General features: G+C 44.8%; 4 protein-coding genes and 3 long non-coding RNA genes across 29 annotated transcripts; 3 read left to right on the top strand and 4 right to left on the bottom strand.

Annotated features, from left to right (window-relative positions):
• Positions 1 to 14,735: 14,735 nt before the first annotated feature.
• ZNF329 (zinc finger protein 329) lies at positions 14,736 to 21,667 on the bottom strand. The gene is made up of 2 exons (XM_042918068.1): positions 21,643 to 21,667; positions 14,736 to 16,830 (listed from the first exon to the last, which is right to left on the bottom strand). The coding sequence occupies exons 1-2, from the start codon at positions 21,650 to 21,652 to the stop codon at positions 15,197 to 15,199; spliced, it is 1,644 nt and encodes a 547-aa protein (XP_042774002.1). The 5' UTR covers positions 21,653 to 21,667; the 3' UTR covers positions 14,736 to 15,196.
• A 38,578-nt stretch (positions 21,668 to 60,245) lies between these two features.
• Positions 60,246 to 90,141, top strand: ZNF274 (zinc finger protein 274). 9 transcript variants are annotated; one of them, XM_042918044.1, is made up of 8 exons: positions 60,246 to 60,423; positions 60,910 to 60,983; positions 61,738 to 61,864; positions 62,629 to 62,724; positions 77,534 to 78,016; positions 87,382 to 87,482; positions 88,639 to 88,765; positions 89,240 to 90,141. In XM_042918044.1, exons 1-8 carry the CDS (start codon positions 60,300 to 60,302, stop codon positions 90,139 to 90,141), a joined length of 2,034 nt encoding a protein of 677 aa, XP_042773978.1. In that variant the 5' UTR covers positions 60,246 to 60,299. The 9 variants fall into 9 exon arrangements, with proteins under 9 accessions (XP_042773978.1, XP_042773979.1, XP_042773980.1 ...); XM_042918045.1 differs by having other exon boundaries at positions 60,408 to 60,639; XM_042918046.1 differs by having other exon boundaries at positions 60,408 to 60,704.
• On the bottom strand, positions 63,748 to 92,350 carry LOC122207844. Of its 5 annotated transcripts, XR_006197039.1 has the most exons (13): positions 91,493 to 92,350; positions 90,135 to 90,293; positions 88,983 to 89,124; positions 81,666 to 85,123; positions 80,572 to 80,980; positions 74,657 to 75,475; positions 73,423 to 73,671; positions 72,669 to 72,722; positions 72,250 to 72,468; positions 71,688 to 71,812; positions 70,548 to 70,643; positions 68,937 to 69,175; positions 63,748 to 64,515 (listed from the first exon to the last, which is right to left on the bottom strand). It is a non-coding gene; the product is annotated as an uncharacterized LOC122207844 (long non-coding RNA). The 5 variants fall into 5 exon arrangements; XR_006197035.1 differs by lacking the exon at positions 68,937 to 69,175; XR_006197036.1 differs by lacking the exon at positions 68,937 to 69,175 and having other exon boundaries at positions 75,274 to 75,475.
• A 5,598-nt stretch (positions 92,351 to 97,948) lies between these two features.
• LOC122207845 lies at positions 97,949 to 101,754 on the bottom strand. The gene is made up of 3 exons (XR_006197040.1): positions 101,506 to 101,754; positions 100,700 to 100,928; positions 97,949 to 98,050 (listed from the first exon to the last, which is right to left on the bottom strand). It is a non-coding gene; the product is annotated as an uncharacterized LOC122207845 (long non-coding RNA).
• A 373-nt stretch (positions 101,755 to 102,127) lies between these two features.
• ZNF544 (zinc finger protein 544) lies at positions 102,128 to 116,693 on the top strand. 6 transcript variants are annotated; one of them, XM_042918037.1, is made up of 8 exons: positions 102,128 to 102,214; positions 102,624 to 102,764; positions 103,259 to 103,403; positions 107,161 to 107,572; positions 108,873 to 108,964; positions 110,531 to 110,657; positions 110,963 to 111,046; positions 114,485 to 116,693. In XM_042918037.1, exons 4-8 carry the CDS (start codon positions 107,530 to 107,532, stop codon positions 116,506 to 116,508), a joined length of 2,370 nt encoding a protein of 789 aa, XP_042773971.1. In that variant the 5' UTR covers positions 102,128 to 102,214; positions 102,624 to 102,764; positions 103,259 to 103,403; positions 107,161 to 107,529; the 3' UTR covers positions 116,509 to 116,693. The 6 variants fall into 6 exon arrangements, with proteins under 6 accessions (XP_042773971.1, XP_042773968.1, XP_042773969.1 ...); XM_042918034.1 differs by having other exon boundaries at positions 110,519 to 110,657; XM_042918035.1 differs by lacking the exon at positions 102,128 to 102,214 and adding an exon at positions 102,253 to 102,340 and having other exon boundaries at positions 110,519 to 110,657.
• LOC122207843 lies at positions 111,825 to 130,502 on the bottom strand. 5 transcript variants are annotated; one of them, XR_006197031.1, is made up of 10 exons: positions 130,326 to 130,502; positions 129,724 to 129,797; positions 125,863 to 126,084; positions 122,687 to 122,919; positions 121,200 to 122,034; positions 117,848 to 117,976; positions 115,816 to 115,924; positions 113,407 to 113,562; positions 112,841 to 113,003; positions 111,826 to 112,118 (listed from the first exon to the last, which is right to left on the bottom strand). It is a non-coding gene; the product is annotated as an uncharacterized LOC122207843 (long non-coding RNA). The 5 variants fall into 5 exon arrangements; XR_006197033.1 differs by lacking the exon at positions 115,816 to 115,924 and having other exon boundaries at positions 111,825 to 112,118; positions 121,952 to 122,034; XR_006197034.1 differs by lacking the exon at positions 115,816 to 115,924 and having other exon boundaries at positions 111,827 to 112,118; positions 129,732 to 129,797.
• Positions 130,503 to 130,697: 195 nt separating this feature from the next.
• Positions 130,698 to 141,607, top strand: ZNF8 (zinc finger protein 8). 2 transcript variants are annotated; one of them, XM_042918057.1, is made up of 4 exons: positions 130,698 to 130,856; positions 135,902 to 136,028; positions 136,327 to 136,422; positions 139,847 to 141,607. In XM_042918057.1, the coding sequence occupies exons 1-4, from the start codon at positions 130,791 to 130,793 to the stop codon at positions 141,283 to 141,285; spliced, it is 1,728 nt and encodes a 575-aa protein (XP_042773991.1). In that variant the 5' UTR covers positions 130,698 to 130,790; the 3' UTR covers positions 141,286 to 141,607. The 2 variants fall into 2 exon arrangements, with proteins under 2 accessions (XP_042773991.1, XP_042773992.1); XM_042918058.1 differs by lacking the exon at positions 130,698 to 130,856 and adding an exon at positions 132,146 to 132,845.
• Positions 141,608 to 142,159: the final 552 nt, after the last annotated feature.

Here is a 142,159-nt window from a genome sequence, read left to right as displayed (position 1 = left end):
GGTCATGATCTCATGGTTCTCTGGAATGAACCCCATGTTGGGTTCTGTGCTGATAGCACAGAGCCTGCTTGGGATTCTCTCTCTCTGCCCTTTCCCTGCTCATGCTTTCTTTCCCTGTCAAGATAAATAAACTTAAAAAAATAGACTGAGCAGACACCCATGCTTTCTCCATATTCACAACCACCACAGCCTCTCACCAAACCCACTGTGTTCTATTGGGTGGATGCTGTTTGCATCAAATGCTTCTCTGGGTTTTTGTGAAGCATTTCTACCTGTTCCTCACATTCCCATTTTTCTCCTAATGCATATAAACAGGAATAATCCTTCATGAATCTTTCCATCATCAGGAAATTAAGTGGTTCCACTCCAACAACATCCTGCCTTGATGCTTTCATTTTGACCTTTGTTTTCTTTTTTAACTTTTTTAAATGTTTATTTACTTCTGAGAGAGAGAGCAGGGGAGGGGCAGAGAGAGAGGGAGACAGAATCCCAAGCAGGCTCCGTGCCATCAGCACAGAGCCCGCTGTGGGGCTCGAACCCATGAACCATGAGATCATGACCCAAGCCAAAATGAAGAGTTGGATGCTTAACCAACTGAGCCACCCAGGCGCCCCTGACCTTTGTTTTCTAAGCTAGAAGAGAAAAGGGAGAAAATATTTGAATCCTTAAAAGGAAGGGAAAAAGGAAGTTAAAGTGTGGCATGTAAATATTAAAATTGGTCCAGTGCAAATCTACTAAAAGTGATCTTCCGTCCACCCTATGAGAGTAATTTCATTTGTAGGTGTATAACCAAGAGAAATATGTCTGTACAATCAGAGTAAAATGGTTCATAACAACCTAAGACTGGACACTACCCAAATGTCCAAAACTAGGGAGTAGATGAATCAACTGTGGTTTATTCACATGATGAAATACTACATGTCAACAAAAACAAATGAACTACAAGTACACAAAACAAAATGGGTAAATCCCTCAAGCATAATGTTAAATAAAAGACCCAAAGTATGTTTACTTCATGAAAATTTTAAGCTGTACACTTATATTTTTCAGCATGCATATTTCCACGGAAATTTTTCAAAAATCATACACACATCCCAAAATAAGCCAGGCACCCATAGGTTTTGTTCAGGTATAGACCTGTAGGGCAGGAAGAGCTCATGATGATGGTAAAAGAGGGAGCCATTTACATAGAATAAAAATAGCTTTAGAGATTTTTAATTTTAGTAGAGGACGAAGAATATCTCCCAAAGAAGACTGGCTTACCAGAGGAGGAGTCGGGAGGAGGGTGGATTTTTAAGGAAAACTCTCCCACTTCCCTCTCCCAAAGCATGAGTAAGCAGCATCCTAGCCCTCCCTACCAGGGAACTCTAAGGCTGGGGCACCTGGGTGGCCCAGGTGGCTTAGCATCTGACTCTGGATTTAGGTTCAGGTCATGATCCCATCAAGTCCACACTGAGCGTGGAGCCTGCTTAAGATCCTCTCTCCTCTCTGCTCCCTCACTCTCTCTCCAAATTAACAAATTAGGAATAGAAGGAACTATTTCAACATAATAAAGGTCATATATGAAAAATCCACAGCTAACATCCTCAACAGTGAAAGACTGGAAGCTTTTCCTCTAAAATGACAACACAGGACGGCCACTTTCACCACCTTCATGCAGCAGTTGGTACCATCTGCAGATGTGTATCTTGGTATAACAGTTCTACCCAGAGCTATTAGGCAAGAAACAGAAATAAAAGGCATCTAAATTGGAAAGGAAGAGGCAAAATTATCTCTATTTGCAAATGATATGATCTTATATATTAGAAAACACTAAAGATTACACATACACACACCATTACAATTAATAGACAAATTCGGCAAAGTTGCAAATATAAGATCGACATACAAAAATCAGTTGCATTTTTATACACTAACAATAAACAATCTTAAAAGGAAATTTTTTAAACTGTATTTACAATAGTACCAACATGACTGAAATATTTGTTAAATAATCACAGAGAAGGGGCACCTGGGTGGCTCAGTCAGTTAAGCATCCAACTCTGGTTTCGGTTCAGGTCATGATCTCACAGGTCATGGGTTTGAGCCCTGCATCAGGCTTTACACTGGTAGTGCAGAGCCTGCTTGGGATTCACTCTCTCTGCCCCTCCCCCACTCAAGTTCTTTCTCTCTAAATAAATAAATAAATAAATAAATAAATAAATAAATAAATAATAACCACAAAGAAGAACAGATTAGTGGTTGCCAGAAAGTAGGGAGAGAGGGTAGGGAGTAGGGTGGCTGAATAGGAGGAGCATGAGGGAGTTCTGCAGTGACGTCAAGTCAAGCATCTAGACTGTGGTTGTCATACCAAGATACACATCCTAAGATGGCATGGAGCTCCAACACACCCAAATGAGTACGAGTGAACTTCGAATGAGCTCTGCAGATGGTACCGATGCCAGGTTCTGGCTTTGACCCTGTCCTACAGTTGTGCGAGATGTTAACCATGGAAGAGGCTGGGTAAAAGATGCACAGGCCCTCTCTGTACATTTCTTTGTGCCTTCCCATGAATCTATAATTATTTCAAATAAAAAAGTTTAAAGGAAACAAAAACGGTACAAGACCCTCGATAGGACCTGGCCTGAAATAACAGGAATAAAGGCAATAGGGGTAACTAGGAAAGTTGGAATAGGGATGGGTTACCAGATGATAACAGGAAACTACTGTTAGCTTTCTTAGGTGTGACAACAGTATTATGGTTGTGTGGAAGAATGTCCTTATTCTTAGAATATACGTCCTAAAATTTTTAGGGGTACTTACTTTCAAATGCTTATATACATACACATAAAGAAATATCTATATGTGCACACACAAGTAAATACACACACACATAAACATACATATACACTCATATACATGTATACATATACAAAAATATACACATGCATACATAAACACATCTACATTTATATACATACAAAAATCCATACATACCCCCCTCTGCAACAACACATAAAACACATGCATATAAATATACACAAATACCCATATGCGCAAACATACATACATGTATAAAATACATTATAAACACATAATACATAACTTATATGTTGCATACATAAAAACTGAGGTGGTGGGTGATGGGTGCTCATTATACTCTTCTCTCAATTTTTCTCAATATTTCAGAAACTTGTCAAAAGAGAAACTAGGCAGGGGATATGTTAATGCTTCCAGAGAGAGGTACTACACCAAGGGATCAGCATTCATTATTACTTAGGTGAGAACGAATTTATAACCGTTTTCTCAAAAGGTATTCAAGAGATAGTTATAGGTATTCTAAGGAGTGGGGGGCGGGGGGTGGAATACGTTACTAGCTGGGAGCTATAAGAAAACCACAGAGTTACTACCCCGGGAAAATGCTGACTTGTAAAGCACTTCCTGCACAGTAAGTCTGATGCAGGAGAAAACAGGGAAGCCAGGAGTGTTCGCCTGGAATAACTGGGATCCAGACAGGGCAAGGCTGTCCACTCAGTTTCCTCCAACCAGCTCCAGAATCACCTGGCCCTATACAGCTGCTCCCCAAAGCTGGCAACTGATTCAAGTTGAAAACTATTTAATCTCTTTGCTCTATGACCTAAATAAGTTTCTGAAAACTCGCAAGTAAATAAAAGCAGGGCAAATAGAATTCTATTTTATTATTGTAGCTGACAATGTTACATTAGTTCCAGGTGTACAACATAGTGATTGGACAAATTTATCCAGTATGCTATGCTCACTACAAGTCTAGCAACCACCTGTCACCATACAATGCAATTACAGTATTATGGACTGTATTCCTTATGCTGTGCCTTTTATTCCCAAGACTTTACAATTGTATTTTAGATTCTACAGGGAAGCACCCTACTTATATAAAACTTGCATCCAATCCACTTAAATATTTTACTATTAAAAATATCACTACAAAATATAATACATGCTTATTACAGAAAACTTGGAAAACAAAGTACAAAGAAAATTAAGTCCTGGGTGCATTTATTTCCTGTTTTCTTCCTAGAGAATCATTTTGATATAGTTAGAGTCAAACTGTGTATATACAATTCAGGGTCTTTTTTTTTGTTTTTCCCAGTAAATATTATATTATGGGTAGTTTCCATATCATTAACATGTCTTCATAGGCAGAAAAAATGGTGCAGCTCCTTTGAAGAACAAATTTGGGTTGAAATAAAAAATGCAAAGCACTGTGGTAGATCAACATTAAAAATTCAAAACTGGAGTGCCTGGGTGGTTCAGTGTGTTGAGCGTCCGACTTCAGGTCATGATCTCGCAGTTCATGAGTTCAAGACCCACACGAGGCTCACTGCTGTCCGTGTGGAACTCACTTCAGATCCTCTGTCCCCCTCTCTGTCCCTCCCCGGCTTGTGCTCTCTCAAAAATAAACAAACACAGGGGTGCCTGGGTGGCTCAGCTGGTTGAGAGGTTGAGCGTCCGACTTCCACTGAGGTCATGATCTCACGGTTCGTGAGTTCGAGCCCCACATTGGGCTCTGTGCGGACAGCTCAGAGCCTGGAGCCTGCTTCGGACTCTGTGTCTCCCTCTCTCTCTGCTCCTCCCCCACTAATACTCTGTCTCTCAGAAATAAATAAATGTTAAAAAAAAAAAAAAAGTTAAAAAAATAAACTTTTTTTAAAATTAAAAAAAATTAAAAATACAAAACTTGATCTAAGAGGACCTCACAGGGGCGCCTGGGTGGCTCAGTCGGTTAAACGGCCGACTTCGGCTCAGGTCATGATCTCGCGGTCCGTGAGTTCAAGCCCCGCGTCGGGCTCTGTGCTGACCGCTCAGAGCCTGGAGCCTGTTTCATTCTGTGTCTCCCTCTCTCTCTGCCCCTCCCCTGTTCATACTCTGTCTCTCTCTGTCTCAAAAATAAATAAACGTTAAAGAAAAAGAATTTAAAAAAAAAAAAAAAAGAGGACCTCACAGTCAGTGTTGTTTCATCAAACTTTTGCTCCATTTACATATGCATGTGGGTCATGAATGTAAATGTGTTTCTTCTAATGCCTGGGTCAAACATAACTTGAAAATCCCCAGGCTGGAGAAATCCTTACCTGATTTACAAAGACACATGTTCAAGATGCCCGCTAAAGCACTGTAGGGACCGCTGAAAAACTGCAAACTTCCCAGCTGTGCATCAGAGGTGGGGCTTGGGTGGGGGGAATAAATGGTGGCATTTCACAAGGTAGAATACCGCACAAGAGCGAAAATGGTACATGAAGAAATGGAAGACTGGAGAGAGAGGCACACTACAGAAGTTCACACACCAAGCACATCAAACCCAAACACACACACACAAACCATACCCCATACAGCTCAAAGCTATAGATATTATAAAGGGCAAAGCTCAACAACATCCTGAAGACAACAGTTAAGTGCTAGGTGTGTCACAAACCCCTTCTGAGATCTCAACTCTCTGGAGAGGGCCAGCTTTTTCATTCACTAAGCAAATGTTTACTCAACACCTACTGTGTGCCAGGCCCTGTTCTTGGTAGGAATGAATCAGCGGTGGATGAGACAGATGAAGACCACTGCCGGGTGCAGCTGTGTCTAGTGGGGAAGACACAAAGAGCCAACTGCAAGATGTCTCCATCAAACGCTCTGCAAACTCAGGATGCACATAGACCTGGGTCAGTTTTCTGAGTTAGTACTGGCATCCCTGACTGCCCCCATCTCTACCCACTGTCCAAAACTGACAAACCAAGCAGATTCAAGGAGCACACTGCTCAAGGAAGGAGCCAGAACTCTGATTTTTCGATCTGATGCAAACTCCTAACCACCTGCAACGCCCCAGCAAACAGTTACTGGGCCAGCAGCCCCAGCACTAGGGCCCCTGAGGATTCTGGCTGCTACTGAGAGGGCCATGGGAGGCTCGGAGCACAGAAGTGGCAAGATCTGACAGGTGAGCTCCCAGTGGCTACCGAAGAGGAACAGATAGTGGGGAGAGCAGAAGGCAGGGGTGCCGGGAGGAGGTGCCTGTTAGAGAAGCTGGTGGCCCAACGGTTGAATTCTGGAAAGACCTTACAGGTAAAGACATGGGATTTGGGGGCAGAAATGATATGGGGGCAGGGGAAAGAAAACCATCAAGGAGGACGTTGAGGATTATAGGCAGAAGAAGGAGTCGCCGTTTACAGAGGCTGGAAGGATTGGGTTTGGGGGAGACCAGAGGCTCAGCTGAGGACCCCGAAGTCTGAGTTGTCCTTCGCGGGGTAGGGAACAGCTTCAGGGCATTAGGGGCCTGTGGGGAGGGGCAACCCAGTCCACGACAGGGGATTAGGGGTGGGGGTGAAGCCTGGGAGGGCGAATTCGGTGGGAAGGGGAGGAAGGAAACATTCACAGGCACCCCAAAGGCTCGATGAAGCGAATCGGTCTTTGGAAGGGGGTAGGCGAGGGCGCAGGACCAGGGCTGTGGGAGGAGGAACACGCAGGAAACACAGAAGGCTGTGGGAGCCAAAACCTTGTGGGAGGGAGAGGAGAGGGAGAGAAGGGGCGTCCACCCGTGCAGGATGGGAGCAGGAGGCGCGCACCTGAGTGGAGAGAAAAGGCACCCGGCGCCCCAGGATGGGGAGTCCGCGCCCAAGGGGAGAAGGAAAGTCCGCGTGGGAGAAGAGGAGAGAGGGGTCCGTGCCCACCGGCCGAGCGAAGACAACGAGGGTCTGCACCGCACGGGGCCAGCAAACGGCGGAGCGGGGGGGGGGGGGGGGGTCCCACTCCGGACCCCCCAGCCGCCCCCCCACTCGGAGCTGGGCCGCTGTGACCGGCCGCTCCTCTATCTGGCACTCACCGGAAGCCGGAGAAACCGCCAGAAGGGAACTCACCTCCGGCGGCGCGCGCCGCTCGTTTTGTGTGCGTGCGCGCGCGCCAGATTCCCGGATGAGGCTTCTCCAGCGAGGCCTCGGGGCGGATGGGCTCGGGCGTTCGTGAGGGGGACTGGTCAAGTAATTTGCCCATTTTCCCACTGCATTTGCTTTCTTATTGAGATGCCGAGTTCTTTATAACTTTTGGATATCAGTCCTTTGTTGCGTCTATGAGCGACAATTACCTTCTCCCACTCCGTCGCTTGCCTTTCCACTTGCATAATACACTTACATAATACTTTCTAATGAACACAGTTCTGAATTTTAATATAGCCAGCCTTATCAATTTTCCTTGGTTTAGTTAAGAAACGTTTGTCTATGCCAAGATCACAAAGATGCTTTGTATTTTCATCTGCACGATATCGTTTTGCCTTTCACATTTAGAGCTACAATCCTCATGAACTGATTTTTGTGGATAGTAGGGGGTCGTCAAACTACAGTAAATCCACCTGTTTTTGTATGGTCCAAGAGTTAAGGATGGCTTTTACATTTTTGGATGTTGTAAAAAAAAAAAAAAAAATCAAAAGAATGGTATTCGTGACACGTGAAAATTATATGAAATTCAAGTTTCAGAGTCCATAAATAAAAATGTATTGGAATGCGACCATGCCCATTTGCTTACAAATTGTGGCCGCTTTCACACTACAACAGTTGAGTCTAGTAGTTGTAGCAGAGACCATATAGTGTGCAAAGCCTAAAATACTATCTTTACAGAAAAGTTTGCTGACTCCTGATTGTATAGTGAGATATGATCACTGGATTTTAACTATTTAAAAATGTTTGCAAAACCAGGAGATATTACTTCTTACGCACTAGGATATCTGTAACCCAAAGACACAGTAACACGTGTCGATAAGGATGTGGAGAAATCAGAATGCTTATACACTGTTGGTGGGAATGTAAAATGGTACAATTGTGAACAAATTTGGCAATCCCTCAAAAGCTTGAACAGAGAGTTACCACCATGTAACCCAGCAGTTCCACTCGAAAGTATCTACTCAAGGGGTGCCTGGGTGGCTTGGGGTTGAGCTCCTACTCTTGATTTCGGCACAGGTCATGATCCCAGGGTTGTTGGATCAAGCCCCTCAATGGGCTCCACACCGAACGTGGAGCCTGCTTGAGATGCTCGCTCTCTCTCTCTCTCTCTCCCTCCCCCCGCCCCATTCCTCTCCCCAGCTCATGTGTGCTCTAAAAATAAATTAATTAAAAAAATAAATGCAAAGTATCTCAAGAGTGTTGAAAGCATATATCCACTAAAAACTTGTACGTGAAGGATCATAGCAGCATTATTCATAATAGCCAAAAAGTGGAAACAATCCAAATGTCCATTGACGAATGAATGGATAAAAAAAGTTGGCATATCCACACAATGGATTATTATTCAGTCATGTAAGGAGTGAAGTACTGACCCATGCTGCAACATTGATGAACATTGACAATATAATGCTAAATGAAATAAGCTAGTCAAAATGGACCACTATTGTATGATTCTATTTCTATGAAATGTCCAGAGCAGTTAAATCTGTGGCTAGATTAGTGGCTGCCAGGGACTGGGAGAAGGAAGAAATGAAAAGTGACTGCTAATTGGTATTTGCTTCCTTTAGGAGGCTAATGAAATGTACTGGAATTAAAGACTGGTGGGGGTGCCTGGGTGGCTCAGTCAGTTTAGTGTCTGACTTTGGCTCAGGTCATGATTTCACAGTTCATGACTTCAAACCCCGCATTGGGCTCTATGCTGACAGCTCAGAGCTTGGAGCGTGCCTTAGATTCTGTATCTCCCTCTCTCTCTGCCCCTTGCTTGCTCACACTCTTATCTCTCTCTCTCAAAAATAAATAAACATTAAAAAAAAAAAAAAAAAGAGGGGCGCCTGGGTGGCTCAGTCGGTTGGGTGTCCGACTTCGGCTCAGGTCATGATCTCGCAGTCCGTGAGTTCAAGCCCCGTGTCGGGCTCTGTGCTGACAGCTCAGAGCCTGGAGCCTGTTTCAGATTCTGTGTCTCCCTCTCTCTCTGACCTTCCCCCATTCATGCTCTGTCTCTCTCTGTCTCAAAGATGAATAAACGTTAAAAAAAAAAATGCTTTAAAAAAAAAAAAAAAGAATGGTTATGGGTGCACAACCTGGTGAAAATGTTAAAAACCACTGAAACACACACTTAATTGTTTAACTTAAAAATTGTTTAATCTAGGGGCCCCTGGGTGGTTCACTCCGTTAAGCATCCAACTCTTGGTTTTGGCTCAGGTCATGATCTCACAGTTCGTGGGATCAAGCCCCATGTTGGGCACTGCACTGGCAGTTTAGAGCCTGCTTGGAATTCTCTGTCTCCTTCTCCCTCTGCCCCTCCCCCACTCTGTCTCTCTAAAAATAAATAAATAAACTTTAAAAATTTTTTAAAAATTGTTTAATCTATTTTACCAGAAATGGCTACTGATTCAGCTGAATTCCTTTGGTCACACTAAGCCCAGACATCCGTACACTTTTGTATTTGCTATTTTTTCTCCAGGGACTTGCTTATGCATACTCTCAACCTCTTTATCTCTCAGGGTCTTAGTGTTGCTCTTGTAAATGTGGATTTTTTTATTTGGCAAAGGCAGCCTTGCACCCCATACCCACCTCTTCTCCAGTGAATCCATTTCTCTAACCATTGCCCATGAAGGGTTTCCACCTATGGCTTTATTGCCCCTCTCTGGTATTCGATGGGTGGAGTCTCTCCTCCCTAAATCTGTTCTCTCTTGGTCCGTAACATCACCCACCCTGGCTTCCCTCCTCCCTCCTAGGCCATTTCTTCATCTGGCTGCCTCCTTTGTTTTTCCCACAATCAATTGCTTCTTTGGCCACCATCCCTAGTGCTCACCTAACATAATGAGAAGTCTACAAGGCTCTGGCCTACCTCACCCTGCCCGCTCTCCTCATCTCTTTCTCTCTGATGCCCCACATCCCCTCCTGCATCATCACGTACCGTACCAGTCCCTGTGTGCAGCAGTCTTCCTTCCCTACCCCCAGGTTAGTCTCTCCTCCTCTTACAGCTTCCTGCTATTATTTTCGTTCTTTTCCCTATTACAGCTCACATTGATGTTTTCACGATTGTTTGATAAATAAACGGCCATCTTGCTTTCTAGCTGGACTGCTCCATGAGGCTGGACACACCGTTGTATTCCCAACTATACTCCGCAGGGGATCAACGTGCCAACATCTGAGATACTCATCAAATGTTTGCCGATTTAAATGAACTGGAAGACATATTCCAATGTATTAAAATGATTGCCAACGACATGAGAGATTCTGGACGCAATTTCTTAATCTCACATTTTTCTGTACATTCTGAGTAGAATTGTTAGAATCAGAAAACAACAAAGATATGCACTCAAGATATGGGTGCCCACTGTTCACTAGCACTGGTTCACCTCCATCTTAGTTCAACAAACATTTCTTGGGCACTTGCTGCACGATTCTAAGGGCCAGGATACAGCAGAAACAAGATGTGTACAGTCCAGTAGGGGAGATAAACACATACAATGCATCATGTATCAATAAAGCAAGGAAACAGGATGGGGAATGTGTGTTGGGCAGGGACCGTTGCAATTTTAAATAGAGAAATCAGGAAAGGGCTCACTGAAAAGGTGATGTATAATGAATTGCAAGTGAGGAAGTGAGCCCAAATGTATTGGGGGGAGAGGATTCCACAGCAGAAAGTGATTTCAGAGGTCCTGAGATAACATGACTGGCATTTGAGGAATCGCAGGGAGGCCTTGAGACTGGAACAGTGTGACCAAGGTGGGTATCAGAGAAGGGGCTAGGGAGGTGACAAAAGCTGTCAATTAAAACACTGCCAGGCCAAGGCACCTGGGTGGCTCAGTGGGTTAAACGTCTCACTCGATTTTGGCTCAGGTCATCTCATGGTTCGTGAGTTCGAGCCCCACAGACAGCGTGGAGCTTGTTTGGGATATTTTTTCTCCCTCTCTCTCTCTCTCTCTCTCTCTCCCCCTCTCTCAAAATGAACTTAAAAAACAAAAGCAAAAAAACCATTGCCAGACCAAAGAAATGATGGAAGACAAAGGAGATAACCTGATTATGGTTGAAGGTACTTGCTTCCTCTCCCCCAGTGAGGATTATCTATCCCTGTCCCAGTGATTTCAGGCTTGTTGTGGACTTGCTTTGACAAGAAAAGGTGAGTGGAAGTGCAGGTGCTATTTCTGAGCAGAAGCTTTCAGAGCCTCTGGATGGATCCACTGGTCCTCCCTTCCCTCTGCCAGGAGGCCAGCAATGCCCCAGAGAGGCTGCTCCCTGGCCAAGCGAAGACAAAATGAAGTAGAACACTGGCGTTAGGAGCCCCAAAAACTTTTGCTGTCGCTTGTTACTGTAGCATAACTTACCTTAAGCTGACTCATACAAGAAACCATTAGAAGTACTGCTTTAAGGTTGAAATTCAGAATGACAAAAAGAAAAAAAAAAAATGGACATTACAAGTGGTGGCAAGGATGTAGATCAACAGGAAATCTCCTTTGTTGCTGTTGGGAGAGCAAAATGGTACCACCACTTTGGAAAGAACTTTGCAGTTTCGTACAAAGTTCAACACAGACTTACCACATGACCCAGCAATTGCGCTCCTAGGTATTTATCCAAGAGAAATGAAAACCTACATGTTAGAGACTGAATGTGTCTTGCCCAAATCTATGCTGAACTCCTAAGCCCCAAATAATGGTACTTGGAGGTGGTGGCCTTTGGGGGTGATTAGATCTGAGGGTAGAGCCCACATGAAAAGGATTAATGCCTTTATAAAAGAGACCCCTGAGAGCTCCCTCACCCTTTCTACTACATAAGGACAGTGAGAAGACAACCAATCTGTGAACAAGGAGGCAGGTTCTCACTAGACACCAAACCTGCCGGTGCCTTGGCTGTGTGCTTCCCAGTATCCAGAACTGTGAGAAAGAAGTGTTTGTTATTTAAGCCATTCAGTCTATGGTAGTTTGTTATTGCAGCCTGAGGATTAAGAGAAGTTGAATTTTATTTGAGATCTGTTCTCCTGGAGAAATTCCCTCACCCCTCTGTTCCAAGAAATGGCTAACCACACAAAGGACCAACTTGCTCTCACATATTCCAAGATAAGACCCAGGAAGACAGGGGCTCCACTCTTCCTCAGTTACTCGATCCTTCCTCATGTCTCCCGTAAGACTCATGGATGACTCCGTTCTTTATCTGACTCTATAAAATTCCAGGCCCCCTTTCTTTTCTTTGAGATATTACACATTGATGAATACAAAGAGGGCTGCGGATTAATGAAACTAGAAATACGGTGGCAACCATCATGAACATCCTGTCTCATATGGGATTAGACAGCACATCTGGACCTTCCACACACATTCTTAGGTTATAGACTTCTTCCAGGATGCTGAAAGATGTGTTCCTCTCACCCAACCTAGGGTGTGGGAGGTGTTAAGTAGAGGTAAAGGGCATCTCTTCCTTAATTTTTCTGAAATTTCCTTTCACTAATGGCTGTTCATTAATAGGACTTAATTTACTAGACTAGCTCTGGCAATAAGGGCTGTGTGGATTCCCAAGCGGCACCTGGCTGAGTAGGCCGTGCCTACTCTCAAAGCAGACAGAGACCAGCAGAGGATTTTGTTTTTCAAGTTGTGTTTATTAACTTGCTGAGAAAGAAACACACATTGAATACCTCACCAAACAGGAGCTGGGAAGGTTAAAGGTCTGTAAGAACTAGAATGGGAGTGTGTTAATTTCCTATGGCTGCTGTAGCAAGTTAACACAAGCTTTGTGCCTTAAAAATACACACATATACTCTCTTACAGTTCTGGAAGCCTTAAGTCCAAAAATCACCTTCACTGGGTTCACAAGGTGTCAGCAGGGCTGGGGTCTTCTGGAGGCTGTGGAGGGAGAACCAGTTTCCCTGCCTCTGCCAGGTTCTAGGAGGGTCCCCATTCCTTGGCTCATGACATCTCTCCCATCTTCAAATGCATTGGTCTAACTTCTGGCTCCATCATCACCTCTCCTCTGACTTTGACCTATTGAGGACCCTGTGATGACACCGCCCCCACCAGATAACCCAGCATCATCTCCACATCTTAAGATCTTCATCACTCCCTCAAATTCCCTTTGCATCTACACTAACAATCAAAGGCCCCACGGATTAGGATGTAGACACATTTGGGAGGCCATAATTTAGCCTTCCAACAGGAGTTCCTGATTGTTTGTTAAGGAAGAATTGCAACCCAGCCTGTGGGAGGATGGGGGAGGTCTTGGGTCTGGACATATGGTTAAACCTAGTCATACTGTCCAGGAGTCAGGCAGGGCTTGTAAGGGGTGATGCACCAGGCTCCTCAGTCTCTGAGCCTCACGGTCTTGGCGCTTAGCCCTGCCACAGATGCAGCCCAGCACCCAGTTGTAATAGCTCTGAAGCAAGCGTTTTCCTCCCCCACTGCCCCAACGGGGCTCTTTTCCTAACTTGTAAGAAAGAGCAATGGCCCTGCTGGAGTATCAGAAAGGAGCGCAAGGAAGAGAGGGAAAGGGCAGGCAAGTATTTTCTATAATGCATGTTAGTTTTCTATTGTTTCCGTAACAGATTACCCCAAACTCAGCAGCTTAAAACAACATAAACTTATTATCTCACAGCCTTCACTCAGTGACTCTCAAGGGGAGCCACCCCCAGGGCTCTGCAGACCTGCCAACCAGCCTGGGCAGCTCTCCCCTGGCCAGCACTATATTTCCTCAGGAGGGATGTTCCCAGATCATCCTAGACCTCTCAACAGCCTCCCACTCCCTATTTTCTCAGCCCTGTTCTCTCCTCACCTCCAGGTCTCCAAAAAAGGAAATTATTCTTATGTCTTGGGTCATGGGATGCCCTGACTTGAGAGAAACTTCTTCCTGGATGCCTTTCATCCATACTTATAGCTGCCCTGTGACGCTGAACTAGCCCCTTTTCATTTAAAAAAAAAAAAAAAAAAAAAGTCCAAAGAAACCCAAAATTTGCCTTTTGGCTTTCTTTTTTTTTTTTTTTCTTTTTTTAATTTTTTTTTTCAACTTTTTATTTATTTTTGGGACAGAGAGAGACATAGCATGAACGGGGGAGGGGCAGAGAGAGAGGGAGACACAGAATCGGAAACAGGCTCCAGGCTCCGAGCCATCAGCCCAGAGCCTGACGCGGGGCTCGAACTCACGGACCGCGAGATCGTGACCTGGCTGAAGTCGGACGCTTAACCGACTGCGCCACCCAGGCGCCCCATTGGCTTTCTCTTTTTATTCCTTATCAAAATATTATAGCAACAATGTATATTTCACTATAGAAAAAAAAATCAGACATGAATGGAGGCCCCTAAGAAAGCCATGTTTATTTCTCTATGACAAATTTCCAATCTACATCCGTATGTGCACATATCTTTACATGGCTGTAGTAACAGCAAGCCTTCTATTTTATGCTTTTTTTATTGTTGTTGTTGCCTTCCATATTATAAGCATTTTCAACATGGTAACAAAACCTTTATAATCATGGTTCGGCATGACTGCATGGAACAAATTAGTAGTGTACTAGATGAACAATGGGGAGTGATAACAGAAATGTAAGAACTCGTTCTATTTTTATTTCCACAACTAGAGCAACGCATCACATTTCTCAGCAGCAACCCTTTCCATCTGAGTACAAGCCCGCTCCAGTATTAAAAGGGAGAATTTCATTGTTCATTCACAAGCAACGTCCTCACCTACTTGCCCCTTCTGAAATAAATCCTGCACATCTGACAAGGCTGTAACATAGAAATACGTACAAACAGCAAAATCTAACTGCGATTCTGTGGTTGCCGTGGGGTGGAGTGTTGTGGGGTCTACCACCAGGATGTCTTTGTTGATACAGAGTAGACGGTAAGAGCTCCTGCCACTACTTACGCTTGATCCTAATAAAAGTTTGCTTATGTACGGGGCAGATGTTCCTCATTAAAGTATTCCACAGACTGATTACACACTGAACACATCCATAGGTTCTTTCTTGTTTAAGCACTCTGACGCATCTTCAGAGTACCTTCTTGACATCCACAGATTTTATTCCAGTGTGTGTGCTACTATGTTTGGTACTAGCTGCATCATTTCTGAAGCCTCTTCTACATTTACTACTACCCTGTGTTTTCTCCAGGAGTTCCTCAATGTACAGATTTGATAGTATGGCTAAGGAATGCCTCACATTCATCAGTTCACTGAATAGCTTAAAACATTATTGTCTGACAGGGAAAAGTCACCTCTGAAGACATTCCTCCTTCACACAGCTTCTTGAGAGCCAGTCAGTAGATGAATGTGGCCCACAATCATTATGTTTCCATGGGCTGCTCTCCAGAGTGTTTTCTCTGATGTCGGATGAGGGACGAGCTCCTTCTGAACGTTTTCCCACACTGAGGACACTGGCTGGGACCCTCCCTGCTGTGGAGTCTCTGATGTACCGCCAAGTGAGAGTTCTGCTTGAAGGACTTTCCACATTCAGGACACTGGTATGGGGTCTCCTTTGTGTGAATTCTCTGGTGCTTGGTCAGACAGGAACTGTCCCTGAAAGCTTTACCACACTGATTACACTCGTAGGGCTTCTCACCAGTATGAGTCCTCTGGTGCCGGATGAGGCCAGCAATGTTCCTGAAAAGTTTCTGACACTGGTTACAGCCATAGGGCTTCTCACCAGTATGAATCCTCTGGTGCCTGATGAGGTAAGCACTCTCAATGAAAGTTTTCCCACACTCTTTACATTCATAGGGTTTCTCCCCAGAGTGAATTTTTTGATGCACAATGAGGTGAGAGTTTCGGTTGAAGGACTTCCCGCACTCCACACATTCAAAGGGCTTCTCTCCAGTGTGAGTCCTCTCATGCTGGGTAAGGTATGAGCCATCCCGGAAAGCCTTTCCGCATTTGCTACATTCATAGGGCTTCTCCCCAGTGTGGATTCTGAGATGCACGGTGAGGTGGGAGATGTCAGTGAAAGGTTTCCCACACTCATTACATCTATATGGTTTTTCCCCTGTATGAGTTCTTTGATGCAAAATCAGTGATGAATTTCGGTTGAAGGTTTTCCCACATTCTAGACACTCATAAGGTTTTTCCCCAGTGTGAATTCTCTGGTGTTGTGTGAGAGCTGACCCGTCACTGAAGGCTTTCCCACATTTATTGCATTTATAGGGCTTCTCTCCTGTATGGATTCTTTGATGCACAATCAGGTTGTAGTTTTTGGAGAATGATTTTCCACATTCAGTACAGGTATAAGGTTTCTCTCCAGTGTGAGTTCGGTGATGCAAAACAAGAGAAGAGTTCCGTTTGAAGCATTTGCCACATTCACTGCATTTATACAGTTTCTCTCCAAGGTGACTCCTCCTGTTTTCATTAAGAGATGAACTCAGGGTAAAGATGTCCCCCAAATCCTTACCTTCATACAGTTTCTTCCCCTTTTTCCGTACTTTTGGTTCACCAAGAGGAGTAAAATGATTGAAAGATTTAACACTTTCAGGGTATTTATAGGGTTTCTCTCTTGTTTGATCTCTTCCAAGTTGAAAAACCTCGCCAGAATGGTCGAAGGCTCTTCCACAAGCATCACTGTCACTAGTTCTCTTAGCTACATAATTTTTTGCACAACTGTGTAAAGCTGGGTCGCAATCCAAACTTTTAACATCTGAGTCACGTATATGAAAACCATTTGTAGGAACTCTCTTAGATGGCAGAAGGTCTGAACTTGCACTCAAACGCTCCCCAAGTCCAGAATATTCACAAATTATTTCCTGAGTCCCTGGTTTCTCCTGAGTTAAAGCTGACTGCCTCAAATGTCCCTCCCAGTTCTTACAGTCCCGATTATTACCTAGAATGGAAAGATGGGAACCCTCTCTTGCAAATCCTTCCATTTCCACGTCACAGGATAGTTCTTCCTCAGGAATATTCTGAGGTGTCATTTTCAATCTCATTTCCCAGGCTGAAAAGTAAAGAATGAAAAAGACTTAAGTACATAAAGTTATATCTGAAAGGGAATAAAAAATGATGACAGGCCAGGTATGTGAATCCATATTTTTATTTTGTTATTAATTTTGCCCGGCTTATTTTTTTATTGAAATAAAGATGACACACTATGTTACATTGGTTTCAGATGTACAACACAGTGACTTGACAAGTCTACAGGTTATGCTATGCTCAGTACAAGTGGCTACCATCTGTTACCATATAACACCATTCCAATACCATCGACTATATTCCCTGTACTGTACCTTTAATCCCATGACTTGTTCACTCCGTAACTAAAAGCCTATACCTCACACTCCCCTTCACCATTTTGCCCATCCCCACATCCCTCCCTTCTGGCAACCATCAGTCTGATCTCAGTTTGATTCGACTTTTTATATGTTTGTTCATTTGGGTTGTTTTGATTCCCCATATAAATGAAATCATATGGTATGTCTTTCTCTGCTTGACTTATTTCACTTAGCATAATAGCCTCTAGATCCATCCGTGTTGTTGCAAATGGCAAAATCTCACTTTTTTATGACTGAGTAATATTCCATCATATGTACATAGCACAATCTTTATCCATTCATCTATTGATAGACACTTGGGTTGCTTCCATATTTTGGCTATTGTAAATAATGCTGCAATAAACAGGGGGGCATATATCTTTTTGAATTAGTGTTTTATTTTCTTTTGGGGGGTAAATACCCAGGAGTGGAATTACTAGATAATATGGTATTTTATTTTTAATTTTTTCGAGGAAGCTCCCCCACTGTTTTCCACAGTGGTTGCACCAATTTACATTCTGCGCTGTGTATTTTACTTTTTCAAATTAATATCTGTATAAGGGGAAGGTAAAGTGAGACTTCAGGGATGGAGGCAAGAACAGGTTAAAAGAGCCATACGGCATTTCATCTTCCTAGAGAAGAAGCAGGAAGAAGGGTAATGGAGATAAATATTACCAAAAGAATGAAAGTGAGATGTGGGAGATGAGAGGCCAGGTGTCACTGCTCACTGGAACACCACCTTGGCTACTGTGTGCTTATTCTACCACCCACTACCCATATCAACAATCAGGACACATTTTCAAAGCCCCGACTTCACAATGTGCTTATGACAGTGCTGAATGAGCAGTTTTCATCCCGGCTTTGTGGTCGAGTTCTGCTTTCACTCCATGACCTGGAAGTTCTGAAAGTCCTGGAGCTGTGAATGACCACCCCTCACCGTTATTGTGAGAGCTAGGTCATGTCTGAGTCTAGCTCTGACATGGGAAATGGATGCCATTCTGTAAGTGGCTACCAGTGTCTCCACCATTACTGATTGTCCTCTAACCACCCTCCCAACCCTTTGCATGATATCAAGACAAATGACTCCTCATTTTTTGTAAGCAAAATGAAATAAGATCCTTACCTCAGAAAGAAATATTTTTTTAAATATTCTAAATGGAGAAAGATCCCAACGTAATATCAAAGTTTAAATCATGTAGGACACCTTCATGATCAACAAGCAAAAAACCGGGGCACCTGGGTGGCTCAGTCAGTGAAGCATCTAACTCGATTTCTGCTCAGGTCATGATTGTACAGTTCATGAGTCCAAACCCTGTGTTCGATTCTGTGCCCTGACAGCCTGCTTGGGCTTCTCTCTCTCCCTCTCTCTCTGCCCCTCCTCAGCTCATATTCGTTCTCCCTCCCTCTCTCTTTATGGCGCCCCCCCCCCATCATAAATAAACCTAAAAAAAAAAAAAGGAAAACCATACAGATAAAGATGAACAAATGTGGTATCAACGTTTGAAATTTCCACACCAACAAAAACACAGTAAGAGTCAAAACACAAGTGGCAAATGGAGAAACAATATTATAAAATACAAAAGAGGCAAAGGAATAATGCCCAAGATCTATAAAGAATTCTTACAGAACAGAACAAAAAAAGGGGGGAAGGAGATACAAAAAGGCACTTCATGGAGAGAAAATTCAAATATCCTGAACACAGGAGTATCTGCTCATTCTCACCATCACTGAGACAATTATAAATTGCAACTTTAAGAACACAAAATATGTAGGGGTGCCTGAGTGACTCAGTTACACATCTGACTCTTGATTTCGGCTCAGGTCATGATCTCAGGGTTGTGGGACTCAGCAAGGAGACTGTTTAAGAATGTCTCTCTCCTAAAAAAAAAAAAAAGTCTCTCTCCTTCTCTCTCTGCCCCGTCCTCATTCACATGTTCACTCTCTCTAAAAAAAATTTTTAAAAAACCCCCACAAAATATGCACTTTTCATATGAGTAAAAATAAAACAAGCTGTGAGAATAAAAACCATATGCAGCAACCATCCAAATATAAAATGGGCATATTCCACTACCCAGCAATTCCACTTGTAGGCATCTCAGACTCAAAAAACATAGAGTCTCAAGCATAAATAGAGAGCAATCTATACCTAAGAAGATAGTCTTAAAGACCAGCAGAAAGAAGAGAGAACACTGGTGAAGGAGTAAAAAGTATCGTGACAGACCACTTAAGAGAAAAATAGAAACCTGAAAGTAATGGAAGCCTACTTCAAAAGTGCTGAGGGAGAGGCAGCTCTTTCCACCCACGGACCCTGTCCCTGTGCTTTCATAAAACCATCTTTTTCTGCTCTGGAAAAAAAAAAGTGCTGAGGGGGAAAACCTCTCAGATACACTATTAATCAAGAGTGAGGGTGAGAAGGGGCATCTGGGTGGCTCAGTCAGTTAAGCGTATGACTTCGGCTCAGGTCGCAGTCCATGAGTTTGCACCCCATGTCAGGTTCTGGAGCCTGCTTCTCTCTCTCTGCTCCCCCCCAACTCATGCTCTTTCTCTTTCTCAAAAATAAACATTTAAAAAAAAAAAAAAAAAGTAAGGGTAAGACAAAGAGAGCTTCAGAAAAACAAAAAAAATTTATCTCCAAGGACATTAGCCAGAAGAATTAGAAAAAGTTGTTTTCTTCACCAAAAAAACTCACAAAAAAACAAAAACAAACAAACAAACAAAACCAAAACAAAACCCAGAAGGAAGAAATGCAAAGAAAAGGAAATGATGAACATGGATTTAAATCAAATCCAGGGGCTCCTGGGTGGCTCATTCAGTTAAGCATCCAACTCTTGATTTTGACTCAGGTCATGAACTCATGGTTCATGGGTTCAAGCCCCAGGTTAGGCTCCAGGCTGACAGCACAGAGCCTGTTTGGGATTCTCCCCCCATATCTCTCTCTCCCTCCCTCTCTCTCTCTCTCTCTCTCTCTCTGCCCCTTCCCCGCTCATACTTATGTGCTCTCAAAATAAATAAACTTCAAAAAATATATAAATCAAATCTAGCAATGACCATATTATATGCACCAGTATCATATAAAATGCAGCAATAACAACTGGATGAAGAGCCATGAGTCAATAATCAGAGCCTAACAAATGCTTTCCAGGTGCAGGTGGAACATTTGCTAACACTGACAATACCAGGCCAAAGAACAAGTTCAACCAAAGCCACACCACAGTATGACACGGACCATAGCCTCTTGACTACAAATGTGGTCATGTTAAAAACGAGTAGCAGAAAGAAAACCAAACATAAGAAAAACAGTAAGTGGAGTGGCTAAGTGGCTCAGTGGGTTAAGCATCCAACTCGTGATTTTGGCTCAGGTCATGATCTCACAGTTCATGAGTTCCAGCACAGCATCAGGCTCCGTGCTGACAGAGCAGAGCCTGCTTGGGATTCTCTGTCTCTCCCACTCTCTCTGCCCCTCCCCCACTCATGTTTTCTTTCTTTCTCTCTCTCTCTCTCAAAATAAGTAAGAAACTTAAAAAAAGAAAGAAAAACAGTAAGTAAAACAAACCTCTATTTTTTTTGGAAAAATGAAAACCTATTTCTCAGTAATTCACAGATTAAAGAGAAATCTCAACAAATTAGGAAACACCTAGCACCAAACTAAACAATGGAACTGGTGTATCTCAAAACATGTGGCAAATGAGGATGCAGCTAACAGTTCCTCAGAAAGTGTCGGCCTTGTGGGGTGCCTGCACAGCTCAGTTGGTTGAGCGTCCCACTCTTGGTTTTGGCTCAGGTCACGGTCTCACAGTTTGTGGGATCAAGCCCTGCATCAGGCTGACAGCACAGAGCCTGCTTGGGATTTTCTCTCTCTCCCTCTCTCAAAATAAACTTAAAAAAAAAAAAAAAAAAAAGTTGGTGGGGCACCTGGGTGGTTTAGTTGGTTAAGTGTCCAACTTTAGCTCAGGTCATGATCTCGCGGTTTGTGAGTTCGAGCCCTATGTTCTTACTTGAAATGCCGCCAGTCTGTTATTTGAAAAGCCTGACAAAACAGACACACTTTGGTGAGAGTGATCATAAAAAAAAAAGTCACACAAGGGGCGCCTGGGTTGCTCAGTCGGTTGAGCGTCCGACTTTGACTCAGGTCACGATCTCGTGGTTTGTGGGTTCGAGCTCCGTGTTGGGCTCTGTGCTAACAGCTCAGAGCCTGGAGCCTCCTTCAGATTTTATGTCTCCCTCTCTCTCTGCCCCTCTCCTCCTCGCGCTCTCTCTCTCAAAAATAAATATACATTAAAAAAAAAAAGCACATATAAGCATTATCAGTCATGAGAAGGGGATTTAACTAAGAAACGGTAGAAAGTTACCAAAACGGCAACTTGGATTTATCCTAGGAATGCAAGGACTGGGATACATTAGAATGTCAATTGATACAATTCCCCATATTTTCAGATAAAAGTAGAAGTCCTCTACACCCTATCTCAATAAATTAAGAAAGTAATTTGTGGAAATCTCACCCAGATTCATGATCAAAATGCTCTCAATTAAAGTGGTAGACCCCTTTGGTGTGCCTGAGTGGCTCAGCTGGTTAAGCGACTGACTCAATCTCAGCTCAGGTCTTGATCTTGGGGTCATGGGTTCAGTCCCTGCATTGGGCTCCACACTGGGCGTAAAACCTACTTTAAAAAAAAAAAAAAAAAAAAAAGTAGACCCCTTTAACCTATATTAATAAATTCTGAAAGTACTTTAAGGAAAACTCCAATTCCTGATGAAAATTCTTAACAATTAAGGATATAAGGAACCAAGGTAAATATCACACCTAATAATAAAACATCAGAATAGTTTACTTTAAAGCCAAGACCAAGACCCTAGAAACCTGCTACATCCACAGGATTCAATAGTGATGTGGAGGAGCTAGCTGCTCAAGAGGGCCATGTCCCAGATGTCACTCCTGGTCATTATGAGTTCTTCACCTACAGGAACAGGCCTTCTGAGGCTGCCTTGCCACCATACTGCATGTTTCCCATAGTAGACCCTCTGAGTACACTGGGGCCTGGGTGGCCTTGGATGTCCTGTGAAGACAAGATGGAAAGCACCTTCCTAGAGGTCTGTAGGGGAAGGATGAATGTGTGTATTTAAAAGAACTAAGTCAGACATATACACCATGATACCACTTGGGGAAATTTTTTAGACATACAAAAATTCTGGAAGTAAAAATATTAAAATGCCCTGGCAAGATACCTACCAAAGCTGTGATCATGACTGTTCTGGGAATATGGAAAATAGGCCTTAAGGAGTAAAGGGAACATCCATTTAATCTATAATAGATGCTTCCTTTATTGAAATAAGAGTTATTCACCCTTAAGAAAGTGAAATGACAACCCACCAAATGGGAAAGAATACTTACAAAGCATACATCTAATAAATGATTTGTATACAGAAGATATTAAAGTCTTACAACTCAAAAGCAAAACAATCCAAATTTTAAAAATAGGCAAAAGATAGGGGCACCTGGGTGGCTCAGCTGGTTAAGTGTCCAACTTCAATTCTGGTCATAATCTCATGGTTCGTGAGTTCAAACCCTGTGTCAGGCTTTGCGCTGACAGCTGAGAGCCTGCTTTGGAATCAATCTCTCTCTCTCTCTCTCTCTCTCTGCCCCTCACTCTCCCTCTCTTTCTCAAAAATAAATATTTAATTTTTAAAAACAGGCAAAGGATCTGAATAGACATTTCTCCAAAGAAGACACCCAGACGGCCAACAAGCACGTGAAAAGATGATCGACATCATTGTCATTAGGGAAATTCTAATCAAAACCACAGTGAGATGCCACTTCATACTCACAAGTGTTGCCAATATAAAAAACGGACAATAACATGTGTTGTGAGGATGTGGAGAAACTGGAACCCAGTTTCCAGTTGGTGGGAATTAAAATGGTGCAGCTGCTTAGGATAACAGTCTGACAGCTTCTCAAAAAGTTAAACAGAGAGTTATGTTACCCAGAAACCTACTCCTACCTATCTACTCAAGACAAATGCAAACATACATCCAAACATAACTTGTATGTGAATTGCAAGTTCACAGCAGCTCTATTCATAATAAACAAAAAGTTGAAACTCAAATAAAATGTCCATCAACTGAAGAATGGCTAAACAAAATATGGAAACTCACACAATGGAACATTCTTCAGCCATAAGAAGGAATGCGGTACTGATAAATGAATGCTTCAACAACATGGATAAACCTTAAAAACATTATCCTCAGTGAAAGAACTCAGACACAAAAGACTATACATCGTATGATCATATTTATATGAAATGTCCAGAACAAGTAATTCTATATAGACAGAAAGTCAATTAGTGGTTGCTAGGTGCTAGGAGAAAGAGCATGGGGTTTCTTGTTGGCCTGATGAAAACATTTGGAATTACATAGCAGTGATGGTTGCTCAGCTTTGTAAACATACTGAAAGCCACTGAATTGTGCACTTTGGACGAATTTATGTATGGGAATTATATCTCAATAAACCTGTAATAAGTCAATGTATGCTTAATAAATTTGATAATTATTAAGTTATTAATAAAGTGTCCAAATTTTGATCTTGGCACAGGTCGCGATCTCACAAGTCATGAGGTCAAGCCCTGCATCAGGCTCTGCACTGACAGTACGGAGCCTACTTGGGATTCTCTCTCTCTCCCTTTCTCTCTGCTCCTCCCTCCCTCTCTGTTTCTCTCCCAAAATAAATAAATAAACTTAAAAAAAAATAACACAGAATAGGTTAAGATATTTGCAAATCATATATATGATAGGGCACAGATATCTGGAATAAATAAATAACCCTTTCAACCCAATAATTAAAAGATGAATAACCCACTTAATAAATGGGCAAAGGATCTGAACTGATAGTTCTCCAAAGATATACAAATGGACAAATAAGCACAATGAAAAAGATGCTCAACATCATTAACTATCAGGGAAATGCGTATCAATACCACAGTGAGAATCCACTTCATGCCCAGTAGAATGGATATGATCAGTCCCACTCCTAATGCAGTTATCCAAGAAAATAAAAAAATACATCCACCCCCACAAAAGTATACATGAATGTTTACAGAAGTGTTATTCCTAATATCCAAAAAGTGGAAGCAACTCAAATGTTCATCTACTAATGAACGGAAACAAATGAGGTGTATCCATACAATGGGACATTACTTATACATAAAAATGAACTAGGTACTGATAGATGCTGCTACAAGGATGAACCTTGAAAACATTATGCGAAGTCAAAGAAGCCCCCCCAAAAAGGACTATATATTGTATGGCCATTTATGAACAGTTTAGAATAGGCAAATGCATAGAGACAAAAAGATTAATGATTGCCTAGGGCTCAAAGGGATAAAAGAGATGAGGAGTGGCTGCTAATTGGCACAGGTTTTCTTTTCCTTTTTCTTTGGGGGGAGGGGGCAGAGGTTTTCTATTGGGGGATAATAAAAATATTTTAACTTGATAGTGGTGATGGATGCACAATATAGTGAATATACTAAGAAACACTAAATCGTATACCTTAAAGGGTTAATTGTATATACCAATAAAGCTGTGATTTATATCTCAATTAAGCTGTCTTTAAAATTTTTAATTTCATATTTATTTTTGAGAGAGAGACAGAGCGTGAGCAGGGGATGGGTAGAGAAAGGGAGACACAGAATCTGAAGCAGGCTCCAGGCTCTGAGCTGTCAGGGCAGTCTGACCAGAGCTCTGGATCATGACCTGAGGCGAAATCGGAAGCTTAACTGACTGAGCCACCCAGGCGCTACTCAATAAAGCTGTCTTAAAAAAAAAAAAAAGGTGATGAGTCTGCTGGGGTCAGAACCACTTGTCTAGATCCCATTGGAATGCTTCTGATACCTTAAGATTTCACAAGAGAAGTAACAGTTTTATATGGATGTGCCAAGCTTGTATAGAAATCTATTCCAAGGCACTGACGTCTGAAGGGCTTTATCCCCAGTCTCTACAACCCTGCAAAGGGTTCCACCTAGGCTTGATGCCTGGATGTCTGACATCAAATTGTGGCAGACCTCAGCTGTCCAACCCCATCCACATGGTTCCCCCCAATCTCTTTGGACCACCCATGATAATGTTTACTTTACTTGTTTAAGTGATGTATTCTTTAACAAAAATAGTTTCCCACCAACTTCAACTCTATCCTAATGCCAACTGTGACAAAGTGTGACTCCATTTTGATGATGACTGCTAGCATTTTTCAAGCCTCCCCTGTCCCCCCCTACTGCCCCACATGTAGGTAAGCTAACTAGAAAGCCTGTGTACTTTCTCCTTGGTGTTAGCAGGGTGCTCACACCATGCAAGCCCCAACAAAATCTAGGCCACCCTCATCCCAATTCCACTCTCTAATCACAGTTAAAGCCCAGCCAGTCTCCTTTTCCTGCTCTCAAGCTATTTTTGGATTACCTGGGGAAATCTGCCCTACTCTCCCAAGAAAGTCTTATTATGTGAGTAATAAACCTTTTACTCTCTTGGGAGGGTGTGTGTGTGTGTGTGTGTGTGTGTGTGTGTGTGTTAAAATATAAAAACAGTGTGTGCACATGTTTGAGGCAGGGAGAAAAGAAAAGCTAATGTGACAAAGTATTAATAACTTGAGAATCTGGATAGTTTTACAAGTCTTAATTGAACTATTCCTGCCACTTCTCTGTGTGAAACTTTTAAAAATAAAAAAATTGGGTGTGAAGAGAGAAACAAGCAATAGAATGGAGGAAAGTTCTGCTGGGGGTGGCAGGGGGAGAAAGAAAGAAAACAAAGGCTTGGTATTCAACACATATTTTTACAAGCTCAAGTCCCTAACAACCAACTTTTTTTTTTTTTAATAAAGATTTTTTTTTTAATTTTTTTTTTAACGTTTATTTATTTTTGAGACAGAGAGAGACAGAGCATGAACAGGGGAGGGGCAGAGAGAGAGGGAGACACAGAATCTGAAACGGGCTCCGGGCTCTGAGCTGTCAGCATAGAGCCCGATGCGGGGCTCGAACTCACAGACGGTGAGATCATGACCTGAGCCGAAGTCAGCCGCTTAACCGACTGAGCCACCCAGGCGCCCCCCAACTTTTTTTTTTAATTGGCAAAGGATAACAGACCTTTCTGTGGTCATGGTAATTCTGGTAAAAGTTTGGGTATATTTGTCAAAACTATGCAGTGGTACAATGAAGATCTATGCATTTCACCATCTCACTGTAAGTCAATTTTGCCTCAAAAACTTAAAAAAGCAGTAATGTAGTGTTTGAGAGGAAAACATTGAGGGGGAAACACTGTACTATCTGCAACTTACTTTGAATGCGCCCCAAAAAGATTAATGAATGGCTGAAAGGATGGACAGAGGAAAATATACGGATACAGCAAATATACATCAGATGTTAACGGGTCGGTATGAGGTCGCAAAAGTATTTCAACTTCTCTGTATGTACAAAAACTTTTGGGGGGTTAGAGGGATTAAAAAAAAAAGGAACTACTGGGGGTCAGAGGAGTTAAAAAAAAATGAACCACGAAACCAAGGAAGAGGAAAGTGAAACGGCCCCTAAACAGGTGGAACAACGCGGCCCTGAGAGTGGCAAGATCTGACTTGCAGGTAGGAGGTAGGTGGAGGGGAAAAAAAAAAAAAACAGGTACGTGGTGACACCTGCGGGACTCCGTGAGAAATGGCACAGTCTACCGGCGCAAGGCGGCCACTTTGGCCTGAGACCCACCGACGCGGATCTACCTACTATCCGGCAGATGAGCGGTCGACTAGGGGTTCGCCCCAGCGGCCGGGCCAGGACACCCTGCAGGCCGGGGCAAACGTTCCCTGGGGAAGGACCAGCCGGATACGAGCGCAGATACCCTGAGCAACGCGAAGGAAAGAGTTGAGACGTCTTCACCCGCCGGGGGCGTCCACCCCCACCGGGGAACGTCCACACCAGCGGCGGATTTGCGTCTTTAGTCGCTAGGGCAGCCATGCCCCGGGCCGACCCGCGCCCCTACGAGCCGGACGCACCCGCTCCACCCGTGAAAACCTCCCGCGGACGCACCGGACACACCACACCGACATCCGGCTGACCCCTCCCCGCCTCCACATACCCCCCGCCCCCCACATCACTGTCCGGAGGGAAAGTGAGGAACCGAGAAGCCGAGGGGCGCGGCGGCACTCACCTCCCGCAGGCGGGCGGCCGGGCCCGAGGCGGCGGCCATGTTTGGGGCGGGTGCGCGTGCGCGCGCCAAGACCCGGATGTGTGCGCCCCAGGAGGCTCCGCGGCCCCGCCCCGCCCCGGGCAGTGGCGCGGCAGTTTCGGGACTTCCGCTGTTCTGGTGGCTGCGCAGAGCTGTAGACCCTCCGCGACGTCCGTGGGAGGGCTGGGGTCAGGACTCAGCCCGCGGGTCGTGCGCCTGTGCCTCACTCAGCCCTGACCCCCACCGGCGCGGGTCGTCGGAGAAAGTTGTCCGGAAGAGCTGTCCTGTCGTCTCCAATTATTTATTCACCTATTTATTGATATCAATATGGACTCGTGGGTAATTTTTTTCTCCTGTGGTTTTAATCTGACGCCATTATTATTGTATACAGCCTTATTTTTACTTACTGCGTATTTTATAATTTTGAGTAAAATAAGTCTCTTACTATATATATATATATATATATATATATATATATATATTTTTTTTTTTTTTTTTTTTTTTTTTTTTTTTCAGAAAAATCTGTTAAAATTCAGGAGCGCCTGAGTGGCTCAGTGGATTAAGTATTGGATTTCGCCTTGCATCATGATCTCATGGTTCCTGGGTTCCAGCCCTGCCGCTGGCAGCGAGGAGCCTGCTTGGGATTCTCTCTCTCTCTCCCTCTCTCCTCCTCCTTGACTCATGCTTTCTCTCTCTCTCTCTCAAAATAAATAAATAAACTTTAAATAAATAAAAATAAAATTCAGATTAAGTACACTTATTATTCATTGACAGTATTATTATTTACTTAATCAAAATAAGCTACACAATTTTTAATGTTTATTTGAAGAGAGAGAGTAAGTATGGGAATGGCAGAGAGAGGGAGTGAATCCCAAGCAGGCTCCATGCTGTCAGTGCAGAGCCCCATTCCGGGCTGTCTCTTGAACCATGAGATCATGACCTGAGGGTAAATCAAGACTCAGACACTTAACGGACTGAGCCATCCAGGTACCCGCACAATTTTGAATTAATAGGAAAGCTAAGTAAGGATTTTATATAGAATATGAATACTAAAAATCAGTGTATGCATTATAGAAAAAATATGTAAGTTATAATTAGTAATAGACAATATGCTTGAAAAAAGATACACATTCTCAGTCTTATGTATATATGTGTGTAAATTCCAATAACCATTCGGATATATGCAAAAAAATAAATATTCCTACTCCCACCATCTAGCATTAACATTGGGAGTGGATGGTAGGACCCCCAGAGTAGCCCATGTAGGGTTTGAGGCCCAAGGTACTAGGTTGGCATCTTCCAACACAGCCTGGGAAAGAATGAGATGATTCTCCTAGAATCTCCCACAATATGTTTATTTTTTTTAATTTTTAATTAACTAATTTTTTTTTGAGAGAGAGAGAGAGCACATCAGTAGGGGGTGGGGGGGGGCAGTGGGAGAGGAAATCGGAGAATCTCACGCAGGCTCTGTGCCCAGTGTGCAGACTAACCTGAGCTAAATAAAATCAAGAGTCCCACACTTAACAAATTGAACCACCCAGGCACCCCTGTTATTTAATTATGAAGGGAAAAAACAGTAACTTGACAGTGGAGAAACCTGGCAGGCATCACCTTAACCATGACCTTCGTGGAATTCTTGTCAAAGATGCACCATCTCAATCTAATCATGAGAACACCAGACAAACCCAAACTGAGAGACATTATAGAAAATGACCGAGCAGTATTCTGCAAAAGTATTGAGGTCATGAAAGACAAGGAAAGACTGAGGAATTGTCACAGACTGGAGAAGACTAAGGAGACACCACAAATAAATGCAATGTGGGATCCTGAAACAAAAATAGACATTAGGGGGGAAAAATTCAAATAAAGTCTGTACTTCAGTCAGTAGCATTGAACCAATGGTAATTTCCTAGGTTAAAAAAATTCTTTTTTAATTTCTAAGTAATCTCTACATCCAACGTAGGGCTCGAACCCCCAAGATCAAGAGTCGCATGCTTTTTCGATTAGCACCAGCCAGGCACACTGGTAATTTCCTAGCTTTGATAAATATATCATGGTTACCTACAATGTTAACATTAGGGAAAGCTAGTGAAAGGTCTACAGGAAGTCTACTATTTTTACAACTTTTCCGTGTTAAAAAGAAAACCATACAAGTGTCTGGCTGACTCAGTAGGTGGAGCATGAGACTCTTGATCTCAAGTTTGTGAGTTTGAGCCCCATATTATGTGTAGAGATTACTTAAAAATAAAATCTTAACACAGCAAAGGAAACAATCAGCAAAACTAAAAGGCAACCGACAGAATGGGAAAAGATATTTGCAAATGACATAGCAGATAAAAGGTTAGTATCCAAAATCTACAAAGAACTTGTCAAACTCAACACCCAAAAAAACAAATAATCCGGTGAAGAAATGGGCAAAAGACATGAATAGACACTTCTCCAAGGAAGACATCCAGATGGCCAACCGACACATGAAAAAATGCTCAACATCACTCATCATCAGGGAAATACAAATCAAAACCAAAATGAGACACCACCTTACACCTGTCAGAATGGCTAACATTAACAACTCAGGCAACACCAGATGTTGGCAAGGATGCGGAGAAAGAGGGTCTCTTTTGCATTGTTGGTGGCAATGCAAGCTGGTGCAGCCACTCCAGACAAACAGTATGGAGGTTCCTCAAAAAACTAAAAATAGAACTACCCTACGACCCAGCAATTGCACTTCTAGGCATTTATCCATGGGATACAGGTGTGCTGTTTCGAAGGGACACATGTACTCCCATGTTTATAGCAGCACTATCAACAATAGCCAAAGTATGGAAAGAGCCCAAATGTCCCTTGATGGATGAATGGATAAAGAAAATTTGGTATATATATGCAATGGAGTATTACTCGGGAAACAAAAAGAATGAAATCTTGCCATTTGCAACTACGTGGATGGAACTGGAGGGTATTATGCTAAGTGAAATTAGTCAAAGACAAAAATCATATGACTTCACTCATATGAGGACTTTAAGATACAAAATAGATGAACATAAGGGAAGGGAAACAAAAATAATATAAAAACAGGGAGGGGGACAAAACAGAAGAGACTCATAAATATGGAGAACAAACTGGAGTGTTGCTGGAGGGGTTGTGGGAGGGGGGATGGGCTAAATGGGTAAGGGGCATTAAGGAATCTACTCCTGAAATCATTGTTTCACTATATGCTAACCAATTTGGATGTAAATTTTAAAAAATAAAAAGTAAAAATTTTTTTAAAAAGCTGAGAATAAACTGAGGGTTGATGGGGAGTGGGAGGGAGAGGGGGGTGGGTGATGGGCATTGAGGAGAGCACCCCTTGGAAGGAGCACTGGGTGTTGTATGGAAACCAATTTGACAATAAATTTCATATGAAAAATAAAATAAAATCTTAAAAATATAAAACCACAGGCCCAAAATGGTGTTACTTAGGCCTAGCAATCAAATCCGGATTTAATACATTCTAAACTAACTGCACTCTCAATCTCCCTCAGAAGTATAGTCTTAACCTGTTGTCACAAATTTCCTAGTCTGTACCGAAAACGTAATCTGTTATATGGGCCATCTTCATCCCCCAGAGTTCAAATTTACTTGGTTGAATTTTGCTTTTTAACATTTGTAAGATTAAAATTATTTCTAAGATAAAAATTTAGGAAGGGGCACCTGGGCGGCTCAGTTGGTTAAGTGTCCAACTTCGGCTCAGGTGATGATCTCACAGTTCGTGAGTTGAGGCCCAAGTCTAGCTCTGTGCTGACAGCTCAGAGCCTGGAGCCTGCTTCGGATTCTGTGTCTCCCTCTCTCTCTCTGCCCCTCCCCTACTCATGCATTGTGTAAGTCTCTCTCTCTCTCTCTCTCTCTCTCTCTCTCTCTCTCTCTCTCTCTCTGTCTCTCAAAAATAAATAAACCTAGGGGTGCCTGGGTGGCTCAGTCGGTTAAGCGGCCGACTTCGGCTCAGGTCACGATCTCGCGGTCCGTGAGTTCGAGCCCCGCGTCGGGCTCTGTGCTGACCGCTCGGAGCCTGGGGCCTGTTTCGGATTCTGTGTCTCCCTCTCTCTGACCCTCCCCCGTTCATGCTCTGTCTCTCTCTGTCTCAAAAATAAATAAATGTTAAAAAAAATTTTTTTTAAATAAATAAACCTAAAATTAAAAAAAAAAAAAAAAGATAGGAAGAAAGCTCTAGTCCTGAAAAGGGATAGAAGCAGAAAAATGTTCACCTTTAGCCCAGAAGGCTGAACTATATAGCCTGCATAGTTCCAACAAAGGTCAAATAAGTACTGGTTGCTACATTCTTTTTTTTTTTTTTTAATAGTTTGATCATGCCATTTTTATTCAATCCAATTAATGTAATTTGAAGTGGGGTTCCAGGAGAAATGTTATACTGTGCCTGACTCAAGTATTTGTCAACGGGTTATAAGGAAATTTACTTTATCTACCATTTCCTTCCGCCTTTGTTCCCCACATCATGACCCCCTGAATAATCTTGACCCTTAAATCTTTAAGGTTGCTGAGGGTGCAAAGTTTTCTCTTCTTAAAGAGATTCACGACTGCCTGAACATCTCACTGATAGTTAATATCCAGCTGAATGATAAGTACCAGAGAAATCTTGCAAAAGTAGTTTTACAAGTGGAAATTCAAAGAAGACATTTATGACCTAATACTCCCTGCACATCCCCACACCTTCAGCACTAAAAGCATATAACACCAGTTTCATATAGCAAAAGTGCAGCTCTTTCTGCCCACAGGTCCTGTCCCTGTGTGACTTAAATAAACTTAAATAACTTGACCTGGAAAACGTCTTAAGAATTCTTTCTTGACCTTCATGCTCAAGGGTCCCACAACAATCCTATAATTATTCATATACAAATAAGTTCACCATATAGTGAGCAAAAGATTATATTAAGCAGTATTGTGATTCAGTTTTTGTAAAAAAAGAGTATAGGAAGGGGCGCATGGCTGGCTCAGTGGGTAGAGCATGCGACTCTTGATCTTGGGATCATGAATTCAAGCCCCACGTTAGGCGTAGAGCCCACTTAAAATAATTTTTTAAGTATGGGAAAATGGGTCAGAAATGTGGTTTATGATGGGGCAAATCACAAACTAGTGAAGTTTGTTCATAGTGTTGAGTCTTCTATATTTTCATAAATCTCCAACTACTTGTTCTCTTTTTTTTTAATGTTTATTTATTTATTTTGAGAGGCAGGGAGGGGCAAAGAGAGGGTGAGAGAGAATCCCAAGCAGGCTCCACACTGCCAGCACAGAGCCAGACAAGGGGCCTGATCCCATGAACCGTGAGATCATGACCTAAGCCGAAATTAAATGAGTCAGACGCTCAACTGACTGAGCTACCCAACTTGTTCTATTAATTACAGAGAGAGGAGTATTAAAGTCTCCCACTATAATTATGGATCTAGTTTTTCTTTAATTCTACCAGTTTTTGCCTCATTTATTTTGGAGTTCTATTGTCAGGCGCATGCACATTTAGATGAATTATGTCTTCTTCATAAATTTGAACTTTTATCTTTAATTTATGTCCTTTCTAATCTTTGGCTATTTTCTTTGCTCTGAAATCTACTTTGTCTGGGGCACTTGGGTGGCTTAGTTGCTTAAGTATCAGACTCTTGGTTTCGGCTCAGGTCATGATCTTTCACCTTCCTGGGTTGGAGCACCAAATCAGGCTCTGCGCTGGCATCACAGAGCCTGCTTAGGATTCTCTCTCCCTCTCTCTCTGCCCCTCCCCCACTCACGTTGTCTCTGTCTGTCAAAATAGGTAAATAAACTTAAAAAAAAAAGTCTACTTTGATAACAGCATAGTCACTCCAACTTTCTTTTGATTGGTGTTTGCCATATATTTTTTTCCCGTATTTTTACCTTTAACCTACCTATATCATTGTATTAAAATGGGAATCTTGAAGATACTATACAGTTGGGTCTTGTTTTTGTTTGTGTTTTATCCATTATCAAAATTACTTAAACGCATAAAGCTGAACAAAATTCAAAATGGCTGCACTCATGCTTCAGCAAAGCTCGATTTTATTTTATTTAAAAAATTTTTCTTTATGTTTATTTATTTTTGAGAGAGAGAGAGACAGAGCATGAGTGGCACAGGGTCAGAGAGAGACACAGAATCCAAAGCAGGCTCCATGGTCTGATCTGTTAGTGCAGAGCTCGATGCAGGGCTCGAACTCAGGAACTGAGAGATCATGACCTGGGCCAAAATTGGATGCTTAACTGACTGAGCCACTCAGGCGCCCACAAAGCTTGCTTTTAAAGTAACCTTTTTCTGGGCACCTGGGTGGCTCGGGTGGTTAACCGTTGGAGCCTACTTGGGATTCTCTCTCTCTCCTCTCTGCCCCTCCCCCTGCCTTCACTCTCTCATTCAAAAATAAATAAATAAACATTTAAAAATAAATAAATAAATAAATAAATAAATAAATAAATAAATAGGGGCACCTGGGTGTCTCAGTCGGACAAAGAAGGCTAGCAGCAAACACACAATTCTTGTCAAAAACATCTAGATCCTGTATTTCCCTATGAATCCCCCAACCCCTTCCTCCAGACAGGCTTGTAGCTTTTTGAAGGTCATTGCCTGCTGTAACCTTCTCTGCCTGGAAAAGCAATAAAGCTATTGTTTCTCTTTATCCCAAACTCTATCTTTGCATTATATTGTGGCTCCAAAGCATGGGGGTTGGTTTTCAACAATATGACACTGTTTTTTAATGTGTTTATGTCATTCACTTTTTTAAAAGTTTTTGTACATTTAGTTATTTTTGAGAGACAAAGTGTGAATGGGGGAGGGGCAGGGAGAGAAGAAGACACAGAATCCAAAGCTCTGTGAATCCAAGGCTCCAGGCTCTGAGCAAGCTGTCAGCACAGAACCCGACTTGGGGCTCGAACCCGCGAACTGTGAGATCATGACCTGAGCTGAAGTCGGATGCTCAACTGACTGAGCCACCCAGGAGCCCCTGTCATTCACTTTCTTTAAGACTAAACTCTACAGGGGCGCCTGGGTGGCTGGGTCGGTTAAGCGTCCGACTTCAGCTCAGCTCATGATCTCATGGTCCATGAGTTTGAGCCCTGCGTCGGGCTCTGTGCTGACTGCTCAGAGCCTGGAGCCCGCTTCAGATTCTGTGTCTCCCTCTCTCTCTGCCCCTCCCCTGTTCATGCTCTGTCTCTCTCTGTCTCAAAAATAAATAAACGTTAAAAAAAATAAAATAAAAAAAAAACAACAACTAAACTCTACACACAATGTAGTGCTCAAACTCCCAACCCTGATTATCAAGAGTCACATATTCTATAGATGGAGCCAGTCAGGCACTCATACATCATTTACTTTTAATGTACTTATTTCTAAGGTTGGGTTTAGGCCTAAAATATTGTTTGTCTTCAGTTTACCTCTTCCGTGATTTGTTCCTTTGTTTCCGTTTTCCTGACTTCTCTGGACTATTTGAACCCTTTGTAGCATTCCATCTTAGTTTATCTATAGACGTTTTAACTATATATCTTTGCATTTTTTAGTAGTTCCTCTAGGGATTATGGTATACATACCTAACTTTTATTTTAAAAAAATTTTTAATGCTTTTATTTATTTTTGAGACAGAGAGAGACAGAGCATGAGCAGGGGAGGAGAAGAGAGACAGGGAGACACAGAATCTGAAGTGGGCTCCAGGCTCTGAGCTGTCAGCACAGAGCCCGACGTAGGGCTCGAACTCACGAGTGTGAGATCATGACCTGAGCTGAAGTCGGACGCTCCGCTGACTGAGCCACCCAGGCGCCCCACATATCTAACTTGTAGTAGTCTATCTAGGGGTAATATTTTATACTTCAAGTAAACTATAGGTGCCTTACGGTCACATAGATCCCTTTACCCATGTGTATTATATCTACATACATTGAAAAGTTCTCAGGCAATATAATTTTTGCTGTCAATATTCACGCGGTGAAATTAATACAGGGAAAACTCACTACAAAGGAGTTGGGAGGCCAGCGGTGGAGCTGTCATGCTGTACCACTGCACGTCGAGAGTTGTCAGTAACAGAACCCATCAGAAGACTCCCAACAGAAAAGAATCATCTATTACAGGTCCCAACAGAAGATGGAAACTGCATTTCCCACAAGAAATCAACCGCCCCTACAACTGAGCCAATGAGAAACTGTCATCACCAGAACTCTTGCTTTTTTCTAATGGAATTTTGTTCAAAATTCTGTGCTGACAGCTCAGAGCCTGGAGCCTGCTTCAGATTCTGTGTCTCCTCCCTCTGCCCCTCCCCCTTTCATTCTCTCTTTTCTCTCTCTCTCAAAAATAAATAAAACATTTTTTTAAAAAGGAGAAAAAAGTTATTATGTTTACCCAAATAGTTATCATTTCAGCTGTTCTTCCTTCATTCTTGAAGTTCCAGTTATCCTTCTGGTGTTATTTCCTTTCAGCCTGAAGAACTTCCATTAGCATTTTAATAGAGCAGGTTTGCTGGTGATGAAGTCTCTTACTTTTTCTTCATCTAAGAATGCCTTTCCTTTGCTTCATTTCTGATGGATATTTTTGCTAGATATGGGTTTTCCATTTGACAGAGAGTTTTTTGTTTTTGTTTCTTTTTCCTTTCAGCACTTTAAAGATGTTTTCCCACTCTCTCGTCACTTCTATGATTTCTGATGTGATGTCCTCCATCACTGGAATCATTGCTCTTTTACATGAAATGTTTCCTTTTTAAAATTATTTTTAGCTTGTTGCTTTCAATATTCTCTTTTGTCCTTCCTTCCTTCCTTTGGTGGGGGGCAGTACTTAGCAGCTTATGATATATAGGCATAAGTTTTCTGTTGGGGATGGCTGAGACTCCTGAGTTTGTAAATGTATACCTTTTTCCAAATTTGGGGAGTTTGTAGCCATTATTTCTTCAAGTATTTTTTCCTTCGCTACTCTTTATCCTTTCGTGATGTTTTAATGACACAACTTGAGATCTTTTGATATTTTCCCATAGGTCACCGAGGTTCTGTTCATTATTTTTTTTATCATTTTGTTCTGCTTATTCTTCAGTTTGATCTATCTTCAAGTTCACTGATTCTTTCCTCTGCTATTTTATTCTGCTCCTGAGCACATCCATTTGGTGAACTCTCTATTTCAGTCCAAAATTTCTATGGTCTAATTTCAAGTTCCAGTTTTAACTTCCGTACTAAGGGAGAATTCCACCTTTCTATTTCATTTGTGTTTACCTTTACCTCAAGGAGCATGGTTATAATAGCTGCTTTAAAGTCTTTGATAATTGCTACATCTGGGTCATCTCAGGATTGGCATCTGAGTCTTTTTCTCTAAGTGTTGGTCATTGGTCATATTTCCCTGGTCATTTTTATATCAAATAATTTGGATTGTGCCCTGGATATTTTGAATGTTATGTTGTGAGACTCCGGGATTTGTTAAAATTAGCTGGAAATGTCGAATTGTCTGTTCTATCAGCAATCAACCCAGCTAGGTTTAGACTGTAAATTCTGCCTCATTTTCTGTGGATGGTATTCCAATGTCATTTCAGTTTCAAAGCGTCCTATGGTGTTGGGGTCTACCTGACATATGCATCGCTCAGGGGTATCCTGGAATGTTGGTTTTGTTTTATGTTTGTTTCAGTTCCCAAAGCCTTTCTTATGCCTCTTTGGCTCTGTTTCATGTTTGCTCACGAGGGTGAGCCCAGGACTTATGTCAGTTCATAAATGGAGTGTGAGAATCCTCTTCTTCAGCTCTCTCCTCACCAGGATTTCCCCTCCCAATTTTGGGCAACCAGCAGCTCTTTTCCCTAGTTTCTCTGGCCAGAAACTTGGGTTTCTTTCAGAGTTCAGTTCTGTGCCACTGGGCCATCTTTGGGATTTAGGAGTGAGAAGAAAGCAACAGAAAAAGTAATTGGGAAATTCCCCCACATTCTTCAGACAGAAGTGTCCTCTTTCTGCTTTCTCTGACCACAGAGGCAGGTTTCTCTAAGCTTTGGTTTTGTTCTATTGTGCAGTTCTGTGCAATGGGGTGTGCTTTCCAGGCAAAGTGGTGGGTGGAAAGAGCAGGAAAAGATTAGAATTCCCCTAAAACTCTTCAGTCAACTAAGGTTTCTTTTACTGGTCCTCTGGCTAGAAATGGGGGAGGGGGAGTTTCCTGGAGTCTTGCTGCCTGAGCCTATTTTACAGTTCCAGGATTTGGGCTGTCCATCTGTCAAAACTGGGAGAAAATATAAGGGGAGAAAACACAAACACACCTCTATAACATACATATCATTATTCAAGTTTTTAAATTCTGTACCAAATCACCCAATCTGCCTGATATTGTTTACTTTTCAGCATTCTTAGGTAGTTGGGGTTTTTTTTTTTTAATGTTTATTTTTGAGAAAGAGAGAGAGACAGAGTGTGGGCAGGGGAGGGGCATAAAGAGAGGGAGACACAGAATCCAAAGCAGGCTCCAGGCTCCTAGCTGTCAGCACAGAGTCTGATGCGGGGCTTGAACCCACGAACCGAATCATGAGATCATGACCTGAGCAGAAGTCTGACATTTAACTGACTGGGCCACCCAGGCACCCCCGGTAGTTGTCTTTGAATTCTATTCAGAGATTTCAGCTGTAGTCAGTTGGAGAGATAGGCTGTAATTGGCTTACACCAGCTTGAACACCAGAGATTATATCAGATGTTAGAAAGGACAAAACTGTAGAAACAGAAAGCGATCAGGGTTGCAAGAGTCTTGGGTGAGGAGAGAGAATCAACTAATAGGGGCACAGGACACTTTTGGAGTAATGGAAATGTTCCCTGCATTGGTTATGTGGGTGGTTCTAGGATTGCATACATTTGCCAAAACACACTGAACTATGCACTTAGAATGGGTGCATTTTGTTGCTCATAAATTATAGCTCAATCAGGGAAATTTTAAAAAATGGACATAGCACTTCACACCTACCAGAATGGCTAAAATTAAAAGGACTCATAATATCTTTGTGTTGGCAAGAATGTAGAGCAATTGAAACTTCTACATACTACTTTAGGAGTATAAAGTAATATAACCACTTTGGAAAACTGTTTGGCAGCATCTACTAAAGCTCAACAATAGGACAACCTGTCGCCCAGCAATTCCACTCCTGGGCCTATTTGCAATCAGAAAGGTATACCAAGATGCAACCAGTGTACATGCAAGAATGTCCATAACAATAGTGTTCATGAAAGTCCCAAAGCGTCATCCATCCAAATATCTACCAATAGTAGAATTAAGTGAATTTGGCGCTTTCATACAGTGGAGCACTGGACCAAACTGCTACAAAAACAACAACAAAAAGGATGAATCTCACAAACACAGCGTTGAGCAAAAGAAGAGAAACAAAAACGCATACTTCAAAACCTCATTTATGTAAAGTTCAAAAACCGACAAAAAGTCTCCATGGTAACAGAAATCGGGATAATGTTTGTGAACCTTTGGAGGGGAAATGATATTGACTGGAATGAAACAGAAGCGGGGGTATCTGGGGGTGATGTTAATATCTTATTTTTTGATTTGTGTGTTTGTGATGCCCCCTTCCAGAATGGAGAAAAGGCCTCCCAGAGGCCTGACCAGGGATCCCAGAGGACATAGAATAAGGGGTTTCTCTCAGAGGGAGGAATCAGGGTCTTAAAAAAAAAAAAAAAAAAAAAAAATCCTCCTCTGTAATCAGGGCAGGATTTCGTAAGTGCTGTACACTGGAAACTGCCTTTTCCTTTGAGAATCCAGTCCCTGCTCACCACCGTACACTGGGAGCGGGGATGGGGCTCAGAACTTGCCTCTTAGCTTCAAGGTCAGTGGGTCCGAGGACTCTTGAGACCTGAGCTGTCTCCTGTGACTGGACAGGACTTGAACTACTCCTTTGGGAGGGGGGAGGGGGCGTTGGACCCGGAGAAAGTGAGGCCCCCGCCGGGACAGCGGATCTGGGGGACGACCTCCAGTGATGGCCACCAGTAGGCACCTGCCCCCGCTGGAGCCGCCTGCGACCCCGCCCGGGTCCTCCCGGCTGCCTCGCCGCTTCCTCGTCCCTAGCGCTACCCGCGCAGCTTTACCACCGGCAGCAAGATAGACGCCAGGTTCTACACCGCCTGCCACTAGCGAAGCAGACGCCCACCCCTCCCTGCTCAAGTCACCCGCTTCTGAGATTCTCCACTACGCATGCGTGTTACCCGGCCCCCCGGTCGCCTACATCTCCCAGAAGGCCGCGGGACCGGGCGCGCCATCTCCTCGCGGAATCTAGTTAGCTGCAGCGGTGTCGCCCTCTACCAGCGACGGGGGGAGAGGGCAGCGGATCGTGGATGTCTAGGTCTTCAAGGTGTTCAGGGAGGATCCTGGCCGCTGGGCTCTAAGGTGACCTCCCAAGTGGAAGGAAAAATCGTCCGGGGAGTCTAGCTCAGGCGGTCCAGAGCCTGAAACCCACCGCAGTCCTCCCTGGATTCACCCTTGCGGGCTACACGCGTTGCTACACGGAGATGGCCTGTAGGGGGCGGTAGAGACCTAGGTATTCTTACCAGAATGTGGTGAGAGAGGTAGAGCAGGAGCAAGTGGGGGAGGGGCAGAGAGCGAGAGCGAGAGAATCCAAGCAGGTGCAGTGCTATCAGCGCAGAGATCAAAGTTGGGGTTGAACCTACAAACCATGAGATCATGACCTGAGCCGAAATCAAGAGTCCCAGGCTTAACAGACTGAGCCACCCAGGCGCCCCCAGGATTTTTTTTTTTAATACAAGGAAAATCAATGGCTTGGAGACAGTGTGTCTAGAAAGGAATGAGGGGTAACTCCCTCAGCCAAAGATACATGAACCTTAGAAAATGTTGCATTTATTGGATTTACTTTTCCTCAAAATTCTATTTAGAACATTTTCAAACAGTCAGAAAACTTAAGATTGTGTGAGCACCCATGTGCCCTGCCCCTAAATTGAACAATAAACATTTGGCAATATGTGATTTATCACTATCTACATATCCAACATTGGGCTTATTCTGATAATAATCAAATGAGATTAAGAATGGCTGTGGATTCAAACAGGCACAGCCTGTGCCTCAGATTAGCACAGATGCTTTCTAGCTTCATCGCTTAAGTAAAAAGACCTCAACTCTCTAAAACTCACCTTCGTCATCTGAAAATCGGAGTAGAGAGCTGTGTGAGGACTGTATTGCTAATACCTATGTGCTCTACACACACTAAACTCTCAATGCGAATTTACTATTGTTTAACTACTAAGGCCTTTTAAAGAACTCATAGAAGTGGAATTTGTAAATCCCAGAAAGAATAGTATGAACATTTTAAACAGTTTTATACAGGAGTACCTGGGTGGCTCAGTCAGTTAAGCATCTGACTCCTGGCTTTTGCTTAGGTCATGATTTCACGGCCCTGAGTTCAAGCCCTGTGTAGGGCTCTGTAGCGATAGTGTAGAGCCTGCTTGGAATTCTCTCTCTCCCTCTCAGAATAAATAAATAAACTTTGGGGTGCCTGGGTGGCTCAGTCAGTTAAGTGTCCGACTTCATCTCAGGTCATGATCTCACGGTTGGTGGGTTTGAGCCCCGTGTCAGGCTCTGTGCTGACAGCTCAGAGCCTGGAGCCTGTTTCAGATTCTGTGTCTCTCTCTCCCTGCCCCTCCCCTATTCATGCTCTGTTTCTATCTCAAAAATAAAGAAACATAAAAAATTATTTTAAAAAGAATAAATAAACTAAAAAAAAAGTTTTATGTATTAATGAAATCTCCCTTCATACATCTCTCACCTACACTCACCAGCAGGTGTCTCCAGAGTCAAGTTCTCGGGACCAGCAACTATACAAATAAAGTGGGAGGAGAAATCAAAGGCACAAGCAAGGCTTTATTGCAGTCACAGCTCAAGCTGAAAGGAGACAGCACTAACAGACAGCAGTGAAACTCACCTCTCATAGTAGGGGAAAGGCCCTGCTTACTTAGGAGTGTTCTCTCAAGTTCCCACTCTGGCCCAATACTCTAATGAGGGGTTGGGGGGGGATGCGTCATTCTGATTGGCCCTGATTGACCGATATTGGCAGGTTACTCAGCCAGCTGTTTTAATGCTTTTTGGAGCCAGGATCCTGTTTGAAGTCTAGCTTGTATATAAGTCGGGGCCCCAGCCTGGCTGCATCATGGTTCTACTCTGTAGGAGAAGCAGTGCAACAACAGAAAGCGCCCCAGGTACACAATGTTTTTTTCCCCCACCTGGGGCTTGTTCCCAGGTCCGTTTCATATCTCTATTGCTTTTCTTGCTGTGTAACAAGCTACCATAAATTTAGCAGCTGAAAACAACATGCATTTATCATCTCATAGTTACTGTGAGTCAGAAGTTTGGCATAGCTTAACTGGGTCTCTGTCTAAGGGTCTACAAAGGCTGCAGTCAGGGTGTCATGTATACACTTGACTGGGTAAGACTCTGCTTCAAGCTCATTCGGGTCGTGCCTGAGTACATCTCCTTGCACTTGTAGAGCTCACAACAGGTTGCTTCTTCCAAACCAGCAGGAGAGACTCTCTAAACACTCTTTTAAAGACTTCAGACTAAGGCCGACCCAGAATAATTTCCCTTTTGATTAGCCTATGTCAACTAATTTGGAACCTATCTTCAAAATCCCCTCGTCTTTGCCATACAACCCAAACTAATCATGGTATAACATTCTCACAATTCTGTCTACCACAATATCCAATCCAGAAATTGCAGTGTATCGTTGATTTAACTTGCATGTCCTTAATAATTAGCAAATTTGCATGTTTCCTGTATGTTGCTTCATTAATACCCAGTTTTTTTTTGGGGGGGGGACTAATCACTTAATATTGTTTATTCATTTCATGCTGGAATCTATTGATTTCACAAATGTGTATGAACTTTTACATGGAAGCTCCTTTTCCTCTGATTTTGTCTGGCTTCCCTAGGTGGTGCAGTTCAGGGTCAGCATACACTGAGATGGGAGTTAAAAGTGCAAAAGTGATACCAGAAACTAGGGGAGTTCTCCACACCTGAGACTGACCATTAGCCAGTGCCAGATTCTTGACTTCAGGGTAGAAAGATTTCAAGGATGAATCAGAGTAAAGCATAGCAGAATCAGCTTTATTGCAAAGCAAAAGAAGCCCACTTGAAGAGGGGGAGGACTGCAGGGGCATTTAGCTAGAGCATCTTAGTCGCAGGGTATGTGTACGGTTCTGATCTTTGTGAACAGTTATAATAAAGAGGTGAAATATTCATGTAGAATTCTGGGAATAGGAGGGGACTTCCAAGCCTTCTGTGTATCATTACACATGGGCAGTGCTGGACTACACGCAGGCGCAGTATGATTTTCCTCGTGGGGCTACTCTAGCCAAGATCTACCAGGAGTCCGCTAGCGCCCCCAGTGGATGCGGTCATTCTCACTCATTTGCAAGCTAAATGTGTCTTGGTGTGTACGCGTGCTTTGGGCTTGGGCAAAAACAAGATGCTTGTGGCAGTGAGAAACCACAGGGATATAAAGAGGTTGTTTAATCGCCAAAAAGTCTGTGAGGTGGCCGACTCTGTTTCCCCGTTTTTTGTCCCTCCAGCAATTTCTCAAGGTTTCCCTATTCTTACTCCCTCGGATGGTTTGTTGGGGAATAACACTGGTAAAAGAAAGAAAAAGAATAAAAGGAGGAGGAAGCCGGATTGCGCAGGAGGCACTGTCAGACCACAGTGCTACCCAGCAATGAGCTCCAGAACAGAGACGGCCAGTTAACGGAGTGTCATGTTAAGTGCAAACATTCAGGCCTTTGGACCACGGCCTTATTTGCTGAGTGGCCGGCTGCTGGGCAAGGAGCATTACCTTGGCTCCTGAAAGAGCTCACAGCTAACAGCAGGACCCCCGTGAAGGGGAATTTGGGCAGCAGCCAAACCAAGTGTCTATCCTTGGTGCCTTCTTCGTTCGTATACATATTCCTCTTAAAAATAAAATCCTTCACTCAGTTTACAAGGCCATGCCTGATCTGAGCCCTGAGCGCCCCCCGCCCCCCCCCCCCCCCCCCCCCAGCTTCATCAGGCTCTAGCCCCTCGGTGTGTGTGGCCTCTGATATTTCAATTCCCAGACTTCTCCATCAGATACAGAAAACACAGTATCCGGGGCCCAAGATACCTTTGAGGGTCCACAAAAATGGTATAATTTCTTTTCAAATTAGAAGTGAAAAATCCTGTCTGGACTACATTAATCTTTATACCAATGCAGTCATCAAATATAATTTTCTAAATTTTTTTTTATGAAAGAAGCAGCCCACGAACGCCAAAGTGCCTCAGGTTTGGGAAAGAAAGTCCCAATCTGCCCCTGCTGTGTTGCTTCTCACACTACGTTCTCTGCCATTTATCAGGCTCCTCTGCTAATTAGCACTCCCCCCTCTGCTCCTTCTTCTAGTCAGCCGTCTCATTTCTTTGGATCTTCTATTGCTTTCTATGACTCCAGGTGTATAACCTCAGCCCAGACTCTTCCCTGAACTCCAGACTAAAACAGTCACCTGCCTCCTTGACACTGCACTTGAAAGTCTAATGAACATCTTACATGCCCCAAACCAAATGCTGGTGCTTCCCCCATTCCCAGCCCCTCTCACAGCCTTGTCTGTATTGTCACCAGCATTTGTGTTCTTTCCCTGGTGCAGGCTGAAACCTCATTGGTGTCTGCACCCTCCTAATTCATATCCTGAGTGTGACTGGGCAGCAGGTCCTGACAGTATCATGCTCAAATCCACCCAGAATGCAGCCTGCTTTCACTTTCTGCCCAGCTGCCAGAATCTCTTAGAGTGATCATGTCACCAACCTTCCTGCTTCTATCCTTGTTCTCAAGTCTATTTCTCCACAGCAGCCAGAGTTCCTGTGGCATCTCCCTCCTTTGCTCAAAACTATTATGGGTTTCCACCTCCTTCAGGGTAAAAGCCCATGCCACAGCCTGAAAGGCCTGACCAGGTTAGTTCCTATTGCCTTTCTGAGCTCATTGTCCACTCCTTTTCCTCTGCCTCACTCAGGTCCAGCCACATGGGTCCTCTTCCTGGTGCTCTTACATGCACGATATGCTCGTACCTCAGGGCCTTTACACATGCTGTACCTCTTGACTAGAACACCCTTCCACCAGATACCTGCCCAGATTATTCCTTTACCTCTTTAGGTCATTACCCATACCTGGCACATACTAGATGCTTAATGATTTCAATGACTGAAAAACCATCAATTGAATTGTTGATCCCGATATTTTGCTGCCCTTCCCTAAAGGACACTTACATGTCCTCACATTTGCTAGTGACTTGCAAGACCTCCTTGTGGGATTAGGAAGGAGGCATATATATGGGTGATATACATGTATGTCTATGTTTCTGTGTGTGTGTGTGTGTGTGTGTGTGTGTGTGTGTGTGTGTATTCATACACTTTTAAAGAACAAAGGAAAAATAAACCAAAACTAATGAAAAAGGATTTATTTACAGGTGGTAGAAGAATCGAAGTTGAAAGGACAGGGATGGGGGCACCTGGCTGGCCCAGCTGGAGAAGCATGCAATTCTTGATCTAGGGGTCATGAGTTTGAGCCTCGTGTTGGGTGTAGAGATTACTTACATAGATTAAAAAGCTTTAAAAAAAGAAAAGAAAGGACAGTGATGGAAGGTAGACTTCTCTGAGTATACTTTGGCATCATATAAATGGATTACAGGATTTAAAAAATTTAAAGACCTTATCAGTTAGAAATAGTTTAATATTAAATTAACATTAAAAATAATGTTCAGGGGGTGCCTGGGTGGCTCAGTTGATTAAGTATCTGACTTCGGCTCAGATCATGATCTCGTGGTTCGTGGGTTTGAGCCCCTCATTGGGCTCTGTGCTGACAACTCAAAGCCTGGAACCTGCTTCAGATGATCTGTCTCCCCCTCTCTCTCTGCCCCTTTCCCACTTCCGCTGTCTCCCTCTCTCAAGAATAAATATTTAAAAACTTTTCAAAAATAATTTTCAAATGTTTAGTAAAAAGAGAAAAATAGGAAGGGAATTGCCCAAGGGACTCCCTGGGGAGGACTGTGGGGACTCTTATTGTCCTCACATCTACCTCTTCAGGCAATGCCTCCCACCTACAGCACATCACAGGCGGTTGCTGTCTGGCAGGTGGCTTATGCTCTGCCTCTGGTGTATTGGTGCGGATGTGGGTACCTGACCACGGTTAGGCCCTTTGCAGTCCTCCTCCAGGATGATGTGGTCAGGAACACGGAAGCCGGCAGATAGACAAGCTGGGACTCATGGATGGTGATGCTATCCTCACAAAGACTATAAGCTCTGGCAGAAGAAGGCAGGAGCTACGTTTTTTGTAGCAACGTTCTTCGATGCTTTCTTGGATTCCAGAACAAATTTTCTTGTTTTCCACAACTGCTTACAGTAAGTTATTACTAGCAACAATGGAACAAGTCTTGAAACATGATCTCTGTGAAGATTTTAGCATACTTACTTTCATTAGTTGTTTTCTTCTCCTTGTGCTTTCTTCTTTTGTCCTAGTTAAGATCATACCATATAGAATTTTTTTAACCTTATATCAAGATTAAAAACAATGACCATTTCTGTTTTGACCAAAAGCCACTGATAACTGAGAATATGTATCGGTCAGTTATTACCATAAGAAAACTGTGCAACAAGTCGCCCTTAAAATTCAGTGGCTTAAAACAACATTTCATTTCATTTTTGTTTTTAATGTTTACTTATTTATTTATTTTTTTTTTTTTGAGAGAGAGAGAGACAGCGTGCAAGCAGGGGAGGGGCAGAGAGAAAGGGAAACAGAATCCGAAGCAGGCTCCAGGCTCTGCGCTGTCAGCACAGAGCCCGACGCAGGGTTTCAACTCATAAGCCATGAGATCATGACCTGAGCTGAAGTTGGGTGCTGAACCGACTGAGCCACACAGGTACTCCAACAAAGTCATTTCTTCTGGCACAATATGCCCACAGGTTAACTGGGGGTTTGCTGAGCTAGGCTGGGTTTAGCTGGCCTTCAGAATGATCATCTTGTTCTTGTCATGACAATGGCAGAGGCACAAAAGGGTAAGTCCAGCCACATTAGCACATTCTATACCTCTACTCACATCATACCTGTTAATCTCCTATTTGCCAAAGCAAGTCTCGTGCCTTAGTCCAAAGTCAGGGGCAAGGAGATATAGTGTATATTAGTTATATATACTATATAACTAATATATAGTTATATATTATTTATATATTATATATATGTATATAATATATAAATTTTACACTTGGGGTAAAAATTACCCCAAAATATAATGGCTTAGAATAAGAGTAGCAAGCTTTTTCTATAAAGAGCCAGATAGTAAATATTTTAATTTTTTAATGTTTATTTGTGAGACAGAGAGAGACAGAGCATGAGTGGGGGAGGACCAGAGAGAAAGGGGGACACAGAATCCAAAGCAGGCTCCAGGCTCTGAGCTGTCAGCCCAGAGCCCGATGCGGGGCTCGAACCCAGGAACTGTGAGATCATGACATGAGCAGAAGTCAGACACTTAACCGACCAAGCCACCCAGGCACCCCGATAGTAAATATTTTAGATTTGGTGGGCCACATGGTCTCTGTTGCAGCTACTCAATGCTGCTTTTATTGTAGACAATAAGTAATGAATGGACATGACTGTGTTCCCATGAAGCTCTAGGGATAGTGATATTTGAATTTGACATTTTCACATGGCATACAATACAATTCTTTTGATTTTTTTAGCCATTTAAAAATGGAAAAACTGTTCTGTCTGTGAGCCATCCAAAACCAAACCAAAACAAAAAAGACAGCTAACTAGATTAGGCCTGGAGGCTGTAGTTTGCTGACTCCTTGCTTAAAACAACAAACATTTGATATGCTCACAGTCTCTGTAGGTCAAGAAATTAGGAGCAGCTTAACTGATTGTTCTTTCTCAGGGTCTCTCATGAGGCTGTAATCGAGATATTATTCGGGGCGATGGTCATTGGTCATATGAAGCCTAATAGCAATAGAGGGTACATTTACACGTTTTTCTATGTAGTTGTTGGCAAGAGGCCTCAGTTTCTCCTTGAGCCTCTCTCCACATGGTTACTTCACTGTCCTCCTAACATGACATCTGGCTTCCTCCAGAATGAGAAGAGATAAAGAAACAATAAAGACTAAAGCAGTGTCTTTTATAATCTGCTCTTAGAAGGGATGTACCATCACTTCTGCCACATTCTGTGAGTCACACATTCCAATCCCAACACAGTGTGGAAGGAGGGAACCAGAGGAAAGTGTGAATTCCAGGAGTGGGGAATCACCAGAGGCCATCTTGGAAGCTGCCTACCACACCAGCATCTATTTATTTTCCTTCTACTTGATCTGTTGTGAAACCTGGTCTGTGGGACTGTAAAGTTTTCCATGGTCTAGATTTTGTCGATCAGATCCTTATGGTGCAATTTAGGATGTTTTCCATCATCTATGTTCCCTGAAGTTTGCAGGCCAGGCTTCTTTCTTGCCTAGAGTCATTCCTGCCTTGGTATTTTTGGTTTACACTGCACTCATGACCTGGTGTCTCCATGTTTCTCCTCCTCCCAACAAGATTGCTTGTGGCCTGCAGTGTCCCTTGGATGAGTCTTCCCTAAGGACTGTAGGCTATAGGCAGCTCTTATGTCTCTCGGTTGAACACCCAAATAATTTAGTAAGGAGAAAAGTGGAAGCCCAAGGCTTCCCAGTGAGCCCAGGTCACCATGCTGGAGAGATTAGAGTTCAAGACCAGTGGAACCATAGAGTGTCAAAAATGATGTTCCTGGGGCATAGGAAGATTACTCTGTATCAGGGTGAGTCACAGAGCAAAGACTAAAGATAGAAGATTAAGATTGCTTCAGTAATCCAAGTATGAGGTACTAGGGTCCAGACTCTTCCTTCATAGTTCCTTTTAAGTCCATCACCTCTGTTTATTTATCAACTCTATTCAGTTCCTACTCCATACCAGGCAGCTGTTGGGCCAGGGGCTGAATATTCTCTGAAGAATCTACCTTGTATACAAGTCGTCATCATATATCATGATAAGCATGGCAAGTGAAAAGAGCAAGAAATTATGAGGGAACAAAGGAGAAGGTGCCTTAGATCATATGGACTATCTTAGTTTCCTGTTGCTGCTGTAACGAATTACCACAAACCTAGTGGTTTAAAATAATACAGATTTATTATCTTATAGTTCTGGAAGTCAGAAGTCTAAAATGGTATTCCTTCTGGAGACTCTAGGGGAGAATCCATTTCCTTGCCTTGTCCAGCTTCTAGAAGACACATTGTGTGCTTCATGACCTTAAATCACTCCAATCTCTGATTCTGTCATCAAAAATCTTCTGATTTTGACTCTCCTGCATTCCTCTTACAATTTTGAGGATCTTGTGATTACACTGGGCCCACCCACATGATCCAAGATAAACTATCCATCTCAAAATCCTTAACTTAATCACATCTGCAAAGTCCCTTAGGCTACATGAGGTAACATGTTCTCAGGTTCTGCAGATTAGTACATAGACGTCTTTGGGGGACTATTACTGAATTCACCACACAGCTCAAGAAAGCCTCTCTGATGAAGTCAACTTTAATCTGAACTCTCAGGTGTGAGAAGGAGCCAGTATATAATGACTTGGGGAAGAGCATTTTAGCAAAAGGAGAAGTGCTAGCAAAGGCTCTGAAGTGGGAGGAATCTGGTGCAATCAAGAAACTGATGGCAGGCAGTGAGGCCAGAATGGATGGGTGAGGGAAAAGAGCAGAAGGACAAGAGTCAGATGCAATGAGGCTCAGATGTTCCAGGTCTTGTGGACACTAATTAGGAGTTTGAGCTTCCTTCTAAATGCAATGGGAAGTCACCTGGGTTGAGGTTACCTGGAGAGATAAAATTAGATTTATATCATTAGAAATTCATACTATGCTGTGTAGGAAAGATCTTCAGACATTCTGTCACTAACTTTGGAAATTTAGAAGCTGGGGTTTAATGATCTTGACTTGGAAGTCATCCACATACTGGTCAAGAGTGAAGTGGTGAGGAGTCTGAATGACCTCAAACAACTGGCCAATAAATAGTCTTGGCTTTCCCGTGCAGATGCTGGGACTAAAAGAATAAACAAATAGATATGGTATTTGCCTGTATGTATCTGTCTTCATAGTGGAGGTGGATATTCTAGAAAAATATATAAATAGCTAAGAGCGCCATTAAGTTCAAGTAGAAAAATGACAAAATCCGATTTATATTTTTGAAAGATTTTGCCGGATGAGTGTTGGGACAGAAGTAAAAACAAGATGGGATGACAGAGCTCTACTGCAGTAGTTAAACTAACAAGTGCAGTGACTCGGAGTAGGAGGAGGCTATGGAAATGAAAAGGAGAGCAATTCAATGTATACTTAAGGTGGACTCAAAAGGTGGTGACTGATTCAAAATAGAGGGTGGAGGGGTCCATGGCTGCTCACACAAGCCACTGGAATGGTGATGTTGTCCATTAGTAGAGAAAGGCTAGGATAAGAGCAAGTGGTGGGTGTGGGATTAGTATTCAATTTTGACAGGCTATGGTTGTAGAATAGAGATGCCCAACAGGCCGTTGAATGTGTTCAATGCTCAGAAAAGAATCTGGGATGAACCTATAGAAGTATGATTTATCAACATTAAAAATAGTGTTTGAGGGGCGCCTGGGTGGCTCAGTCAGTTAAATGTCCAACTCTCTGATTTTGGCTCAGATCATGATATCACAGTTTGTGAGTGATACAGTACATCAGTACATCAGTACATCAGTACAGAGCCTACATCAGTACAGAGCCTGCTTGGGATTCTTTCTCTCCCTCTCTCTCAAAATAAATAAACATTTTTATAAAATGGTGTTCGAATACGGGAGAATGAAAGAGCTCACACTGGCAGGAGACAAAGAAAAGGGCTCAGGACAGGTCCTCAAAGAATTGGGGTCCAAAAGAGCTCTGGAAAAGGAGAGGGAGGAGTGATCAATAGCCAAGATTGACCTATCTTCCCATCAGCCACCTCAAGTAGTTGGGCTCATTCTCTCTCACAGGTCAGTCACTCTTTGAAAGGCAGATTTGAAAAAAAATCCACATGCTTCCAATGTGCTTCTTCACTTAATCTCACCATTTTGTCTCCAGAAGTTTTTCTCTAAGCACTTAAAACTATCTTTTTCAGATTGGGAAAGTAGACTCAAAAGTGAAGAGTGAACCAGAAAGCAGAATATTTCTCGTAGAAGCATATGCTGTCCTGAAAATAGAAAGATTCACAAGAGATAAACTGTATCCTTCCATATTTGTCAAAGACCAGGAATATAAGCCCACTTAACGAAGCAGCAGGAAAACCAAGGAAGATGGGTGGAACATATCAGGAAACAATGATTCAGGGCAGAGGCTGTAAGAATAGTGAATTTGGGGGAAAAGTTAATTAGAATGCAATCGTTCTTCCACTATGCAATGACATCAGAGAGGTCATACTTAAGAAAAATCATATAAATGTAATGAATGTAGAGAAGTTTGAACAGAGCTCAACCCTTTTAACTTTGAGAAAACCCACTCAGGGGACAAACTTTACAAATGTGTTGAGTGTGGGAGAGTCTTCACTGATAAGTATTGCCTTTCATTGGTTTCAGAACTCATAGAAGATAAAAACCATATAAATGTATAAAACACAAATTATTCCTTACTCAGTATGAAAGAATTTATACTTAAGAGAAACATTATATTTGCAGTGAATTCAGGAAATAATTTTTCTTTATTTTTTTTAATTTTTTAATGTTTATTTATTTTTGAGAGAGAGACAGAGTGTGAGTTGGGGAGGAGCAGAGAGAGAGGGAGACACAGAATCTGAAGCAGGCTCCAGGATCTGAGCTGTCAGCACAGAGCCCGATGCAGGACTCGAACCCACGAACCATGAGATCGTGACCTGAGCTGAAGTCGGATGCTTACCAACTGAGCCACCCAGGTGCCCCAGGAAATAATTTTTCAAAGAGGGACTGTTTCACACTACACCTAAGAATTTATAAAGAAGGGAAACACTACAATGAAATTATTCAAGGAAAGTTTCATGCTTTTCTCCTTCCTTACTTGACATCACAGAATGTACACTGAAGAGAAACCTATGGATGTACTCATTGTGCGGAAGGCTTTAAGCATAACTCAGCAATGGGGCACCTTGGTGACTCAGTCAGTTGAGCTTCTGACTTCGGCTCAGGTCATGATCTCATGGTTCATGGGTTCGAGCCCCGCATGGGGCTCTCTGGGGTCAGCATGGAGCCCATTTTAGATCTTCTGCCCCCTCTCTCTCTGCACCTCCCCTACTTGTTTGTGCTCTCTGTCTCTCAAAAATAAATAAATGTTTTTAAAAATTAAAAAATTAATTAATAAACATGGCTCAGTACTCATGTTGCTACATAAGAGAACTCATACTGGGAAAAACCCCTATATATGTAATCAGCATGCAAGAGCCTTCAGGAGGTGTTCCTACTATATTCAACGCAAGAGGACTCATACTACAGAACACTGTGAATGGAGTCAATGTTGGCAGGCTTTCAACTATGGTTATCATCTTATTACCTTATTTGACACTGGGAAATTCACATAGATTTGAGAAACTTATTGAATGTAATCAATATGGAAAAGCTATTAGTTGAAATTCCATTTTATTTGACATCAGAAATCACAAAGGAGGCAGAATACACAAGGTATATTTGACCCATAAACAGGTGACTGCATGTAATAAGACTTTGCACTTGTGGTTCACTACAATCATGGATAAGCAGTTATAAGCAGTTGTGTTCTACATATCTCCTTGATTTGCCATAGAAACACCATTTAATGGGACTCAGGGTCTAGGCATGATGGAAAACGTCTCATAGGGATGACTGCCACAAACAATAAAATGTAAAGGTTATAACAATACCATATCTATCTTCTTACATCCTATATGAATTAGAGAACCATCAAATTTGAGGTGTCATGCAAAGATCACTTTTAGTATCATGGGGATCAATATATGCATAATTTTATAGTATTCATGGGGAGAACTGAAGAATAGGTCATCAAATTTTTCCCCTGCATAATCCAAATGCCATCACTTCAAACAAATCAGAGAGCTTTATACTAACTCACCAATATTTCACAAACGGCATTCTACTATTAACTTTAAGAAAGGTATCATAAAGAGTAGTGTGCATCTTCACACTTCTAGGGGCATAGTCAGGATACAGGAAGGATTAAAAAAGACATACCCTAATCTGGTGGAATGTCCACACTCCATGGATCATCTACATCTCACAAACTTCAACTAAAATACCTTTAAAAGTTGGGATCGGGAGGAAACCTCACCCATAGCTGCCCAAAAGGGTATCTGGCGTGTTCTTGGGGAAAAGATGAAGAGGAAGGTCCCACACATTAATTCTGAAGACCTTCCCCTCCCTCCCCCTTTATAAGAATCTTTTGAAATGCTGGCTTCCCTCCTAGACCCAAGGAAGAGATCCTGCTCCTCTAATACTCCGTGGAATACCACCTTTCCTTTCCAGCACAACCATCAAATCCTCTTCCAGGATCCCCATCTCCTTGCTGTCCCCTGGATGTTGAAACTTCATTAAGTTCTAGATCTCTGCTTCTAGTAGCAAGCCCAGAAAATTCCAGTATAAACTGCTCTCAGATTTGGCATGTGGCCTTATAACTCAACTTGAGAGACCTATGTGGCAGAGGGGCCTCACCTAAGAAGACTTTTTTGACAACCTCTATTGCTGTGTCACCCTCCTCATTGTCGAGAGCCCATCTCCCTCTACAGATGCCAAAACGTCAGCCACTCTCTTTAACAGCTTTTCTCACAGACAGGATATAGACACAAGTGTCAATCCTGGCCAATGGGGTTTGAGGAAGTCTAGGAGAAAAAGGGTTTCTGGGGGAAAGATTTTATCCCTTCTCTGTGCTACAAAGAGTAATGGCTCCCCAAATGCGCATATCCTAATGCCTGGAAACTGTGAATGTGTTATTTTACAGGGCAAAAGGGACTTCACAAATGTAATTAAGTTAAGGATCTTGACATGGGGAGATCATCCTGGATTACATGTAGTGGGCCCAATGTCATCACAATCATCCTTGCTTAAGAGGAGGCAGGAGAAGCAGAGTCCAAGAAAGCAATGTGATTATTGAAGCAGAGGTCAGAGTCAGAGGGAGACTTGAAAATGGCATGCTGCTGACTTTAGTGTTGGAGGAAGAGACCATGGGCCAAGGAATGCAGGCAGTCTCTAGCAGCTGGAAAGGACAAGGAAATGGATTCTCCCCTAGAGAATCTCCTCTAGAAGGAATGCAGCTCTGCCAACATCTTGATTTTAGCCCATTAACCCATTTGACCTTCTGACCTCCAGAGCTGTGAGATGAGAAATTTGTGTTGTTTTAGGTCACAAAGCATGTGGTAATTTGTTACAGTGGTACAGGAAACAAATACACTCCCTGATGCCAATATCTTCAGCCGAATGTTGCATGGCTTCATGTAATGTGTGGAACTGTGACAACCACTTTAAGACCATGAGGACACAAGCTTTAGGAATAACCAAGGCAATACACTAAGGGAGGCAATACACTAAGAAAAGATGGACAGTACCTGGCTAAGGGTGAGAGTCGAGCCCAGGAACCATCCCTGGAAGCCCTCTGCCTCTGGATTTCATGCAATATCAGATAATGAATGGTGACATATTCTGTCACTTGGGGGAAACCAAACCAAACCAAACCAAACCAAACCAAACCAAACCAAACTTCTTACACTACAACCCTTTCTTGCTCCCAACTAGCTTCTGCTTTCAAGTCTCTTGCTTAGTCACGCTGAGCTACTATTTAGGGACTCCTAGAAGTAGCCATCACAGGTAACCAAATTCTGCAGGCTCAGGCTGACCCTTGCTCACCTGATTTAGAGCCAATCCTCTGGAGGTGGACAACCCACAAAGAACAGAGATCCACCGCAATCAGCAGGAAGGGCCAAGTTAACTCAGCAGCAATCTCCAAAGCACAGGCAAGGGGCTGCAGAGAAGGCAGCGAGACATTTCAGATATCCAAGGGTATGATGTAAAAATGCAGAGTGGGACCCAGGGGAGGTGGTAGCTTCATCAAATTACACATGCAGATATGGGTAGTCTTCCCCTCATGTCCCTGTTTATAGAAGGTGACATAAGTGTTTGAAATGAAGCACACACCTCTACCTAAAAAACTTGTGCCAACTTGCTGAACCATAAAATGAGTCTTCTACCACCACCATAAAAAAGTTCTGTGGCTATAACCGTATGCTATGGATGGCTTTGAAGTCTAAATTTTTTTTTTAATTTTAAAATATTTATTTATTTTTGAGAGACAGAGCGTGAGCAGGGGAGGGGAAGAGAGAGAGGGAGACACAGAATCTGAAGCAGCTCCAGGCTCTGAGCAGTCAGCGCAGAGCCCGAGGTGGGGCTCAAACCCACAAATGGTGAGATCATGCCCTGAGCTGAAGTTGGACGCTTAACTGACTGAGCCACCCAGGCACCCCTGAAGTCTAAATTTATTGACAAAAAAACAAAGAATGTTTTTGAAGTAATAGTTTCTGGGAATATTTCTCCTTGAGAGGAATTTGATTCCATATTGATTGTTCTTATGAAAAACTACAGTCAGTTCCTTCTCCTACATTTTGAGAAAGAAGGAAATACAGAGTAAAGTGTGAGGCCAGTATTCCAAAAGGCCCTGCTGTAATCCTGTTTACTATTGCATTGAGCCTAGTGATAATTTGGGATTTAACAATTGGCCTTCCCATCCTGCAACATGATAAGCATTTTTATTTATGCAAATTTAATTGTAACTCTTTCCAGAAACTTATCTTCATATAGGTGGCCTGCATTTCCCAACAAATTAATCCCAGACATTTCATGTTTTTATGATTCTACTGTGACAGAAACCTTTCAATATACTTGTTAGGGTTATAGAGATTTTGTGTGTATGTGTGTGTTGATTTATGTGTCTTTATTTATTACTCTGTCTGGTTTATTGCAATCTCATTGATTTTTTAAATTTTCCAGTTGAGTTTTTTTTAGGTGTGCTAACACTATCTGTTAATAAGTGCATCTATTTCCTTTTCCAATAGTTACAGCAGTTAGATCTGTTTCATATCTTATTTGTGGTAACATAAATATCCAGGGATTTTTAATAAGTTTTTAATGTTTATTTATTTTTGAGAGAGAGAGAGAGAGAGAGCGAGCAGAGGAGGCAGGGGCAGCGGATCCAAAGTGGGCTCGGTGCTGACAGGAGACAGCCTGATGTGGGGCTGAAACTCACGAACTGTGAGATGATGACCTGAGCCAAAGTCAGATGTTCAACTGATTGAGCCACTCAGGTGCCCCATTTTTAATTTAACCTTGTTAAGAGCTGATATCCTTCTTTCATCTTGGATATATATATCCGTTTATGGTTGTTGAACAGAGGAAGAATGGAGAAAGACTCAAAAAGAAAGATTGGAGTTTGTAATGGCCCCTCAGATCAGTTTGATGCTTCAAACATAATACTGGATGAAAACATTAACTAGAACTATACAATAAACAATATAGCTCTAAGAGAAACATCTAGTGAAATGTCTTTCTGGGGAGGCAGTTGATGTTGCTGAAGCCAAGCAGCTGGGAACGTTATCTTTGATGTTGGGGAGAACAGGCAAAGAATAAATGTTTAGCAGTAATAAATAGATCCAAAGGTGTATTTTCTGGGAAACAGTTATTAGTAATAATTTAATAAATTATTACTAATAATTTATAGGTAAAATGCTAATTTATTTCTGCTTCTCCAACTTGAAGTTCTCAAGGTCTGAGGAGTTCTGAGAAGAAGTCTCCTAGAGACCCATGGGTTTTTTGTTTTGGTTTGGGTGGGGTTTTTTTGTTTGGTTTTTTGTTTTTAAGTAGGTTCCATGGCCAACAAGGGGCTTGAACTCTCAACCCTGAGATCAAGAATCACATACTCTATCACTGAGCCAGCTGAACACACCTATCTGTTTTAAAGACAAAAAGGTTGACCTTTCTTTTCTTACTTTTTTTTAAATTTTTTTAAGGTTTATTTACTTATTTATTTATTTATTTTTAAGAGAGAAAGAGAGAGTGGGGGAGGGGAAGAGAGAGATTGACAATCTGAAGCAGGCTCTAGGCTCTGAGCTGTCAGCACAGAGCCCAACGCGGGCCCGAACTTGTGAACGGCTAGATCATGATTTGAGTCGAAGTCAGCTGCTTAACCAACGGAGCCACCCAGGTGCCCCACTTTTCTTCCTTTTTGAAATGACTTTTAAATGTGTGTTCCCCTCACATGAAACAATCTGAGATGCTCTGTACGGTGAAAGAAGAATAGACAATGGTGAGTGGAGATCAAATTAGGTCCATGATTCAGTCTTATGGCACGTTTAAGACTCCATTGAGTGCCACCAGCTGCCATAGTGATTTTGCCAATATACAGTTTTATATCTCTTATTTTTAGTCCTATGTTAAATCAGTAGTGGAATATTAAAGAAAGTATATGGAAGAATGTTAATATATTGCAACAATTTAGTATCTCAATAAACATGTCTTTGACTATATGGAGTATATTGAGAGGAAAAGTACAAATTAAGCTTTGCAATTGAATGGGGGCACCTGAGTGGCTCAGGTCATGATCTCGCAGTCCATGGGTTCGAGCCCCATGTTGGGCTTTGTGCTGACAGCTTGGAGCCTGGATCATTCTTCGGATTCTGTGTCTCCCTCTCTCTCTGTCCCTCCCCCACTCGTTCTCTCTCTCTCTCAAAAATAAACATTAAAAAAAATTTTAACTTTGCAATTGAATGAAACAAGTATTGCTAATCTAGCCATTTTTACATATGATCCACAATGCCTTTTCTGCAACTCTAAATTCCAAAAGCTTTTGTAATGAAGTTTCTTCCTCTATTATGTATCTGCCAAATTTACCAGAAATAACAAGGCTATTTACACATTTTCTCCAACCTAGTGTGACTTTTCATGTATTCTGCTCCTGCTCAAGATGTTACATAGTATGTGACATACGTACCTTACTATCCTGTTAAGATCCAAACACTTGTGAATTCCAAAACAGTTCTGGCCCTGAAGGTTTTGAATAAGGGATTGGGGCCCTGTATGAAAACAGGATACATGACATTTTTTATATTTTACTTGCATAATAGTTATTATTTGTTCAGAAATGCTTTAACATAATCAATCACAGTAAACTAAGTAGCATGCTTAATTTGCTAAGTGGGAAAAAGAGCAAAGAATTTATTGTTAAAAGTTATATTTATTTATTTTAAAAAAATTTTTTATTTATTTTTGAGATAGAGCATGAGCAGGGAAGGGGCAGAGAGAGAGGGAGACACAGAATCTGAAGCAGGCTCCAGGCTCTGAGCTGTCAGCACAGAGCCTGACGCGGGGATCGAACTCACACACTGAGAGATCATGACCTGAGCCAAAGTCGGACGCTCAACCGACTGAGCCACCCAGGCGCCCAAGTTATATTTATTTTTTTAATGTTTATTTATTGTTGAGAGAGACAGGACAAGCAGGGGAGGGGCCAAGAGAGGGGGACAGAGGATCTGAAGTGGGTTCTGCACTGAGGCCAGCGAGCCCCATGTGGGGCTTGATGTGGGGTTTACCACCTAAGCTGAAGTCAGATGCTCAACTGACTGAACCACCCAGGTGCCCCATTAAAAGCTGTATTTAAAGTGGCTTTCATGAATAAGTCTCCAATAATATATTTATTGAAAATCACCTTTTAACTGAAAATCATGTTTTTATCCCATACCATATAAACAGAAATTGACAGAACTTCCAAGGGGACTTGCTTCCTTAAGATGTTAACGTCCTTCATCAAACTGGATGATGAACCATGACAAGCATCCCCAGTCACATCCAACACAAAGCAAAAATAACATGACTAATTAATGTGGCTCTGTCACACTACCTAGGGCTATAACATAGATTTTTTTTTTTAAGTCAAAATATGGAAAAGGAAGAAGCCAAATTACTTACAGAATGGAGATTGTATTTTCTCTACAATAGCCACAAGAAAATCCAAGGAAATACTCTTAGTATAAAAGACTTCTTCTCAGTTTCTGAGTAAATACTAATCAAAATCAAGACTGTCTTATTGCAACAAATATGATGAATAATGTGCAGCTGGCAGGTAGATGCTCTCCACAGTAACAATAAAAATTAACAACTCCTGGGCGCACCTGAGTGGCTCAGTCCATTAAGCATCCAACTCTTGATTTCAGCTCAGGTCATGATCCCAGGATTGTGTAATCGAGCTCTGTGATGGGCTCTGCACACATTGTGGAGCCTGCTTAAGATATTTCTCTCTCTCTCTCAACAAATAAATAAATAACAACACCTGGAACAAGTTTGGCAGGCTGTGGACAGGATGACCCAAAGGGAGGCATAGGGTTGCTAAAACCTGCTGGGAAATTCCAAGAGGAGAATCCATGAAGTCTGGGGCCCAAGAAAATTAGGAGAGCCCCAAGAACATCAAAGCCTGGACCCTGAAGAAGTCAGACCACAGTAGGCCCTGGGACCTGACCAAGATGAGAAAACACCAGATACTGGACTCTGAGGAAGATAAGAGACTACTTAGTCCTTGGCCCCCAGGGAAGACGAGCACACACCAGATCATGGGCAGAAACAAGTCTTCTTTCATTTCCTAGACAGGGGCACCATGGCTCCCAGAAGAGGACACTGTGCAGAGGATCCTACCCATCCCACTCCTCCTCCCTGACAAAGATTCTTTGCTTACCCAAACTTTAGTCAGACTCCCCTGAACCCTCTCCCCAACAACCTTCCAAGTACTTCCTTGCAGAATCCAGTTTTAGCAAGAATCCTGTCAGTTTAATAAGAATTCTCTACCCTTGAAAACTGATCAAACTTCATCCCCACGACTGCCCCCAGGTGGTATCAGATCACCTAGGCCTGCCTTCAGCAATAATCTTATTAGGTTGGTACGGCCAAAAGCCGCCGGACTGTGTATTTATCAGCTAACACCCCCAACTCCAACTTGTTTAGTTATAAATCCCCACTTGATCTGCTGGTATTCAGAATTGAGCCCAAGTCTATACTGGAGTGTGTCTTCCCCTGTAGCTACATTATGGTGAATAAAATTTATTTCCACCGTTTTAGCTTACGTCTAGCTCTGGTTTTCTTTCACAACCTACCCCCACACCCGTTCCTAGGGTACAGTTAACCCTGCCTTTCTACACACAACTTGAGTGGACATTTAAGCCTGACCCTTCTCCCCTGCCTACAACTGGAGGACACAGAGCCGCACCACCTGCACCTTCGGGGCAGGCCCGCCCTCCTTTCCTCTCAGGACCCAGGCCGTCTCCAGCACATTTCCGGCCCTCCCTCCCCCTCCTACCTTCTTCCTCCCCCTCCTGCCCTTCTTCCTCCCCTTATACGAGGATCCGCATTTAGCACCGCCCCCACTCACTTCCGTCCTTCCTACCACAGCCTCCTCCCGGTATTTGGGTGGACTTTAGCTCCTCCCCCCTCCTACCCGCTCTCCGCCCGCTCCTCCTCCTCTCCGCGAGCTTGGCTGGACGTTAGCTCCGCCCTCTGTACGCTTCCCTCCCACGCTGTTCCTGCCCTTCCTTCCTTCACGTTGGGTAGAAATAGCAGCCCCAACCCTCTACGCTTCAGGCCCTGCCCGCTCTTCCTCCTCCGCCAAGGAATGTAGTAATCCTTCCCGCCATTCCTCCACCCAACTTTAATCTACTTCCGGCCCACCCTCTCTGCTCTCCGTCCCTTCCCCAACTTCCGGTCCTTCCCACGAGTGGTCGCCCTCGTGGCGGAGCACGACTCTGTTCTGGCCTGCGCCGCTGCTTGGGAACGTGTTGAGGCCCCGCGGCCTGGCGTACCCGACTCGAGCCCCCCCCCCCCCGACCCAGCTGGACCACCAAGGGTCGCTGGCGAGTGCCCTCTTCCGGCCCGCCCAGGCTTCCCTTGCCATCCGAGATGGCCGGCCAACATGGCCGCCGCCTGGGAGAGGTCGGGCGGGCACGCCGCAGGGGTGGCTGGGAGTTGTAGTCCGGCCCTGCGCGCTGACGCATTTCGCCGCGGGCCGACGGTCGCCATTGTGCGCCGCGCACTGGGTGAGTGTGGCGCGAAATCCGCTCCCGTCGGGCGCTGTGCGGAGACATCCCGGGGCCACTCTTCGGGGTGTGCGGCCTCAGTCCCTTCCCCACCAACCTCTGGAGTCCAAGGCCGGTCTTGCCTGCCGTCTTCCTGCTGCGGGGCCGGAAGGGGCGGTGTGGTCGGGAACCCGGGGCCCAAAGGGAAGACAACTCCCTCCAGGCGTGGGGCTTAAGGTGGGCCGACCCGTTCTGGGCGCGTGCGGACTAGGGAAGGGTGTAACTTCCTCTGGGTGAGAAAGGTATGAGGACGATCTCCTCTCGACCAGGGGGAAACCGGCCCTCCAGGCGTCGGGGAGAAGGTGGAGACGACCCCTTCAGCGCGTTTTTCTAGGTGGCGGGTGGACCTGTTATTTCACATTGATGATGCCGGTTCTGGGCTAAGTAGGGGGCTCCCTTCCGCATAGACCTAACACCCCTTCCACCTCCCAAATTCGACCTTCTCAGGACTGCCCACTCCCACGAGGTACGTCGAGGAGAAGGAAGGTATGGCCTCCGGGCTTCCGACGGCCTGGTTTCGTGTGAGTAGAGGCTTCTTTGAGTTTCTGAGTCTACCCGGGATCGGGGGGCGGGGGGGGGGCAGGGTGGTAGTGAGATGCCACCTTCCCTTGAGATGCCTTCAGGCTCCAGAGCATCTTCGGGAGGATTGAGAGATTAGCTGGGCATGAGAGACTGCTGAATGGAGGAACCGCTGGTTGCTTAGCTTTCCAAGGGAATGGTTAGAGTACAGGTCAGGTTCTGGGGGACTCTAGTTTATCCTCTGTATGGAGGATAGGTATTGACAGGTTTAAGTAGGGATTAGGTTCATATTTACATTTCAGTAGCCATTTTGGCATCAAAGCTGGAGGGGATGAGAGCTCTATCACTAGGAAAAAAACGATAGAGGAGGATGGATCCTTGACCATTGAAGGAAGTAGAAGCAGCCTAGGCGATGGACGGGAGCTGAAGGCTTGGGTGTGATGATTCAGCTCGCAGAATTCCCTAATAAGACGCATAGACGCTAATACTAGTACTGGAATGTCCAAGTTAATAAGAAATGGGAGATCTTCAGCGAATAAAGAACTCTCTCTGGCTTCACATGTCTTCCCTGCTGTGACCTGAATAGGGTCAAGCTTGGGTTTGCTCAATTTCAGACAAACGCAGAAACACACGAGACGTCGGGAATGCTTTCAGGTCATCTTGTAGACTGTGCCCTCATGTGCTGGGTCAGCCTTTCCCTTCCTGTCAGCGTGGGTGATGACAGACCCTGGCTGAACAGAAACCTGTGGGTTTTAGGAACCAGTGACCTTTGAAGATGTGACCTTGGGTTTTACTTCAGACGAATGGGGACTGCTGGACCTCGAAAAGAAGTCCCTGTACAGGGAGGTGATGTTGGAGAACTACAGGAACCTGGTCTCAGTGGGTAAGGATGGCCTCCATGTCAATAAAGATCTGCGCTTTGCAGCACGAATGTGGTGCCTCTGAAGTGTGTGTCTGCTTTGGCTCAGGCTGCAGGGATCAGAGTGCAATTGTCAAGGTCCTGGAGTCTGAGGGAGAGGGCTTTACTTTGTACCTGTAGGGAAAGGGCATCTTCACATGACTTCTAAAGCTGCTTAGTCCATCCCTCAGAGGCCTTGAGTTGCTAGGGAGGTAGGTCTATCAGGAATGTTTCCAGCTACAGTAGTAGATGTTCATTTTTGTAACAATTCCGGAGGATGTGGGGTCAGTGTCCCAACAGATCAGAAGTATCATTGAAGACTGATCCCTTCCATTTCCCAGTGCTTAGTGTGAACTTTTCCACGCTTATGTTAGTGTCTGCATGGCTGAGGCACCCAACATCATATCCATGTTCAGGGAAGAAAGAAGGCGAAGGGATAGTCCTGGCTAGTTCTCTTCTCACACCTGCCATTATTTAGCAAGAAAAAAAAAAAGGCCCTAACATCTCCAGCTGACAGATTTCCCTTTGTGTCTTGCTGGCCAGAACTGGGGTCCCACTGCCACTTTTATTGGCAAGGGAGTCCAGGAAGGCAAGTAACTGACAAAGGGGATGGATTGCATTATCATCACTGCTGTAGACCAGAAGTCATGCCCTTGCAGGGAAGAATTCAGGGACAGCATGTGCCACAGGAGGAATGCATTTTCTCCTGAACACAGACCCCCAAGCCCTGTCTCTTTTCCCTTGGGCAGAACATCAGCTTTCCAAGCCAGATGTGGTATCTCAGTTAGAGGAGGAGGAAGCGCTCTGGTCGGTGGAGAGAGGAATTCCTCAAGACACCTTTTCAGGTGAGACCCAGGCCCATGGGAGTCCTGGCAGGGAATGGGCTGGTTAGTCAGGGACTGGTGTCTTAGAAAACAAGGTGACAGGGGAAACCCCCAGATGGGGTGCTGTGATGACTAGCTCAGACATGCTGAATCAGACTGTTTCTTCCTCTGGTCTGAGTCAGGGGCATACTACTTGGTTTAATGAGAATTTGTTACCAGTGGCCAGTTGACTGTTAGGGGCTCCTCTGCTCTACTACTCTTCCTTCATGTGATCACCAGTAACTGGTGCGTCTGGCCAGACTTTTTTTTATAGATGTTTTCATGTGTGTATATGAATAAGTTTATGACTTGGGGGTGTTCTACTGGATACAAACAGGCCTGTTGTATCCATTTTAACAGATGCTATGTAGTCCACATTTGATGTTTCCTCCTGTGATAGTCTTTCAGGTTGTTGCAAAAAACATTACTGCATATTTTTTGTTGTTGCATATTCAAGTTGGGGTGTTTTTTGTTTTTGTTTTTGCAGGTAGGATTTCTTAAAATAGAATTTTAGAATCAACCAAGATAAAAGCTAAAAATCTGGTAGCAACAGATTGCTCTCTAAAAAATACATATAGCTGCTCAATTACATGAAAGCTTTTTCCCCTTCATTGCCAGCGATTTTTAATGATCTTTTTAAGGTTGGCAGATCTGATACTATGTTCAGTTTGTTGACATTTCCCTCACGAAGCTTACATATATTTTTATGTTTATGGACCATTTGTACTTTTGTGAGTTTATATACTTTCCCTTTTTTTTTTCTTCTTTCTGGGAACTCTGTATTAATTATGGGTACTGATACTACAGATATCCCAGACCAACATTTATTTATCTTCTACCTTTAATTTTTTTTAATGTTTATTTATTTTTGAGAGACAGAGCACAAGCAGAGGAGGGACAGAGAGAGGCAGACACAGAATCCAAAGCAGGTTCCAGGCTCTGAGCTGTCAGCACGGAGATCAATGTGGGGCTTGAACTCATGAACCGTGAGATCATGACCTGAGCTGAAGTCGGATGCCTAACCGACTGAGCCACCCAGGCGCCCCCATTTATCTTCTACCTTTAAATTTAGTTTTCATAAAGAAGTTATATAATTTGGGTATTTTTCTTTTCAGATCTGTTCTTATTCCTGTCCCATTCATAGATAGGCAGATTTCATAAATACTTTCTTGTATTTCAGGGTTTTTTGTTTGTTTGTTTGTTTTTGTCTGATTGTTGCACTTATCTGGAGTTTCTTTGTGTATATGGTATGGAGCATATGTTCTTTCAACAAATTTTGATTAGATTCTTCTGCTTATTGGAAACACCGTCCTTATTACAGACTAAATTTCCATGGTACTTATTGGGCATAGGCTTCGGTCTTGGTCCCTTCTGCTTCGTTGGTCTTAGTCTGAGTACACATACTGCTGTACATATGGTAGTTTTATAACTTGGATAAATGATAGTTCCTCTCATTATTTCTAAAAAAAAACAAAAAAACAAACAAAACAAACAATGAACTATTCTCACCCACCTGGTTTGCAAGATGAGTGCTTGACATCAGTTTGTCAGGGGTTCATTAAGAAAATCCTGTTAGATGATTGCATTTAGAATTCCTTGATGCAGAATTGGTCTAGTCGAGTTTTGGCGCAAGTGTACAAAGAGGGATCTCGCTTCACTGTGCTATGTCAGGCCTTCTGAGTGCTGTTGGGCTTTCACTGTAGTGGTTGCTGTTAATCGGCTCAGGTTAATCCTCTGCAGTCTTGCGTAGTTGGTCCAGATGAACCTGTCATGCTGTTAAGTTCTCTTATTAGTTATAACAGTCTTACTAGAGCCTCAATTTTCTCAGTACAGTCATTTTACCAGCAAGTATAAAGCAGGAGGCAATCGTATTAGTATTGTTTTACTCTTGCCCAGTTACATAATGACCTTTGTCACAGCTGGTACTTCCAAAACACTGAAGTTGAGAGTGTGAAGAGTGAGTGACCTAAATGGGAAGTTTCTGGGTCTTGACAAGCATGATGCTGGACTCTGTTTTGATTCAAGTCAGTTTTATCTGGACAAAGCAATAGTCATCTAGCCCTTTCTAATAAATGAAAATCAGTAATAGCCCGTTTTCCCTAATAGTCATGCCAAGGTGATCATAGTGATTTTCTCCTTTGAACAGTTAACACAGTGACATAATAAATGTGGAAGTGCCCTTGTAAGAGCTGCTGGCATCCACAGACAGATCCATATTCATAAATTAGGTTCAGGAGGTGGGTGGATTTCTTTTTTGTGTTTATTATCTTTAAAAAAAATTTTTTTTTTAACGTTTATTTTTGAGACAGAGAGAGACAGAGCATGAACGGGGGAGGGTCAGAGAGAGGGAGACACAGAATCTGAAACAGGCTCCAGGCTCTGAGCTGTCAGCACAGAGCCCAACGCGGGGCTCGAACTCACGGACCGCCAGATCATGACCTGAGCTGAAGTCGGCCGCTTAACCGACTGAGCCACCCAGGCGCCCCGATTATCTTTATCAGCTTTGTAAAGAAAACTTTGGATGTTCTCTTCTTCCCTTTGTTTTGTGTTCTAATGCAAATGACATTGGAACTACCTGCTTCTGGTAGTATTCAGCTACGAACTCTGCACCTGATCCCCATCTTTGGTGATGTCCTTCTGTTTGCCACAACATAGACTGCCATCTCTATGAATCTCTGAGCCCTTTTTCTGAACTCAGTTTGATGGCTCAGTATTAGTGGTTTTTCTTTTCCATACTGAGTCATTCTTTTCATCCTCTTCATTGAAAACCTTTCTAACATCCATTAGCATAGGTCACTAAACTATGTCACCTGGAAGGTCCCCAGCAACACAAGCACTTTGTATCCACCCATCATGGTGTCTTTTCCCCCTGGCTGTTCCCTGTGATCTAGCCTCCCAAAGTCCCTTCCTGTCTTGTGGCTCTGATTGTGGCAGGTCTGTGTTTCATCCTCCCTGAAGCTCAAATCCCGTGTCCTGTGTTGGCAGACCTTCCAGCCTTGTACTTCTGGATGATCCAGTAGTTCCCTGAATCTAGTTGCCATGAGGGATTTGGGGCACCTGTGGTTCTGTACGTCTCAGGGAGAGCTGGCTTGACGGGTGCCAGGAGATTCTGAGGTGATAACCCAGAGTGAGAGACCATGTCCAGAGAGGCTTATAAGGACATTTTATTACAGACTAGGCCTCAGGTGCCTGACTCCTCTCTGCTCTGTCACAATGAGTTCTTTACATGTTGTTTTCCCTCCACTGCCTCCCCTTTTACACCTCACAAATACTTGTGGAACTCCTCTTGTGTTCCATATAGTATACTAAACACTTTGGTAGTAAACCAAAGACCTAAAGTAATCCCTGATACTGTGGACTTCGTAGTCTAATAGATTATGACCTCTACAAACAAGCTCCCCAGATATAACTCTGTAAAGATGAGTAGTGGTTAAATACTGAGAAGGGAAAGAGTGTAAAGTGGGGGCAATGAATAATTACACTAGAGGAGGTATTTTGAGGGGCACTGCAGGGGTGAGCTTTAAGCCAATCCCCAAAGTGAAAGAATTCTACACACCTATAAGAGTGGTGGTGAAGAGAGCTTCCAAGCACAGAAACAGCATTTGGGGTGACCATGAAAATGGAATAAGCTTGGCACATTCAGGGAACATGGAGTCACCCAGTGGGCTGGTAGGAGGTAACTGAGGTATACTGACAGGCAGGTTAGGTTTGGCAGAACACACAGGGCCTTCACTGTGAAGGTAGTTTGGTTTTTATCAGGCAGATGTGTGGTACAGCTTTTCAAGCTCACTGCAGGTGCTTAGGAAAAAAGAACTTAATAGGACGCAGATGGAAGTAAGGCAGGTTACCGTGGTAGTACTACCTAAGGAAGAAGTGAGGTCACCTGGCCTGAGAGTAGCAGAGGGTTTGGGGAGAAGCTGGCATCGGCTTCTCCCCATTCATAGTGGATTCATTGGGGCCAGGTGAGTAATGGCCAAAGGAAAGGAAGCTGCCAAGAATCTCTCGTAGGTGAAGGCTTCAGGGATTTCCTGTGAGTATTCTTTGTAATGTATGCATTTACCATATATGTTCTTTTTCTATATATCAACATCCAACTTTAAAAGAAGAAAAAAGGAGAAAAATTACTACTCCTGAATTTTTGGTTTTAATCAATAATACGAGGAAATCTGGCAAAGGCAAAAACTTTTGAAGGGTAGAAATAGAGGTTTTGGTTTTATTTTTGTAATGTTTATTTCTGAGAGAGAGTGAGTGAGCACATGCACACAAGCGGGAGGGGCAGAGAGAGGGAGGAACAGAGGATCCAAAGCAGGCTTTGCTGACAGCAGAGAGCCCCATAAGAGGCTTGAACTCACAAATTGCAAGATCATGACCTGAGCCGAAGTCAGACCTTAACTGAGCCACCCAGGCACCCCTGGTTTTACTTTTTATGTTGAAATAATTTTTTATAGATAGTTTACATGGAACTCCCTAATAGCTTTCACCTAGATTCAAGAGTTTGTGGAATTGTCACATGTCTTGACTGGTTCTGTTAAATAAGTATGAATGAGAAGGGACTGAGAGACATCCAAGTACAGGTTTGTGAAGCCAGCTGAGTGCACCTCTCTGGACTCGAGAAGGAGGTCCCAGCAGTGCATAAAGACTTGGGAATCCTAGATGTTTGGAATAGCGTGTTCTATTTACCACTGGATGAGACAACCATCTCTAGCAGTGGTCTGTCTCCCATCACTAGTGTAGCTGTGCCTTTCCCTAACTCAAGGGACTGAGTTTAAGTTGAAAGCTCAGCCTTTCTGAGGCAACTCATTTTGTATGGCTATCCAGCTGTCCCTGATAGCAAAAATGGCAGCACAGACATTGGTGGAAGCAGAAGGGAAACTTAGTAATAAGTGCTTAAGACAGAGGGCATTTGTTTTTAATGTTTTTTTGTTTTAAATTAAAAAAAAAAATTTTTTTTTATTTTTGAGACAGAGAGAGATGGAGCATGAGCAGGGGAGGGGCAGAGAGAGAGTGAGACACAGAATCTGAAGCAGGCTCCAGACTCTGAGCTGTCAGCACAGAGCCCAACGCGGGGCTCGAACTCACGAACCACCAGATCATGACCTGAGCTGAAGTCGGATGCTCAACCCATTGAGCCACCCAGGCGCCCCAGGGCATTTGTTTTTAAGAAGGCACTGATTTGGGAAGATGCTGTGAAGATCAGGAATACGGACGATATTTGATGGCACTCAAACCTTTAGCCACTGCTCAGTGTCCTTTCAAGGAAGTATTGCCATTCTGTGTAGTTTGGTTAGAAAACTTGAGATCTGGGCACCTGGGTGGCTCAGTAGGTTAAACATCTGACTTTGGTTCAGGTCATGATCTCGCAGTTTGTGAGTTCGAGCCCCAGGTTGGGCTCTGTGCTAACAGCTCAAAGCCTATGGCCAGCTTCGGATTCTGTGTCTCCCCCTCTGCCCCTCCCATGCTCATGCTCTGTGTCTCTCTGTCTCTCAACAATAAATAAACATTAAAAAAAAAATTGGAAAAAAAAAAAACAAAAAAAAACTTGAGATATAATCTAGATTTAATCATTGATAAGCAATAGGGTGAAGACACTATATTGAAGATCGTGATTATAGGAAAGCCTGCAAGACATTTAACTTTTTTGACTTGGCAAGTAATGAAGCAGCAGAGATGAGCCATACAAATATGAATGTAGCAATACTCAAATCAGTGCAAACTTTAGAAAAAAATAACATCTACAAGAAGATTGTTTTTTGGAAGGAAGAGAAGAAAATCCTCTTCTAGATTTCATTCATCCCTTGTGTAGTCTGAGAGGATTCATATGGGCTATAAAGCAGACACGGGGGATGTAGAAAATCAGTTGTTTTATACAAAGGATAATCCATTCAAGAACAAGACTGAAAAAATGTGTTTAATGTGAGAAGGCCTGTTTTCATTCAGCCTTTAACTAAGGCTCACATGGGAGGAGACTAACATGCAAAGACCTTGAATGGAGGAACTAATGTGCATGAATTTTTTGACATGAGAACTCAAACAGGGTAGAAACCCCAGGAATATGATCCTAGCAGGAAAGGCTTCTGGCCTGATTCACTGTGACTTGAGAAAACTCATATTGGACCCCCCGCCCCCCCCCCCCCCAAAAAAAAAAAAAACCCAGTTGTAATGAATTTGGGAAAGTTCTTAGATCAAATAATTACCTATGAGAACTCCAAAGCCAAGGGACTATGACTGCGTGAAAAGGTTTCTTTCATGCACAGCTCTCTTACTCAGGATCATGAGAATGTAATTGGGTCTTAGGAAGGCTTCAGGAGTCACAGAACCCACTGGCAAGAAGCCCTTCAGTAGGAGTCCTCATTGTATTCAACATCAGAGGACTCCTATGAGAGCAGATCCTCAATGTAATCCGTGCAGGCAAATCATTAGCCTTAGCTCCCACCTTATTTGACAGAACAACAAAACAGAAAACTTACACTGGAGAGAACCACACTGAATAATAAAAATGAAATGTCTCATCCTATTTTTATGCCAGATAAGTCATACAGAAGGCAAGTTCTAAATAAAATTTTGATCACATGTGTATACAAATACAGAAAAAGAGGTCTTTTCCAACTTGTTCTGTTATCTGACTGAACACCTAGAACAAATATTAAACAAGAGAGCAGGTGTCTTTATTTCAGTTTCCCATATAGATCCCCAGTTGCTAAGACAATGACTCCCATCTCTAGCTCAGGAAACTGTTGAGTGAATAAATGATTGAAGAAATTGTAAAAAAACAAGAGGATGTCTTCAAAGAGGAGACTATGAAGACAAGGCCAGGCTTTGAGACAAGAGGGTAGGTAAGGGATGATAAGGAGCAATCTTGAGATATATAGTGCTATTAAGAACTCTGAAAGGCTCACATCCTAGGGAGTGAGTCAAGAGTTTAGAATCTTGAGTGACTATCAAAACATATTTTGGCAGGAATCCAGCCTAGCAGAGTGTGGTAACACTGTGTAAACCTTTATTCAAGAATACATTCTGTGACCCTCCACATATTTGCTCATTAGGACCCATGTAATCTTGATCCTTCTATCTGGAAACCGTTCTGCCTGGTGTCCAAATATAATACCTAGGGTAATTTCAAGACCTGAAAATGCCCTCACTATTAATTAAATAAGGAAAACAAATGAACTACACATTTGACTCAAAGTCCTAAGGAAACAGAAAAGATAAATACAACACAAATAAATGAATCAAATGGAGAAGAAAAAAAGAACCCAAGAACTAATTTTCTGGAAAGACAAAAATTCAAAACCAACTTTGATTAAACAGAATAAATCAAAGGCAAGCTAAAAACCTACATAGGGAAATAACACTACACACATATTCAGCAACACATGTAATTTTCATTATAGAACTTTATACAACAGTAACAATGCATGAGCCAGCTCCATGTACTGATATGAAAGTCTCCAAGATAAGTGTATTTCTTAAATATGTATCTTTAACACGTATAAAGATAAGCAGATGCACATAATACCCTTTTTTAGAAAATATACAAACAAGTTCAAATATGTGTGTCAGGTGGTAATCACTGAATGTAGATACTGACAGGCTGTAACAGCCTCCTGAGAAGGAAACTGCTACCTCCTTTCTGCTGTGTTACCAGTTCCTGACACAGCCTAGATGCCCAGAAATTAACAAACAACAAAATGGAAAGATTTCTGGAAAAGTGGAAGGTTGTCAAAATTGGTCCTAGGAAAAATGTTAAAATAATTTATAAAAATTTTTCAGAACAAAGTGGCCAGCTACTTATTATTATTACTGACCTGGGCAGTGAATATCTTCCAACTTCCTGTTAAAAGGCCATTTCGATGGAACACGAGCAGTTCAATGACAGGACAAGGCTGGAATGTTGACAGATTCTGCAAGGTATAATAGCATTTTTGTCACTAAAGCACAAAATGAGAAAAACATTAAAAAGGAAATATTGATAGCTCATGACAATTAACCACCTTAAACTAATCCTTTGAAATAGTTAAAATAAAAATAAGAGTTCATCAATGTGACAAATAATAATAGAGATGAATAGCCTTGGCTTACACAAGGAATACCCAATTTAACACAAAGATATTAATAGGTTTTTGAAATGGGATCTAAGAATGAATTAAATGATTAGGAATTGTTTTTTTGTTTTGTTTTGGGTTTATTTTGAGGAGGGGAGTGGCAGAGAGAGGCAGAGGAAGAATCCCAAGCAGTCTCCACCCTTGAACCCATGAACCGTGAGCTGAAATCAAGAGTCAAATGTTTACCTGACTGAGCCACCCAGGCACCCCGAAATGATTAGGAATTGTTAAGGAATAAATTATTAAGGCATTTCTATTTGAAAAAAAATTTAAGTTAGTGGGATATAAAATAAGTAGAAGCAATAACTTCGAGGGCTTAGAAAAATTTTAAGTTTATGCATTCCCTTTCTTGACTTAAGTCCTTCCATCATTCCAGCCTCTAGAGAAGTGTTGGAGCCATTATACCAGTGGAAGCAGAAATGCAAGTCTCTGACCTAGCTGGTTGGGAAAGAAGCAGGAATATAAACCAGGTGTCCTCTTACCCGGTGGCCTGCACTCCCAGCTACTGCTCAGGCTCCCAAGTGGAAGGGAACTTTGTAACAATAGCAATCCTCCCATGATAGTTTAAAGGTGGGACACAATTAAAATGCCAGTGAAATTTCCTGTAAATGACAGAAATATAGGAAAATCCAGAGAGCTAAAAAACTCAAAAGGCACTTTTTACGGCTATATTGAGCCAGTGTTTCTTGAGCGCCTGCAAAAATGCCACGAACTGTTACGGGGATGGGTCACAGTATTGAACATGGTGGTAAGGCCCCTGTCTTATGAATGGGCCTACATTCATTTCAGAGCAGCCACTAACACGTGACTGATTAAGCTTAAACAGACTAAAATGAACTTAACCAGTTTAGTTCCTTAGTCACGGCCGTCTTTCAGATGGTCATTGGTCAGCTGCAGCTAATGGCTACTATGTTGGACAGTGTAGATCTACAACATTTCCTTAAAGAGAGCTCCATTGGGCAGTGCTGCTGTAGAAAAGGTAGAAAGGTGATAATTAACGAAACAGATACTTTGAGATAGCAGTCAGTGCTGTGAAGAAAAATGAAACAATGGAATATGCTAGCGGGAGGAGGCGTGGGTGGGCAATACTAGTTGAGAACTGCTCAGGAAGACAGTTCTGAGGAGAGGACACAGAAGCTAAGAGCTGGATGAGGAAGGGGTATCAGGTGAAGATGTTGGGAAAGACTAACAGGCAGGGGTATGGCACACTCTGGCACATATGAGGAAAATTAAGATAGTGGCTATGGGAAGCATAGCCTTTGGTGTAAAGGGCATAAAAGAACAGGGCTTGGATCCCAGCTGCTATGTTCCCCAGTGTGGCTTTGGACAGGGCTCTTAGAGTCTCCCAGTATGGACTTCCATATAAGTCCATTCTCCCAGTATAAGAATAGATGCTATTGCTTACTGGGACTATGGTGTGTAAAGCCCAGGTCTTGAGGGGTCTTCATGTAACTATCCACTGCTATTCGAAGACTTTGATGTTAAGATGACCATCAGCACCTTTGGGAGATCTTCCACTGGGCCTGGCTTTAGGGTTTCTGATGCACAAGAACCAGCTGACATCCTCAGCAGTCCATGGGGGTAAACAAACTTCAAAGGCAACGCCATGGAGGGCCCAACAGAGCTGAAGAGTGATGGGGAGAGGAGGAGAAAAGGTGTAAAGCTGGGGGCATTCTGGACAAGGAGAAAAAGGAACAAGGGGAGTGTACACAGGGATGAGAGGAGCTGAGGTGAGCGTTCCTCCTGACCCTGCCCCCAACAAGATCTTGAAAGGTCATTGTTATTAGTTATTATTCTATTTGTGGACTGGTAGCCCTAGTGTACCTGGTTAGTCAGCGTTCACTGTGGAACTCTAAGCACTGAGGGAGATGGCTTACCCTGGAAGGGAAGAAGCAGAAAGGGAAGTGAACTGTAAGAGGAGGAAGAAAAACATCCTCCATCATCCTTTCCTACATGCTATTCCTGGCTTTATGTAACCTAATCACTTAGAAAGAGGAAACTAAGGCCCAGAAGGATTAAGCCCCTTTCCCAGAGGCTGGGTGAGTTTGTATAACAACCCACTAAATAGATAGTTGCAAGTGAGGGGACTAAATTGCTAAAATTCTACACATACACACACCACCGGTCATTCAGGTGGTGGATTGAAAACCAGTACTTGGCGAGTGCCTGGGTGGTTCAGTTGGTTGAGTCCCACTCTTAATTTCAGCTGGGGTCATGATCGGACTGTTCTGTGAGTTCCAGCCCCGCATTGGGGGATCAGAGCTTGCCTGGGATTCTTTGTCTCCCTCTCTCTACCCTTCCCCTGCTCAAGCTCGCTCTTTCTCTCTCAAAATAAATAAATATTTTAAAAAAGAAAAGAAAGCCAGTACTTGGAGCTGCAGTTGATAGAGATTATTTTGTGCAACCCCACACAGATGAGTGGGTCAGTCAGCCCGAACTATGTGCCAGTGAGTTGAAGATCCAGTTTCAACTCTGCCAGCTGTAAACTTTTCTCTGTGTACATTTTCACTTCACAGAGTACATTTTCTCTGTGAAGTGAGGTGAATACTTTCCTGACAGAGAGCACAGGAAGGGTTACCTTAGCGGCCTTGGGGGATGGTCCAGAGGACTGCAGTGACTAGAATGACACTTAACCACCAGCTTGCAGGTTGTGGCCCATCTCATTGACCACATAGCACCCAGGAGGAGCTTTACAATAACCCTGCGGAATATATGTTGTCCTGAATGGCTGCTACTGCAGGGAGAGCCAGGCTGCAGATCCACTGAGATCCCAGCACCACAAGGATGGGCAGAGTTCTCCATATCCACACCTAGACAGGCTCTGAAACTTAAAATGGTTAAGAGTTAACATTTTAATGAGCATTCAATTCAAGATTTTGAGAAATTGCCCTAGTGTCCCCCAGAGATAGGAGGAACAAAACACATGATCCAAGACTAAAGGAGAAATAAAATTAGAAATGGAGAGTGGATGGGAGTAGAATGAAAAGAACCTACAGTTAATTTTCTTGAGGGATAAAGTACTAAATAATCCGCGTGATTAACCAAGGAGTAAAAAACGAAAGTTTTAGAAATTAGAAAGTTGTGAAGCATTGTGGAGAATGAAGATTTCAAGTGTCATGCATGATTATTACTCAAAATGGTGCCTGTGGCCCAGCAAGGAGCGGCCAGGGAGCGCTACCCGCCCCCGCTGCTTCCTAATATCCCTTAACTGGGGCACTTTTCAAGCCCAGCCCTGCTGGGGATCCGGGAAATTGTCATCCTTGGCTTCCTGAGTTATTCTCAGGGCAATTTGAAGCTCTGAGAACGCTAACTGGAAGTGGGGAAATGAATTTTGCTTTTAAATCAACAATCTGGAGGGGAAAATGAACCCCCAGAAATCCTAGGGAACAGGAAGGTAATTAAATCCTGAAGACAAGGATAAATATAAATGAGTTGGGAAAGGCAAGCCCCCAAATAAAATTAATAGAAAAGTTTGTTTAGGGGAGGAGGTCAGAAATAGGAGATCAACGTAGTTATTTTTATCAAGGAAAAAAAATCCCTTGGACTAGGATTTTAATTCTAGGACTCTTGATCTTGTGGTGAATTCGAGCCCCACATTGGGTGGGGATTACTTAAAAAGTCTTTTAATAAAAATATGCTAAAAAAACAAAACAAAACAAAAAAAAAAACCTAGGAAAGGAGTGACTGGCGATGGCCGAGATTAAAAGCGCGGCCCAGGACGTGTTTTGCAACCCCAAGCGCCCAAGGCCCGTTCGGGGCAGCGGGCCCGGCCCCACCCATCGCTGGTGACTCCTGACCTCGAGCTGACTCACTTCTCGAAGAGCGTGCCAGCAATTTCCAACACCGGTTAGATCTGTGAAACCAGTAAACCGAGGAAACCATAGACGAGCCAAGGTCTGTAATCCGGAAATGTGGAGGGGGAGGAAAAAAAAAAAAAAAGCATCCTACGCAAACGGGGAGGAATGTACAATCGGGGATCCGAAAATGGATAAGGAATGCGGGCGCTCGCTCCCTTAGGGGGAAGCGACCGCGATCCTCCGCCCTGCGCCTGCCCGAAGGGTGAAAACTGGCAGACCGGGAAGGTGTATATGGAAGTTCCAGCTGCGCCGGCGCCGCCCCAGGGTGCGTCAGCCGTCGCGAAGAGGGGCGGGGGAGGGAACGAGAGTGCAGGAGGCCGAGAGCCCAGCAACTCGCCAAGGGGCGGCCGTCCGATCTGGGCCTGGGTCGCACCCACAGCTTCAACATGGCCGCTCCGGAAGTGTGCACCGCGAAGGGCCCTGGGAGTTGTAGTGGCCCGGCACCAGGCTCGTGATGCACGTCCGGACCGGGGGATCGGGGCGTGGCTATGGGGACGTGGGCGGTGTCGTCCCGTTTACCCGGTGGGAGGGGGACTGAGGCTTCAGCTTCCCGAACGCGGGCCGCAGTGTACCTGTGGCTGCGGCCTCCGCCAGCGCCACCCTCCCGGACGCCGCGGTGCTGGAAGGCCGGCCGGGCCGCTGCTTAACAGTGCGGGTGGCGCGCAGGGAGCCGCTGCTCTTCGGGTCTTCCCGAGTTTGTGTGTTTAAACAACACGGGTGCGGTCACTTCACACTTCCTGCTGCGCTCTTTTACTTCACGTGACGGGAGCTTTCCTCCGTTGTAATGATCACACTAAAACCAGCGTAATTTTTAATGCTTACCTGGGAATCTTTCAGTTTTCTTGAGCGGTGCTTTAGCACTACCTGTGTTTTCCAGTTCTGCTCCGTCCTACACCCCTGCTCAGGAAACGTGTGTTGTGGGAAAAAGACCACCCAAATGAGGACATGCGGAGGCCATCTACTCAGGCCACTGTAGCAGGTCGTCTGCCACCACACCTAGTGTTTAGTTGAGACTGGCAGGGAGGCAGGCGTGGGAAAATTTATAGCGGAAAAAAGGAAGGTTCTGACTGGAGGTTATTGACTTGGGGGTGAAAGAAAAAAAACTGGCGGTCAAACAAGTCCTGAGGTTGCGGGGTCAGGGTTCTATTGTCGTATGCTGTCTGGCCTTTGTGTCCAAATACTCTTCTCTTGGTGTCTCTACAGTGGTCTTCCTGTCCAGATAGTTCCCTGAACACGATTAACCAGCTCAAAGTCCCCGAGCATTGATTGCCCTGGCATTCGTTGCTAAGGCTTTGAGTTCATGCTGGAAGTTCCTTTGCAGGTAGAGTTGTGCTAATCAGGTATATTCAAAACAGCAAGTGTGAGCGGGCACATTTGCTCTTGACATCAGCCGGACCATTTCTGTTTTTATAAACAAACAAGCCTAATTGGAAGTAAGCCATAATCCGTGATTTACATTTTTTCTATTTACTTTTTAAAAAATGTTTATTAATTTACTTTTGAGAGAGAGATGGAGTGCAGGAGCACAAGCCAGGGAGGGGCAGAGAGAGGGGCAGACACAGAATTGCGTCTCACAGAATTGTGAGACTGTGACCTGAGGCGGTTAGATGTTTAACCGACTGAGCCACCCTGGTGCCTCTCTATTGACAGTTTTAAAGCTTTCAAGTCATTTAGAGTTAGCATTTCTCCTTAGAGTTGTACAGTGCTTTCTTATTTCCTTTGGTTTGTGTGCCCTCCTTAGCATTTCAGGGACGTGCTGGAGTTGTGTTCTTGTGAGTTCTGTGCCAAGACACAGGGCTTCAGACTTTCCTGTCTTCTTGGCTCCCATGGAGGCAGGATCAGGTTCTACTCCCTGTACATAGCTGTGGGCCTATAGAGCATCACAGGTTTCTTCTTAAGCCTCCTTGCCTCTTGCTTTCCCACCCCCCTCCCATATTGAGGTGTAATTTACATACCTTAAAGTTCACCCTTTGAGAGTGTACAGTTCAGTGGTTTTTACTATAATTCACAAGGTTGTGTAGCTATCACTACAGTCTAATTTCAGAACGTCTTTATCATCTCCCTGAAAAAGCTTCATTTTTATTAGCCAACACCCCCTAATTGCCTGAATTCCTTATCTCTTGGAAACCACGAATCTACTTTGTCTCAGTATATTCGTCTATTTTGGACATTTCGTATAAATGGAATCTTAAAATTAGCCTTTGGTGTCTGGCTGCTTCCATTCAGCATAATGTTGTCAAGGCTTAGCACGTATCACTACTTCATTCCTTTCTATGGCCAAATAATATTCCAATTTGTGGATAGACCATATTTTGTTTATTCTTCCTTTGATTGACATTTGTTTTTCTTTTTGGCTGTTAAGAATGCTGCTGTGAAAGTTCCTGTACAAGTTTTTGTATTGACATATATTTTCATTTCTCTTGGATGTATACCTAGGAGAATTCCTGGGTTATAATTCTGTGTTTGGCTTTTTGAGCACCTGCCAGACTGTTTTGCAAAATGATGCAGCGTTCTGTGTTCCCACCAACAGCAATTTTTCCACATCCTCGCCAATAGTTGTTACCACCCATCTTTGATAATAGCTATCCTAGTAAGTATGAAGTAGTATCTCACGATTTATTTTTTTAAGTTTTTGTTTATTTAGGTGATCTCTACACCCAACAAGGGGCTCAAACTCATGACCCCAAGATCAAGAGTCACACGCTCTTCTGACTGAGTCAGCCAGGTGCCCCTCACAGTGGTTTTGATTTACATTTCCTTGGTGGCAAATAATGTTGACCATCTTTTCATGTGCTTGTTGGCCATCTCTCTGGCTGTGCTTTTGACTTACAGAGTGTCCTGCGGCTCAGTTGGACCCTCAAGTGGATCCTCTTCCTGCTGGGAATCCCCTGATGAAGATCGAAGTCGTTGAAGTCCTCACACTGAACCAAGAGGTAGCTCGTCCCCGAAATGCCCAGATTCGGGCCCTCTATGCTGAAGACGAGGGCCTAAGCCCAGAAGTACTTGGGGAGCCCACTCAACAGCTAGGCAAGCATCCAGCTGACCCTGAGGCTGCACGCCAGAGGTTCCGGGGGTTCTGCTTCGAGGAGGTGGCGGGGCCCCGAGAGGCCCTGGCCCGGTTGCGTGAGCTGTGCCGCCAGTGGCTGCAGCCCGAGGCGCACTCCAAGGAGCAGATGCTGGAGCTGCTGGTGCTGGAACAGTTCCTGGGTGCGCTGCCCAGGAAGCTCCAGAGGTGGGTGCAGTCACAGCACCCAGAGGACTGTCAGGAGGCAGTGGCCCTGGTGGAGGATGTAACCTGGATATCTGAGGAGGAAGGTAAGTGCAGTGGAGGGGCGGAGAGGGACACTCCTGTAGACGCATCTTGGAGAATGGGGGAGGAAGAACTCAGGCTTCCTCGGAAGGGGCGGGGAAGGGTCATGCCTCTTCATCTAGGCCAAGAGCATCTACCTCCCCAACGTGTTCCTGAGTCAGAGCTTCAATGGTTCCTTGCTGAAATACCTGCCATTGCCCCTAGGTCAAGGGATCTGAGTATCCCTGGACCCATCTACCGAAATGGAAAGTCTCAGACAACACCTCACAGCTACTGAAACCCTTGGGCAGGGCCTGGGACTGCACTCTTTAACTAGCCCTCCACAGGCTTGTGATAGAAGCTAAGGGATAAAATTGTTCATTCTCATCCTTTTGGAATCCCTGCTGTGCTACAAGCCAATAGAAAACGTGATTTTAGTCACATAGGCATATTCCCAGAATGCTTTTTAAAAAAATTTTTAAAGTTTATTTATTTATGAGAAAGAGAGTGTGTGAGCAGGGGAGGCACACACAGAGAGAGAGAGAGACACAGAATCTGAAGCAGGCTCCAGGCTCCAAGCTGTCAGCACAGAGCCTGATGCGGGGCTTGAACCCATGAACCGTGAGATCATGACCTGAGCCGAAGTTGGACAGTTAACTGACTGAGCCACCCAGGCACCCCAAAACTTAATTTTTTTAAGTAATCTCCACACACAACATGAGGCTCAAATTTACAGCCCCAAGATCAAGAGTTGCATGCTCTACCAGCTGAGCCAGCCAGGCACCCCTCCCAGAGTGGGAATTGTGGATAAAGTGGTGACCAAGACAGGATTCATAGATTCATGAGCTCAACAAGCCTTAGACCCAGTAAGAATGATGGGAATTTGAGAAATGAATACGCGTTTGACAATGATGGGGTTGAGAAGAACCCAAGGGTGCTGGTGGGGCTCCTGGAGGCAAGTTGCTTGTAGCTGACACCTGGTGTGGAGTGGAACTAAGAAGGGGGCAGGAAGGATGTGCTGAGCAGGAGAGCATTGCCTGTGAAGGCCCAAAGTGGGAGCAATGACAGTATATTCAAAAATCCGAGGGGCACCTGGGTGGCTCAGGCGGTTAAGCGGCCGACTTCGGCTCAGGTCATGATCTCGCGGTCCGTGGGTTCGAGCCCCGCGTCAGGCTCTGTGCTGAAAGCTCAGAGCCTGGAGCCTGTTTCAGATTCTGTGTCTCCCTCTCTCTGACCCTCCCCCATTCATGCTCTGTCTCTGTCTCAAAAATAAATAAATGTAAAAAAAAAAAAAATTAAAAAAAAAAAAAAATCCGAGAGAAATTGGGTGGGTCTATGGTAGAAGGGAGCAGGGGACAGGGCTGGCAGGGCCCTTGCAGGGGTTTTCGTGTTGTCCTAAAGCAATGGGAAGAGTTACTGTAAAGCAGTGGGAACCAGTCCATGAGCTCTAGGGACATGTGGTATTGTCTGACAGAGTAAACATTTTCCAGGTTGGGGGTGTTGCATCCACACGACTCCTGAAACAGAATGCTATGGGCACCAGTGACAGTCACAAGAAAGTTTACTGCAATGAGAGGCAAGGCCGACCGATCGGGACCAACACTCTTGATAAGAGTGCGGCCTCGAACAGCTGGGGTACTGAGTTTTTATGGCCGATCACATCGTTTTATCATCACCTGGGAACAGAACAGAGAAACAGTTCCCAGATGAGGTGATTATTTTAAACTTTCTGCCGCTTAGTTGCAACCAGTGGATCTCCTTGACCTTGCCTCTGATGCTCTTTTCTTTGAGCTTTTGTTTCCTTGGTTGGTGAAGACTGATTTACAAGAGTATGAAGCGTAATTTACAAGAGTAAAGCAAGGCTGTTATCTCTTGACCTTCAGTGTCAGAACAAAGCTGTTATTTTTCAAGCTAGGTGTTAGCCCTACACTACACTTTAATCCTTACATTTCTCCCTTTTCTTGTCAGTGAATCAATCCCTTGATTCATCATTAGGAACTAAGGGGATGTAGTTGGACCTAATCATCATAATTTTTATTTCACCAACTCGCCTCTTGACATACTGTACTAACCAGTTGATAATGCATGGGCTGATGGTTAACCCGAGAAGTAATAATAGCAGTGGCCCAGCTATGGTGGTGAGCAGTGATATGAGCCAGGGGGACCGAGAGAATAAATTCTGATACCAATTATTGCTGGCCTTTTCCTTCACATTCGACCTTTCTATTTGCAGGGCAACCGTATAACCCTGGTATGTTAGCCAATTTTTGTTCTTGATCCCTGTGTCCACGTCCATAGGTAACCATATAGGGGTTTTCGGGGACGGAGGAGCGAAGCCCGTTGGCTGTTTATAATTAGTAATTAAAAGTCCCCCATGAGTCCCCCACCAAGTCGCATAAACCAAACAAAAAACAAGGCACAGTGGAAGAGGTATTAGATGTTATCACCTTCCCCGTGACAGTGTCCCTGAGTTCCCGTTGGTATGGCCAAAAAGATAGGGGATGCGATTCCGTACAGTCCCCCACGCTTATCATTATACAAACCCGGACAATTATTATTAGTATGCCCGCATCAGTATTACCTTTAAAGGATCCTCTGAGTGCCTTCGGACCTTCCGTTGCTGTTCATTATCTGGTTCTGTATCAGTCTCGGGTGTTCCTGCCTTCACACAGGTTGTTTTTTTTTTAACCTGAGAGTGATGAATCCAGGTTCGGACACCATCTACCTTCACGGCTGTGGGCGTAGTCAGGATCACGGCGTGTGGTCCTTTCCAGAGCGGCTCCAGGGTTTTAAGCTCGTGCCTCTTGACCCAGACTAAATCTCCTGGTTGAAAGGGGTGGGGAAGAACAGGAGGATGAGCGAAGGCTTCTTTTAAGGCCCTGGTTATTTCCTTTCGTACATGTTGCAGGGCCACGAGTGAAGCCAGCAAGCGGTCCTGTCCCAACTGTTCCATTACGTCGCCTCCTAGCCTCGGCAGGATAGGTGGAGGTCTGCCAAATAAAATTTCATAAGGGGGAAATCCCTTGACAAATGGAGTACAACGCGCTCGCAAAAGGGCAAAAGGCAGGACGTCAACCCAATTTTCGCCCGTCTCAAGGGACAATTTGGTTAAGGTCTCTTTTAGGGTCCGATTCATCCTTTCTACCTGATCCGAGCTCTGAGGTCTATATGTACAATGTAATTTCCAATCTAGTCCCAATGCCCGGGCTAGACCCTGGGACACCTGCGCCATAAAGGCCGGGCCATTGTCCGATCCTATGCTCAGAGGCAGCCCAAATCTAGGAATTATTTCATTGATAATTTCTTAACTGTCGCCTGAGCCGTTTCTGATTTAGTGGGGAACGCCTTGACCCACCCGGAGAAGGTGTCTACAAAAACAAGCAGGTTATTTGTATCCGTATTTCCCTGGTTTAATTTCAGTAAAATCTACTTGCCAAAACCGGCCTGGCTCAGTTCCTCTATCTCTTTTAGCTTCTGAAACCTTCCTACTTGCACCCTGATTTACTTGGGCGCCACTTGCACACCTTTCAACCACCTCTTCGATCTCTTTTCCCAGCCCTTGCGCCCTGAACTTCTTCCGCACTAATTCCGCCATCTTCGTTTTTCCCAGATGAGTCCCTTGGTGGAGCTGACCCACCATGCGCTGCCTGAGTGCCGCGGGTAAGAGGATCTTACCTTCAGGATCCTGAGACCACTTTTGTCCCGGCGTCACACTTCCCCCTTTTCTTGAAACCCACTCCAAATCTTTAGGAGTGTAACTGGGCTCCCTCGGTCAAGATCAGTAGCTCCAAGGCACTTTTACTTTTAGTTGGGGCAGCTTCTCGGGCTGCTGCATCAGCCAGGCGGTTTCCGACTGCTTCTAGGGAGTCGCCTTTCTGACGTCCCGGGCAGTGAATGATTGCCAGCCTCGCAGGTTCCCAGATGGCTGCTAGAAGATCTAAAATTTCAGCTTCAGTTTTGATGGCCTTGCCTTCCGCCGTGAGGAGACCGCGCTCTTGGTAAATGGATCCGTGTACATGCGCGGTTGCAAAAAGCATAGCGGCTGTCCATATAAATATGAGCTGGCTTGTTTCTTCCGAGTTTGAGGACTTCTGTTAGCGTGATGAGCTCTGCGTGCTGGGCTGAAGTTCCCGGGGGAAGGGTCTGTTGCCATAAAACCTCGCGGTCCGTCGTCACTGCAGCGCCCGGCGTGCCTTTGCCCTTGAAACACAAAACTACTGCCGCCTGAAAACATGCTGATATCAGGGTCCTGTAAAGGAACGTCCATAAGATCGGAGCAGAGGGACGAGATCGTCGCCAAGGTTTCTGGGCAGGAGTGCAGAGGGGGACCTTGTCCTTCGGGCAGCAGAGTGGCTGGGTTTAAGGCTGTGGGGGCACAAAAACGTATTCAGGTCTGGTCGAGTAGCAACGCTTGATATTGGGTAATCCGAGCATTTGACAGCCGTCGCTCTGGGGGAGCCCGCAGTAAAGCCTCCACTTCGTGGGGCCCGGTGACAGACAGTGCCTGCCTCAAAGTTAGTTTGTCTGCGTCTTCAACTAAGAGCGCGGTGGCGGCAATTTGTCGAACGCGTGGGGGCCACCCGGAAGCAACTGGGTCCAGCCGCTTGGATAAATAGGCCACCGGTCGGCGCCAAGGTCCCAGGCTCCGAGTCAGAACTCCCTCGGCTACCCCCCCCCCCCCTTTTCGGCTACAAACAAACGGAATGGCTTGGTGGGATCTGGCAGGGCCGAGGCCGGTGGGGTCACGAGAGCCTCTCGTAAGGCTTGGAAGGCTTTAGTTTGAGTCTCCCCCCACGTGAAGGACTGCGGAGACCCCTTGAGAGTGGCGTACGAAGGGGCTGCCAGTTCAGCAAAACCAGGTATCCATACTCTGCAGTAGCCTGCTGCCCCCAGAACTCGCGAACTTGTTTGCGAGTTTTAGGCTGAGGAATATCGAGTATAGCCCGAATTCTTTGTTCACCGAGATAGCACTTACCTTTTTAAGGTTGTAACTTAAATAGGTCACCGCAGTACGACAGATCTGCGCTTTTCTGGCTGACACTCGGTACCCCAGTTTTTGCAAAAGACTCAAGGGTTCTCTGGTGGCACTCAGGCATTCTAAATGAGAGGGGGCCGCCAACAAGATATCCTCAACATATTGCAATAGGGCTACCTGCGGGTTGGAGATTCGAAATGGCTCTAAATCCTGGTGCAGGGCGTCATTAAAAAGAGGAGAATTTTTAAATCTTTGGGGGAGTTGCGTCCAGGTGAGCTGTCCCTTTTCAGGATCAGTCCATTCAAATACAAATAGTGGCTGGCTTTGTGGGGCCAGCGGGATGGCAAAGAAGGCATCTTTTAAGTCCAGAACTGTATAATACACCTGAGAAGGGGGAAGCAAACTAAGGAGAGTATAAGGGTTGGGTACAGTGGGATGAATGTCCATTTACAAGTCTGGGGCTGCCTGTAAGACGAAGGCCAAATTTAATGCTCTTCTATTTTTAGGTGCCTCAGGGTCTACAGGGGTAAAGGTGCGGTACACCTCCGTGAGCCTTTCTAAGAAGGCTGAGGGGCTTTCCTCGGTCCCCTGAATTACTTCTGTTACCTTAGACATGTTTGTGGGCCGGCGGGTGGCCGCTCAGAGACCTCCCAGTAGAGTCTGGTGAAATAGGGTCAATGATCGCCTACCGTGAGGAGCGTTTGGGTCCCAATTTTCAGGATGCGAGGAAGGAAAAACTTCCTTGAATCCAGCGGGATCCTCGGTGGGTTGCCCGTTTGGCCCCATCACTAATTTCCGGGCCTCGCGACGGATCTTATCCCGCTCCTCAGTGGTGAAGAGAACCTGCAAGAGCTGCTGGCAGTCATCCCAGGTTGGCTGTTGGGTCACAAATAGAGTTTCAAGAAGAGAAATTAATGCTTGGGGTTTCTCTGAGAACGAGGGGTTTTGAAGCTTCCCGTTATAAAGGTCGCTAGTGGAGAAGGGTACATAAGTCATAAAGGGTCGGACATCACCCTGCAGGGGTGCAGGGGTGGCCCTGGAAGAAGGGATAGGGCAGCGGGAGGCGGATGGAAGGGAGTCCCTGACCGGGTGTGAGACGGGCTCAGGGGAGTGTCCCGACTCGGGCTCGTCTCCAGATCTGAAGCATCTTGACCTGTATTCTTTGGGCGAGAACTATAGGGCGGTGGGTGGTAAGTTCCTTTTTTTTTACCCCCCTCCTGTGCAGGTGATAGAGGGGGCGGCCGCTTAGTCTCATCAAGATTCTTATTCTGAGCTCCAGATGGGCGACCTTTGAGTGGCAAAGCCTGTACTTTAGGGAGGCGAGGGGGAAGGGGAAGAAGTTTTAACCAATCTGGAGGGTTTTCGATGAGGGTTCTCCATGCCCCAGTGTATGGGATTTGGTCTTCGTGCCTAGAAAAGACAATATCACGAACTTTATATACCAAAGTAAGGTTAAAGGTCCCCTGTGGAGGCCATTCGACCTGAAAGCTGTTACATTCCACCTCGCAGAGAGTTCGAAGGACTGGCTTCTTAACGTGGAGGCCGAAAACTGAGGCAGCTCTCCTATACTCCTGGAAATGGGTTAGTATGAGACTCAGCGGGGTGGGGGTAGTCTGATTCTGACCGATGACAAAGATAGGCAAAACTGACAAGGACGATGACAAAGATAGGCAAAACTGACAAGGACGCACAGCCAGTCAACAGGAAGAAGACAATTAAGACGCGAAGAAAACACAAGTTCGAGATCTCAAGGCCAGTAGGCCATCGCAGCCACCTGAAAATAGGATCCTTCTTGACAAACACCAAACCTAATGGGGTCCACCGGCGTCCCGGTAGGATCCCTGACTCTGGTTCTATAGCTGCGTCAGGCAGACCCTCCTGAGTCATTCAAATGGCGCGCCCCAAGAATTCCTTACCTCTCCCAATCCCGAGCTTCCTCCCAGGGGTCGGCAGAGCAATCCGGGGAATGGGCCCTGTTTCAGACCTTTAACTTTCCCGGCCAATGCACCAAATGTTGCATCCACACGACTCCTGAAACTGAATGCTATGGACACCAGTGACAGTCACAACAAAGTTCATTGCAATGAGAGGCAAGGCCGACCGATCAGGACCAACACTCTTCATAATTTAATGGCCGATCACATCGTTTTATCATCACCTGGGAACAGAACAGAGAAACAGTTCCCAGATGAGTTAGAAACAGTTGCCAGATGAGGTGATTATTTTAGACTTTCTGCCGCTTAGTTGCAACCAGTGGATCTCCTTGACCTTGCCTCTGATGCTCTTTTCTTTGAGCTTTTGTTTCCTTAGTTGGTGAAGCCTGATTTACAAGAGTATGAAGCATAATTTACAAGAGTAAAGCAAAGCTGTTATCTCTTGACCTTCAATGTCAGAACAAAGCTGTTATTTTTTCAAGCTAGGTGTTAGCCCTACACTACAATTTAACCCTTACAGGGGGCACCCAGGTGGCTCAATTGGTTAAGCATCTGACTTGATCTCAGCTCAGGTCATGATCTCATGGTTCGTGAGTTCAAGCTCTGCATCAGGCTCTGTGCTGATGGCACAGAGCGTCCTTGGGATTTTCTCTCTTTCTCTCTGCCCCTTACCTGCTTGTGCTCTTGTGCTGTCTTTCTCTTTCAAAATAAATAAATAAACCTTAAAAAAAAAAAAAAAAAAGATTTACCAGGTTGCAGTTTGCGATGGTTGGTGGGCAAAAAACAAGGGCAAAATGAGAATCAGATTGGCCACCCAGAGCTGTTACCATGCCCACCGAGAGGTGTGGTGGCTTGGGCAAGACTGAAAGCGGTGGGGGGCTGGGATGGGAGTACGTTTGGGGGTGAGATTCCATGAAATTTGATTTGTCAGGCTGAGTTCCATGGAGCACTTGCTCACCCGAATATGTAACCTCATACAGCAAAATTGACTTTGCAGATGCAGTTTATTAAATTGAAGATTTTGAGGTGGGGAGATTATACTGTGTTATTTGGATGGGGCAGGCACGAGAGTTCAGGGCAGAGAAGACACGAGGAAGGGCTGGGAGCTAGGTATTTTAGTTGGCCTCCAGAAACTGGCAAAGGTGACAAACATATTTTCCCCTAGAGCCTCAGAAGGAAGGTAGCCCTGCCACCAGCTTGATTGTAGTGCAGTGAGGCTGGCGTCAGACCTGATGTCCATAATCATAGGAAAGCAACTTTGCTTTTAGGCACCATTGTGGCAATTTATTAGAGCAGTAATAGGAAACTGATAGAGGTACCAAGGAGACAGTTGGGAAGCCCCTAAGACAAAAGCCAGTCTGTCTTACATTTCACACCTTGGGGGTGAATAAAATCAATTCATATTATAGTGGATGGCAGGAAGAGAGGCCTTCCAGAGAACCCTGAGAATCCTACATTCATTATCAGCGAGTTAGTTGCGACTCTCAGTTGTGAATGCCAGGGGAGGAGAATTTACTGAAAAAGTCCCAGGGTGATCTAGCTTCAGGCACGGGTGGACCCAGGGGCTCCTGTAGTATTCTCAGGACTCATTCTCTCTCTGCTATCATACTTCTGCTGGCCTCCGTTAGCTTCACTCACAGGCAGGGTGTCTCCGTAGGGAGCCTCCCTGCACGGAAATGTTCTAACAAAAGCCTCTTTTGCTCTGCTTGTCTAGCTCTGTGCCCTGTATTCATCTCAGACTTAATTATTGTGGCCAGGAGGAGGTGGCAGCCTGGTGGGCCAGAATGGGTCACATCGTGTTTCCCCCTTGAGAGCAGGGTGTAATCATCCTTATGGAAGACCATGTACCAGGCAGCGATAGATGAGGAGAGTCAGGCATGAAGGAGTTGTGGTTAAGAGGGGCTGGAAGCCCAGGCAGAATGGTTTTCGAAGGTGGAGGAAACTTGATAAAATTCTCATCTAGATGGGTGTGTTATGAGAGTGGGTCCAGTCCCGGGGGTCAGAGGAAGTCCATGGAAGAAGGCAAAGAGGAAGAGGACAAGGAAGGCAAAGAGAACATACTCGGAGGCTAGAAAAGGGGTCTTTCCTTCTGAGGAACAGTGTGAGGCCAGCTGTTGAGGCAAATGGAGAGATGAGGCAGCTGTCTCAGAGGAGGGACAGGATCCGGGACAGTCCTTGGAGAGGGAGGGAGTGGGGCCAGGGGTCTCAGCAATGGGACATTGGTGCCCTACAGTCACCCTTAGGGTGATGCATCTTGAGCTAACCAGGTGTGGGGATTTGGGCACAGGCTGTGAAGAGGAGCCAGAGTGGGGACTTGAGCTGGTGGCAAGAAAGGGTGGGCACAGATGCCCTCACAGTAGTAACAGCAGATAGGATGTGTGCAATGGCCGCAGGGGTCCCAGAGAGAGACGTGGGTATCATTGCCCCAACCTGGAAGTGGCACCACATCCGGCTGATCCCCTGTGCTGGTGTCTCCCCACAGCATTACCCGCCCAGGACCCCACCTGCTCTCTTGAGACCACAGCTCCTCAGGAAGAGAAGGAGGAGAACATGACCACCTGGCCGGCAAAGGCGCCACCTGAGGTGAGTGGGGGGTGTCACCCTTTTGTTCCCTGGTCACAGTGTCCCCTATGAGGTGACCTTCCCCCTACCTCCCAGCCTCCCACAGGGCAGACCTCTCAGAGTTTCTGAGCCTGAAGGGCTGGGCTGCCTTGTTGCTGCTGTGGAGACCAAGAAAGGGCACAGGGACTGGGAGGCAAGAAATCTGGAGGAGAAGGGAGGGGCCAAGTGTTTATAGATGCTTGGGAGCCCCAGGTAGGGACATGCAGACCACATCTGAATTTGTGTTAGAACAAGAGAGCCCTTGTCCTTCAAGAATGCATACTTAGGTGTTGATGATGGAAAAAATATCTGGAATTTGCCTCAAAATATCCCAGAGCTGGGGCATAGATGAAAGCACTGGCCATGTCTTGCTGACTGTTGAGGCTCAGAGAATATGACAGAGTGATGTGTGGTATTGGTCAGGACTCTTTCTGCTGCAGATGGCTCACAACTGGTTCAACCATAGGGTGAATTTATTGGCTCTCATGTAATGAGTGGTCTGTGATAGGCTTCAGGCAAGACTGTATTCAGGGGCTTCCACGTGATGAGAGAGGAATGTGTCTCCAGTCCTGGTCTCATGGCTCTGCTTTCTCCCATTCCTTCTCAAGCAGGCTCTGCCCCTGGTGGGTAAAAAGCCCCCATAGATCCAGGAAGAGTGCCATGGGGAAGCCTCTTCCAGAGTTTTGGCCAGCTCCCCAGAAAGGACTGATCTTGGCACCGCCTCTGGCCACACCACCCTCCAGCAGCCACCATCCACAAAGGCAGGGATGGTTCCTTCACAGGCAGAGGGGCTGTTCCCAGAAGAAGGGAGTGTGCCTGGCAGGCAGGGCTGGTCTGAGGGGCAGTCTTCTGTGGGAAGTTGCACAGAAAGGATGAGCTGCACATAGGCTGGGGTACAAGGGAGGTAGTTTGCTTATGGCGTTTGTAGCTCTTAGTGAAGTAGATTCTGCCTCCGGCCTGGGCCCCAGCCTCTGGGTTTGTGATAGGGGACCCACTGGGCCTCTTATGGGCCCAAGTCAGTGTTTCTGAGCAAACTCCAAAGCAGGGGTGTCCTCAGCACAGCAGACTCTGTTGGGAGGCCCTGGTCATCTGTTCCTGTCGATGACCCTCCTGCTGATCAGACATAGTGATATTGCAGGAACCAGTGACCTTCCTCGATGTGGCTGTGGACTTCAGCAAGGAAGAGTGGGGGCTGCTGGACCCGATGCAGAGGACCGAGTACCACGACGTGATGTTAGAAACCTTTGGACACCTGGTGTCTGTGGGTAAGGCTGTGCCCGTGCTGGCCACTCCACCCTTCTGGGACTGGGAACCTCAGGGGCCCTGAGTTGGGCCCTGCACCTTCTCTGGGCCCAGTGTGAGCACTGGACATGCTGACAAGAGTTCCTTGCACCATCCATGCTTTCAACTGGTCCTCTGGACCTCAAGGGGTGGGCATTGTGTGGACAGTGGAGGATCAGGCCCAAGGAAAGACTGACTTACCGCCCACCTTGAAGGCATATGAGGAGTCAGAGAGCTGGGAGAGTGCTCCCTGTTCTTGCCCCATCCCTGACTGCCAAGCTCGGTGTTCCTCTCTTTGCTACTTCACTTCTTTCCGTAGTCTCCCCAGGTCGCGTGACGGTACCTGGAAAACAAAAACAAAAAAAACCACCCAGCTTCTGAATACTTGATGATGTCATACTGATAGTCCCCTTTGCCACTTTCTCTCTATAGTATCTGTATCTTTTGGGTTCTTTCAGGGTGGGAGACTACACTGGAAAGTAAAGAGTTAACTCCAAAGTCTGACATCCCTGAGGAAGAACCAGCCCCTGACCTAAAAATGGAAGAATTCTCAAGGGATGACACCTGGTCCTCTACCTCAAGAGACATCTTGCAGGGTGGGACCCAGGAAGTCTTGGACACAGCACTGAAGCAAGTGGAGCTCACTCAGGAAGAAACCCTCCCTCAGAAAAGCCCCCAGTCCCGGGCAAACACTGGCCTTGTCACCAGCCCTATTTCACTCCAGAAAACTCTGCCCAGGAAACGCTTGCGCAAGCGTGGCTCGCGGGTTAAGAAGGTGACGCGTGGTCCATGTGTAAAAATTCATCAGAAGGGCCACAAAGGGGAAAAAGCCAGAGAAAACAGTGGTTGTGGGAGAGCCTTCAGCCGGAGCACTCAGCAGATTACGTTCACAAGAATTCACAAAGGGAGCCAAGTTTGCCGATGCAGTGAATGTGGCAAAACGTTCCGGAATCCAAGATATTTCTCTGTACATAAAAAAATCCACACAGGAGAGAAGCCCTACGTGTGTCAGGACTGCGGGAAGGCGTTTGTTCAGAGCTCCTCCCTCACACAACATCAGAGAGTCCACACCGGAGAGAGGCCTTTCGAGTGTCACGAGTGTGGGCGGACCTTCAATGACCGCTCGGCCATCTCCCAGCACTTGCGGACTCACACCGGAGCCAAGCCCTACCAGTGTCAGGACTGTGGGAAAGCCTTCCGCCAGAGCTCCCATCTCATCCGGCACCAGAGAACGCACACGGGGGAGCGCCCCTACATGTGCAGCAAATGTGGAAAGGCCTTCACCCAGAGCTCGCACCTCATTGGGCATCAGAAGACGCACAGTGGGGTGAAATGCAAGAAGAAACAGCCTACCTCATAGCCCTCAAGCTGAGCCGGTTGAAGAGACATGGCCTTCTCAGCATGATCCTGCAATGTAACACGAACGGGCGTGGTTGGCATTTGGAACTGAATATGAAAAGCAGCACTGAGTGATGACGTTCTCAAGACCAAAGGACAACCAGGGAGACCACCCTGCACACAAGTAAATGAGAAAACTGGTGGGGAGTTGTTGCTAGTGAATATAAGTCGGAAAAACATTTAATTTTTCACTCACTTGATTTGCTGTTATAATAATTTGTTTGCTCATTTGGTCATTAAAAGTGATACTAGTGAAACCTGACCATGTTTATAATGTAAGTTTAAAAAGCCAGGTACCAAAAAGTCTGTGCACTGATATTATATTTGTGGTATTTATGCATATGGACAAGGACTAAAAGAGAACAAAGATAAATAAACTATATATTTCTGTGATAGAAATCTCTGTGGGTTTTTTTCCACCTATTAAATTTCTTTCATTAATAATTTGATACTTAAAATAAGCAGTGTTAAAACAAAGTGAAGGAGATTGTCAGACCAGTTCTAGCAGACTCTGCAAAAGGCCACAGTCCCTCTGGCCCAAGATTCCAAATGAGTTAGGATGAGTGGGTCATCCTAACCCTGATCCTCAGAGCATCATCAGGATGCAGGGAATGTTCGATTCAGGGAATGGTAATCTTAAGCAACCAACCATTGGAGGCCTAGAGGGAGGGAAACCCCCGGCAAGGGGGGGTGGGGAGCTTCCCAGGAATGTTCATGTTGGTGCCCGTGTTTCACATTTTACATGAGATGATAGATTAAAATCCTTTCTCCAGGTCACACAGCCTGTAACCTGCAACCCATCCACTCCTTGCTCCATGACTCTACCTCTGCTCTCTCAAGTTGTACATAACATTTCAAACTATGTCCTAAGACTCTGGGTCAGATGTTGAACTTATGCTCATCAGATATTAGTTGACTGCTACAGGGCACACCTCTTCAGAGCCCTTGGGATCATAACACTGACAAGGGTGAGGCACAGTCATGCCATCTGGAGTGAGCGTGTTTCACTCCTTTCTCTACAGGAGTGCTGGAGACAGACTAGAGAAGCCCAGAGGCCAGGTGCCTGGGGAATGGTGATGGCACACTAGCTGTCGTATTGCTTTTCATGCATCAGGCACAGGGCTCATGACTGCTGTATAACATCTCCATGGTAGCTTCTTTGAGAGATGAAACATTTGGGGCTGAAGAACTTGCCAGGGCCCCACTGCCCTCCCACTACACAGTTGGAGATCTTTAACAGGAGAACATCAGCAGCTCCTTCTCCAAGTACTGATGATGTAGGGATGTCCATTTACTTGGGGGAGTGGCCTCACCATGATGCCCAGTGTCCACTGGGGAATGCCACAGTGCTCAAATGAGGTCACTTAATCCTGAAATGCCATACACAGTTTTGTTGCCAGAAGATGGTCACTGAAGGAGGTGTGCTGACTGCTTTCACATCTATGGCAGTTTCAAATATGGCCACAAACTCTTTGCCTTTCCTCCATTCCTAGAATGTGGCTGGGCTTGTGACTGCTTCCACCAATAGGGTCAGCAGAAGTTACACCATGTAACTTCCATGAAATGAGGTCATAAAGGATGCTGAGGACTTGTTTCCTCAGCGAAATGAGAAATGGCGGTGTCAGCTGAAACTGTGACCAGGCTGCAAGATGTTGGGTAGTGAATGAGGAGAGGAGAAATCATCCCTTCAGAGGAGGTGAACAGATGAGGGTAGGCTTGCCCAGTAACTCATCTGGGGCCCTGAGGTTTGGGATCACTAACTGCAAGGCTATGGACACTTTAACATCCAAATTTGAAATCCAGTTGGCTGCTTTAGAAGCCGAGAAATTTATCTCTGAAGTGAATGGAAGAGTTCCCACTTTCCTTAAAGTAGGATGAGATGATGCAGAATTTGAATATATGCAGCTGGTGGTCTCCCATCTTTTCCCAGCCACACATAATTCATTATCAGCAGCACCCGCCATTACACTCAAAAGTTTGCCATTGGGCCTCAGTATGCCTGAATCTCCTGGGGGATTTGGGGAGGCAGAGTGATGACCCCCACATATGTCTACTGCTAGGCCCCAGAACCTGTGAAAATAGTGCTTCACATGGCCAGAGGGACTTTGCAGATGTGATTATGTTAGGATTTTGAAATAGTGAGATTATCCCGGATTATCCCCATAGGCCCAATGTCATCACAAGGGTCGTTATAAGAAGGAGACAGTAGGATCCAAATAAGAGAGGAAGATATGACAAAAGCAGCGATTGCAGTGATACATGGCCATAAGACAAGGAATGTGAGTGGCCTCTAGAGGCTGGAAAAAGCAAGGAAATGGACTCATTCCCTAGAGTCTTCAGAACGAACACAGTCCTGGAGACACCTTGATTTCAGTCCAGTGATAGATTTCTGAACTCCAGAATGTTAAAATAATAAACTTGTATTGTTTAAGCCACTAACTTTGTGGTAATTTGTTTCTGCAGTAATAGCAAACGAATGCAGGGGGTATATGTGATTTGCAATTTTCCACCAGTGGGTGCTGATTTGTGCCCAAAGGGATGGTATATCTCGCTGGGAAGCACTGGATCTGGGGGAGGGAGTGGGAACAGGCACTCTGCCTAGGGTTGGCAGCCTGAAGGGAACTAGTTTGGTGCTAGTGGAATGGTTCTCAGTCTCATAGACATGTGGAGATTGATTAGGTAGGAAAAGTCTAACAGTCTGGATGAGTGAGTAGAATGCTCAGCTCAGACTCTTGTGTGACCTTGGGACAAAGACTGCTGTCCGGTAGAAAAGTGTGCAAATCTAACGTCTGGGGGAAGAGACAGCTGCACTTGCAGAAATGGATGAGGATAGGGGCGCCTGCGTGGCTCAGTTGGTTAAGCGTCTAACTCTTGATTTCCCCTCAGATCATGATCTCATGGTTCCTAAGACTGAGCCCTGTGTTGGGTTCTGTGCTGACAGGATGGAGCCTGCTTGGGATTCTCTCTCCCTCTCTCTGTCCCTAACCACCCCCCTCAAAATAAACATTAAAAACAAACATTTTTTTAAAAAATGCAGACCCTCCCCTCCAAAGAAAACAGAGCCCATTACATTAGGTGAAAAAAAGTTCAGTCACACCTTTCTAATTTGAGATGCTCTAAACCAAAATGTTAAAGAATAACTGGAAGTAAATAAAGTGCCACATAAAGTGATACCTGCAAAAGCAAACAAAATAAAATGTGTCAATATTAAAATCAACCAAAGTGGGATTAAAAGTTAGAGGGTTGATCAGGATAAAGACATTTTGGTGTGATCAAGGTACTCTAAAAGAAGAAATAACAATTTAAAACCTATATACAACTAAAAAATGGCACTTAAATGACACAAAAATCAATTTGAGATACAAGGAGAACTTGATTAGAGCAAAGCAAAGAAAAAGCAGTTATGGAGAAAGAATTTAATATACTGCCTTCGGAATCAGACATATCTAGTATATGAAATAAACCTAATGAAAAATTGAATAACAAAATTAACAAGTTCAATTTAATAGATGTATATATAGGATTTTTGTGCCCTATGATTTCAAGAATATATGTGTGCTTAATCAAACAAATAATATTAAAGTATAAATTTTTACAGGTGACTTATCTGCTCATATATTAATAAAAGTATGAGTAAATAATAAAATTATCAAAAATATCTTAATTTGCTGGACATTAAGAAATAACTTTCAAATATTTGAACCAAAGAGAAAATAAAATTGGATTACTAACTCCCTTAAAAAAGAAAACACAACATGGGGCGCCTGGGTGGCTCAGTTGGTTAAGCGTCCCACTTCGGCTCAGGTCATGATATCATAGTCAGTGAGTTCGAGCCCTGCGGCAGGCTCTGTGCTGACAGCTCAGAGACTGGAGCCTGCTTTGAATTGTGTCCACCACTCTCTCTGTTCCTCTGCCACTTGTGCTCTGTCTTGCTCTCTCAAAAATAAATAGTAAAAAAAAATTAAAAAAAAAAGAGAACATGACGCATCATAATAAACGGTGCACAGCTAAGCTGTATAGCAGGAAAAATTACAGGCTTAATTGTATTATTAAAGTAGAATTATCAAAAATTAAGGAATTAATATTTTGCCTTAAGGAACTGGAGAAACAGTACAATAAACCAAAAATAATAAAATAGAAATTTATTCAAGTTAATGAAAATTAAAGCCAAAGTAAATGAAATGGATAGCAAAGGGAAAGAAAAGTTATGGTAATAAACCTCTCAAAAGCCTGACTGAGAGAACAAAAGTATTATAATGTAAATGAGAAAGAAGATAACCACAGGTACCGAAGCAATTAAAAGAATTACGAGACTATTACACAGAACTATATGGAAAATTTCCTAATATAAATAAACAAAAGTGAACAAGAAGCCGAAAACTCCAATAGAATAATTACCATGGAAGTGACATGGACACAAAGCCTAGGGTTTATAGCTGACTTTAAACCTTTCTTTTAAATTTCTTTTCAATATTTAGCACAAATCCCAACGTGGGGCCTGAACCCACGAACCATGACATCCTGACATAAGCCAAAGTCCGATGCTTAACCAACTGAGCCACCCAGGCGCCCCAGACTTTAAATCTAACTTTAAGGAATAAACTATTCCAATTTGTTAAAAAAATTCCATATCAACACAATGAACAGCTTCACAAAATATTAAATGAAGATAACATAATACTCACATCTGATAAAGATGGTATAAAAAAGAAATGTATCACCCAGCTTCATCTATGAATATAAATACGTGAGTTGAAAATAAAATATTTAATCAAATCCAGCAGTATATCTAAAGAACAATACCATGACCAAACAATTTATTTCAGGAATCCAAGAATACTTCAATTTCAAGAAATTGATCAATTAAGTTTAATCAACTGTATAAAGAACTCATCATACCCAAGAAAAACTATGAATGTAATCAACATGGGATCCTTTCAGTTGGCCCTCCTTACCTGTTAGACATTCTTTAATTCATACTGGAGAGAGACCCCATGAATGTCATTAATGTGGGAGAGCTTTTGGTAGGATGTCTCACACTTAAAAAAAAACTATTCTGTTGTAATCACTGGGAAATCTTTCAGTCACATCCTTGATTTTAATATTTATCAAAGAAAGCATAACATGGGCACCTGGGTGGCTCAGTCAGTTAAGCATCCAACTCTAGATTTTGGCTCAGGTCATGAGATCACGGTTTGTGGGTTTGAGCCCCGCATCAGGCTCTGTGCTGACAGCGTGAAGCCTGCTTGGCATCCTCTCTCCCTCTCTCACTGCCCCTTTCCTGCTCACGAGTACACTCAAGCGTACTCTCTCGCTCAAAAAAAACAAAAAACAAACAAACAAAACATAATAGAGGGAAGCCTTAAGAGTGTAGTCAGTATAGGAATTTTTTTTCAGAGCTCTGGCTTTATTTCACACCAGAGAATTCACATTGAAAAGAAGACTTATGAGTGTAATCAGTGTGGGAAATACTTCAGTGGGAGTTCTCACTTTGTTACTCATCAGAGAATTCATACTGCAAAGAAACTGCATGAGTACCTTCAGTGTGGAAAATCTTTCATGTGGAGTTCTTATTAGGCATCAGAGAACTCACACTGGAGAGAAAACTTATGAGTGTCCCAAGTGTGGAAAATTAACTAGAATTCTCATGTTATTAAACATCAAAGGACTCATATTAGAAAGAATCCCTATAAATGTAGTCAATGTGCCCCAGCTATAAGCTTTACCGTACCCTAAAGGGCCAGAGAGTAGATGAACAGAGTAGACTAAATTTAGTGTTGTAACACGAGCAAAATTAAAAGTAGCAATTTGATGTTATGCAGTCTTTTTTTTATTTTTTAGTTGAATATGGTTGCCATTATCATTACTTTATCCACCTGAAACAGGGATACGGTTCAAAGACTAAGGATCCATTGTCCTTCCATCTCAAGTCTTTCTGAGTAGAAATTGGGGAAGAAAGCCCAAATTAAAGTAAGTTATTCTTGGAGAGGACCTAAGAGAACATCCAGCTCTGGAGGGAAAATGGTGTTCTAACCAAGTCCAACCTTGTTTTGCTCACCACACAACAGGCCTATGTAAGGGGAGAGGCAAGACGCTGCGGTAATGAAAGTGACTTTATTCAAAAATCCAGTGGACTGAGACTTTTGTCTTAAGAACCTCTATAGTTATAAAGACTTTTATCCTAAAGAACCATCTTAACTCAGCATGAAACCTCAGCTTCTTTTGTAGCCCAGGCACCTGGATGCAAGCACACCTGGCTCCAGGGGTCCCTAACAGACCAGGGTTGGCCACACAATGCTGACAAAATCCAAAGGCAGAGAGACAAGTGTTGAAACAAGAAAAGAATTAATTTCGGGGCGCCTGGGTGGCTCAGTCAGTTAAACGTCCGACTTCAGCTCAGGTCATGATCTCGTGGTTCATGAGTTCAAGCCCTGCATCGGGCTCTATGCTGACAGCTTGGAGCCTGGAGCCTGCTTTGGATTCTGTGTCTCCCTCTCTCTCTTTGTTCCTTCCCCACTTGTGCTCTGTCTCTGTCTCTCAAAAATAAACATTAAAAAAAGTTTAAAGAAAAAAAAAAAGAATTAATTTCAATGAGGCCAACACCAGTTGGACAGCGGACTAATGTCTCAAAGACTATCTCCAAAGTGATGAGAATATTTCCGTGTTTATAAAAGGAAAAAGTGGAGCAAAGGTGGGTGGGTACATGCAGGTAGATATTGAGAGTCAAATCAATGGAGTCAAATCAATGTCTTGGAGTCAATCACAGGTGGGGTCTTGCTGGCTCAGGGCAGTCCTTATGGGGGGGGGGGGTAGTTTTGGTTCCCCTCAGGGGATGCTTTGCCATCAGGGTCTTCTGTCTTAGCCAAGAGACAAGCTGGAAAGAAGAACCCTACTGGAAAGTGTGAGGTCAAAACAGAGACAGCTGAAGTCTGAGCCAAAATCTAGAGTCAGACACTTAACCAACTGAGTCAACTAGGTATCCCTGTGCCTCAGTTTTTCTAGCTGTTCAACAGGGAAGAAAGTGTCTATCTTATAGGGCTGTTGAGAAGAGTACTGAGTTAATATACACATGTCCTTTACAGGGCTGACAGTCAGTAAGCCCTTAATCTATTAGTATCGTTATTACTATTATTAATAGCTCCTCTTTCAACTCTCCACCAATTTAGAAGAGCTAAACAATAAAAAAAGTGTTAACAGCCAGAATCATCCTGAAAAAGAAGGGCAATGAGGTATGCTCTACTAAATAGTAAGACATACTACAAAGCATCCATAACTTAAAAATTGTAATATTGACACATGAATATATACAGATCAACTGAACAGAAAATCCAGAAATACTCAAATGCATGTAGAAATTTAAGTGTATGATAAAAGGGGTACCTCAAAACAGTAAGGAAAATGTAAGCTACTTAGCTAGTGTAACTATGGAGCCATAGGACAAAAGATAAAATGGAAGTCATTCCTCACACCATACACTAGGATAAATTCTAAGAATTCATACATTGCCATACTATACCATAAAAGTACTAGAAGAAACATGGGTAAATTGCCCCATAACTTGAGAATATTTCCTATCCATTAATCAAAATCCAGAAGCAATAAAGTTAAAACTCATAAATTTGATTAACTTTTACATGAGAAAGAAACCCACAACACTATTAGCAATATAAAAAAGATTACAAACACGGTGCCTCAGTGGCGCAGTCAGTTGAGGGTCCAACTCTCGACCTCGGCTCAGGTCCTGATCTCGCGGTTCATGGGTTCAAGCCCCAAGTTGGGCTCTGTGCTGGTAGTGCGGCTCCTGCTTGGGATTCTCTCTCCCTCTCTCTCTCTGTCCCTCTCTGGCATGTATACACGTTCTCTTGCTCTGGCTGTAACAGTAATAAATAAACTTTAAAAATTTTTTCAAAAAGATTATAAAACGAAAAATTGCAATTTGTAATATAAGCTACAGGTTAACATTGCTAATCAAGAACTTCTAAAGCTAGAGTAAAAGACTAACAACCTTATAGAAAAATGGGCAAAATTGGGGTGCCTGGGTGGCTCAGTCGGTTGGGCGTCCGACTTCGGCTCAGGTCATGATCTCACGGTCCGTGAGTTCGAGCCCCGCGTCGGGCTCTGTGCTGACAGCTCAGAGCCTGGAGCCTGTTTCAGATTCTGTGTCTCCCTCTCTCTGACCCTCCCCCGTTCATGCTCTGTCTCTCTCTGTCTCAAAAATAAATAAACGTTAAAAAAATAAAAAGAAAAAAAAAAAAGAAAGAAAAATGGGCAAAATATGAACAGTTCACAGAAAAAATGAAATGGCTCTTAAACATATTAAAAGATGCTCATAATTAGAGAAATTCTACTCATAATTAGAGAAATGCCAATAAGAACTACACTGAAATACTGTTTCTTACCTATCAGATTCACATAGGGTCAAAGTTTGGCATCAAACTTTGCCACACTCAGGTGATGAGACTGTACACCCTCCCATACATTGCTGGTAGAATGTAATAAGGTACAATCCCAAGGGAGAGGAATTGGGCAAAAGTACATATACATTTATCTTTCACTTCTATTCCAAATATACACTGGCAGAAATACAAAATTACGTAGGCAGAGGAGTATCCATTGCAGCACTATTTTTAATAGCAAAAAGCTGGACACAGATTACATGGCATCACTAGGGGCCTGGTGGAAGAACTGCCATCATGCCACCCAGTACTGCCCAGGGCAGCTGCCAGAGTGGTCTCCCCAGCCAAATGGTTAGGTGGGAACAACAGAGTACATCACAGGACCATGTGTGGTATAGGACCTTTACCTAAGGAAGAGGTAGATTCTGTGTCTCCCTCTCTCTCTGCCCCTCCCCTGCTCATGCTCTGTCTCTCTCTGTCTCAAAAAATAAATAAATAAAACATTAAAAAAAAAAAAAAAAAAAAGAGGTTTATAACAATAACTACTCTAGTAGTAATGGTACTCTTAGTGCCCAGGTCTCTAAAACACACTTCCCACTAAAAAGAACCAGGATTCCTCAGAGAAGTGCCTAATTCCAGGGTGGGGCAGGAAATTTACAGAATGAGCCTTGCAACATCTTCTCTGACTGGAAAGCAAAGAAGTTATCAAAAGCTTGAGATCATGTCAAAAGGACACAGGAGTCAGCATAGAGGGAGCTGCTTGTGGCCAACATTTGGACAGTTGGAGCATCAAATTATTCACTGTAATAGATTAAAACAGATAAAATATGTTAAAAATCATGTATATAAAACATACTCACTGGCTACCTTTGGAAAATGCTAATATATCTATTTTCTCAAAGCATAGGCAAAGAATGAAGCATTTATCCTGCTTTTCTTGAATAAACTCTACCTCCTTAGAGTAACCAAAACGTTTGTGAGGGAAAGTTTTTCCTTATGGAAGAATGCAGAAGATGCAGCAAAAAGATGCAGAAGAAATGATGTAATTAGAAAATAACCATTTTGTAACTCCTAATAAAATAATGGGTAATAATGGGTATAAGCAACAATCTTCAATGACTGCGAAAACCACTCTGCGAAAAATGCTGGACAATTCTATAATAAATGGATCAAGCTGTCAACCCTTGATCAAAATAAACATCACAGAAGTGCACCAGACATTACGTACCTTCTGATATGATTCCAAAGAAAACACATGCACCACTTATAAAGGATTGGCAAGCATAACAAACTTGAATCTAATTAAGCCTCAAGGTTCAACTACCAATTCACAGGAAAATAAGGGAACAAGAAATGACACCACAAGGATACTATCACCAAAATCCAGAATGTAGTAAATCCTTTTGGAAAATTTACCTAGTTTCAACAGATGGAAATAAAAGGAAAAAGCACATATGGGGCAAATCCCTAAATTATAAGACTGAAGCACACATTAACCAAATGTAAAGTGTGAATCTTGTTCAGATCCTAATTTAAATAAACAAAATGTTTAAAAAAAAAAAAAAAGGACACAAGTGGAATTAACACTGGATATTTGATATTAAGGAATTTTTGCTAATATTTTTAGGTGTGTTAATGACTATGGTTATGTATTCAGAAGTCATCTTTTTCCCCCATTATATGTTTTTCCAAAAGGTGTTGGCAACCTTATGTACTGATTTTTAAACAGCCTTATTAACATAATTCACACACACCCACTTAAACTGTACAATTCAATGGTTTTTTACTGTTTTACAACCATCACTGCAATCAACTTTAGGCCATTTTCATCACCCCCAAAAGAAACCAATATCCATTTAGCAGTCACTCATTTTCCCTCAAACTTCCCCAGTCCTAGGCAACCACTAATTTACTTTCTCTATGGATTTTCCTATTCTGCCAGAAATCATTATCTTTTACAGATAACCTTAGTTATTTATGAGTGAAATGACAGGGAATCTGCTTCAAAACAATCCAGTGGTGGCTGGGAGCAAGTGGGGATAAATTTAAAGAACAGAATGAGGTGAGTAAAAGAAGTTGAGTAAACGCATGGAGAGAAGTATGGGTTTTCATCACACTATTCACCTTACTCTTGTATGTTTGAAGTTTTCCATGATAAAAATAAACAAGGTCGTTTATGGTATCATAAGGAAAAGTCCCAAGATGGCCACAGGCAGTATTAGTTGATTCGGTGACTCTGGTTCTTTCCATCTTTCTGCTCTGCCATTCTCAGCATGGCGACTTTGCCCCTTGGGCTGGCCTCTTCAAGGTGCTGGCACGGCAGTACGGTTCTACACATTATGTGCAGACAATGCTGTTCAAAGACAATAAAAGGAGACACCCTATGGTCTATGTCAATTACTGAGGGGGGAACTTCCCCAGAAGCCCCCAGCAGACCTGTCGTTTCTCCTTGGCCAAAGGGCTTTTGTCTAATTCAGTGACACAGCAAGAGGCACGAGCCCACTCCATCAAGACTCTCCCTTTGGAAGTCAGATTCCAGACTTCCTGGAAGAATCTACAAATTGCAGGGTCATGTTAACAAGTATGAAATACGCAAGTTAAGAAGCTGATTGTTGTTGGGTAAAGCAACCAACGAGGTCAGGCCCAGAAGAGTCCAAGCGAGGAAGGCTGGTCACAAGAGCACCCCAGACACGAGGGAACAATCAGGAGCTTACGACGTTCAGGCAGAGCCAGAGTGGCTCCCGCCAGCAGGCCGGCCTGGGAAGGTTCCTGTGGCAGGTCAGCAGGTGGAAGGTCTCACACTCTGCGCCCCACGACGCAGTGAGGCTGCAAACACAACAACGGGCAGACCACACCTAACAGAACAGACCCACAACCTCTCCGGCTACAGGCCCCCACATTCAGGACTTGGTCACTAACTGTCAGCTTACCTATTTTTTTGTCCCTGGCCCACTTCGGGCCAACCGGAGAAAGCCAAATATACTCCCTAAGCCATCCCAGACAGGATGACCCGCTTAGTTAGCCCGTCTCCAACTTCCACACTCGCCAAAGTGCATCCAAGGCGCACCCGAGGCCTCTCCTGCTTGTCGCTGAAAAGCTTTCCGTGCCCGCCTTCGAGCCTCCGCCAAAGGCCCAGGATGGTGGCGGACTCCCTCGCTTTAAAGGGGTCTAGACCCTTTCAAGGCGTCTTCGTTCACTTCCACAGCAGGTCGACGCGCTGGAAAGGCCGACGAGGAAAGGATGCGGCCGAGCGCAGTTCAGACGCGAATCCCGCCCTCGACGTAGATCGCAGACGTCCGCCATTCTGGCGTCGCGGCCTCGGTTGCCGGCTGAGGAGAGTCAGAGTCGCGTCCGTTAACCCGGGCCGAGCGGAGAGGCACGCCAAAGAGCACAGCCCAAGGGAAACCACACTCGAAACCACAACACGAGCCGCCGTAAAAGGGAGACGGCCGACTCTGAGTCCCAGGGAGCCGCCGGCGCACCAACACCTCCGCCCTCGAACAGTCGCCTGGAAGAACGGTCGCCGCCGCGGGAAAAACCGCCACCGGCGCGCGGCTTTCTGGGATTTGCAGTCCGTTACGCCCAGCGCGCGCACTTCCGCCGTCCACCGGAAGCGCAGCCATTGATCCGCACGCTCAGGTGAGCCTGAAATCCGGGACCCACGCGGAGGCTCCGCTGTCGGCTGGGCGGGGCGGGCTGGAGGGCGGGGCCAGGCCGGACCGAAGTTATCTGGGCGGTGCCCGGGAAGTCAGGGGACTGGCCGAGGTCGTTGCGCCTGCGGGGCCGCGCTGGGCCTGTCGGAAGCGAGTCCCTCTCTGTACAGAAACTGGGAGGGAGCTGGTGCAGCCAGGGCCCCTCCTGCTGCAGAGAGCGGCTGGGTGTGATCTAGTTTGAGGTTCTCCTGCTCCGGGGCGCGGCCGGGAGCCGGTTTGGTTGAAGCTCTCCCGCCGCAAAGGAGACCAGCTGTTGTTGAGGGTTTCTGGCCGGCCTGTGGGAATCTGGGGCCTGCCCACCCAGACCCAGCCTCGCGTCTCTTTTCTTTCCTCAGGTTGTTAACCCCACCTACCCCGGGGGCGCTCTGTGCAGGTGGTGGTAGCCTAGGCCTCCCGGCAGCAGAACCAGGCAAGTGAGGCTTCCTTTACCCAGAGGCCACCCCAGCCTCAGAACTTGGACGCGTTTTCTTCCACTGGTATGTGAACTTGAACTCAGTTTGAAGAGCAAGTGTATGCTTTCCAAGCGAACAAAGAATTAGGGGCAGTCCAGGTAGAGCATCAATCAACTCTGCGCCCAGGGTGTTCATTGTGTTTGTTGATACCCCAGGTTAAGGGCTGGGAGAGAGAAGGGGCTGGAGGTGTGAAGAACACGGACATGAAGCTATCCGGTACGTGAGGCATTAGAGTTGGATTTCAAAGAGCCTCAGAGTAGAAACGTCTGGCTGTGGAAATAACTGTGCAAGAGGGAATGCCAACGGGGTGGGAAGAGCTGAGGACTCTTGAGTTCCCATTTCTAGTGAGGAGCCAGGATGGAGGTCACAGAATTCCTGGTCACTCGGCTGTGTTGAGTTGAGGAGTGGATAGGAGGTGGGCTGGAAATAGAGGAGGAAGTGGCATTGGCAGGGAGCCTGGGAGGGAGGTCTGGGCTGAACTTGAAGCCTGGCACAGCACTTGAAACCCCACTCTCCAGGCAGGGAAAGAGGAAGCTGTGAAAGGAAGAAGAAGAAAACAACCTCTGCCCCAGCCCTGGAGACAGAGGAGACAAGGAGAGACCCTGCCGCACCAGCCCCCTCCCAGGTCCAGCAGGAGGCATAGAAGAGGAATTTATGTATAATGTATGTGACTAAATGTGCTGTGTCCTGTGTGTCGCATGATGTTGAGCTCTATAAATACAGCTCATTTAATCCTCACAGAAGCACGATGACACAAGGCCTGCTGTTCTCCCAGATGTCTACAGATCAGGAAACTGAGGCCTAGTGAGGTTAAGGAGGGCTGTTTAGGGCCTACAGAGGCAAGTGGTGGAGCTGGGACTTTGAAAGCAGTCAGTCTGGCTGCAGAGTAGTGTTCCCAGCCCTTGCCCTTGGATGCCTCCAGACAAGGAGAGGATGGGAGAGTAGAAATGGTTATAGGCAGGAGGAGACTGCCCAAGGATGGGCAGGAGTGTCAGAATAAGATGGCATCATCTAGAATCTTTGTCCGCTTTATTGGGTGTGGTGTGCATTTGCAGCGTGTGTGTTCAAGAGTGAGGGTAGAGTGGGGCGCCTGGGTGGCTCAGTCGGTTAAGAGGCCGACTTCGGCTCGGGTCATGAGCTCGCGGTCCGTGAGTTCGAGCCCCGCGTTGGGCTCTGTGCTGACAGCTCAGAGCCTGGAGCCTGTTTCAGATTCTGTGTCTCCCTCTCTCTGACGCTCCTCCGTTCATTCTCTGTCTCTCTCTGTCTCAAAAATAAATAAACATTAAAAAAAAATTTAAAAAAAAAGAGTGAGGGTAGAGAGAGCATGGACAGAGTGAAGAAGAGGGGACTGAGGTGTTGGCTGCTCCAAGGGCCTAGCTGTGAGGAGCAGAAGCATGGAAGTAAGGGTTGGGGGTACTGGGATGCAGGAGTTTAGTTGACTAGAAGGGAAATCTCTCCCCTGAGAAGTTGAAGGGAGCCACTTGGGAGGGTTTTGGCTTAGAGGAGTCAGTGCCTGGAAGGTGGTAGAGCCTAGGGTCATTGACTGGAGTGAATTAAGAGGCAGGTTTGTCTGCGCAGATCGGACAGTAGTGAGAGGGGTGGGAAGAGGGAGTGAGAGCATGGACTTGCTGCTGTAGTGGGGATACAGATGGGGCGGATGTGTCTCATACCACCTAGGACTCAAAAGCCATCAGTGGCAGGCAGACAGGGTGGCTGGTAGCCTGAGGCAGATTGTGTTGAGCTTCCAAGTGAGAGAGGCTGAGGGGCAGGTCCTTGATGAAAGATGCTAAGAAAGGGGCAGTGGGCTGGGCAGCAGCATACCAGAGGGAGAGGCAGAGAACCAAGATGGCAAGATGGCACCCTGTGTATCTCTTTATCTGGTTGTTCATCTGTGTTCTTTGTCATATACCTTAATAAACTGGCAAATGTGTACATTACTTTGAGTTCTGTGAGCCACTCCAACAAATATAGGATCTAAGGAGAGGAGGTCATGGGAATTTTCAATTTGTAGCTAAGTCAGAGAGGAGTTGTGGGTAACTTGGGAACCTGCTGCTTATGGTTGGCATCTGGAGGGATTGGGGCAGTCTTGTGGAACTGAGCCCTTAAGATGTGGGATCTGAGTTGAGTTAAATTGTTGGACACCCTGCTGGTGTCACAGAGAAGTGTTTGGTATGGGAAAAACCCCCACATTTGGTGAGCAGAAGGGTCAGGACTGTTGAGAATGTAGGAGTAAAGGAGAATCTTGGGAGAACAGACAGGGTTTTTCCCAACTCAGTGTCCGAACTGGCATTTAATATGTACTTTTTATTTTATTTTATTTTATTTTATTTTATTTGATTGTTTTAATGTTTATTTTAATTTTTGAGAGACAGAATGCAAGTGGGGGAGGGGCAGAGAGAGATAGGGAGACACAGAATCTGAAGTGGGCTCTGGGCTCTGAGCTGTCAGCACAGAGCCCAATGTGGGGCTTGAACTCACCAACCGCGAGATCATGACCTGAGCTGAAGTCGGACGCTCAATCGACTGAGCCACTCAGGCGCCTCTCATGTGTACTTTAAAAAATTTTTTTATGTTTTTTTTGTTGAGAGAGAGAGAGAGAGAGAGAGTGTGAGTGGGGGAGGGACAGAGAGAGGGAGACACAGAATCCAAGGCAGGCTCCAGGCTCTGAGCTGTCAGCACAGCTCGTGACCTGAGCTGAAGTTGGATGCTCATCTGACTGAGCCACCCCATCTCATGTGCCCCATATCATGTGTACTTTTAAAAAAAAAAATTTTGTAATGTTTATTTATTTTTGAGAGAGAGAGAGACAGAGCGTGAGCAGGGGATGGGCAGAGAGGGAGGGAGACACAGAATCTGAAGCAGGCTCCAGGCTCTGAGCTGTCAGCACAGAGCCCAACGTGGAGCTCGAACTCACAAACCATGAGATCATGACCTGAGCTGAGGTCGGATGCTTAACCGACTGAGCCACCCGGGTACCCCATCATGTGTACTTTTAATACAGAAAGGAACTTCCAGAGCTTGTGGAGGAACTTGAACTTGAACCTGAAGACAGTGGGAAACTGCCACACAGTGACAGAAGCTGCATTCTACTATGGCTTCTGTGGCTTCCTGGGAGAAAGGGGGAAAGACAGGAGATAGGACCCAGTCAGATCTTCTTCAGTAACTCAATCAAAAAGCAATAGGCCAGACATTGGGAACCAAGGGTGTGGAGAGGTGCATATTTGAAATGTGGGGGACCCCAGGTCTTTGTGACTAACTGAATGTGATAGGTGAGTGTGAAGGAGGGGTCAGGAAGGATTTCAGGGGCACCTGGGTGACTCAATTGGGTGTCTGACTCTTGATTTTGGCTCAGGTCATGATCCCAGGGTTGTGTGATTGAACCCCATTTCGGGCTCTTTGCTGAACATGGAACCTGCTTGAGATTCTCCCTCCCTCTCTCTCTCTTTCTTCCTCTCTCCTTCTACCCCCAGCTCATTTGCTCTCTCCAAAAAGAAAGAAAGAAAGAAAGAAAGAAAGAAAGAAAGAAAGAAAGAAAGAAAGAAAGAAAGGACTTGAAGCATCATTCTCAGATTCTCAGTACACATGTGAAGACCAGAGAGTTAATCATTTCCAGGCTAGGAAATCTTGGCACTGTTGACATTGGAGGCTGAGTCGTCCTCAGGTGGGGGAAGTGTTTAGTGCCCCTCTCACCTCTGCCCACCCTCTACAAGGTGTGACAACCACGTGTCTTCAGACATTGCCAGATGTCCCTTGAGGGCACCCCTGCTCCCAGTTGAGAACCACAGCTGTGCAGAAAGGGCCAACTTTCTCACACTTCCTGGAGATGGGGTTCTTTTCATGGCCTGGTCCTTTAGTTGAGCCTGATGCACACTGTGTATGGTGTCCCCAAGTAAACAGAGACAATTTATCAGGTAGGATATCCCTAATTGCTCAGAGGTTACCTCCCAGCAGCTAGCTGGTCAGGGAACAGGCCTTTCTTTGAAACGTGCGAGTCATGGATAATCTAGGCCTACAGAGTTACACAACCTGTTATGCACACAGTATGTTAGGTGTGCTGTGGACGGTGTGGCCATTCCAGCATTGTTATGGATGGATGGAACTTTTGCCTTCTTGGGGTGGGGGTTGTTCTGGGAGTCAGGTAAATGCGTACTCACACCAGCTCTAAAGTTGAAAGTTGAACTTTTTGTCACAGACTTATGTTCTGACTTTAATGTTTTTTAGTAGGATATAAATGGTTTTCCTCTAAGATTTCTTATTTGACAGCTATTTGAAACATTCTGGCATTCTGTTTCTTGCATGTTTATTGCTGCCTTATCTGTACTGGCCTGAGCGCCAAGGTCAGACACAGCCCTGCGTTTTGAAGCCATCATCTTCTGCTTCAGTATTGAATTTGTTGCTCAGCACTCTCCCCTTTTTACAGCAATTCTCAGAGGACTTGGGTGCTCTATTTGCCTGAAGAATATGAGGTCTCTGTGAGAGAGATTGGGACCCACCACGAAGGTGATGACCAGAAGAGAATGTCTGCAGAATGAAGCTCAGAAAAGGAGTTCTCAGACCTCGCTGCATTGGAATCAGCAGAGTTCTCGAAAGAGACTGTCTTGGAAGTGGGAGAACAGTGGGAAGCTGCCTCTGGTGCCTTTGTGGCTCCAGCAGTTGCAGGTGCTGAGGTCCTGGCCCATCTGCAACCACCGTGCTCCTGCTGACTGTGGCTAGGGGCTGCCCCCAGCATACTCTCCGCGGAGCTCAGGACCTATGAGAAACCCAGCACCTGGAAAAGCTCGAAGAGGAGATGACACTGGTAGAGGAGACTGTCCGGACATTTGAAGGCAGAGGTGAGAACTGCCACAAATGTGAAGCATGGGGAGAGCACGATTTCCCCTAGTGCTTTTTGATTCTCCGGGGAAATGGTTTTACAGAGAAAGTAGAACAAGAAAAATGCTAGCATTCAGTCCTGGGAGAAGAGTGAGTGTCTGCCTCCCGGAAGCAATGAATGAGAGTCACGAGTCTCCGTGGGCCTCCAGCCCAGACGGTAGCTGTTCTGAGTTTCAAGGGGGTGAGGGTTCAAGGTTCTTTGTGACCTGGATGGCACCATGCAAGTGAAAGGTGCCATCTGGCGGAATGAGCAGGAGCTCCATGTGAACAGACACACAAATGCAGCATATATTTCTGGAATGTTGGGTCGTCATCCCAAATGACCAGTGACGAGAGTTGGTGTGTGGGCGTACACAGGTGTGGGTGTGCTTCTGGTGCAAGTGGGTGAGCAGGAGTCAAATATGGGGAAGGTTTGGCGGCCATATTTCATGGGATTCTCACCCGGCTGTCTCAGTGGGACAGTCACATGCCTGCAGCCAAGCTATTAGACAAGTAGGGTATGGGAAGCAATGGCGAACAAGTAAAGCAGCAGGTGATGGGCACACGCCATGCGGGGGCAGCGTCCTGTACCTCCAGAGTAGCTTGGGGGAGCACATACCCGGGGTGACACCCCCTACAGAGCCCTTAGTTGTCCTCCTGGGGATTTTTATCCTCCTTGTCCCCATTCCCCCTACCCCCATTTTTGGAAACCAGCTGATGTTTTATTGTGATATTTTTAAATTGTGAGTCTTTTTTTCTTTTTGAAGCCAGTTCATGTGTCACTGGTATTCAAAAACTGTGCGGTTTTCGTGGGAAATTAGCTGATGTTTCATTGAGGTATCTTAAAATCGTACAATTGTCTTAACACTCTGCTTGTATCTCCTCCGATTTAGTCTCTTGAAATGACAGGAGAAACTGGCCAGTCCTTTACTTAGGTGTCTAGGGTTGGCTGTGTATCTGTGGGGTCACAGTTCAGACACACCAGCATGTACCTGGGCATTTACCTTGAGCCTGGGGCAGCCCATGTCCATCCCTAGGCTAGGACCTGGGCTGGCTGGCCCACTCCACATCTGGAAAGCTGGCTTGGCTGCCACAGCTGACCTCAGAGCCTTGGACTTTTAGGAAACTGGTCACAGCCCTGTCTCCCAGCTACTCAAACCCCAGGGGAATGTTCATCAGATGGCATTGGCAGGCCTCTCCTTTGTTGGGGTTGTGGGTGGTTTCTGTCCCGTGGGCTTACTGAGGAGGGGCTGAATTGCTAATTGCTCCCTCTTTCGCCAGCCCTGCCTTCTGAGGATCCCTGCCCTCTCCACAACAGCTTATTCAGGTATGAGGAGGAAATGGAAGCACATTCTCAGCCAGTCCCATCCCAGGTGAGTTAGGGACCTTTTCTCTCTTTGCCTCAGTCTCCTCAGCTGCAAAATGGGTCCAGGACTAGCACCCAGGTCCTCAGGCCAGCCCATAAGAGCACTGTAATGTTGTCCTTAGCCTTCATGTGAAAGCCAAGAGCTCTTTGCAGATAAAGCACCTTCCCTGTATGGATGAACCAGGAGCTTCTAGGATCAGACCCAGCATGAGGCTTCTACACCTGGTCTCCTGGGACAGCTGGTGCCCTGTGGCTCAGACTGTTTGTGATGGCTGCTCAGCAAGTTATCAAGGATGGGCAGAACTAGGCCTCCATACCCCGTTTAGCCACACTGGGCCCTTGACCCTCACTGAGACTACTCAGGAGGGCCACTGAGAGTGTCCCCTTAAAGTGCCATAGTTGCCCTTAGATGGCTCACAGTGCAGCACACAGTGGGATGAGGAGCAGGTCCCTGACCTTGTTCGGGGTCCCATCACCACACCCATTATCTGTGTGCTTACTGGGTGCCTGGGGGTCACTGCCCCTCACGTCCTGTGAGACTTCCTGATGCGGGAGACTGTCTTCATGAGGGACAGCAGCTCAAGCTAGAGGAGTTCAGGGACATGTCCAGGTGTCCCTCAAGTGAGTCATGAAGCTGAGATGCTACCTCAGGGCCTGGCCCCCGAGGCCAGGACACATGGCTTTTTGCCTGCTGGCGGCCTTCCTTGAAAGTAGGCTTCACCTAGCACTCTCTCTAAAGGGCCAGGTAGGAACTATTTTAGGCTCTGTGGACCGCATACAGCCTTTGTCCCATCCTTTTCACACATGGTGAAAAATGGATTTAAAAATGTAAAAATCCATTCTTAGCTATATTAGTCCGTTCGTGCTGCTATGACGAAATACCACAGGCTGGGTGGAGTAAGCAACATTTATTTTCTCATAGTTCTGCAGACTGGAAATCTAAGATCAAGGTGCCAACAGCGTTGCTTTCTGGTGAGGACTGTCTTTCTGGCTTGCTGGTGGCACCTCCACTGTGTCCTCACGTGGTAGGGAGAGAGGCCTCTGCTGTCCCTGCTTCCTCTTATGAGGACACCAATCTCATCACACTAGAGCTCTGCCCTCATGACCTACATTAGCCTTAATTACTTCTGGGTAAAGGCCCTGTCACTTTGAGGGGTAGGCCCTCAACATGTGAATTTGGGGGGAAACAATGCAGCTCATAGCATTAGCCTTATAAAAAACATACCATAGCCCTTATTTGTCCTGCAGGCGAAAGTTTGCTGACCCCTGATTTAGAACCTCCTCTTTGGCTTCAAGTTTGTGACTTTGTAGAGAAGTGAGGGGTGGGATGTCTGAGTGGGATTCCTGTTGTTTCCCAGTACAGGAAATCAGAAGCACCAGTGTGACCAGGGTAGATGAGACACTCAGAGAGAAGTGAAAACACCATGGGCCTGGGTCTGGGTTTGGTCCCAAAGGTGGGAACCCCATGAGTGCTCATGGGGGTCATCCTCGGCCCACGTCCTCTCCCTCCCCATGCTGCCCCATCCCCCCTACCCAGCGTCCACAATGTATGATGATACAGGTGATGTTTCAGCCACCTGTGAGCTTCAAGGACGTGGCTGTGACCTTCACACGGGAGGAGTGGGGACAGCTGGATCCAGCCCAGAGGACGCTGTACCGCAACGTGACTCTGGAGACCTGCAGCCACCTAGCCTTCCTGGGTAAGATAGGCTCCGCCCATCACAGCAGTTTTCTGCTTCAGGGACTCAAAGCTCTGGCTCTTAAGGGTATGCCTGGGCTGGGCCAGAACATTCTAGAAATGGGTTCCTTTGAGATGCAGATCCCGGATATTGCCACTTTTCTGCCTCTAAGGAGCTGAGAGTTTTGCTGGGAGTTTTTTCGGGATGTGCAGGGCCTTCCTAGTCCATCCACATCTAACCCCAGGACTGAGGGCTGGGCTAGAGGACATAGTTCTCCTCCTCCTCAAACAGAGCACAAAGTCCTGTGTTTTCCCCCCAATGACCAGGGCTTCTGCTTTCAAAACCGGCTGTGATCTGCTGGCTGGAGCAAGGACAAGACCCATGGAGGGCAGAGCATGGACCTCCCGGAGGTGAGAGGAAATCAGAGGCCTGGTGAGTTAAGGGGGCCAGAGAGCTCTCCCCAGGACCCTGGGTCCTAGGAGGGGAGGAGGAGCAGGGAGCTTCCTCAGGCGTCCAAAAAGCCTCATTCTCAGCCACATCACCCCATCCATCCCCAGTCCATGAAAACACATCATTATTGTCCTGACATTTCTTATGTACAGGTTCTTTTCTGTTCCCATCTTCCCTTGGTCTTCATCCCTTAGCTGCTTGCTTCATCTACTCCCAGCTCCTTGTGCCCCCTTTTCCTTGAGTCCTTCGTCCTGACTTCCACCCAAGGCAGCGGCTCCTCAGACTTCCCCTTCAGGCCTGGTCTTTACCCTGTAGTTGGGTGTCCATCCCTCCTCCATGTTGGACACTCCCATAACTACTAGATGATCCAGAGGTATGGTGAGAACTTGTGCTTCCTGGGAAGTGGCAACGACCTACTCCTTCCAGAAGGATTTCTACTAAATCAGTTCCTGGACTTATTTTCCCACCTCTTCTCACCCACTTCCTGATACATCCCAGTGTGTCAGCCTGGTTGGAACTCTCTTTTTTTTAATAGCTGTGTCAGATACAATGCACATACCATACAACGCACTAATTTAAAGTATGCAGAGGATTTTAGTGTATTCACAGAATGTGCATCCATTTCTACGATCAATTTAGAACATGTGCATCATCCTAACTAATTAGGCTGCTTCTGATTTTTGTTGCTGTTCTGTTTTAATTAATAGATTTTATTTATTAGAGCAGTTTTATGTTTACAGAAAGTTGGGCAGAAAGTACAGAGTTCCCATATTTCACCCTTCCCTCCCCCACCACACACACACAGTTTCCTCTGTTATTAATATTTTATATGCTGTGGTACTTTTGTTACAATGGGTGAAGCTGTATGGGGCGCCTGGGTGGCTCAGTCGGTTGAGTGTCCAGCTGTTTATTTCAGCTCAGGTCATGGTCCCACAGTCCACACTGGGCACGGAGCCTGCTTAGGCTCTCCCTCTCTTTTGTACCTCCCCCGTTCACGGGTGTGTACGCTGCATGCACATGTGTGCTCTCTCTCTAAAAAGAAAATAATGGGTGAAGCTGTATTAACCCATTATTACCAACAGAGATCAATAGTTTACATCAGGTTCACTCTTGGTGTTGTACGCTCTATGGGTTTGGGCAAATGTATGATGCCATATATCTATCATAGTATCATGCAAAATAATTCCACTGCCCTAAATATCCTCTTTGCTCCACCTATTCCTTCCTCCCTCCACCCTAACTCCTGGAAACCACTGGTTGTTTTACTGTCTCTGGTTTTACCTTTTTTAGTATGTCCTATAGTTGGAATCCTGCAGTGCATGGCCTTTCTTAACTGGCTGCTTTCAGTTAGCAGGAAGCATCATGTGTATCCTTCACACCATCTTCGACCTTCACACTGCCTTCTGTGTTCCCCTAGCCAGAGGCGTTGAGTTTATCTTATGTGTTCTTGTTGCTTCTTACCCTATAACTCGCACTTGCAGCCTCTATTATTGCTATTTTTCCTTCTGAAGCATCACCCACTTTTACTTGTTCTTGGTCATTCTCATGATGCCATCCTGAATTCAGTTTATGGGTGTCATCTTTATTCTCATCAGTCATAGACATCACTTTCTCTGTTTTCCTCATTTTGAAATCTTAATGGAGACACTGCTGAAAAATGTCTAACCTCCCTTGCCCAGTTCCCAATGACCAGACACAATTTAGACACCTTTAGCCACCCAAAGACTTCTTTCCTCCTTCTCGTCCCCAAATACCTTTTCACTCCCCTTCATTGTTTCATTTGAAAAAGTTCTGATCATTAGGGATTCCAAGGCAACATCAAAAGGGAACACAACAGAGTCTTGGGAAAGAGAACAGCATTGCTCGTGGAGGGTGTTGAGCTTAGATAAGGACTTTGTCCAAGTCGGAAATGTCCTCCTGGAAGTTAAAGGAGGGCCACAGAGTATAGTTAACATTTTGCCAAATGGAGGATCCCTGTCTCCATGGCAGACATGGAGAGTGAAGCACAGGGACTTGAGCAGAGGCCTTGATAGTACTAAATGTGGGCAGCTATACACCTGAAATAGGAAGAGTGACACGTAAAGGGGGAATCTTGGGAGAACCCAGGCAAGGGTCCTGAGCTGGGAACCTGTAGCACTTGTTAGAGGCCCACTATTTCAACAGAGGGAGGAATGCTTGTTAGGACAATCAGGGGTGATGATATCAATGGTACCATGAACTAACAGTGCACTCTGTGCCAGGCACCATGTAGGACTCACAGATCGGTTCATTGTGCATCAAAGTAAACCCTGTAAGCTAAGGATTTTTATTCCTGGCTTACCACCGAGGAGAATGAACTTCAGAAGTTGCTGGTTAGTGAAGCCCAGTTGCAACCCAGCCTGGCCAACCACACTGTTTCAAGGACGACAGTGCTTTTCTGGGGTGTCGGTGGCATTGACTATGGAGTGGTGAAAGAGTCTTTTTTTCTGTGGGTAGCCTGAAGAAACAGTAGAAATAGTGTGTTAAGAATATTAAGTCAGTGTTGATGTTTGGGATCCTGTTTCAAGATCCAGAACCAGAAAATAAATAGAGTAAGATTCTGGATCAATAATCTAGATTGAGGCACCAGATAGGCCCCTGTATTAATTTCCCATGGCTGCTGTAATATTACCAGTTGGGTGGGTTAAAACAACACAAATTGATTCTTCTAGTTTTGGAGGCCAGAAACCTGAAATCAATACGATGGCAGCAGAGTCATGCTCCCTTGGAAGGGTCCAGAAGGAAATCTGTTCCTTGTTTCTTCCCACTTCTGGTGGCTGCAGCATTCCTTGGTTTGTGCCCACATCACTTCAGTCTTTAAGGCCAGCATCTCTAAATCTCTTTGTTCCGTGTTCATATCACCTTCTCTGTGTGTGTCAAATCTCTCTCTACCTCCCTTTTATAAGGACACTCCTGGTGACATTTAGGGCCCACACAGATACTCTCCCTATCTTAAGTTCCTTAACTTACACATCTGCAAAGACCCTTTTTCCCAATCAGGTACCATATTCACAGGTTCCAGCAATTAGAACGTAGGTATCTTTTGTGGTTATTGAGGGCTGTATACCTTCAGACCCCCCCCCCCCCGATTCTTTTTGTGGATTTCTCCTTTATTCTTTACCCTCCCCTGCTTATTCTTATTTCTCTGCTCCTTCTTTGGGGACCAGTCCCCCAGTATCTTTGCTTGTTTTTTATACTTTATCACTGATTTCCTGTTTGCTGATCCATCTCCCCCCCCCCCCCCCCCCATCCTGCATGAAATTACAATCCATGGGTTAGAAACAAACCCAGAGACACCTCTTATACTTGGTGGGTCTCCTTCATCCCATCCTCTCCCTCTAATACATATCCAGTAATTCAGTATTTTGGATTTCTTTCAGACTGGAAGAATACACTTGAAAAGGAAGAGTCAGCTTCTAAAGAGGATACTGCTGTGGAAGAACCATTCCACAACATAGAAATGAAATGCTTCATACAGGAGGAGGGCCCCTGGTTGGTAACATTGGGAGGAAGGCAGGATTGGAGGGACCAGCTAAGGGAGCACCAGGAAGACCCTTTGAGTCAAACGATATTCACCCCAGAAAGACCGTTTGCTCATGGGAAACATTGTGAGCCTGACCTTGGGGGAAGTTACCTGAATTTAAGACTTCTACCTCCAACATTATCCACAAGAGCACATTTCCATACACTTGAGTCACAGGTTAAAAAGTTGAAACAGAATTCAGTTTTCATTAATCATGAGAAAGGCTGGGCTGATCTGAAGCCCCATGAAAATCACCAAAGTCCTAGCGCCTTCTATCAGAGCATTTCCTTGAATAAATTTACAAATGTTGAAACGAGAAATAAAAAGCCTTATGAATATACTGTCAGTAGTGACTCTTTCAACTATGATACCTCCCTTCAATACCATAATAGAATTTTTTCAGCAGAGAGCAGCGATGACTGTACAGACTACAGAAACATCATTAATCATAGCATGTCTATGAAGGAACACAAACCAATGCATTTTAGAGAACTCCAGTATGAATGTGACAAATGCCTTGTACAAACTGTGATAAGTGATCCTGAAGAAGCACCATTTAGATGTGAGGAGGAATGTAATACCTTCCATGAGGCATCATCTTTTACTGACTGTGACATCATTCAGACTGGAAAGAAGCCACATGCATGTAATCAATGTGGAAAATCTTTCAGCTGTTGCTCTAAGCTTGTTGTACACCAGAGAACACACACTGGAGAAAAGCCCTATGAATGTTCTCTGTGTGGGAAGTCTTTCAGCCAGAGCTATGACCTTGTTGTACACCAGAGAACCCACACTGGAGAGAAGCCCTATGAATGTAACCAGTGTGGGAAATCCTTCACCCAGAGTTCCAAACTTATTAGGCATCAGCGAACTCACACCGGAGAAAAACCATATAAATGTCATGAATGTGGAAAATCTTTCAGGTGGAACTCTAACCTTATTGTACACCAGAGAATTCATACTGGAGAGAAACCTTATGAGTGTGGTCATTGTGGAAAGTCCTTCAGCCAAAGTTCTGACTTTGTTGCACACAGAAGGACTCACACTGGAGAGAAACCCTATGAATGTAACCAGTGTGGAAAGTCCTTCATTAGAAGCACTCAGCTTATTAGGCATCTGCGAATTCACACTGGAGAGAAACCATATAAATGCAATCAGTGTGATAAAGCTTTCACTGGGAGCTCTCACCTTATTGAGCATCAGAGAACTCATACTGGAGAGAAACCTTTTGAATGTAATCAGTGTGGGAAAGCCTTTGCTGGGAGCTCTCACCTTCTTTCACATCAGAGAATTCATTCTGGAGAGAAACCATACGAATGTAATGACTGTGGGAAATCTTTTCGGCAGCGATCACAGCTTGTTGTGCACCAGCGAACCCATACTGGAGAGAAACCTTATGAGTGTAGTCATTGTGGAAAAGCTTTCAGCCAGAGATCTCCCCTTATTGTGCACCAAAGAACACACATTGGAGACAAGCCGTATCAGTGTAACACGTGTTTTAAAGCCTTCAGTCAGAAGTCACGCCTTATTGAACATCAGAGAACACATACTGGAGAAAAGCCCTATGAATGTATTGACTGTGGGAAAGCCTTTAATGATCGGTCAACTCTTACAAAACACGAGAGGACACACACTGGCGAGAAACCCTATGAATGTAATCATTGTGAAAAGGCCTTTAGTCAGCGATGTCAACTTACTAGGCATCAGAGAATTCATACTGGAGAAAAACCCTATGAATGTAACGAATGCGGGAAAGTTTTCAGTTATAATACATCCCTTATTCAACATGAAAAAATTCATGGGAGAGAAACTCTGAATAATCAAGATGGAAAAGCTCACTGCGAAACCTTCTTTATTAGACATCAGGTGACCAAGGTATGACTCTCAGAGTGTGCTCTAATGACCACATATATCAGATTTGCTTGGAGTGTTCATTGAAACTGCATATTACCAAGCTTACCTTGATCTACTAAATCAGAACCTCTGGCAGTAAAACCCAGGAGCCTACAATTCCCAAACGTAGCACAAGTAATTTGTATGTACATTAAAATGTGTTTACTTCTGCATTTAGATGAGAAACTGTGAACATGATCACTGATTTAAAATTTTCAGTCAGAGCTCTTAGTAGGAGTTAGGAAATTCAAAATGTAAGTATACCCACCAAATAATCTTTTTAGTGAAAACAACCATCCAAACTTACTCAGACATTGTCCCTGTAACACATTCCTAGAAATAATGGATTGGAAGATATTCTTGATGTAAAGCCCCAAACACTGTCTAAAATGAAATCATTGCATGGTGAAGTTGGTACTGAGTGATGAAATATGTAACCAGCAATGATCAATGTAAACCAGCAGTTAACATGAACTGGAGGAGGTCTAAGGATGGGAAGTCTTCTGAAATGGTTTTTATTAGAATTAAAAGTAGACTCTGGGGGCACCTGGGTGGCTCAGTTGGTTGAGTGTCTGACTCTTGATTTCAGCTCAAGATCCCAGGCCATGATCCCGGGATTGTAGGATTGACCCCCCGCATTGGGCTCAGCGCTGAGTGTGGAGTCTGCTTAAGATTCTCTCTCTCCTTCTGCACCTCTCCCCTACTCAAGCTCTCTTAAAAAAAAAAAAAAAAAAAAAAAAAAAAAAAAAATACTGAATATGTCAAAGACTCTGTTGATTTAACTTTGTTGCCCAGTTAGGTTGACTGTAATCAGACCTGGATGTATGGCAATATGAAACATATTTATCACTGACTGGCTACTCAGCCGGCGGAGCATGCAACTCTTGATCTCAGGGGTCATGAGTTTAAGCCCCACATTGGGCATGGAGCCTACTTAGAAAATGTATATATATATCAGGTAAAGTGAAAACAGGACCCAAAGTAGTATTTACACAAAATGTTACAACCACATAAAAAACATGTACACAGATGGTTGGTTAAGAAGGTCAGCTCAGGGGCGCCTGGGTGGCTCAGTTGGTTGAGTGTCTGCCTTTGGCTCAGGTCATGATCTTATGGTTCATGAATTTGAGTCCCACATTAGGCTGGCTGCTGTCAGCACAGAGTCTGCTTCAGATCTTCTGTCTCCCACTCTCTCTACCCTTCCCCTGCTTGCTCGTTCTCTCTCTCTCAAAAATAAATAAACATTTTAAAAAGTCATTCAGCAACATGTTCAAAAAAAGACTGAACTGTAAATCAACAATGGTGAAGAAAGTGGGAGAGGCCATACCTGCAAATTTGAGCAAGGTGAAAGCAGATGTGAGGGCATCAGCTGGAGATGCAGAGTGGGAAAGGCTGAAGCCAGGGTCCTGTGAAGAGGGCTGAAGTAGAGGCCACAGTCCCCTGGCAGAACTGTACACTGAGAGGTGTGGGAGAAAACAGGATTAATTGAAAAATCTGTTCTGAAACTGAATTGCCTCTCCCTCCTCCCCCTTTTTTCTTTTCTTACAGTATCTGACTGTGGGCAAGCAAAAAATATAGGAGGGAGAAAGTTATGTGCTAGAAACAGTTTGAAGGACTAGAGAATTTGGTGGATTATGTTCCAGAACAAAAGCTGCCTTGTTTAGGCATTATAAGGACCTTCATCCTAACAACTACTTCTTGCACTTTTCACCCTATAGCAAAGCATGCCATTAAACCAGTCTCACCCACCTATGGAATTTCCCATCTTCTTTGATAGTCTTTTCACTATGGGTGGGAGCCAAGGTGTGAAAAATGATGAAAGCTTTCAACATAAAATAAAAAATATCTAAAATGAAACAAAAACCAACCCCAAAGAGAACAGATATTCAGGGAACCAAATATTTAAAAGCTTTATTCTAAGAGTGGGTCAAAAAATAATTGCAAGTGAAAAATAAATCCAAGATGCTCTTTTTAAAAGAGAATTATGAAAACAAGAATAGACTATGAAATTAAAAGTAAGATTATTGGACAAGAAAGAAAAGAGGAAGGAAAGAAGGGAAGGAAAAGGAAGGGAGAAGGGAAGAGAAGGGGAAGGAAAGCTGAAAGATCTTCAGATCTTGCCAACTACAATCTATGATGAATAAGATCCATGCATTTGACCCTGATGCTAAAATTTCTTCTTAGAAGAGGCAGAAGACTCATGATATTGGAATAAAAGGAAGAGATATATAATCAGATTGTTTTGATTGGTCTTTCACTGAACAGTATTTGCATAGATATAAACAGGAGATACTGGGTTTTTTTTTTTTTGTTTTTTGCTTTTTTTAAAGAGAGAAACCCAGAGCTGTGATGTGAGGATTTCATAACGGCAGGAGTAGAGCACCACTGTTGCCAGCACTAACAGTGATGGTACAGTCTGCAGCTGTTGTAAAGTAGGAGAAAGAGATGTAGTGGGGAGACAGAGTATCCCTGTATCCTCATCTTAGGAAGTGGACTTTTAAATATAATACGATAGGTTATTTAGGAGACTAGAATTAGGGCTCAAAATGGTAATATGACAGAAATTAGATGCAAACAGAGGAGCGACAGTCTGAGCCAAATCTACACTGCTTACCAGAGCAGGAAGTCAGTTAAGTCTATAGGCCATAAAAGATCAGAATTATAGAGATGGCCTCAGGAAGAACTGGAATAGAAATGGTTAAAAAAAGAAAGAAATGGTTAATAGGCATTGATGGAATGTGACTGTTGAGTAGGGTAGGGCAGGAGACCTGGATTTCATTTTATACCTTCTGTAGTACTTCATTCCCTGGTGGTACATTCTTTGTTTGGGTAACAATTATTAACAATGTGTAACTATAGGTGAGCAAAAACCACAGTACATGAGGACATCTGCAATTGATTTGTGGGATTAGGTACAATTTTCCTTCTTTTGATTCAGTGTTGCTGTCATAGTAGATTGACAATTTAAAAAGCAAGAGCAAAAAAGAAAGATGTCAGACTTTTCTGTTTAGCAAATTAGATTTCATTCCAGAAGAAGGAAGGCTCCTTGGCTTCTTAGAAGTCCCTGGAATTAAAGGGGAATGGCTTAGTCTTTCAAGACTTGATTTTCCAGCAGCCTTACCACCAGGAAGTCAGAAGGCAGCCCCAGAGTGGGGACCTGATAGCCTGGGACAACTAGATGTGGCAAGACAGTTGTGTGAATTTGTGTAACCAAGTACTGAATGTGCTTCCCCCAAGGTCACTCTGGCAGTTACCTGGTTTCCATCATAAAACACTTCAAGTAATATAGCTGCTGTGGTTCATATGAGACCCTGAGGTTGAGGTGGAAAACACCTTGGCTAGGCAGCCTGGACAGAACAGATGGGAACTTTGCTTGTGATTGGATAGTTGGTCCTGCTATTGCATAACTCTCAGAAGATGGCAGAGACTGGGGGGAAGGACCTGCCCAACAGACCCCGCGGAGTGAACATCGTTTGACAATTCCTGTTGGCTAAAACATCTGAGAGATTTCTGCATTCAGCAAGTCATGAGAGCAGCCTCATTCAATGAAGGCGCTACTGGAGACTCGGGTACAGAAGATGTGTGCGATGCCACAGTGTCCTCAAGCCATAGTGGGGACTCCACACGTGGTGGTTATGTGTGCCTGGAGACTAAGCCCAGAGGGAATTAGAAGACGGAGATGGAGGGACTGGGGATTGAAGGGTGCAGCTCCTGCATATGCAGCCAGTGCTTTAGCCTTGCTCTCATAGGTATTCTACCCCACACAAGTCCTAGGACCCAAGAAGTGGGCTCTCTGAAATAAGAACCTGAGCCCTTTCCACCCAAATTATTCTCATACTCAGAGGTCAGTGGTTCCTGATCAAAACATGCATAAGACCCACCTGAGAGGAGCTATTAGAATTGTGGCTCCTGGGCCCATCTTCAGAGAGTCCACTTGGTCAGGCTGAGGTGATACCTAGATATCTGGATAGTTCAAGGACACTTTCTATTTTTTCCTTAACATTTTGGTTGTTTTGTTTTTTAAAGATTAAAAAAAAATTTTTTTTTAATGTTTATTTTTGAGAGAGAGAGACTGAACACAAGCGGGGTAGGGGCAGAAAGAGAGGGAGACACAGAATCTGAAGCAGGCTCCAAGCTCTGAGCTGTCAGCACAGAGCCTGATGTGGGGCTTGAATTCATGAACAGTGAGATCATGACCTGAATCTAAGTCAGATGCTTAACCAACTGAGCCACCCAGGCGCCCCTAAAGATTTTTAAGTAATCTCTGCACCCAATGTGGGGCTTGAATTTACAACCCGAGATTAAGAGCACATGCCCCACTGACTGAGCCAGCCAGGCACCCCTATTTTTTTTTTTAACATTTTGTAAATAGTAATCTCAAAATCGTATATCCACATATCGCTTTCCTCTTTGTTAGTTTTATTTAAGTTTGTGGCTTTTTTTTCCTTTTTTGGCAAAAACGCTAGATGCCACATCTATTACATGTGACCCAGAGGCTCCTTTTAATGAGAAACAGAAATCCATTCTCCCCTCCCCCATTTTAGAATACAGATATCAAAATAATCCTACACATAATTTTGATACAACTAGGCAGCGAAACTGTTGAGGGCCACAAGACCATCCCCACATCCCGAGATTTCCAGGCGATTTCATGAGACTCAGCATATCCTCATACTCACAGCTAAGGCTTATTGTAGTGATGTAGCAAGGACACACAGGTGGACCATAAGGAGAAAGGTGAAGTCTGGGGAAATCCACGCGCAGGATTTCTCTCTTCTCTTCTCCCCTCTTCTGAGGGGGTCACACAATGCACTGAGATGATGATGGGAGTTTAAGTTCACTGTGATTTCCACACCGAGAATTTGAAGAAGACCAATAAGGAGCTCAGTAGGCTGGGGCTCAAGGAAGACACAGCTCTGGTACGTACGTGGATGGCAAGCAGGATTACAGGGACAAGAGGACAGATTGTGATGCAATCTCTCCCTCTTCTCTCTCCCTCTTCTGAGGGGGTCACACAATGCACTGAAGACCAGGCAAGTAGGCACCTTCTGTCTAAAACATACCACATTCCAGACTCCCAGAAGGAAAGCAGGTGTTCAGTGTAAATCACATCGTTTGCATATTCTGGGCACAGTGAGACATGCTTACCAGTTGGGATACACACAAAACTCTAAAAGCCAAGTTGCCAGGTGTCAGCCAAGGGCCAGGCCAACCCTGAAAATGGGACCTTGTAACAGGTGGAGCCTAGGCTGCCATATTAGTCTTCTTTGTGCAAGCTCTCATGCCTCTTCAAACATGAATATATTTAGCCGTATTCACAGTACCTGTTCCATTAGTAGTTCAGACTATTGCCCTGGCTGCTCAAGTGGGTAAAACACACAGTTCATATAAATCCTGCTTGAGGCTGGTTTTCAGAATCACACCTCCATACCTCAGACTTGACACTCCTTGCCATGATTCAGTTTGTAGACTCAAATCCCATTTGGATCGTTCCAGGCTTAAATGACACAGTACCTTGATAAGAAAACAAAAAAATGATATTGTCTTTTTTTCTTCTATAAATACCCTAACATAAAACATAAATTTATGTTTAAACTTTTTTTTTTTTTTTTTTTTAAATGTAAGCTCTATGCCCAACATGGGGTTTGAACTCACAACTCTGACATCAAGAGTCACATGCTTTACCATAAGTCAGCTAGGTGCCCTGGTGTGTTAAACACCACTAAGAACGTTAAACATTCTTAGTAATGTTCAGGTCCAGTTTACTAGCTAAAGACATGTTGCATCATGGTATTTAATGAAGATAGCATGAGCAGAATGTTCTTGACCTAAGATGACTCTGAGATACACTAATTGTACATTTGTCCTTCTGGGGGCTGTGGAAGCTTCTGATTTTCTTTCAATATCATCAGCTCTTAGCATCTTAATTCTTGAGGATGTGATGCTGAGGCTGTATGAATTTTGCTAGTTGGCTGTCAACAAATGTGCTCTGTGTATATAACATCACCCAAGAATTATTTACACTATCCATATTCATTCTTGTAGAAACGGAACTGATGGAGGAGTTCTGGATATTTAGGTCCTTGCTCCACTTTCAGGTTGCATATTCTGTTTTCACAATCTGTCCCCTTGTCCCTGTAATCCTGCTTGCCATCCACATACGTACCAGAGCTGTGTCTTCCTTGAGCCCCAGCCCACCAAGCTCCTTGTTGGTCTTCTTCAAATTCTCGGTGTGGAAATCACAGTGAACTCAAACTCCCATCATCATCTCAGCAGTTGATCAGCAGCAGCAGCAGCAGCAGTTGACACTTGGATCTGTCACCTCCTCCTCCACACCACTGGTGGCTGGTTGCAGATCTCACAGAGAGAAACTCAGTCACGCTGTACAAGTGATTGTTGCTGCAAGGGATGCAGAGGGAGTCAAGACAAGGAGGCTCTGGTAACCAGCAACACCCATCATAGCCATGATGAGCTGGACAACACCCCTTTCCCCTCCCACTCAATTGCCAACCCCAGTGGACAGAGAGCATGACTAGTAAATCACCTGTAAGCAGACATGAGCCACTGAAAGTGGGGTCTTGTTTGTTAGTTCAACAGAACCTAGTTCATCCTAATACCATCTGACATAAAAAATATGTAATTAAAAAAAATAATTCTAACCCACCCCACCTTCCACACACACACACAATGTCAGTTCATAAGGGTAGGGCTGTTGTCTGCTTTACTGCCAAACAGTTCCTGGTACATAATAGCCATTCTTGGTCCAATGAAGAAGCGCTGGAGAATCATCTCATCTCATCTCATCTCATCTCATCTCATCTCATCTCATCTCAACTCAACTCAACTCCACTCCAGCACTGGAAGGATGATGAAGGAAATAGAGAGGAGCAGATTTGAGGAGGAATTGTATGAGATTAAAGACTCACTAGTCATATTTGGTGAGTTTTCCTTAATGAACATGCTGTGTGGCCTGAGGGACTTTTATGCCTACCTCTCTGTTCCTCAGTTCCCTCCCCTTAGATGAAGGATGTTATCCACGTCTCACTTCCTACTGCAAAGACTGGAACTGATCTCCTGACTTCCAGAGAAGAGGTTGACACATGAGATGTCAATCTTACTCTCTCAGGGGTTGGGGATCAAGCAGTCACCCTGTGTGTGTGTGTTGGGGGTGGGGGTGGGTTCAGGAACAAAGAGTGAGTTAGTGGTCAAGACTTGGCTGGAACTATGATCTCTGGAGAGGAAAATGAAGTGTCACTCCATAGAGCCATGCCCAGCTGTGTTCTCAGACATTCTCGTGTGTAAGAATCTGTCTAGCTGGAGTTGGAGAAGATGTAGATAGCTCAATGCTGGTTTCTGTGTCTCCTGCACATGGTGGAAACCCTTCGCACATTGCCGGGCTCGGAGGGAGTGGGAAGGGATTGCCCTTTGTCTGCTGCACATTGAGGTCACAGATCTAGCCATCCCAGGTAGAAAACAGCTTGTTCATCAGTCCAGATTTGAGGATTCTACATCTGCCCACTTCATAGCAGGACCCTTTCCCTAACAGATCTGGGGATTCCAGTCACACTGTATCCTGATCTCGGAAACGCTCTGCTCCAAAGGGGCTGCCTCCCCCAGCAGTTTTCCTGGTGTTTGGCCACAGCTGTGCTGAGCTCTCCAGAAAGATGCTCAAAGAAACCCAGCATCCTTCTCCCATGAGGTCAAGCTGTTCCTAGCTGCCAGGCAGAGGGCCCAAGCTGGGTCTGCCCCAGAGAATCTGGAACAGGGAGGGCACCCAATAAGCGCTAGATAACTAACACAGAATGATTATATAATAAGCAAATGGTCTGAAATTAGCTGGAAAAAGTAAAGCTAAGACATCCAAAGTGCTTAGAAGAAAGGATTCAAACATGGCCTAGAAGTAGATACATAGATCTAACCTAGGGAAATGCAAATTTAAAAGGCCAGTCACTGTTCCATGCCATTTGGCTTTGCAAGGATTCTTTTAAAATTGTAAAGCCCATACGTCAGAGGTTGGTAAGGGAGATACACTGATGCAGAAGTGTCAAGGGGTATAATTTCTGGAAAGACCCTGGGGTATGAAGAGCTCTACAGGGTTTCAGACCACTTGATTCAATAACCCTCTCTGTTCTGCAGAGGGATATTTTATGTTAATAAAAGGTAAAATCTACAAAGATTTTAAATGACCATGAACCTTTAGAAATGGCACTACTGAAAAATAGTAGAAATACCAGGAAAAATGGGTAAATCTACAGTACAGTCATTTGGGGAAACTTTAACATATTTCTCAGGAAAAAAAAAAAATGGCTGTTTAAGTAGATAAGTGATTCACCATGAAATGATTAACAAGTTTGGCATAACAGTCACAATAGTTGTATTTACACACTCATAACACACACACACACACACACACACACACACACACACACACAATTTGTGACCAAATGGATTTTCAAACAGTTTAATACATCACTCCTTCCAAGAACTCGGTGAGCCCTCTCCAACACTGACAAAGAGTTTCTTCACATCAACAAACTTTCCTCAGTGATTGCCTTGATCATGAGCTTCTCTCTCTGTCCCCCATTCTCCATCTGGGGTCCCATTATTGGCCCATGAGGCTTTCTGGATCTGTTCACTTAGGCTATTACCTTCCATCAAAATTTCCATCTCTTTATGTTTTGTTCTGTCATGAGCTATTTCTTCTGTGGTTCTCAACAGACACTCTCCTGCAGGCCAGTTTGTCTACTGAAGTTCTTAACCTAAAAGTCATTTTCTCACCCCCAGAAAGTCTCTATGCTCCAACTGGGGACCCCACTTTAAATAGATGAAGAGGAACTAATATCTCAATAAAGTTGTTAAAAATAATAAGGAAGGATCTTACATGCTTGTATGGAAAGATTTCTAGAATATTGTTAACTGAATAAAAGCAAGGTAAAATTCAATGCGTGGTAGCCACCACTTGTATAAGAGAATGAAAAAATATTTACATATATTTACTTGTGAATACATAAGGTGTCTCCAGAAGGACCTACAAGAAACTAAAAATAGTAGTTGCTAGTAAGTAAGGAAGTCAGTGGTGGGAGTCAAGGGACAGAGGAAGATCTCACCAGATACTATAGTGCACCTTCTGAATTTCAAGTCATGAGAATGTATTACTTGCTTAAAAACATGTGTTTTATATTTTTAAAAACAATGATGAGGGACTGAACTAATAGGAAGGAACGAGCAGGAAAGATTTTTAGGAAGGTAAAAATCCACAAGCCACAGATTCACTTTTCTAGTATTACGTAACAAACATCCCAAACACAGTGGTTTAAAACAATAATTTCTTTAATTTCTTACCGTTCTATAAGTTGACTGGGTAGCTGGGTGGTTCTTTTCACTTAGGGCCTCTTGTGTGGTTTCAGGTCAACGCGATCAGGGCTGGAGACATTTGAAGGCTCAGGGTGAAGATTAAGGCTGGCGCTGGCTGCCAGCTGTGAGCTCAGCTGGGACTGTTGACTGGAGCACCGACATTAGACCCCTTCAAGTGGCCTAGGCTCCTCTCAGCATGGTGGCTGGGTTCTAAGAGAGGGTGTCCCAAGAATGAACATTCCAGGAGACCCAGGCAGAATCTGTAAAAACTTCTTATGATTTGGCCTCAGAAGTCACACATCATCACTTTTGCTACATTTTATTGGATAGTCAGTCAGGGGCAGCCCAGACAGGGGGAGGGGATATAAATCCCATCTCCCGGCGGGAAGAGACACAAAGAATTTGGGGCTATCTTAATCCACCATGGATCCTCAGTGACCCACGGAGGAGTAACAGAGAGAAAGGAATCTTTCTCAAAGAATCTTAATCTTATATCAGATTATGATATAGAAAGCTGAGTAGGCTGAGGTGACATGAAGGAGGAAGCTTGGAGCATAAGAACAGCACATATGCTTTTGGACAGGTTATACCGAGGCACCCAAGGGACATAAAGTGGAGCCGCCCAGTTTAAAATATTAGCCAAGGGGGGCACCTGGGTGGCTCAGTCGGTTGAGAGTCCGACTTCGGCTCGGGTCACGATCTCACGGTCCGTGAGTTCGAGCCCCGCGTCTGGCTCTGTGCTGACAGCTCAGAGCCTGGAGCCTGCTTCAGATTCTGTGTCTCCCTCTCTCTCTGACCCTCCCCCATTCATACTCTGTCTCTCTCTGTCTCAAAAATAAATAAACATTAAAAAAATTTTTTTTTAAATAAAATAAAATATTAGCCAAGGTAAGGAGAAAACTTGATATACACCTACATTTATTTAAGTTTCACAAGACAGTTCTTTGAGCATCTAGAGTCTTGCTATATTCTGTGATCTCTGCCTGGGACACTTCCCACCGAAACATCCCCATCGTTCCCATCCAATCTCCTTTAGGCCTCCTACTTGTGGATTTTCCCTCTTCAGAAAGTGGATTTTCAGGCACATAGAGGAATGGTATGAGAATGCTCTAAAAGGGTTTTAAAAAAGATTTTTTTTTAATGTTTATTTTTGAAGGAGAGAGATAGAGCGTGAGTGGGGGAGGGGCAGAGAGAGAAGGAGACACGGAATCCGAAGCAGGTTGCAGGCTTTGAGCCATCAGCACACAGCCCAATGCGGGGCTCGAATCCACAAACTGTGAGATCATGACCTGGGCCAAAGTTGGACGCTTAACCGACTGAGCCACCCAGGTGCCCTCTAAAAGGGTTTTAAAAAGAAAGATGTGGGGGCACCTGGGTGGCTCAGTTGGTTGAGCATCCGACTTCAACTCAGGTCATGATCTCACAGTTCATGAGTTCAAGCTCCGTATTGGTCTCTGTGCTGACAGCTCAGAGCCTGGAGCCTGCTTCAGTTTCTGTGTCTCCCTCTCTCTCTGCCCCTCCCCTATTTATGCTCTGTCTCACTCTCTCTCTTAAAAATAAATAAACATTAAAAAATTTTTAAACATTAAAAATAAATTATCATCCAAAAGCTATTTGGTCAAAGAGGAAAATAATAAAATAAGTAAATAAAATAAAAAATAATCTGATGTTGTTTAGACAAAAAAAAAATATATCATATTATCATATCAAATATGATATTATCATATCATAATATATCAAACCATATCAAAACCAGAGGAATACATACAAAATTATTATCAAAGCATGCTTTCATTTTTTTAATGTTTATTTCTTAAAGATTTTCAACAAAAGAATTTTTTTTTAATTTTTTAATGTTTATTTATTTTTGACAAAGAGAAAGAAAGAGAGAGAGAGAGAGAGAGAGAGAGAGAGTGTGTGAGCAGGGGAAGGGCAGAGAGAGAAAGGGACAGAGGATCCAAAGCTGGCTCCAGACTCTGAGCTGTCAGCACAGAGCCCAGCGCGGTGCTTGAACTCCCCATGGGGCTTGACCTGAGCTGAAGTTGGACGCTCAACCAACTGAACCACACAGGCACCCTGAGAATGCTTTTTAAAAAAAAAATTTAGTTATTTATTTTGAGAGAGACAGACAACAGGAATCAGGGAAGGGCAGAGAGAGAGAGAGGGAGAGAGAGAATCCCAAGCAGGCTCCGCACCACCAGCACAGAGCCCAATGTGGGGCTCAAACTTACAAACCATGAGATCATGACCTAAGCTGAAACCAAGAGTCAGGAGGATGTCTGACTGAGCTACCCAGGTACCCCAATGTTTATTTATTTTTGAGAAAGAGAGAGAGAGAGCTTGAGCATGAGCAGGGGAGGGACAGAGAGGGGGACAGAGGATCCAAAGCGGGCTCTGTGCTGACAGCAGAAAGCCCAACGCAGGTCTCGAACTCACGAGCCCTGAGATCATGACCTGAGCCAAAGTCGGATGCTTAACCGACTAAGCCACCCAAGTGCCCCTGGTGTCTTTATAAAAAGAGAAAAATTCGAGACAGACGTGCACACAGGGAGAAGTCATATGAAGATGAAGGCAGAGATCTACAAGCCAACGGATACCAAAGATTGCTGGGAAACCACCAGAAGTTGAGAAAAGAGGGATTGAGCAGAGTCTCTCTCTCATGCCCTCAGAAGGACCAAACCATATCAAAACATTGATCTCTTGTAGCCTCCATAATTGAGACAATACATTTTTGTTATTTAAGTCACCCAGTTTGTGGTACTTTTTTATGGTAGCCCTAAAAAACAAATACAACATTTTGTTTTTGTTTTGTTTGGTTTTTTTTTCAAAACCCCCACTTTATGGAAAATAACTACAGTTTCCAAAACAAGTAAATATTCGTGAGTAGTGTTGCATTATATTTTTGCAAATTTCTTTAATGTCTGGCTTGATGGAAGGCAGTTGGGTTTCCATAGCTGCTTGTGCCTTTGAGACTTGCAGAGTCTCAGTACTCTTAGTACTCTCAGTTCAGTCCTAACCTCTTCACTAGGAGACAACTGGACTCTGGCATGGCTTCTAGCAGCACAATGCTGTGTCCCTAGAAAGACACCATCCTCCCAGTGAAATGCCTGCTGACTGCCTCCCTGAGAAATGCTGCCAGGAGAATTTGCTGTTTGTTCTGGTGAACACCCAAGGATAGCCTCCTGACCTCCTCTTCTTATAGCATTTACTAAAAAAGAGCTTAGAACTGAATTCTTTCTGTCTGAGATGTCTATGTACATCCTACAACTCAGAGTCTTTTTTAAGGAAAGTTTCCTTTGAAACAGAATGGTCAGAAAGGAGAGGGCTGCTGTCTCTAGTCTTTGTGGGAGGGTAGAACCCTAACTTTGATAATCACCAGGCAACAGCACACTGGCTCAATCATATTTACACTGACCAACACTTTGTAGTTTTCCACATGAGTCCTGCTCTCTCCCCCTTCTGATTCCCTTATTCTTCTTTAAAAGGCCCAGTCACCTCTGCACAAATGCAAGTGGGGTTCAGTGCTTTCCCCCACTGTCAGCAGTTAACTGAATAAAATCTGTTTTCACCATGTTAATCAATGTCCATTTTGTTTACCTTTAACACTATCATTCTGTTGCAATATTACACATCCAGAAGTCTCTGGAAAACTCTATTGTACATTCGTGAGAAAATGGGAGTGGGGGGAAAAGCTATTATTATGAACTCATGGGTTTTTTTCCTTCCTTTTCAAGTTTTTATTTAAATTCTGGTTAGTTAACATATATGGTAAAATTTGTTTCAGGTGTAGAATTTAGTGATTCATCACTTACATATAACACTCAGTGCTGAACTTAGTTTTGAACTCACCAACTCACAGGGTCTCTGAAGCTCCAGGGTGTCCCTGGCCCACACTTTGAGAACTACTGCAACAGACAAACGTCCTATAATATAACCAAGGAGAAAACAAAAATATAAGTAGTAGAAAATTAAAAAATTGAAACAATAGGGAAACATCATGCATTGAAGCTTCAGCACTATTAGAGCCAGGAGGAAAGTTGTGCCCAGTGACTCATTCCATATAAATACATGGGGCTGCTCTAAGATAACAGACTCAACCCTCCCTCATCTTTTCCACCCTTTTGGGGCTGCTGCAGAGAGGAAGGCTATACTTCCTCCTGGGACTTTTCTGCCCACCGAGAAAGGAATACTGCCTGGAAATTGTGTGAGAACCCAGTAGTGGCCACGTTCAGTCTCCCGGAGACTGCCTGATTCATGGTTCCCACAGCAGCTCCTGCCCTCTGCTCAAGTCAGTGAAGATGCCTGACAAATGCCCCTCCTGATGCTGCTGACCCCTGCCGCGCTGGGCACTGGGCGGGGTGGCAAGGGAGATGCCCAGCATTGCCAGCTAGGACGCGCAGGCCCCGGATCTCAAAGCAGGGCCCCCCACTCCCGCGTGGACAGACGCGCACCTTCAATGGGGGCTGGAGGAGCAAAGGCCACCTAGGCGCCGCGGACGCGCGGAAACACGAACCCCCAGCTGCCAGGCTGGGAGGACGGACGACCCCCAGAACCAGGGTCCCCTCGGAGCCCGCCCCGGCGCCACCGCCCTCGGCGGCCCCCGGACGCCGCCGCCCGCCCGGCAGCCCTCGCGGGGGTCTGCGGCAGCAGCGCCCCCAGTGGCCGGAGGCCCGAAAGAAGGACAGTCCCATTGGCCCGAAGCCAGAAGGCTCTCATTGGTCGAAGATTCGACGACCAGAGGTTTCCATTGGTCAGGCTCTGAGGCACGCCGCACGGCCTTCTGGGAGTTGTAGTTGCAGCGTCACCAGCGCGGCCGCCATTGTCCCGCGGGCGGCGAGTGGAGTGGTCCCTGAGGCGGGGGCTGCTCTCGGGTTTACGGCCGCTTCGGGCTCCTGTTCTCGACCTGTCGGTCCAGGATGAACCCCGAAGAGGAAGCGACAGCATTGGAGATGGCTACAGGGCTGCCAGCGGAATGGCTTCAGGTAAAGTAATAATAATAACGATTGCAGCGGGTCCAGCGTCTCCCGCAGGTATTGGCCCTTTAACCCTGGCAGCGCACGGTGAGCAGGGCCCGGGCCTTATCCCCCTTTACACATGAGAAAACTGAGGCGCAGTTCAGGGCGCGCTGACTGGCCCGACCGGTGAGGGTGGAGTTTGGATTCGAACCCGGGCCATCAGGTCCCCCAGTGCGCATGCTCCCCTAGTACGCCAGTTTCCTTGTTCTGGGATGGCGCTTAGTATCATTTCCTAGGACCAGGCTGGCCCGGCTCCCGCCGATTGCTTTCCCCGCGAAGGCCATCTGCCATGTGATGGTGTCAGTGGAGCGCCGAGATGGCAGGTATTTCCGAATAGAAATGCTTTAATTCACGGAGCCAGCAAACACTCCCCGAGAGCCCTGCTCCGCGAGGCCCCTGGCCAGGGGGCTGGGCACAACCCCTGAGGATGATGACAGGTCACCAGGCACGGCATAACTGGGGCGGGAGCGACTACCGGGGCTGGGCTCCTTCCCAGCACCGCTCCCTCGCGGGGGCTGTGGGCAAATTGCACACTGGGCGGTCCGTGCCTGCAAGGCCATCTGGGAAGGTGCCTGTTTCAAAGATCCTGAAATTGTAGACAAAGTGGCCGCTCCCTGTGTTCTCCATAAAGTGCTGTCTCCACGTGGCAGAAACCAAAAATAATTCATAATTCCTGAAGCTCCGCATCTTTGAAATTCTGGACTTACTGTGTTTTGTTGTTGTTGTTTACAAGGATTTGCATTATTTCAGATTTTGTATGCAAAGTGAGATTATTGATAACCTTAGATTTGCATGTTTTCAGATATGTGTTATGCAGATTTGCATTAAATCACACTTTAGTGGGGCACCTTGGTTGAACATCTTTTTTTTTTTTTTAATTTTGTTTGTTTGTGTTTATTTATTTTTGAAAGACAGAGGATGAGCCGGGGAGGGGCAGAGAGAAAGGGAGACCCAGAATCTGAAGCAGGCTCCAGGCACTGAGCTGTCAGCACAGAGCCCAACGCGGGGCTCGAACTCACAGACGGTGAGATCACGACCTGAGCCTTAACCGACTGAGCCACTCAGATGCACCGAGGGTCTGACTCTTGATCTCAGCTGGGTTCTTGATCTCTTGGTGGTGAATTTGCCTCCAGCTGGGCATGTGAAGCCTACTTTGAAAGAGAAAAAAAATCACACTTTGGTCTGCAGTGGATGGAGGGGGTGGGGCAGAGAATGAGCAATGTCAGTGTAAAACAATAATTAAGGCAGTCAAAACAGATTTTATTCAGAAACTATTGCAATAGAGGGAAAGAGACTTCAGTATAGAACTGGACTCAATTCCAAATACTACAAGTAAAAGTGGGAATTTCTAGCTGGGTTCTGGGGTGGGTATAATTCTTGCTAAACTGACCTAGGGATTCTTGCTGAAGCAGGCCAAGTGATCAGATATTACCTGAAGGATTCTGTGGGATGAGGACTTTGAAACGATACAGAGAGTAATTAGATATGGTGGGTGGGTATTCTGACTAAACCAACTCTTTTTCTTTTTTTTTCCGACTAACCCAACTCTTATGAAACGGGGTGATGCAAAGTGGACATAGAAGCCCAGAGCTCAAGGCCTAGTTGAGAAAAGGGTTCAGAGGAATGAGATTCTCTCAAGGAGAGTCTGTCAGCAGTAAGATAAAGTGTATTAGTTATCTGTTGCGTGTAACCCAAAAACCTAGTGGCCTAGAACAACAATAAATATTACCTCAGTTCTGATAGCAGGAATCCTTGAATGATTTAGCTGGTGGTTCTGGCCTAGGCCCATGAGGTTACCATCAAGATATCAGTGTGGACTGCTGTCATCTGAGACTTGACTGGGGTTGGAGGATCCACCTACAAGACAGTTCACTCACATGACAGTCCCTCCCCATGTGGGCCTCTCTGTGGAGCTGCTTGAGTGTCCTCACAACATGGCATCTGGCTTCCCAAAGAGTAAGTGGTCCAGGAGATGGCAAGGTAGAAGCTCCAATGCCTTTTGTGCCCTGGGGTCAGAATTTACACACTCATTGGTACGGTATCCTATTGGTTGCCCAACCGTATTGGTTGTCAAACCTGCACAGTATAGGAGGGGACTGCATAACTACACAAGGACTGGGGACCACTGGAGGCCATCTTGGAGGCTTGCCACCACAGGAGGCAAGGAAGTCGAGGGCATTGAGGTCCAGTGTATAGCTTTCTGTGGCTGCTGTAACAGAGTACTAAAGACTTGGTGGTTTAAAGCAATACACATTTATTCTTACAGTTCTGGAGGTAAGAAGCCTGAGATCAGTTATACTGGGCAGAGCCACCCCTGGAGGATCTAGGGGAGAATCGGTTTCCTCACCTTTTCTAGCTCTAGTGGCCGTAGTCCTTGTATTCCTTGGCTAATGGCCCTTTGTCTGTCTTCAAAGCCAGCAGCATGGCATCTAGCCATAGCGGTCACATTGCTTTTTGTCTTCTGTAGTTAAGTCTCCCTCCACCTTCTTAGAAGGACATTTGTGATTGCATTTAGGGCCCACCTGGATAATCCAGGATAATTTCCCCATTTAAAAATCCTTAATCACATTCACAGAATCCCTTTTGCCATTTATGGTAACATTCACCAGCTCCAGAAACTAGGACCTGGGTATCTTTGGAGGCCATTACTCAGTCAACCATAGCCAGGCTGAAAGAGGCCATCCTGTACCCAAAGGTGAAAAGGAGCCATTCAAGACTTTTTAAAGCAAGTATAGCTTGGGTTTGAGAAAAAACATTAAAGCATCTGGGAAGGTGGGGGTAGGAGAAATACTGCGAGCTAACTAGGATGCGGGGAGGGGGCCAGTGACCAGGTGCTGGATGATGCCAGGGTGGCCTGGTCAGCTGTGGGAGTGTGTGGAGTAAAGGAGTCTGATAGCCCATCTCTCCAGGCACCAGTAGTGCAGAACAGGAGGAGAGCCACAGGGGTCTGAGGTGGAGCAGCAGAGAGGGCCATGAAAAAGCAAGGAATGGGCTCCTGCTAGAATTCCAGGAGAGACATGAAGGACTCACGTAATGCCACCGAGAGCTCTTATGGCCTGGAGAGATCAGTACTCGGTGGGCCTGGCGCCTGGGCTGTTACTGAGGACCCATGCAGAGTGGGTGATGGTTGAGGGGGCGAGGCAGGGAAAGCAGGAGGCACAGGGAGCATGTATCAGAGCTGGAGGACCTGAGTGGCATATGAGGACATGGGGACAAGAACAGAGACTTCTGTTTCCAACCAAAGGGTTCTCATGCTTCCTGAACAATTTTTGTCAGAGTTGTATGCCACCTGTACTATAATTTCTTTAAAATTTTAAAGCCTTCTTGTGTTTTTCTTAACATACCCCTTTATAATTGAGGTATTTAGTAAGTGATTGTGATTTGCATTTCCCTGGTAGCTAATGATATTGAGCATCTTTTCAAGTGCTTATTCAGTATTTGTATATTTTATATTTTCTTTGAAGAAATACCTATTTAGGTCCTTTGCCCTTTTTAATTGTGTTGTCATTATTATTGAGTTGTAAGAGTCCTTTATATTTTCCAGATACAAGTCACATACAAGATTTGTAATTTGCTATTATTATTTCCCAGTATGTGGATATTTTTTCACTTAATTTTTTAAATTAATTTATTTTTTTAATTTGAGAGAGAGCGAGCGAGCACGAATGGAAAAGAGGGGCAGAGGGAGAGAGAAAATCCTAAGGAGGCTCCATGCTTAGCAAGAGCCCAATGTGGGGCTCAATCCCACAACCCTAGGATATTCACCTGAGCTGAAACCAGGAGTCAGATACTGAACCAAGTGAGCCACCCAGGTTTCCCTCTTTTCATTTTCTTGATAGTGTCCTTTGAAGCACAACAATTTTTAATGTTGATGAAGTCCAACTTACTTATTTTTTTCTTTTGTTGCTTGTGCTTTTGCTGTCAGATTCTAGGAACTCTTCACCAATCCAAGATTGTGAAGATTCATTACTATATTTTCTTCTAAGAGCTTAATAGTTTTAGCTCTTACGTTTGTCTTTTATCCATTTTGAGTTAACTTTTTATATGGTGTGAAGTAGAGGACCGATTTTATTCTTTTGCATCTTGTCCTGTAGAAAGTGTTTCACAACCACTTATTCCCCATCACAGCCCCCAAGGAATGACTTTGTAAACAGGGAAGCGTGGCAATCGAAGTGGTTACCTGCTCTATGCTTCTTGAGGAAGAAGTAGCAGAGTCAAAACTCAGATCCAGAAATATCTAGCTTCTGACAGTGGCCACACCGAGCCCACAGAAGGGTTTCATTTGTAGGACATGTTTTAGATACGTTGCATCAACTTACAAAAATTAAAAGTTTCATTTAAAAATGTGGCCTAATTTTCAGCTACTCACTAGAGATGGGCAGTTCTGACCATATGAGGCCTGAATTTCCCCCATGATCAGTTGGTTCTGAGTCCCAGCTGCCCCTTCAAATAGGGCATATATTACCCATCACCTGCAGTGTCACCTCTCGCAGGTTAAGTACCCTTGTAGGCTCTTCCAGTAGCCCACTTCAGTCTTTGATGAGCCTGCCTGGTCCCTGAAGATAGGTGAGTTTCTGACTCCAACTATAAACCCCTCTTTTCAGGTAGGATACTGAGTCTTGCCTTGAATCTGAGAGTTATTTAATGTATCAGTTAGATGTTACTATATAACCAACTATCCTAAAGGTTAGTAGCTTAGACCAGTAACTGTTTCTTTAACCCACAGATCTGCAAGTCAGCAATTTCTGTTTGCACCTGCACCTGTCTGAGATCAGTTGTAGGTCAGCTGTGGGTGGCTTCCATCTTGCTGAGATACTTTCATATGCCCTCACTATACAACCTAAATGTGACAGTCCAGTAGGTGCCCAGTGAGACCTGACTTGGCATTATTCAGAATGTGCACGCTCTCAGGACACTGGCCTGCCCATCTTCTGCTTCTCCATTCCTCCTTCTCTTCCTAAGAGCACTGACGGGGGCAGTCCAGCTGATCAAGAGTGTGTGTGATATTTCAGGAGCCGGTGACCTTCCGGGACGTGGCTGTGGACTTCACCCAAGAAGAGTGGGGACAGCTGGGCCCCGCCCAGAGGACCCTCTACCGTGACGTGATGCTGGAGACCTTTGGGCATCTGCTCTCTGTGGGTAAGGCCTGCTTCCCCAGCTGATGATTGGATTCCTACAGTGACTTATTTTTTATGTGTTATAGGTCATAGGGCCTCTGGTATGAGGACTTGATCTTGGGCTGGGGGACAGGGATCTTGCATTCTCATTCCTTGTGGTACATACAGGCAGGAGGAGGTTTCTGCCCTTTTCTGTCCCAATGCAAAGCCGTCACCTTATTGTGAGATGTCCTCATGCCCTATCAGGAGTGTAGGGCTGGATTCTGAGCTGGTTCTTTCTGTGGCAGGTCCCCACATCCTGTGTCTTTCCCTTGTTCCAGGGCCTGAGCTTCCAAAACCTGAAGTCATCTCCCAACTGGAGCAAGGGGCTGAGCTGTGGGCAGCGGAGAGAGGAATTGCCCAGGGTCACTGTCCAGGTGAGAAGCTGCCAAGTGGGAACTCCTAATGGGAGCAGCCCAAGAGGTGACTACAGATGTGCTGCTTGGAAAGGGTGGTGTGTCAGGGTCCCCAAGACCCCAAAGAGCCAGTGATCACAGCGAAAGAATATAGAGGAAAGTCGGCAAGGAGAAAAGGCAGATGGGGTGAAGTCCAGAAGCCAGCCAAGATTCCACAGTTCCTTCCTAGTAGAGTCACACTGTACATGCGTAGTTCCCACAGTAGTGAGTTGTGACGACACTTGAGGAATGCTAGCTCCCAGGGAGGCTTGTTAGAGGCTCAGTGCCAGGGTGTTTCATTGGGCGCTGGTCACTTAGGCACCCTGTGCCTGGCACAGACCAAGATTCCGGACTCGCAGGAGAGAGCAGGTGCTCACCGTAAACCATACTGTGGGCACAGTTTGGGCACAGTGAGCCACTCTTATCAGTTAGGGTGGTGGGAGCTCTCTTGAAATCCAAATTCCCACACGCAGCCCAGGGCCAGTCTCAAAACTGGCCCCTCTAACGATGGTAGCCTTAGGCCTGCCCTGTTAGCTTTTCTCTGTGTAGGAGGTCTGCGCCCTGCTCCTGTGTTCTCTGTTCTTCTCATCCGGGCTCTCCCTTCTCTGAGCACAGAGACCATCTGCCTCTCCTCCAGTGGTCAGAATCCCACCCTGTCCTCCCTCTCATGTTCTCTCTTGCCACCTCCGTGTGCCCTTGCCACAGGATCATTTCTAATGTGTGAACTTGCTCTCCATCTTCTCCATTTTTTTTTTTTTTTTAATTTTTTTTTCAAAGTTTTTTATTTATTTTTTTGGGACAGAGAGAGACAGAGCATGAACAGGGGAGGGGCAGAGAGAGAGGGAGACACAGAATCGGAAACAGGCTCCAGGCTCCGAGCCATCAGCCCAGAACCTGACGCGGGGCTTGAACTCACGGACCGCGAGATCGTGACCTGGCTGAAGTCGGACGCTTAACCGACTGCGCCACCCAGGCGCCCCTCCATCTTCTCCATTTTAATCTTTCATGTCCGGATTCTGTAAACCTGTTCTCCACACCCTTGTGTTCTCTCAGCAACAAGGATTGTATTCAGCTCTAAATATCTGAAACCTGGGCTAGAGTACTCAAAAAAAGAAGCAATTTTTTTCACAAAGCAGCCACTGCTGCCTCTGACTCAGTATTCAGTGGCAAGGCTTATGGTTCTGATTCTTCTGGCCTTTCCTTGAGGTTATGGCATGGATGCAGCAGCTCTGGCCATCACATCTGTGCTCCAGGCAGGGGGTGTGGATGTGGGAAGAATACTGCCAGTAACATTTCACCCCTTTTATCTGAATGAACTCCAGATTTCGTCCTATGAGGTCTCCTTGGTCAGGAATGGGTCACATCTACCTGCCCTTATGCCACAAGGGAGTCTGGAAAGGAGGCCTAGATTGTCATAATTGGCTTATGCCTGTCACAATCCCTTCTCTGGGACTGGTGCATTGGTACCCTGAAGTGCGTTGGAAGAAGGAGGCTATGACAGTGGGATACACGGCCAGCAGTACCTGCTGCTCAGCCTCTGACACCACCCAGCGCTTTTTGACCTGCAGGGAATCACATGTACCTCCACAATGAGGTGTAGCCTATTACCCGAGGGCAAGGGTGAATCTGCAGCAGATGGAGAAGTACCGTGTCTCCTCTGAGGCAAAAGAGCCTGAAGTGCCCCACACGTTTGACATCCTCCAGTCCCCAGTGCTGGCCTGCACCCCCAGGCCCTGAGCCAACTCCTACCAGGCTAGTCCCCTTCTGGATGCCATGGTCCCCAGCGGACCATAAATTTCACCATGTAAAACATACAGTTTAGTGGTTTTGAGTATATTCACAGATTATACCCATCACCACTGTCAAGTTCGAGGACATTTTAATGGCTCCAAAGTCACCAATTAGCAGTACCGTGATTTGCTTCTACCCATATAACACTTGTGACACCCAATGTGTGGGGTTTTTTCCACACCAACAAACTGTTCTCCAACTCTCCAGTTACTAGCTGGGTGTCCAACAATTAAGTCCAAGTCTGACACTATCTACCTGGAGTTAGTGTAGACCCCACAGCCTGAGGACTCTGTCTCTTAAGAATGCCTCCACTTCAGATGCCAGTTGACAAGTCAGGGCATCCCATACCTCTGACTGACGAGCTATAAATCAGGGGTTCCCATGACCCTCTCCTTAGGTTCAGTAATATGCTTTTACAGCTCACAGAACTCAGGGACACTATTTATTACTGGTTTATTATAAAGGATAAAATGAACAGCCAGATATCAGGGGTTGGGGTCTGCTGGCTCTGAAGGTGAAGGAAAGGGCCATGGAATGTAGTCAGTCTCGTGAAGCTGGAAATGGCACGGAAACAGATTCTCTCCTAGAGCAGCCAAGAGTCATCCAGCCCTGCTGATACCTTGACTTGGGACTTCTGACCTCAGAACTGTGAGAGAAGTGTGGTCTCTTAAGGCGATACGTTTGCAGCACGTTGTTAGAGCAGCTACAGGAAGCTGATACCCTTGCCTTCGCTGCACTGTAAGGAAGTGGGGAGCCCGCCTGCCTGCATGCAGTTCTTGTTCTGGAGGGTTCTGCGACCTGGGCTGGTCCTCCCAAGGTGTCCTACAGACATGAGGGTACCTCCACTTGGGTATCTGACCTACCAAACTTCGGTTTTCTAAAACTGAGCTCCTTGTCTGCCTCCCAAGCCTGCTCCTTCGATGATTTGCTCAGTATCTATTTCCCTGGCTCCTGAGGACTGGGCAGGGAACTCAGAGAGAATCCAGTTCCAGGTGTGGTCAGACAGAATGCAGGTCTGTGTGACCATAGGATTGAGGTTCCTGTTTCCTTTGAGACTGTTGTGCAGGAGTCGTTCTCAGGAAGTGCACCCATTTCCCAAGTGAATTCCTCCTGTGCAGCCAGCCTCTCCCTTTTACCTCCTTCTGCTTTTAAGGGCTCTGGGGGCTACTTCAGGCCCATCCTGATAACCCAGCATCATCTCCCTATTTTAAGGCTTCGGGTCAGCTGATGAGTCACCTGCCAAGTCCCTTCCTGGCAGTACCTAGATGAGCGTCTGATTGCACAGCCAGGGACATCTTTAGAATTCTGCTTCTGTCATACACCCTTCTCTTTTTTTCCTGCAGCCCTTAAAAACATAAAAAATACTCGTAGTTGGGGGCTGTAGTCTGCCAGCCCCCTGTCTAAGGCCAGTGCCTGGGCCTGTGGCAGGTACTTGGGAGATTTTTGTCGAACGAATGAAAGCATGAGACTGTTTCTGCAGATGAGGCACTTGGTGTCTGCACAGGAGCAGAACTGAGATTTTCCTAGAGGTGGGAGGAGTAGTAAGGATGGAGGCCCAACGTGTCCTCTCTGTGTTTTTTCCACCAACTTCCTCAGCTCTTTGGTACTCTTTTAGGCTGGGAACCTGGACCCGAAAGCCAAGCGGCACCCAAGAAGCAGGGCCTTCTTGAGGAGGAGCCATCCCGTGTTGCGGAAAGGGAAGGCTTCCTGAGGGACACTCCCTGTCCCACCACACTAGGGAAACACTGGGAACGTGAGCGCCAGGTACAGGTGCCTGAGAAGGAACAGGATAATTTGAGGCAATTGGAAGTTAGTCTTGAGGAAGTACCAGTTCAAGATAAAAGCTATGAAAGTTTCAGACCTGGGGAAAACAGTGTCCTGAATGCAAACCCAGATCCATCCTCGGAGACTTCTAGGAGAGACTCTCTCTGTGCTTACGACTCACAGGCTATAAACTCGGAAGGTAAGTCAGGCTCAGTCCAGCAGACAGGCTCCTCCGGCAAAGGGCCGTGTGACAGCAGTGACTGTAGCAAAGCTTCCGGTCAGGCCATTCCCATTACAGAACTCACCCGAAGCCAAGTTCAGGATAAACCCTACAAATGTACAGACTGTGGGAAGTCGTTTAATCATAACGCACATCTCACAGTGCATAAGAGGATTCACACGGGAGAGAGGCCTTATATGTGCAAAGAGTGTGGGAAAGCCTTCAGCCAGAACTCCTCCCTGGTTCAGCATGAGCGAATCCACACGGGAGACAAGCCCTATAAATGTGCTGAGTGTGGGAAGTCTTTCTGCCATAGCACACACCTTACTGTCCATCGGAGAATTCACACCGGGGAGAAACCCTATGAATGTCAGGACTGTGGGCGGGCCTTCAACCAGAACTCCTCCCTGGGCCGGCATAAGCGGACACACACTGGGGAGAAGCCATACACTTGCAGCGTGTGTGGGAAGTCCTTCTCACGGACCACGTGCCTCTTCCTGCATCTGAGGACACACACAGAGGAGAGGCCCTATGAGTGCAACCACTGTGGGAAGGGCTTCAGGCACAGCTCCTCCCTGGCCCAGCACCAGCGAAAGCATGCTGGGGAGAAGCCCTACGAGTGCCGCCAGAGGCTGATCTTCGAGCAGACGCCAGCTCTGACGAAGCATGAGTGGGCAGAAGCCCTCGGCTGTGACCCACCTTTGAATCCAGATGAGAGGGCTCACCGAAGCGACAGGCCTTTTAAGTGTAATCATTGTGGGAAATGTTTTATTCAGAGCTCGCACCTCATCCGACACCAGATAACTCACACCAGAGAGGAGTCCCAGGGCCGGAACCGGCGACGGCTTGAGCAGTCCTTTGCCCGGGGCTCACACCTTGCCCGGCATCAGCACACACACTCCAGCGAGAACCCTGGGGGTGGGACAAAGGCAGGACAGCCCTCGAGCCGAGCGCTTGCCTTGTTTGACATCCATGAAATCATGCAAGAAAAAAACCCGGTTCACGTCATTGGGGTTGAAGAGTCTTCCATGGGTGCTTCTGTGTTATTTGACATCAGAGAAGCCTCGTAGGAGAGAAACTCTACAGATGACTTTTGAACCACAGGTACAAAAATGTGGTAAGTCCACATAGTGCATTCACAGAAAGGGGGACTGGGGGTAGAAACGTCTAAAGTGACCTCTGATTCTTAAAGAAATGGTGCTTCCCAAATACTGGAGATTGATGGTTCTCAAATCTGCCAAGCCCAGTGCCCCCTTTAAGCACACGTGTTTTGTGCTGTTCCCTCCATTACTGCAAAATGAATTCATAGGTAATGTAACCCACACACGTGTACTGTAAAAAATCGATATACCGCCCCTTTTTGTAAAGCATAATTAAAACAAAAGTAATTTATGGTAGAGTGATGTGGACTGAGTTGGTGCGGTACCTCTCCACGTGACTGTGTGGGCCATTGTGCCTGAACACCTACCTGGGGCATTGCAAGTGCCGTCTGGCATATGGGATATGGTATTGGTCATGGAAATAGTCTGAGTGGCATTCCAGTATGGGATGTGATTTTCCTAAGTGGTGACTAACTTTTGCAAAAGTTTTGGACAAAACAAAATACCATTGCATTTCTGGAAAATTCTGTATAAAATTCTAAGCGTGCAGGGTTAATTTGTGTTTCTATGTGAAGTTGACTTAGGATCTCAGTTCACACATGACAGACTTGTTTCACAGATTTGTACATGGTCCACAGGAGCCAGCTCTGCACTTCACAAGAGCACACTTGGCCCCCACCCACATGTCAGCTGCACCCATGCCCAGAGCAAAAGACAAAAAGGCCCCCATGAGATCCTGCTACATTCCCTGGGCATGTCACAGATCCTTTTGAAAGCCGTTGCCTTGAAATTGCCAGCGTTGCTTAAGCCAGAGGTTTTCCATCGGGTGGATTTGTCCTCCAGG

This window comes from Panthera leo, chromosome E2, assembly GCF_018350215.1.
Source record: "Panthera leo isolate Ple1 chromosome E2, P.leo_Ple1_pat1.1, whole genome shotgun sequence".
In the NCBI taxonomy this organism is placed as follows: domain Eukaryota; kingdom Metazoa; phylum Chordata; class Mammalia; order Carnivora; family Felidae; genus Panthera; species Panthera leo.
The sequence above is the reverse complement of the archived record's forward strand: the minus strand, read 5'-3'. Positions and strand labels throughout refer to the sequence as shown.

What these genes read in the sequence shown, in the direction of transcription:
- ZNF274 (XM_042918044.1), top strand. Translation starts at nt 60,300, where the DNA reads ATGGCCGCCGCCTGGGAGAGGTCGGGCGGGCACGCCGCAGGGGTGGCT. An exon ending in CTGGATATCTGAGGAGGAAG is followed by an intron (nt 78,017 to 87,381) that starts GTAAGTGCAGTG and finishes GTCTCCCCACAG; the next exon opens with CATTACCCGCCCAGGACCCC. An exon ending in TGGACACCTGGTGTCTGTGG is followed by an intron (nt 88,766 to 89,239) that starts GTAAGGCTGTGC and finishes GGGTTCTTTCAG; the next exon opens with GGTGGGAGACTACACTGGAA.
- ZNF544 (XM_042918034.1), top strand. Translation starts at nt 107,530, where the DNA reads ATGACACTGGTAGAGGAGACTGTCCGGACATTTGAAGGCAGAG. An exon ending in CCGGACATTTGAAGGCAGAG is followed by an intron (nt 107,573 to 108,872) that starts GTGAGAACTGCC and finishes CTCTTTCGCCAG; the next exon opens with CCCTGCCTTCTGAGGATCCC. An exon ending in CTCAGCCAGTCCCATCCCAG is followed by an intron (nt 108,965 to 110,518) that starts GTGAGTTAGGGA and finishes ATGATGATACAG; the next exon opens with GTGATGTTTCAGCCACCTGT.
- ZNF8 (XM_042918057.1), top strand. Translation starts at nt 130,791, where the DNA reads ATGAACCCCGAAGAGGAAGCGACAGCATTGGAGATGGCTACAGGGCTG. An exon ending in TGCCAGCGGAATGGCTTCAG is followed by an intron (nt 130,857 to 135,901) that starts GTAAAGTAATAA and finishes GTGATATTTCAG; the next exon opens with GAGCCGGTGACCTTCCGGGA. An exon ending in TGCCCAGGGTCACTGTCCAG is followed by an intron (nt 136,423 to 139,846) that starts GTGAGAAGCTGC and finishes GTACTCTTTTAG; the next exon opens with GCTGGGAACCTGGACCCGAA.